The sequence below is a fragment of the Mirounga angustirostris genome, unplaced genomic scaffold, assembly GCF_029215605.1.
Source record: "Mirounga angustirostris isolate CCGP_5_RB_7025 unplaced genomic scaffold, mMirAng1.0.hap1 SCAF_5, whole genome shotgun sequence".
Classification (NCBI taxonomy): Eukaryota; Metazoa; Chordata; class Mammalia; order Carnivora; family Phocidae; genus Mirounga; species Mirounga angustirostris.
The window spans coordinates 42,431,943-42,569,005 of NW_026991713.1; the positions used below are offsets into that span (position 1 = coordinate 42,431,943).

Below are 137,063 nucleotides of genomic sequence, written 5' to 3' on the forward strand. Positions count from 1 at the left end.
TGTAAATCCTTTCCACATTCTGCTTAGGCTCTAACAACCAATGCCGAACCATCCCTCCATGGATGTGGTCCTTACCTGCCCAGTCTCTGATACTATATGCCAGGCTTCTCACTCCCACCCCATGTTGATGCCCTCCTCCACATACTTAGGCTCAGATACTATGTACTGAGCCCTCTTGGTATGGAGATCCCTTTATCCTGGTATGTCTCTGATACCCCAAGTCTGACCTCATTCATGGACACCCATTTCACTCCATAGAGGCCTTAGGCTCCTATATAAGACTCTACCCCCATGTGGACACTGTCCTCACCCTGCTTAGTCTGTCTCTTCATGTCCACCGCACCGTATATGAATCCCTTGTCATTCTGCTTAGGCTCTAATATGTCACATTCCTTGGCCCTCTGTGTGGATGCCTACATTGTTCTGACCTACTTAATGGTTTTAGGGTTGAATTTTTTTAGGAGGAGAAAGAAAAGGGGAAGAGGAAGAGAAAGATTTTTCATCTTGATTCAATTGAAGCAAAGGCAAGAATGTTAAGGTGGATTCATATCAGAGTGGCATTATGATGAAATTGTCCATTAGTTTCTTTATCACAAAATCACAGTGTGCCCCTTACTGTCTCAATTTATCCCCTAACACATTCTTCTAAGCATCATATATTCCAGGGGTGATTGTACTTTTGGATTACACGCTCTTATGTTTGGAAAAACTAAAAGAAAAATTTAAACAAACATATTCTCTACTTTTATCTTTTGAATATTTTGGAGGAAAAAAACTAAAAGAAAAGGCTATTAAATGTGTGCTACTTTACTTCTTTTCTCTTTATAAATATTTTAGAATATCCTATCCTCTGGAGCAGTCATTCTCAAACAGGCTGCTATTTCAGGAATTAACTGCAAGTTTCTTTAGAGATAACTGTTCCTTCCCATTCCTTCTTTCAGACATTGTGGTAGGTTTCTAGGGGCAGGAAAAGGGTAAGAGAGAGCAAAAAAGGCTATGTGGTCTAGAAAAATCTAAAGATGATATGGTTTCAACCTTCCTTTGTTAATATAATAATACCACTCTGATCAAAAGAACAATATTAACCCATGACAATGAAAAACTAGTGTTCAACACTTCATTTTTCTTTTCATCCAATGTGTTATGGATTTTTTTTTATGTTTAAGTTATTTTCTTTATCTTACTGCATAGAAAATCTGTGCATCTGTCATATTTGCTACATCGAGCACAAGTTATTCCTGGTTTATAAGGCCTTCTCGACAGAGATCCTCTACAAAAAAGCAGAAAACATTTAGTTAGAAAAAGTCTCAAATTTCATCATTTAAATAATATGGCTACCAATTCTTAGTTAGGTTATAAAGGTGATTTAACTAAGAAAATGGACTTTAGGAAGTACTGAAATTGGAGATGTAATCTTCTCCTTTTTCTCCCAAGACAATAGTCTCTTCTGAAATGAATCCCCATGTCCTTAAAACAAAGTACTGTAATTTAAGTTTGAGCGAGTTTTAAAGCTGCTTTCATTTTAGTTTGTAGCAAAATTTTCCTTTCAAAATGATGTTATAGAATATTTTATAATTAATTGCTTTCTGCTTGGTACAATTATGTGAAAACTTCTATAGAAATGATATATTAATTTTCTGAAAAGTTTGCAAGATCCTGAAATGCCTATTGTCCCAAAGACCCAGCTGCATGATTTACTTAGAGGTCTGCCTTAAAAATATGTAAATATATAAAAATATATAAACAAGCAAATAAATTTAAATGGGATTTTACAAATTTTATTTAATCCATTGTACAGAACAGAGGGAAGAAGTGAGAAATTATTACATCAATTGCCCAGAGCTGGGTAAGAAAAAGAGGTCCCAAAGTAGATACAAATTGGGAAGCTTATATGAAGGATTTAGGTTAAGGAAAAGGGAAGATAGGAAGAGAAATTATATTTAACAGGAATACTTATTCACTCAGTGTGTAGGTGGAAATTTTAAAAACAAATGTTAGGCACGGACGCCCCTGGTTAGGTCACTCTGGGCCATCTGGAAGAAGGGCGAAACCTAAGAAATACATATTCGCAAACCTGAATATCAAATTTCTGAGTTATATCTTATTAGAAGTTTTTGGTGATACCCAGTAAGGTATCCGATACCCATGAATAGCAAGCTTTCAAGTCCATCAAAGACATCGAGTGGTTTGTAGTTATTTGCAGATCACACATTGCTTCTCTGAAGTCACTGCTCCACTATCAGACCATTTCAGAAAGAAATGCATTTTGTTTAGATCTTAGCCAGAACACTAGCCTTTCAAAAATTCAGACTTGATCTAGTTACCTATACCTACACCCTAGCCTACTTTTCTTGCCTTAACCCTTTATCACTTGAAACAGATGCCTCCAATACAAAAGCAGCACTTCTGTCTTTAGGTACCAGTGATGGAGGACCTTGCCCTTGAACTTATGCAAAAAGCTACTCACTACAAAGACTGCCTTTAAAACCTGCAGCATAGGCCAGTCATCCCATGATCATAATGTCTGATGACTGCAGCCTAGAATAACTTTGGAAAGGCAAATAAAATATATCTATATATATATCTGTATATATCTATCTATATCTATATATATCTATATACCTCAAAATAAATAAATTTACATCATGCTAGAATACAATGGGCCCTCTTTTCCTAAGATTTGAATTTCATATCACTATTTATATTATATAGAAATGCCAGACTAATACTCTCCCATGCCAATCTTTTTCTTGTTCTGAGTCTGCAAGAAGTTTAACCTAAATCAAGTAGAGTCCGAATCTACAGTACAATTCCACAACAATTCCACAACTGAATTGCAATTATTGGGCTGGATTAGGAGAAAACAACAGTTAAGTACCTATTACCAGCAAGGTCCACTGAAATTTCATAGCTGCCCTGGGAGTACTTGAAGAAACAGACAAATTTCTCTTTTTTTAGGCATTTGTTTTTTCCAAGAATCAGCCTAGTGGTTTGCTGAGCCCAAGTCAAGACTGAACAGTCCTCTGGAATATTGTTTAGACTCATATCTGGCCATACCTTCAGTATATTACCACCTATAGGATATGTGTCCAGGCCCTAGATAAGGACGTGTTGCCTAAGTGGCCTAATGAGTAACTATACACATGTCTAAGCCCAAGTCCATTAAAAGATCATTATTTGGGGCACCTGGGTGGTTCAGTTGGTTAAGCGACTGCCTTCGGCTCAGGTCATGATCCTGGAGTCCCTGGATCGAGTCCTGCATCGGGCTCCCTGCTCAGCAAGGAGCCTGCTTCTCCCTCTAACCCTCCCCCCTCTCATGTACTCTCTCTCTCTCATTCTCGCTCTCTCAAATAAATAAATAAATCTTTAAAAAAAAAAAGATCATTATTCAAATTTATAATAGAGCTATACTGTATAGATCATGACCTGAGCAGAAACCAAGAGTTGGACGCTCAACCAACTGAGCCACCCAGGTGCCCCAAAGCTTTCTGTAAAACTCAGTCACATCTCTTCCCTTCACTCTCACATCTTGTACCTATAGGTCTAGGGACCACAGTTAAACACCAATAAAGCTCCTTTGGGATGGATATTATTTAGCTGCACCATCCTTTAATCCTCTCCAAGATACCATCTTCCTTCTGATTGTGCCTTCTTATTCACTTTGGCACCTAGGTCACCATCTCCCTTTTCAGTCAAAATTGTCCTTGTCCCTAAATTTGGGACATAGATGATTACAATATGCTTATGGATGATTCATCCAATAACTTGGTCTGTTACTGGATGTCTTTACCATCTCAAACAATAGTCCATAATTGTTGCTTTTGTAGCCATATTCTAGATCTTGTTATCCCCTAAAACTATTCTACCTCTGAACTCACAAAATCATATATTCCATTCACTGACTGTAGCCTCCTATCCTTGCAGCTTGCTCACTCATGTACTCCTGCCATATTTCTCCATTAAGTTCATTGGTACTGCAAGTCTATTTTTCTGTCTATCCTATTGTCTCTTCTCTATTGTCTGCAAGTCTATTTTCTCTCTGTCTATCCTATTGTCTCTTCTCTATAAAGCTTTGCATATTATCTGGCTAAAACCCTAAAACTCTCCGTACTATTTTCCTTTATGTCTACCTGAAAAAAACCCAGTGTTGGAAAAAATGACAGAACCTTACTATCTGCATGCTCCATGTCTACTTCATGGCTGCTGGGTGTTGCTGGGGAAAAATCATTATACTAGGTAGAGACTCTTTCTATGTTTCTCTAGTCAGCTTCCTCCCTCATTTTCCAGAATAACGCTTTCAAACCTCCCCAACCCTCAAAATTTTGCTTCACTGTCTCCCTCTTTATTCTCAGGATATGATCTGTCCTACTTCAAGTGAAATATAATAGACTTTAGATTGGAATATGAGAAATTTTTTGTCACTAAATATGTTAAATTTTTCCCTTCTTCCTTCCTTTCTAATACAACTGAAGAACTGCCCCTCCTCCTTTCTAAGACTAATCTCTTTAATACCATTCCATTTTCTCAGGAACTTGTATCTTTACATATGTATACACACACACACACACACACACACTGCCTTTGTTCTTTATAAAGCATTACTTTTATTCTGTATTTGACCTTTCATGTTAATATTTAAATAGGCTCACATCTTTCCCACTTTCAAAACAAAACAAAACAAAACAAAATAAAGGCAACAATAAAAGAGCCCTCAATTCATTCTCAGCTGGCATCAGTTTCCTCAACCCCACAGAAATGGCTCTTCCTATATTGATCAATGAACTTCTCTTTAATCTGTTATTTTGAAGTCCTTACTTGGCGCAATCTCTTAGAATTAGAAATTTTGGACTACTACTTCCTTCTAAAAACATTCTTTCCCCCACGCCTCCTGTGACACCATACTCTTCTGGTTTTTTCTCCTACCTCTGTGGTCATTCTTGGGTTCCTCCTCCTACTTCATCTCCCTCTAATTGCCCTTAAATGTTGGCATGAGATTCTGGAGGGGCTGTTCCCTTTTTCACTCCATATCGCTCACTAGACAATCCCATTTACTCACATGATTTCATGTGGCATGTACTCTGGCACTCTGCATCTTTGTTCTATGCCATGCCTCATTCATGAGCTTCTGACTCATATAACACCTGCTTATTGAATCACAGCCAGTAAATCACAGCCAACTCAAATTCATTATGTTCAAGATGGAATTCATCATCTTCCCTCCCAATAGGTTCAGTGTTTCCCATTGCAGTTAATGGCAATACCAGTCATGCCTGAATTATAATTCTGAGAATCTTCTTTGGCTATTTCCTCTCTCATTACTTTTTGTAAAGATTTATTTATTTATTTATTTATTTATTTATTTATTTATTTATTTATTTATTTATTTATTTTAGAGAGAGAGCATGCATGCAAGTGAGGGGAGGGGCAGAGGGAGAAAATCTTCAAGCAGACTCCCTGCTAAGCAGGGACCCCCTGAAGTAGGGCTCGATCCCATGAGATCATGACCCCAGCTGAAACCAAGAGTCTGATGCTTAACTGACTGAACCACCCAGGCACCCCTCCTCTTTCTCATTACTTAATATAATGACCTATAAATCCTGTTATTATTGCCTTCTGAAAGTGTCTTAAATACTTCTCTGATCTCAATCCAGATATCCTTTGTTGATGTTAAAGCAAATAAATAAGTAAAAGTAATACATGTATAATACTTACAAGTATATGGTGGAAAGGAGGAAGCAGAAAAGGGCAACCTTAAAGGGGAAAATGTCTCCATCCTCCACTTTCCTTCTGTCTCCCCAAAGATAACTTCTGTTTAACCATAATAACGCTTTCAAACTTCCCCAACCCTCAAAATTCTAGCTTCACTGTCTCCCTCTTTATTCTCAGGATATGATCTATCCTACTGCAAGTGAAATATAATAGACTTTAGATTGGAACATGAGAAATTTTTTGTCACTAAATATGTTAAATATACCTATTCCCTTCTTCCTTCCTTTCTAATACAACTGAAGAACTGCCCCTCCTCCTTTCTAAGATTTACGATTCCTTACCATAAACAAGTATTTTTTTTTCATAAAAATTCTCAGTACTTATATATTGTGATAGACTGCTAGCTGTCAATTTAAATATCTCTTAAAATACAGAAATAACAGTATTTTAGCTTGCCACATTAATGGCTAACCTTGCTATGTTTTCCAACTTCCCTTGCAACTTAGATGTGGCCATGTGATCAATTTCATATCCAATGGAATGCAAACTATGTGCATGACTGCCCACTTGTGCTTTAAGAGATGGTCATGCTGACAACACGTTTCTTTTGCCTTACTATGAGCTTAAGCTAGCCCTTATCTGTGACGTGGACTTGATCTGTAGGCATAGATTCCGCCTCCAGGGAATGGTTAAAAAACAAGATGGGAGCAACCTGGGTCTTTGAGTGACTAGTAGAGCAGAGCTACCCGCCTAATTGAAATTTCCCATTTCTCTCTTCCTGAATCACTATATTTTCTGGTAATGCTAGCTGCTATGACAAAAGACCCAATCTTACTTTTTATTGTTCTGCATTTTACTTTTTCATCTAACAAGCGAGACTGGTACATAAAGACACCAGTATTTTCAATGGTTATACAATAATGCACAGTAAATTAATTGCTCAGTCTGCTATTACTGGAGTCATTAGTTTTATTTTTTTTTATTTCAGTTTCATGCTATTAAAACATTCTAAAATGGGTATCCTTGTATATATATCTTGGCCAATTTTCATGAAGATATTAATAAGATAAAATTCTAATAAGGAGATTACAAGATCAAAAGGTAAGTATATTTTAAATTTTGTTATTCTGCCAAATCCAGAAAGATTATACCAATTTATTGTCCCATCACATGTGCAGAGTATCAATTAAGCTTTTCTATCTTCTCAGATGGATGAGTGAAAAGTAATAACTTATATTTGTTTTTATTTGAGTTACTTCAGTTATGAAGGAGATTGAATATTCTCTTCATATGATTAATGACCATATTTTTTTCTTTTCAGTAAATGACCTTTTCATATCTTCCGCAAATCATTCTTTTGGGTTGTTTCTCTTTTTCTTCATTATTTGTATGAATTCTTTGTAAATTAATGAGACTAACTCTGCCATATAGTCCACAAATATATTTTCCCAGTATATTATTTTTCCTTTGGCTATATCTATGGTATTTCTTTAGCCATAAATTAATTTTAAATTTTTATATACTCAAACGTATTCATATTTTCTGGATTTTTATGTTCTGCTTGGTAAGACCCAAGCTGTTGACCAATATCTCTTCATCTTGGCTGAGCCCAGACTGCAACTCTGTCTTCTCAGCACTGTGCAGCTTCTGAAATTTCTGTGCAGGTCTTCAGCTTCCAAGCAACTGTTCCTATTTAATCTCTCCAGAATCTTGCCTTGAGATGTATAGCTTAGGAGTTGACCAAGGACCCATAAAGAATTTTTACAGACTTTTGGGGGTCCTTCTTTTCAGCCCTCTCCTCTTTGGGATCCTAGTCCTGAATACAAGGCATCTTAACATCAATAAACACTGATATTTCCTTTTGCTCAGAAAATAACACATTCTTTGCTTGGATTCTGTTTCTCTGGCTATGGTTTTGAGAATTCTCTCAGAGAAAACCAAGGCAAATATAGGGTTTCTACTAAGTTCTTTTCTATTTGCAAAGATCATAGCCCTGCATTGGTTATTTTGTAATGCCTAAGCAATTATATTATGTTTTGTCTGATCTTTATAGTTATTTTCATCAGGAGACTAATTCTTATACTAGATTACATAATGTCCAAAAGCAAAGTGGATCAAATATTTAAAAGTTAAAAAGATAAAGAATTATTAGAAGAAAATGTGGGATAAAAATACTTTGGAAAGATTTGTCTAAATAAGACACACACCTCAAAACCCATGAAAAAAAGTATTGATTCTTTTTTCTAATAACAAAATAATTCTCTTTGGCAAAAATAAATTGTATTATAAAGTCAAAAGTTAAACATCAAACTGGGAAAACATCTGTGAATGACATTACATGATAGAACTAATTTTCTTGCTATTTAAACACTCTTACAATTGAAAAAAAAATCCAACAACTTACGAGAAAAATAGTGAATGTATAGGAACAGTCAGGTCCCAGAAAATAAAATCCAAATTTTCTGAAAATTACAAAAAGATACTAAACTCATATAAAATAGGAGAAGAAAATTAAAAATATAATGAACTTATATAGCAATAAAGCAAAAGGTTTGAAAATATATTATGTTAGTAAAGGAATTGAAAAATAGTCCCTCTCATATGTTGATGTAAAAAAACTGTATTAGAAAAATATAACTATTGGAGAGCCTGGGTGGTACAGTTGGTTTAAGCATCCAACTTTTGGTTTCAGCTCAGGTTGTGATCTCAGGGTCATGAGATTGAGTCCTCCAACTGGGCTCCGCGCTCAGTGCCGAGTCTGCTTGAGATTGTCTCTCCCTTTCCCCCTGCCCTTCCCGCTCTCTCTCAAATAAAAACATCTTTTTTTTTTTTTTTAAAAAAAGAAAAATAGTGTGACTATGATAGATATTCAGTAATATTTACCCAAATTAAAAGTACATATCTTCTTTGACTTAGTAATTCCATGACTACGAAATCATATTAGTATGATACTAACTCATGTGAGAACTACATGTCTACCTGGATAATTATTGCTTGAGATAAAGCTAATAAAAGAGTCTAAATGTCCATCAAAAGGAAAGGATTGTTTATTGCTTTTATTTTAAATTTTTTTTTCAAGATTCATTTAATTTATTTTAGAGAGAAAGAGAGCATGGCAATGAAGGGGCAGAGGAAGGAGGAGAGAGAAGACTCTGTGCTGAGCCCAGAGACTGTTGTGGGACTCATCTCATGACGCCAAAATAATGACCTGAGTGAAAACCAAGAGCCAGACACTTAACCAGCTGTGCCAACCAGGCACCCCAGCTGTGCCAACCAGGCACCCCGACAGCATTGTTTAAATAAACTTTTGCACATCCATTAACAAAACAAAACACTGTAAAGTTCTTAAAAAGAATCTGGAAACTCTTTGTGTACTCAAATGGAAAGACTTCCAGTGCATATCACTAAGTAAAAAAAAATTAAAGAACACCACAGGAAGTGTAGTATGCTTCTGTTTGAATTGTGGAAACACACACATACACACACACATAGACACACACACAAAGACAGATACACTTATGTATATGCACAGAATATATCTTTTAGGATAAAATATTGGGGAGGGTAACTGGAAGACAGAAATGGGAACATTACTTTCTCCTCTTGAATTTTCTATCATGACTATGTATCAAGTATTAAACATATTTTATTAAAATGACCTAAAATTACAGTCCATTGCAAGTAATGAAAAAGAGGCGATACCATACAAAATCTTAAGGTCCAGCAGAAGTTGCAATAAGAGGACAATATATAACTGTAAATATCTTCAATATTAAGTAGAATTAAAGATAAAGAAATGTTGTTTACCTTAACAAAAAAAGCAACATATAACAGCCTCCACTCTTAAAAAATACTTGGAAGATTGAATATCACAAAATAATAAAATAGAAAACAAACAGAGAAATCAGAAAGTATGAATAAATCTGAAATCTTTTCTTTTGAAAGATCAATAAAATAGATTAACTCTTTATGAACTCCATTAAGAAAGGAAGAAAAATAGTCATTATTAATATTTCTCTACATTTACTTTGCCTATAGTTCTTTTCTGCTTTTTTCCATATAGAACTTGCACTTCAATTCTTCCCACTTCCCTTGTATATTCTAATATATTCTACCTCTCTCTTTTTTATTGATGGTTTTCTTTAGCTTATAAAAATGCATTAGCAACCAAGGTTATAAAACACAGCTTTCCTTTAACTCTACACACTAACCTCTTTTTCTTCTCTCTGCTGCCCAACATCTATATAGAGTAGTATTTTAATTTGGCATTATTTTTCAAACTGCAAGTCACGAGTCTTTAATAGTTCATAAAATCAAAGTTAGTGCTTCACAGACAATATATTAAAATATGTAATAGTTGTACTAAATTGTGAATAAAATATTATTTCATATAACATGTTTTTATTTTAAGGATACATATTGTTTTATAGCTATTTCCTTCCAGTTATATACGTATTTCACAATTTTAAGATGCATATCTCATATTTTACCATCTCTTCAAACGAGATACATGTTATTGATGATATCTCAAAATCACAGCCAGGCAGTGAATGTGATATGGTTGTCACTGAACATTTGTGAACTTGCCATAGCTCTTCATATTGTCATTGCTTCAAATGGTTATATGCATTGTTTGCACTTAATGTATTTAAACTTCTATTCAAAATGTCTAAAATGATTACAATATGATATATCATTGAATCATAAATTATTATGTATGCAGGAAAGCATGGAAAAAGAACAATGTCATATATAATAAAAAGAGACTGATGGAAAAATAAGTCTGTTATTTTTTTAAAATGCCAGCACATCAACATCACTTGGCATCAGGGAAATACACAGATCAAAACCTCAATGAGATACCACCTCACACCAGTCAGAACGGCTAAAATTAACAAGTCAGGAAACGACAGATGTTGGCGAGGATGTGGAGAAAGGGAACCCTCCTACACTGTTGGTGGGATTGCAAGCTGGTGCAGCCACTCTGGAAAACAGTATGGAGGTTCCTCAAAAAGTTGAAAATAGAGCTACCCTATGACCCAGCAATTGCACTACTGGGTATTTACCCCAAAGATACAAATGTAGTGATCCAAAGGGGCACCTGCACCCCAATATTTATAGCAGTAATGTCATAAGAGCCAAACTATGGAAAGAGCCTAGATGTCCATCAACAGATGAATGGATAAAGAAGATATATATGTATATGTGTGTGTGTGTGTATAATGGAATATTATGCAGCCATCAAAAAATGAAATCTTGTCATTTGCAATGATGTGGATGGAACTAGAGGGTATTATGCTAAGTGAAATAAGTCAATAAGAGAAAGACAATTATCATATGATCTCACTGATATGAGGAATTTGAGAAACAAGACAGAGGATCATAGGGGAAGGGAGGGAAAAATGAAAACAAGATGAAACCAGAGAGGGAGACAAACAATAAGAGACTCTTAATCTCAGGAAACAAACTGAGGGTTGCTGGAGTGGAGGGGGGTAGGTGGGATAGGGTGGCAGGGTGATGGACATTGGGGAGGGTATGTGCTATGGTGAGTGCTGTAAATTGTGTAAGACTGATGAATCACAGACCTGTACCCCTGAAATAAATAATACATTATATGTTAATTAAAAAAATGAAAAAAATGCCAGCACATTTCTAGTTTCTCTCTTACCTCACTAGACTCTCTTTATACTCTTTTGATAACTCTTTGCTTGAAGTTGAAATACTGTAGTGATGTAAGGCTTAGTCCTTAAGTCTCTCCTGTTCTATTTTCCATACTTTCTTTCTCACAAGGTAATCTCATGCAGGACTAACTCATTTCTGCCCCAGCATCTTTACCAGCAGTTCTTACTACTTAGGAACCTATCCTAGACCTTCATCTGACTAGCCCCTTCTCATGATTCATTTACATTTCCCACATTTGTCTGTCTACCCAATGTGTCTGAAACAGAACACTTGATCTTCCCCCAAGGTCTACTTACTTGCAAGCCTTCCCTATCTGATTTAATGGTATCACCACTCACCCAGTTGCTCGGGTTAGACATAGATATCATCCTTGATTATTCTATTCTATTCACCCCTAGAGTTAAACCAATCAGCAGGTATTATTAGCTCCATCTTCAAACTATATCCTGATCTGACCTTTCTTCACCATTTCCATGTGACGACAGGCAGAATTCAGGTAATGGAAGTATAGGAGTTAACAGTGGTAGGACAGAACTTTCCTCTGAGCAGTCATTCTGGGACAATGGCTCACTTACTTCATCCTGTGGCTGTGCCACCCTCTAGGACAACTGAATCTTCTACCAGATCCTCTGTGTCCAGCCAGCAGATGAAAGAAGATCAAGAGTGTGAAGGATCATGTGGGAAGTTTTTAAAGACTAGGTCTGAAGTGGCCTATATTCCATTGGCCAGAGCTTGTCACAGGACCCCACCAAATTTCTAGGGAGGCTGGGAAAAATATATTCTAGCTATCTGTTTATGAAGTAAAGAAAATGGCACCACCTGCCAGACTCTATTTCTTTAACTATTAAATAAAGAAAATTTTCTTTACTAAATGCTTTTGGACACTATCATTTACTTCTTTTGGCATTAGATTCAAGTCATTTTCCTCAATCCCAGATCTCTTACCTTACCTATTGACCTTTTTTTCCCCTCTAATACACATCATCTATGCATCAAAGCTGACTGCTTTTAAATCTATATTCAGGTAATTGTTTCTATGATTTCATACCTGCTTTTACAACAACTCCTTTCTATTTAAAATATACATATGTATGCATTTTGTTAATGTTGCTTTTTATTTATTTACTTACTTATTTATTTGTTTATTTTTACATATGTCCTTCCCAACAGAGTATAAGCGCTTTCAGGATAGACACCATATAAAAAAATATGGAATTCTCTTGCCTAGTCGGTGTTTGGTGTACCTACTACAAATATATATTTAATTAAATGAAAGGTCCTGCAGTCACCTACAGATACAACATGTCCAAAAATAAACAAATCCTTTTCCTCCATACTACATCTTTTCCTAGCTTAGTTTATAAAATGACCTATCACTGAAGCTTAACTTCTCATGGTCATATTTGATTGTACCAACTCCAATATCTAAGTTCAAGACTAATCTAATTGATATTTTTAAAATTATACTTTATTTTGTTTAGAAATATGAGTCGTATCTTTGAAAGTGAAGAATAATCACTAGAATTGATATATATAAATATGTTTCAGTTCATTTTTTCTGATCCTTATGAGCTATCTTAATCTTTATATGAGTATTTTATAGATTAGAAACATTCTCTTTTCTTTTATTATTATTTACATTCCATTTATTCTTCTCTGTTCTTTAGGAGCACCAATTTATAGATTTTATCTGCCCTATATATTTCCTTTCTTTTTTCATACAAATTTTGATTTCTATTCTTCATCTTTGTGTTCTGAGAGAATGTTTCAAGGTTGTCATTGATTTATATTTTCTCTATGGCAAATCTGTTTTATTCTTCCATTCTGTGTTAGTTTCCTGTGGCTACTTTAACAGATTAGTATAAACTGGGTGATTAAAACAATGAAAATTTATTCTCCTAGTTCTGGAGACCTGAAGTCCAAAATCGAGGTGTTGGCAGGACTGTGCTCCCTCCACAGACTCATGGGGAGACTTCCTTGACTCTTCCAGCTTCTGGTGGCTCCAGAAGTCCCTTGGTTTATGGATATATCATTCCAACCTCTTCTATGATCCTTTTGCTTCTTCCTCTTCTGTGTATCTAAGTGCTGAATCTCCCTTTCCTTCTCTTAAGTGAATATATGTGATTGCATTTAGGGCCACTCAAATATTCTAGGCTAAGCTCCTCCTCCTCCTTAAGATCCTTATCTTGGTCACATTTTTGCCATATAAGACAATACTCATTCTTGCCATATAAGTTAATATTGACAGTTCTATGAATTAGGACCTGAATATGTCTTTGGGGGGGCACCAATCAGCCCCTATACATTCCAATTTTCAATTTGTCTCTCTTATATTCATTTTTACTATTTCATAATACTGTGATGGGTTCATTTTTCTACTAACTATTCTTAAGAAAGATAGCTAAGACTGTCTACTTTGAGTACATATCAAATAAAACTTGGACTGAGTTGACTAATATATGTTCTAACCTAGATCCTTCATGGGGCAAACTTCCCAATATTTGTATCAAAAGAAAAATGGTTGATAGAAATTCCAAGACAAAGAAGCTTATGGGACAGGTGGGTGGAAAGAAGAGTAATCCTATCTTGTAGCTTCATACTTATCACTATACTTAGGGGGTATTCCTGCATTCACTACTGTTATTAAGGTCACCAAATACCTTCATCCTATCAAATCAAACTGTCATCTCTCCTTCCTCGTGCTTTTCATTTCTTCAGAGGCAACTCATACAGTTAACCACTTTGGACATATTGACTCATGTTTTTCACTTGGCTTCCAAGTACCCTTACCAGGACTGTTTAGGTTTTCCTCTTATCTCCTTTGTCTAAAGTTGAAATACCGTAGTGTTCCAGGACTTTATCCTTAAATTAAGCTCTATACTCTCACATAAGGTGATCTCATTCAAGACTGTAATTTATTTCTATCTCAGGGCCTTTATACCAATAGTTTCCTCTGCTTAGAAACCTATCCCAGACTTTCATAGAACTTTCTACTTCTCACGATTCATTTCATGTCCCACATTTATATTTCCACGTAATATGTCCAAATCTAAAACACATTTCCTGTTTTTCCCTATCTGAGTTGATGGTGTCATTATTCACCCAGTTGTTCAAACTAAAGACGTAAGTATCGTCTTGGATTATTGTATCCCATTTATCCCTCAAGTCAAATCCATCAACTAGTATTATTAGCTCCAGATAACTTCATTATATATGCAGAAACACTCCTTTCCTCTCAATTCCCATTCTATGGTAGGCAAAATTCTAAGATGGACCATAAGATCCCTTCCCCTGGTATATATGTCTTGCATAATTCCCAGGACTTTACTTCCATTATTAATAATTTATGTTATATGGTACAGTTGACCTTGAAATAGAAAAATTATCCAGGTGGGCCTGACTCAATAATTTGGGCACTCTAAAAGCAGAGAGTTTTCTCTGGCTAGTCACCGAAGAGAAGCCAGAGATTTGAACTATGGGAAGGTTTTGCTGACTTGAAGATGGGGGGAGCTTTGTGTTAAGGAATGTGGGTAGGCTCTAGAAGCTGAGAGCAACCTCTGGCTGAGAGCTAGCAAGTAAATGTGGTCCAAGTCCTATAACCATATTGAACTGAATTCTGCTAACAATCGGAATGTGCTTGGAAGCAGATTCTTCCCTAGAGCCTTGGAGATAAGAACTCGGTCAAGTTCTTGATATTGGCCTTTAAGACCTTGATCAGAGAATCCAGCCACAACTGTGCATGAACTTACAGCCTACAGAACTCTTTGATAATAAAAGGGTACTGTTTTAAGTCACTAAATTTGTGGTAATTTATTATGTAACAATAGAAAACTAATGCACATGCTAAAACCCTAATCCAAAATAGACTAGGGGCACCTAGCTGGCTCATTCAGTACAGCAAGCTACTCTTGATCTCAGGGTCATGATTTCAGGTCCCACAATGGGTATAGGGCTTACTTAAAAAAAAATACCATAGTCTATAGCCTGTAATATAGACACAATCTAATTGTGCTTACTTCCTCTTTGTACCCATATTTCCCTATACTCAATGCTCAATACAATAGCAAGGATAACTTTTTTTTTAAGGTTCTTTTCAAAACATAGATAAAATCATGTCACTCACTTGCTTAAGACTTTCCATTGACTTGGCCATTACTTAGGATAAATTCCAAAATCCTTAACATGCTATTTGGTATAGCTGTCACCTAACTTTCTACCTCAACTCCTACCTCTAACCAATTATTCATTTCTCAAACATGCTAAACTCATTCCAAGCTGAAAGGTTTTGTATATGCTCTTCTTTCTTTCTTTCTTTTTTTTTTTTTTAAAGATTTTATTTATTTATTTGACAGAGAGAGACACAGCGAGAGAGGGAACACAGCAGGGGGAGTGGAAGAGGGAGAAGCAGGCTTCCTGCTGAGCAGGGAGCCTGATGCGGGACTTGATCGCAGAACCCTGGGATCATGACCTGAGCGGAAGGCAGACGCTTAATGACTGAGCCACCCAGGCGCCCCTACGCTCTTATTTCTATCTGAAATATTCTTTAGTCATCTTCAGACCAAATGCCACTTTCTCTTATAAATACCCTATCTATATTCCATATTCCATCTGCTTATCTTGCTTTATGTTTTATGGCATATTTTATTATCTAATTAAATATTATTTATTTATGTGTTTATTTATTTATTGTTTGTCTCCCTTCCAAGACTACAAATTAAATATGGTTCAGCCTTCTTTTATCTTGTTGGTAGATAGATCAGTGCCTTGTACAGAGTTGCTGAGTGTATAAATGAAGACTAGTGACCCAGAGGGAACCTCTTTCCTCCCTTAATTCAGTACCTGGTTCTCTGAATTTTCAATACCAATCAGCAGTTAACTTTCAAAAGTTTCTCCCTGTAATAGATATTGTCCCAATGCTTTCAGTCTGTAGGAATGAAAGGAAGCCTAAGAAGTTTTATAATGACTCTACATCCTGGACGTGTTTTGCGTGACTGCGTTCAGGGTCACAAAACAGGGTCAGGAAGGAGATTTCTCAGTTTAATTTGATTTACATCATAGTTCTTATTTTCCCTATCCAGAGGAATACAATCAGTAATAAGTAATCGATGGTTTTTTGTTTGTTTGTTTTTTCTTTTTGGTTTAGTCCCAGAGCATTTTATTTGGCAGAAATTCTTTTTTAATCCTAGTGTGTAGTCAATGTTTTACTGTTTCCTTGACATATTGATTAGGATATTTTCTCACTTAGTTGGACATTTTAATAATATTACTTATAGTATCATCTTGACCTATAAGAGAACTTCAGACTTTCCAACAAAACTCTCCAGGGATGGAGGCTATTTTGGAAGGTAGTTATTTCCCATCATAGAAAGGTATTCAGGTGTAGAGTAAATAATAACATGGTAAGTAAGGGGAAAGAATTCAAATTTCTTCAAAAGAAGACTTTTGAAGTACTCTTGCATCTTTGAGATATTATGATTTTTTATATGAGACTAGCCTCAAATAATAATGCAACTTGCGAAGGATGGTCAATTAAAAGTGTCTTTCAGTTGCAAAACTGAGGCACTCCTGAAACAATTCTTACAACATACATTTCAACGCATCTAACCTTATTTTTGACTTTTACTATAAATATGGGAATAAACTATTTTGGAAAATAACTTAAATCCTATGCTAATTAGGCTAGATATTGTGAAATAATACTGAAGTTAAAATTCTTTTAGGAAGTAATACTTGGCTAATTTGAATGTTAAATCAATATCTCCAAAATATGACTTTTTTCATTATAGAATTTAAACTATTTCAATTTAAAATCTTCAATATCTTATATTTAATTCTTTTACAGTTCACAAAGAAGAATATTTTGAAAGTGGGAAAACTTAACCTTGAAAAGTTCCCAATTTATTTTTATATTCCTTTTAAAATTTAAAATAACTTACCCTGGTGCATAGTTGCATATGAAAATCACTGCATATTTAATACGTCCAACTCTTGTACATGAAGTAACAGCACAACCAACTTTGTAAGATGTGTCCCAAACAAGCTAAAATAAAGTTTTCAAAGAAAACAAAATTTGATTCTAAACATTTACTCTGTCATGTTATAAACAATAATATATTCAATTCACAAAGAACCATTAACCAAGCAATTTAAGGAATATAAAGTATTCTTTATTTGGATGCAGGTAGAGAATTGTCATAGATTTAGGGAAGCATTTCCCAAACTCTATTTAGAGAAACCTTTAGCAGGTTTTGCCTTAGGATAAAGAGTTTGAGAAACACTGATCCAGAGAGTTTTAGAGCCAAAGGCACACATACTGAATCAATTTTCAAACTCCCGTTGAATCTGAGAGTTCTAGGTTATTGACAGAGAGGAAGAGGGAAAAGAGAGGAGATGTTTTAGAAGACTGGAAGTTGTGACTAGAAAGGAGAAAAATGACATCAAGATTACAGAAGGGAAGGAAAAGCAATATAAGAATAGAGAGTAATTGAATGTGGTCAGCATTTCTCTTCTTTTGTTGGGCAAATTCCATTATAAAATAAAATAGAGTCTGGGCCTGCAATTAAAAAAAATATATATAAAAGAGCTGGTTTCTATAAAAAGAAAAACAGGTCTTGAATTGGAGTGACAATATGAGAATGACTGAAGCTATTCCAGAAATTCTCTGTATGGCTTTAGTATTTCTAATACTTCCACATAACAAAAAAGTACTTGTCTGTTAACATCTGTGGAAGAGAGAAACAGTTTCTGGTCTCCTTTTCTCTTTATCCCAAGCTTTAGTGGTTTTAAAAATGTGATTCTTAAAGAAATAGAGTGATACATTAAAAGAATAGAGAATAGGGGCGCCTGGGTGGCTCAGTCGTTAAGCGTCTGCCTTCGGCTCAGGTCATGATCCCAGGGTCCTGGGATCGAGCCCCGCATCAGGCTTCCTGCTCCGCGGGAAGCCTGCTTCTCCCTCTCCCACTCCCCCTGCTTGTGTTCCCTCCCTCGCTGTGTCTCTCTCTGTCAAATGAATAAATAAAATCTTTAAAAAAAAAAAAAAAAGAATAGAGAATAGAATGTCTGCAGCAGTTGAAATGGAGTTAAGCAGGTCAAATACAGGAAACAAAAATGTCTAGGATACCAGAATTAAAGAGTAAAAAAATAACAGGAGTAGATCATGGAGTAGACTTGGTTAATTTGCTGGGATTATTAAAATCATATTAAGAAGTCTGGCTTTGATATGAGTAAAACAATGGAGAACCACTATAACTTTCTAGAAGAAGAAAGAATGGATCAAACGTCTTTTGAAACATGATTCATTTGATGGAACTTAAAGACATGAATTCAACATGAAAAAATTACAAGATTTTAAGTTCTGCATAAAACATGACATCATAGTCCATTGATTGAAAAATAATCATCTCTTAAATCAGCTTAGAAATTCAACCAATATTTTGATTACTGATACAAATATTTATAGAAGACCAAGATAATGTTATGTTCTTGTCGTGTTGAGAATGTATGGATAAGATAACTCTCTGTACTCAGTGTAGTATCATATGTAAATAGATGATTATAAATAATGTGACAGTGAAATAGTAAGTGTATGTAGAGGAAATAGCAAGTGGTTCAGTATTCTTGGAGTATAAAGTGTAAAGGTGGATTGTTAGGAGACAGGAAAATAAGGCTATTAATTTGCTCTTAAAATGCTTTAATCAATCAGGTGTATACTGATTGTGTACTGATCTGTGCAAAAAATATCAAGTCTTTTACTTATGTTTATAGTCAAAAATTTAAAGATAATTTTTATTTGCTGGTTTCTTCCTTTTCCAGTGTGTGTCTATTACTTTTAGAAAAGCACCCTTCATTTCTGGGTATGGAGATGAGATTTACTACATTTAAAGGAATGTTTTAACTGTATGGTTCACATAATAGATGGAATTACAGACATTTTGAAGATCTAGGACTGATTAGAATTTTGACTCTATTAGAAGTAATAACTTTACCATTTGAGGTTATTTATAAAATTGAAACACAATCAATAAAAACTTGGTAGGAAAGCAATTAAGGAGTCTATTGAATTAATATAAAAATTAGATACCTGTTTATAATTAGAACAGTCACTAGAGCAACTGTCATTTTCAAAATGGTACTTTTTCCTCTCTTCATACCAACTTCTGATAGCAATACTTGCAGTGAATTCATTTTCAGGTCCGACCCATATATTTTCACCAATACCATTAAATTTAGGATGGGCCATGTTTAGTTCTTCTAAATGATTATTATGTTCAAACACACATTTTTTCCCCCATGCTCTAGCAGTCCGTGACAAAGCTACATCCCAAGTCTGAAAAAAATGCAAAAAGCAAAGGAAACAAAATAATAATAATGAGGGGTTTTTTGTTGTTGTTGTTGTTCTCTAAATTATTTTCCTTGAGTTCTCATATTCTATTTAAGGAAAACAATTCTAACTTTGTGATTATGGGCTTGTTTGTGGAATTTCTATGGGAGAAAATGCTTTTGAGTTAGTCATAAATGAAATAACTATTTCCTGAGGCATAGGACTATCCATTTAACTGCAATTTAAAAATCATATTGTTAGGGTGCCTGAGTGGCTCAGTCAGTTAAGCATCTGCCTTCAGCTCAGGTCGTGATCCCAGGGTCCTGGGATCAAGTCTCATATCGGGTTCCCTGTGTGGCAGGCAGAGGGAGAAGCGGGCTCTCTCTGCTTCTCCTCTCCCTGCTCAGACAGAGCCTGCTTCTCCCTCTGCCTGTCACTCTCCCTGCTTGTGCTGTCTCTCTCATTCTCTCTCTCAAATAAAATCTTAAAAAATAAATAAATAAAAAATAAAATAAAAATCATATTGTTAGATGATGCAAATGGTTATAATACTCTTACATGTAGTCTGTTCAGAATATATACTTTTAATCTCATTCCTTTCATACATGGTAATACAATAATTTAAAATATTCATCTAAATAAATGAACATCTATTCAATGTTTATTGAATCCTGAGTATATGCAAACTCTTGTAATGTGGGGAATAAAATACAAAGTCAGCCATAAATTTTGTCTTCCATATTTTATAAATATAAAATTTTAACACATAGTGATACTTGGTGAATATTATAAAAGAGGCACATGTAAAGTTTTATGGATAGTCTCAGAAATGTAAGAAAATATCTCAAGATACTCTTCCCTGGCTAGCTATTTAGAAAGATCCAGAAATGTGTAATTTTATCATTATTTAGAGACTCATTTTGTTCACTGCTTACTTAAGGACAAGAGCAAAAACAATACACTTAGATAAATCAGCAAAATAGTTGTAAAAACAAAATGCTTTTTACATGCTACAATATATCTGAAAATAAACATTTCTGAAAACCAATACTAAGATTTCCTTAGAGTTTTCTTAATTTCATAGATTATACATAAATATAGAAAATAAATATTCCTTTAGAATATCCCCCCACTTTCCTCCCCAAAGGTAATAATTGTTTAAAAAATTGCTTATGTATGCATTTCTCTATCTCTATATACATATTCATACAAACACATTCAAATATAGATATAAGTGGGGAAGTTTTAGGTAGGTATTGGGTGATTTTTTTCTGTACTATTGTAATCATACCAAACACAATATAACTGGCCTTCAACTTGGCAGTTTTCACTTAGAGAGATTGTTCCATTTTAGCACAACTCGATCTACCTAAGTTTTACAAAGTCAACACAGTATTATTCTGTAGTATGGATACTATAGAATAACTGTGACCATTCCCCTATTAATGGCCTTTTAGATAGCTTTCCATTTGCAAACAATGCTCCAAGGACTATCCTTCTACTGCCTTGTTTTGCATATTTTTACCCATCACATGCTTACTGTGTATTAGTCCCTATTCTGTGTTTTTTATGCATTATTTCACTTAATGCTCAAAATAATCCCATGAGTTATGCATTAATATTATTGTTTTTACTTCACAAAGGAAGTAATTAAAACACAAAACAAGTTAAGTAGTTTACTTACAGTCAGTAAATTGTGGAGCCTGGATTTAAATCCAGGAAGTCTAACTCTTTTTATTGATTTTATTTAAGAGAGAATGAGAGAGAACACATGAGCGGGGGAGGGTCACAGGGAGAAGCAGACTCCCTGCTCAGCAGGGAGCCCGATGCGGGACTCGATCCAGAGACTCCAGGATCATGACCTGAGCCGAAGGCAGTCGCTTAACCAACTGAGCCACCCAGGCGCCTGGAAGTCTAACTCTTAAATCCAAGTTTGTAAGCATTTAGTCATTGCTTCCCATGACTGTGTGAAAATAAGTTATAACACACTACTGGTGTTTGCGTAGTCCTTTAGAATAGCAATTGCTATATATCATATAAATTAAAAATATCATATCCTTAATTTATTTATCCCATTTCTCAAATTGGTCTAAGGAACTAATCCAGAAGGAAGAAAAGACTTATGTCTATGGAAATAGTCCTTGCAGTATCATTTAATAATGTAAACTGGAAGCTCCTAATTGCCTGGTAAGAGAATATTTATCCAATAAATTTTGCAGCCATTTTAAATGACAATCACAAAGACTAGTAGCAAGAGAACAGTTGATGAGCTGTAAAATAGAAATAGGAGAGGGAAATGGAGGAAAAAAGGAAGAATAACACTGTAAGGGAATGCAAAATCAAGGCCAGGACTGGGATGAGGTGACTGAGACACTCTCTCAGTTGAGTACCCCTGTGCAAAATCTTGGTAATAACCGTGTGTCACAGGGACATGTTTTTTATTTGAGTGTATTTTTAAACCCCAATTAAAAGTGCAGTTCCCCGCGATCCGTCACCCTCAGCGAAGCAGTGCCCGGGTGTCTGAGGCCGAGGGGTGGCATCCTGACAAGGAGGTTGTTGGTTTGGGCAACGGCCTTAGAGCCTCACCATGAAGCGCAAGTTAGACCCTCGGGGGAGGACGTTGCCCCGGAGCTCATTGTGGACGTTCACGTACTCATTGATAAAGTGTACGTCCTCTTCGTGAGGAAGTTCCGCGTTCAAACCGAAATCCAGCAGTAGGAGCCAGAGTTCCCAGCCCCGCAGCTTCAAGAGGCTTCCTCGCGTCAGGGGCAGTGATTGCGCGCACCATTCCCGCGCAAAGGGCCGTGGGGCCTCCATGGTCGGCCCGCCGCAGACAGGCCAGTGCGCAAGCGCCGGCCCGTCCCTACCAATCTACGCAGCAACGCACGCAAGCTGGGCCTGCTTTCTCGGCAGCTGAGGGAGAAGCAGAATGAAGGGCCGGGTGTGGGGGCCGGAAGCTCGTTGTGGCTCTCTGCAGAACTAACCGAAGAGAGGCTTGCGTTTAGAGGAGTACAGGCTTTTCGCTCAACTAAGGTAGCTAAATATTATCCAGAGTTGATTTCTGACACCAGATGATGTGTCATCGTTTATGAGCCATCTGTACACTGAATGCCAGTTGCTGAATAATGAACATGTCTGAGGAACTTTCTAATTATGCAAGGGGAAATGAGCGTACTTCGTGATACTGAAGAAAATTCAGTAAATCTTTTTCATTCATTCTTGCCTCTGGGGTTGAAAATTTAGTGCGGGACGCACCCTTTATTATCCTCATGGACAAAAGTATTTCCTCTTTAAGTCGGACTTCCTCCCTGAGATTTTCTCTCAGTGTTTTAATAATCTTTTGCGAGGAACCACAGAATAAATGCAAGAATGGAAAGCTCAGCTTTTAAGGGGTAGAGTAGGAATCATCAAGTTCTCATAAGGTTAAAGTATCTTCATTTCATCTCACCAGCACTGTATAGACAGCCTGGAATATCAGAATGCATCATCTCTGACAAATTGTCTTGTTCACAGTTGGTAAGAACTCATTTTTTGTTTTCATTTCGTTCTTTCAGACAAAATGGTTAGTGTCTTAGCAGATTTTGGCTTGGTCTCTTTGCCTTCAAACATTTTGCTAAAGAAAACTTGCTTTGAGGCATATAAGTTCTAGACACAAAATAAAAGCACATATTTGTTTTGGGGTACACATTTGCATATAACATACTGTGTTCAATAGCATTACAGGCGTACTTGAATTCACTGACACTGGGACAGAATTTTGCCACAAAGAAAGCATTGGCATTTGGTTGGTCAAAATATCTAAAAAAAATGTGCTTTAAAAATTATGAGGTATGGGGGCACCTGAGTGGCTCAGTGGGGTAAGCCTCTGACTCTTGGTTTCCGCTCAGGTCATGATCTCCGGTGGTGAGATCAAGCCTCACCTTGGGCTCCCCGCTCAGTGGGGAGTCTGCTTGAGATTCTCTTCCTCTCCCTCTCCTTCTGCCCCTTCTGGCTTGTTCTTGCTCTCTCTCTCTGTCTCTCTTTCTCTTTAAAATAAATAACTAAATCTTTAAAAAAATGGTGATGTATACAGTTGAAAGCAGTAGACCTCACAAGATGGTTTCATTCATGCCGTTATACTTTTAATAAATATTTATTACCAGGCAATGTGTTAGATAGTTGAGAAAGACCCAGACTCTGCTTCCAAATAGCCTATAGTTTAGAGAACTAGCAAATTGGTAACTCTTATACCATGTGATAAAAACAAAACCAAAATGCTATTACAGCATGTATGGGACAATTAACACCCCTTTTGAGGACCATGGAAGCCTTTCTAGAGAATGTGACCTCAAGAAGGTGAAGCATACAGGTGACAGAGCACATTTTAAACAAAGGGAAAAAAGCATGTAAATATACCAGGAGATCTGAAAAGACTAAAAGTGTTTTAGTACCAGCAGAGCATACTATAGGGATGAAGGTGGCATGTGGTGAAAGATGGAATTCCTTTATTATGTTGGTGATGTTGTTAGATTATGAAAATTGCTATATCAAAGCACAAGATAAATAGTATAATGCAATCTTAGATTAGGAAGAAATGTTAGACAATTTTACTAGTCCCATGTATTGGACAAATGCTCTGACACATCACTAATAGGAGATCATTATATCTCTCCTTAAATAATTATACTAAGAAGGAAGTTACTGTCTCTTAGGCAACCCATTCCATTGCAGGACACCACACTCAGTCATAGGTATTTCTTTAGGACCGCCTATATGTCTGAGTCCATGATAGGTGTGGTAGAGCTAGTTTTTAAACCCAAGTGACTAAAATGGAAGTACAGGGAAAGGGCACATGAAGGCATTTAGTTTGGTTTGTGTAGAAAGAGTTTGGGTTTGTTGAGAATGTTTTGCAAAATATCCAGTCTTTCAATGAATTGGTCCACATCATGTGCTTCATCCAAGAAACATTTCAAATGCATTACATTCTAAAATATATATTTTTCCAAAATTTAAAGAGGCACATAATATTTGAGGATTATTCAATCACTGTTTAACATTTTATGTATTAAAATCACAGATTCTATATCAGTACTGTAGGGGCCAAGGGCAGGCTGTCCCAAGATGGGACACTTTGGCATGAAGATTATTTTGAGTTCAAAAGCAATCAAAACCCAGCAGATTCAGGAAAAGCTCTTTACCTCCCCACAACTGGGAGGTATCTAAAAAGAATTTAGATAGAGGACTGCTCCAGGAAAAGAGTTATTGCCATAGATTACTACATTATACTATGAACTAGTTTTGATAGACAGGGAGGAACCTAGCAAGGTCTGTTTGATCAAAGTCTTCTATGTCCCATTGTTTCTGAAAGGCCCAGCAAACATTTATTAAACATTTACTCTTTTTCATCTTCCTGTGAATTGCGCTCCTTTTCTTTGAGATCCCAGATCTCTGTCCCCTTCTCTTTAGTTCAGAATGACATATATACCTTATTTTGCCTGTCTTTGGAATTTCTATGTCTGTTTGGCTTCTGCATACATACAAAATAAAGTTTAATTTTCTTTTGTTAATCTGTCTCATGCCAATTTGATTCTTAGTACAGCCAGAAGGACCATAAGTAGGAAAGGAAATTCTTTTTCCCCAATGGTACCAAAAGATGTGTTCATTTTCTCATAAATTCTTATACCTTTTGACTTTTTGAACTTTGAAATTTTGGCCTATTTGTCTAGCCCTCAAAGAAGTTTTAACTTTTTTAATTTTGAAAGTGGTCATATAATTTAACACATTAAATTTCTTGAAGGCATTGGAATTGTTAGAGGGTATTGACTGAATCATCTATTTCTTTACAAGCAGTGTGAAAAATAAATTATCACTAAATTATTTATTTTACTAAAGTTCTGCTGCAGATGTTCTTTTTGAATATCCATTTACTTTTCTGCTGTGTCTACAGAGCTATTGCCTTCACTTGAAAAGTATAGGTAATTTTAGGATATAGGCTAAGTCTCTTGCTTATCTCAGATGGCTTTGGGCTTGTTTTCAGTTTCTGTACGTTGTGCTTGAAATTTTAGGTAAATAATACTCTAATTCTACACTCTGATTTTGATAAAAACTAGCAAGTTTAAAAATACATGTTTTATGTACACTTAAGGAGAATGATCATGCAATAAGTCTAAAGACTTTTTTGTTGTCCATAGAGATGTTATTGGGGAGACATACTGTTTTTACTTTACTCTTATTCTTTCACTTTTATGTCAGTCTTCACTTGATTGATCTTTTCTATAATTCAAAAATTCAAATTACGATAATGGTGCATGAGAAGTGTTATAAGATGAAAACCAAACTGATGGTACAAATAAGATGCAACATTCAAAAATGGAAAGATAGATGTTAGTTCATTAAAATGTAAATAGACAACTGAGAAAGGTATCTGCTAGATAAATGTCAAAGGATTAAAATCATGGATGTGCCATCAAGGTACATTTAAGAATCATTTAAAATTCCTAAGAAGGGGCGCCTGGGTGGCTCAGTCGTTAAGCGTCTGCCTTCAGCTCAGGTCATGATCCCAGGGTCCTGGGATCGAGCCCCGCATCGGGCTCCCTGCTCCACGGGAAGCCTGCTTCTCCCTCTCCCACTCCCCCTCTGCTTGTGTTCCTTCTCTTGCTGTCAAATAAATAAATAAAATCTTAAAAAAATAAATAAATAAAATAAAATAAAATTCCTAAGAAAATGAACAGCACAATTAGAAAAATAAATGAAGGAGATAAGCAGGCAATTGACCGAAAAAAAAAAAAAAAGAGCCAGAAACTGTGGAAATTTCATGCTGCATCTATTATTTTCACATATAGATAAGATGTACTGTATATAATCAGCTTCCAGGATGAGTTTGGGCCTCAGGAAATAAGATATAGTGTGCCTCTACCTAAAAGTCAAAGCCATAAAATTGAATATAAATCTGGGAATATTTATATGAAATTTTGACACCTTAATTTATATTACTTCTGTATTCTTGAGGTCAGTATTTATTTAGAGTGGTATGTATGCAATAACTCCTAGGAATCCTTGACCAAAGGATAGCATTCCCTTACACTATCTTTTTTTTTTTTTTAAAGATTTTATTTATTTATTTGACAGAAAGAGACACAGCGAGAGAGGGAACATAAGCAGGGGGAGTAGGAGAGGGAGAAGCAGGCTTCCCGTGGAGCAGGGAGCCCGATGTGGGGCTCGATCCCAGGACCCTGGGATCATGACCTGAGCCGAAGGCAGATGCTTAACGACTGAGCCACCCAGGCGCCCCTCCCTTACACTATCTTAACTCTCAAAAAATATATTTGTAAATTTGAATGAAGTTTATAAAAATATGTTTAAACCTACTAGTAGTTCAAGAAAGGAAAATTAATAGCACCTACCTCACAGAATTATTGAGAGGATTATATAATTATTATATGTGAAGCACTTAATGCTTGGCACACTGTAAACCTTACTTAGTGTTAGGTATTACTATTATTAAATTAATACTATTAATAAACACTATCTCATTTTTACTTATATTGACAAGGACTAAAGTAAATTTTTAACCCGTAGTATGATGTCAGATACGTTATGCATTTTATTATATATTTATTGAGTTATTTTGATAAGGAGCAAATCCAATATGTGCAGGTGAGTCCTTGGCGTTTTTTGACAGGGAGCAATGGCAAGTGGTACATAGCTTTCCTTAGGAAAAATGGTAATTCTACAGGGAGTGATGATTTGGGGATTTGTTTATTCCTTTTGCTGCAGTGTATGAACCCGGGTAAATTTAGTTACAGAGTATATTACCGGGTTTTAACTAAGCCAACCATTACAAAATGATCATATGTCTTGCTGAAAGGAAATTGCAGATTATAGTTGTAAAGACGCAAGTACAAGCAAACAGTATCAGTTCATTCTTTTTTAAAAATTTATTTATTTGTCAGAGAGAGAGAAAGAGAGTGAGCACAAGCAGGGGGAGTGGTAGGCAGAGGGAGAAGCAGGCTACCGGCTGAGCAAGGAGCCCTACACGGAACTCGATCCCAGGACCCTGGGATCATGACCTGCGCTGAAGGCAGACACTTAACTGACTAGCCACCCAGGCATCCTGAGTATCAGTTGATTCTTATCATCTTCTTGGCATAAACCTCTCTTTAGCACTTGTTTTTTAATTCATTATTATGTCATCCCTTTCAGGTTCAGTTTTGGTATTTAAAATGTATATTGCTCTATTATAAAAGTACACATAATACATGTAATTAAATGATACACGAATACTTTTGATTTAAGTATAGGGTCACCGACCTCCTGACTTGTTAGGGAATGCCCTGGGTTTAGTGTGTTTTTCTATAACTATATATAACTTTCTAAAACTATATATATATATATATATATATATAGTTGTTGTTGTTGTTGTTTTGTTTTTTACTGATAGGGATGCATAATAAAAAAAAACTATAGAGACTACTGTTTAAAAATCTGTTTGTGATCCTTCCCAGGGGGTAAGAATGAGATAAACCTGGCCCAGCTAAGACTGATAAGTCTGATCACTTTACCTCCAAGTGATTAGTCAAATTTGTGGGAATTTCAAACATAACCTAGTAGGACAAGAGGATCCCCCAAAAAGAATGCACTGTTTAAATCCTGAGTTAACTGCCTTCAGCAAATTGAAAAGGCCAAACCCAGAGCAGTTTGTTTAGTAATTGCAAACTGAATGAAATAGGAGGGTTCCTTAAGGTCACTATTAAGAACAAGATTTTCTCAGAGTAAGAGAATTGCTAGTGATGACAAGTCTCCCAACATGTCCTTTGAAGAGTCTGTGGTTACGATCATAAGGAATAGAAAAGACAACTCCTTGACCCAGAATTTTTTCTTCTTGCCAATGAGGGGAAGCCCCACTCAGTAAGGCAGAGGTACTCCACCTATCAAGCTTCTGTTCACAACTTCAGCATAGAGAAGTCTGCAAATAGAGACCCCCTTTTCTAAGAACTACCACTACTTGCAAGTTTCCATAGCAGTGCCAATTTAATATTCTGAGAAATATTTCTTCAAAATCAGAGGATATAATTCTATAAAAATTCATTTTTATGTGTTCTGTAGAATTTAAATTAATCTGATCTAAGGAAATATGCTTTTGAATGAATAAGGTGTCTGAAGAAGATAAGGAGGTGATTATATTAAAAATCAGGCTATTTTAATTATTCATGAAAAAGTTTAATTCAAAAAAATCCACAAAGACAACACAAAAATAAACAATACAAAATATATGTATATGTATCAGTTTACCTTTAGGTTATTTCATACTGTAAGTTAAGGAGTAATTAATTATGGATTTGAATTTTAGCAATGCAATAGTTAAACAAATAGCAATACTTTACCAAAAATATAACGATTCCATATACATGATGACAAATAGCAGTGTGATGGTTAATTTTATGTGTCAGTATGGCTAGACTATGGTGACACTCTATGTGTCAGTGTGGCTAGACTATGGTGGTAAGTGTTTGGTGAAACACTAATCTAGCTATTGCTGTAAAGGTATTTTTTAGATATGATTAACTCCACAATCAGTTGACGTTAAGTAAAACAGATTACCCTCCATATGAGGGTGGGCTGCATCCAATTAGTTGAAGGCATTTAGAGCAAAGACAGATTTCCTGAAGAAAGAATTCTGCTTTCAGATTGCAACATAGAAATTCTGCCTGATTTCCAAGACTTCAGATGTAAGACTGCAACAGCAACTCTTACTTGAATCTCCACTCTGCCAGCTTGCCCTACAGATTTCGGACTTGCTAACTTACAGTTGTGTAAGCCAATTCTATAAAACCTCTCCTCTTTGTCTCTGTCTCTGTCTCTCTCTCTCTCTGTTGGTTCTGTTTTTCTGGAGAACCTTGACTAATACAAACAGATCTGAAATATAAAATAATTTGGCTTTTTTTTTAAGAATAACAACAATCCTCCAGCTATGTGGAAATTCTTAGGTATATGGCAGTATAAACAAAACAACTCTCAGTCATGTTAAAAATACATTTAGGGGTGCCTGGATGGCTCAGTCAGTTAAGCATCTGACTCTTGATTTCACCTCAGGTCATGATCTCAGGGTCATGAGATCAAGCCCTACGTCAGACCCTGCACTGAGCATGGAGTCTGCTTGACATTCTCTCCCTCTGCTCCTCTCCTGCTTGCTCTCTCTTTCTCTCAAAAAAAATTTCTGTTTACAAATATATTTAAAAATGATTTTTAATACTTATAGTGGAGGTAGTTGGTGGTTGCTTTAGTTGAGAAGAAATAGATCTAGATATTTTAGCCCATAGAAGTCAACAATTCAACATAACTGATTTTTAAAACTGAATTAATTGAATAATTTGGGTTTCTTTTGTTTTTTTTTTGTTTGTTTTTTGTGTTTTTTTTTTAATAATCTTCAGACAAAAGAAATGGCAGGATTGACTGATTCTTTGGTTTGTAGAGGTGTTGTTAACTATACTACAGTTGTATAGGTTTTAAAAGGTATACTCTTTATATCCTGTTATTTTATACAGGGCACATTTTAAAATAAAATCTCCTAAAAGAACATACATTTACCTTTTGAAGGTTTAAAATTTAATTGATTTCCCTTTTAGTTTAATCTGTTCCTATCCATTTCCCCAACTATTGATATGACATTACACGCTATCTGAAACTTTCCTCAATAACATTTTGTTTCTGAATAATGTTGATGATATTCTTAAAGGAAACCACTGGAATATAAGGAAAATATTTAATATCTGAAATGTTCTTTAAGTCTACTGTAACTAAAATGACAATCTAGAAAATTAGAGAGTGGGACTCTTGATACAATGTAAAATTGCATTAAAAAAATCCTTAATTTTTTCTTTTTTTACTGTTACCCTTCTATACTCAATACATCTTTTGTTAAAATCAGGCATTAAATTTAGATAACAGATAAGAGTGTAGAAGTTTTAAGAGTTAAACTGATGAGAGTTACGTTTAGTCATAAACTGCTTGTTTATTGTCATGTCTGAGAACTTTTCTTATATATGAATGATAATTAAAATAGTCTCAGAAGAACAGGAACTAGGCACAATGGATTACATGATATCTGCTGAGGTGTCTTCCCCTGTGGATTCCAATCTGGATATTCTGTCAATAAAACACAACAGTTAAAAGCTCCATTTAGTTTCAAGGGGAGGAAGTAATTGAATCAATATTGAAATAGTTTGATACATACTTTCCGGTTTATCACGTTCTTTATTACCTAAGGTAGACAGAAAAATTATAGAATTAAAGGCATTCACTTGTGGGTGCCTGGGTGGCTCAGTTGGTTGAGTGACTGTCTTTGGCTCAGGTCATGATCCTGGAGTCCCAGGATCGAGTCCTGCATTGGGCTCCCTGCTCGGCGGGGAGTCTGCTTCTCCCTCTGCCCCTCACCCCTCTCATACTCTCTCTCATTCTCTATCTCTCAAATAAATAAATAAAATCTTTTAAAAAAAAGGCATTCACTTGCCTTTCTGGTTTTTTAAATAAGGTAATAAACTTAGGAAACTTAGTTTGGCTTTAAACTTAGTTTAACTTAAGAAAATGAAAGCTTCCTCCATAAATCCCTCAGTGCTTAAAAATCTATATGATGCCTTCTGCCAACAAAGTCATGTCAACAGGTATTTCTAGAGTAGCTTTCACGTTGAAGGCAAAAAAGACTACAATTGACAAAACTATATAAACTAGTTGACTTTACTTGTGACACTCTGCCATGCCCATTTAAATTCCCTGAAAGAGAATGTAATTCCTTCATGTTGACTTTTTGGTTCCCAGAGCCCTCCATTAAATATCTCATTCATTTCTGGTGTGGCTCTCGCTCCAAATTTTGCTCTGTGTCTTTCCCTCATCAAGTTTTTTCCCTCTATTTAATAAGATCCTGCAGTTGGTTAGGAATTCATTTGTTTAATTTCTTTCATTTGTTTATTCACTTTTTGAGTGTGTACTGTGTATTGAACATAATTCTAGGATTTAGATATAATAGTTATCAGGAAAAAATAAAGTTTCCTTACAGAAAAGTAAGGGGAGAAAGTCTATCATTAGTCTGCTCCCATCTCTCAAAAAGGAAGTCAACAAAACTAAAAATTGGCTTTATATAAACACTGATCAACATAAAAGAGAGAAGACACAAATCAAAAGTCATAGGACTTAAATGGAACATACCAGAGCAAAGATGTTAATATTTATTTATTTATTTATTTATTTATTTATTTATTTATTTATTGGAGAGAGAAAAGAGACAGAGACAGAGATAATGAGAGAGAGCAGGAGCAGGGAGGAGAGGGAGAAGCAGACTCACCACTGACCAGGGAGCCTAACGTGGGGCTTAATCCCAGGACCCTGAGATCATGACCTGAGCCGAAGGCAGACACTTAACTGACTGAGCCACCCAGGTGCCCCAAAGATGTTAATTCTTTCCAAATTTATTTATAAATTCAGTGTAATTCCAAGGTCTCCTGTGGAATTGATAAGGTTATCCTAAGGTTAATTTGCAAGAGCAAAAGTTGAGGAAGAGCCAAGTGATTTCTGAACAATTTAGAAAAGAAACAAGTTGGGAGAACACCTCCTGCCAGGTAGCAAAACTTATTGTAGCCTTTGCAGCTTGTGCGGTGCTTTCTTGGAAACCCATTGTCAATAACTGCTTGAATCTTGGGATGGAGAAACTCATGGCAGAAAAGTCCTCATTAAGTAAAACTAGAAAATCCAGATAAAGTACAACAAAACAATGTTTAAGAACCTCAGAGATTTGCTAAAGCAACAAAGACTGGAGGGTCAAGATTTCAGAGCTGGAGATCCACAGAGAATGGACTGATGTTATGAAAGCTGTCTTTTTTTCCCCTGGAGCCATTTGTTCATCTTGGGCCCAGGTCTAGGGCTGAAAATCTGGGCTTTGCCCAGGCAGAGGCTGATTTTGGGGAAACAGAAACCATCGGAGCTTTTGTTGGCCTTGTAGGACCAGAGGGAGAAAATTGGAGAAGTGAGCAGTTTAAGATCCTGGTGAAAGGTAAAGGTGGAGGAATGAGTCCAAGAGATGGCCATTTTGTACTCAAAGTATTTGTTTAATTTTGAAGCTATGAGGAACAGGAGGCTAAAATCCTAGGCTGAAACCTTCTGGAAAACAAAGCCGATTTTTCAGTAATTTCAGAATGCTAAAATAATACGGATTAGAATTAAGAACCTATTAGGGAAAGGCAACAGTGAACGCAGCAATCTCTCAGTGGAAAGCCCTGGAAGTCTGTGCCCTTAGAGCAGAGACAAACAGAGGTGAACCAAGCCTTACATAAATTCTAACCCAGTGTTGACTAAGCTGTGTTTGGATTAAGGTAAACCACCTTGACTCTAACTGTTCAGCAGAGGAAAAGGTAGAACTCTGCATTTTTGTTTTACACGTGTTGTTAGATGTTTAATAGAAACTTATTAGGCATACACCCAGTGTTTTGGCCGTATACTGCTGTGACACAAACTTCCAGAACAATGGCTTAAAACAATAACAATTTATTATTATTTCTTACAATTATCTGGATTGGCTGGCTCTACAAGACAATTACTCTGCTCTATGTAGTGTCATCAGGACTCAATGACATAGTTGCATTTAGCTGGAGCTCAGTTAGGGTTGCAACAGAAAGATGACCTCTCCTGTTCCAAGGCCTTTCTCCATGTGATCTCTCCAGCAGGTTTAAGTGTGGAATTGAAATTCTGGGGGGCTTCCAACAGAGCAAAAGCAGAAGCTGCCAAGTCTCTTCTAAAGGGTAGGCCCAGAACTGGCACAATATCAAGGCCTCATTGAAGAGGAGGAGAAATAGTGTCCACTTTTTTGGGAGGAGTGGCTTATGTGTAAAGGAGGGGAGGAATTATTAGTGTCCATCTTTAAAGATAATTCACCACACCAAGAAACAGAGCATGTTACCAAAACCAAGAGAAAACAAAACAATTTTGAAACTAGAAACAGACCCACAGGTGATCCAGATGCTAGAGATTTCAGAAAGAGGTTAGAGTATTTGAGGCTGGTAATCATGACGCTTAGTGTATCAAAGGGAGGATAACAACAACAGCAACAAAAATGGTAGGGGAGAAAAGCAAGGGCCAGATTGATCATAACTGGACTTACTGGCCTTGGAATAGAATCATATTTTTCTTTAATTGGAGTAAGAAGCAATTGAGGAATTTTTAAGAAAAGGATTTGGCCTGGATTTTCTTTCTGTAAAACAATTTGGAGGAGGAGAGGTGGGAGATTACTAGCTCAGGCAAGAAATGACAGTGGCTTGGATACTGGGCAGGAAGGGGAAGTTAAAAAAAGGTGTATCATTGTTATCTTTATGTCCCTTTAACTAGAAAACATTAGTTTGCAAATAGGAGATATACAGTGGATTGATTGATTGATTGATTGATTGATTTTAATATTTTATTTGACAGAGAGAGACACAGTGAGATAGGGAACACAAGCAGGGGGAGTGGGAGAGGGAGAAGCGGGCTTCCCAGCAGAGCAGGAAGCACGATTCAGGGCTCGATCCCAGGACCCTGGGATCATGACCTGAGCCGAAGGCAGACCCTTAACAACTGAGCCACCCAGGAGCCCTTGGATATATTTTTTAAACTGCTTTGAATGAAATTTAAAATTAGAGGGATGATACTTCTGATTCATTGTTTAACTGAAGTATGTTATCAATATGAGAGTATGTATGCCTCATAAATGGAAAGATTGATGAATTATTACAAAGTGAACACATGTAGGTAAACAAAGCATAGGTCTAGAAAGTCCTTCTGGTATCCTCTTCTATTTAATTAACTCCTCTTTGCTCTCTAAAGGTAACCACTATCCTGACTCCAAATGTAGATTAGTTTTGCCTGATATTCTGATACTTGAACTTTATATAAAGAAATCATTTAATATACATTATTTTTGTGTCTGTCTTCTTTCATGGCACCAAATCATCTTTCTTTCTTTTTTTTTACAATTTTCAGATCATCTCCTCTCTTCACTGTTTCACTGAAAATTCTTTTTCAATCAAGAATTTATGCACTTATCTTTTAAAAAAAATCTTTGTTCTGAGAGCCAAAAGACTGATAAAGGAAGAGAAACATATTAGCTTTAAATCATAATTAATTTGCACATTGATTAATGTATTACTTCTGCATGAGTCACTATTTTGATAACTAATAATAATAACTAATAACTAATACAAATAAGAAAAATTTCAATGAACAGATATTTTGAGTATAGTAGCAAACTGGATCACAGTTATACCTTACTCCTTTCTGTCCTTTAGCTTGAGAAGAAAAATAATCACTGAAGAAGGGAGGGATCATCTGAGTTTAAATACGATAATTTATGACAAATGATTTATATCATCATATAGCAGCAAATATTATCAATAATTATTTATGCACTTGAGGATCCAAATTTTAAAATACTATTAATTTATGGAAACCCTTCTCCAAATAGAATGTTACGATTATTTTTTTTCCTTTTTCCTTACAGCAGAGATTCTCTTTGCAAGTTTCTTCTTCTGCACACAAAGAGCAGGCTACTCCTTTAGTGTAAGGGGGCTTATTTGGAAAATTTCCTCTGTAAAAAAGAGAATAATTGATTAGCCAAATGACTATTAATTGCTCTAATTTTGTGCATGAATTTATGCAAGTTGTTTTGGTCACTCACTCATGAATATTTAAAAGGAAAAATAACAACTTTTGTCCCAATTTTATGCTCCTTTTGTTTGTAAAAAGAAACCATTAAAACTGTTTACAAGATGTTCCTAATCCACATGGCAGTTATATTCTCAAATATTCTGTAAAATACAAATTAGATGTGAACCCCTTGTAATTATGCATGTTGATAGCCACAGAGTTTTTGTTGTAAACACTGTGATTATCTCTTGATTTTGTAAATAGAATGAATAAAATTTAAATTGCAAGCGGAAACATATGCTTTATGTTCAATACCATAGTTCTTATCTAGTTCTTTTGGTGATGTATCAATAAGACTTGGCAGCTATTATGCCTGCTTTTCTCCCATCTCTGTATCTGTGGAAGACTTTAAAAAGTGTTAATTACCTAGAGTACACAAAGGAAACCATTAATAACATGAGTAGTATTCCATTAAAAAATATGCGGCAATTTATTTATCTATTCATTTGTTGATGAACCTTTAGGGTATTCCAAATAAAGTTACTATGCACATTTTGAACATTCATATATAAGTATTTACATGGACCTACGTTTCCTTGGATAAAAGAATGAATAGATCATATGGTAGATACATATTTGACTTTTCAAGTAACTTCCACACAGTTTTTTCAAAGTTGTTGTAATGCTTTATATTTCTACCAGCAGTGTTGAGAATTCTAGTTGCTTCACTTCCTTGTCAGGGCTTGTATTGGCCAGTCTTTAGCCATTCTAATTGTGTAGTGGCATTCATGGTGGTTTTAATTTGTGTTTCCCTAATGATTAATGATGTTGAGCATTTTTTCATGTGCTTATTTGCCATCTGCATGTCTTCTTTATTGATCTTTTGTCCACTTAAAAAAATTGAGTTTTAAGTTTTTCTAATATTGAATTGTGAGAGTTCATCCTATATTCTCTATATAAGCCCTTTATTAGATAAGCTTTACAAAGACTTTCTTCCCGTCCATGGCATGTTCTTTTTATTCTCTTACCAGTGTCTTTGAATAGCATTAATTTTAAATTTTAATGAAATCCATCTTATCAATTTGTTTTTTTATGGATCATGGTTTTGATGTGGTAGCTAAAAAAAAATCTGGCTATTTTAAGGTTACAAAGATTTCATCTGTGTTTTCTTCCAACAGTTTCACAATTTTGGTTTTTACATTTAGGTTTATGATCCATTTTGAGTTCATTATTATAGGTTGTGTGTTGTATAGATCTAAGTTTACTTAGAATGACAAACAGTACCAGCATCATTTATTAAAAAATATTTTTTTCCACTGCATTGCTTTTGTTCATTTTTGGAAAATTAGTTGAACATATGTGGACCACCATGTGTAAGTTTATTTCTGGACTCCACATTCTGTTCCACTGATGTATTTGTTTAACTTTACATCAATTGTTGTGATTATTCTAGCATTAATAATTCTTGGAAACAATAGTGTTTAGCCCTTCTGGGGCACCTGGGTGGCTCAGTCAGTTAAGTGTGTGCCTTCAGCTCAGGTCATGATGTCAGGGTCCTGGGATCGAGCCTGGTGTTGGGCTCCCTGCTCAGTAGGGAGTCTGCTTCTCCCTCTCTCTGCTGCTCCTCCCAGCTCGTGCTCTCTCTCTCTCTCTCAAAAGAAAGAAAAAAATCTTAAAAAAAATAGTGTTAGCCCTTCAAATTTTTTTTTTTTCAGAGTTGATTTGGCTATTAAAAGTCCTTTTCGGGCACCTGGGTGGCTCAGATGGTTAAGCGTCTGCCTTCGGCTCAGGTCATGATCCCAGAGTCCTGGGATCGAGTCCCACATCGGGCTCCTGGCTCAGCGGGGAGCCTGCTTCTCCCTCTGACCCTCTCCCCTCTCATGCTGTTTCTCGCTCACTCGCTCGCTCTAAAAAATAAATAAAATCTTTAAAGAATAATAATAATAAAAATAAAATAAAAGTCCTTTTCATTTCCATATGAATTTTATGATCAGTTCGTCAATTTCTACAATAAAAATCTGGAATTTTTGTTGGAATTCTATTGAGTCTATAGATCAGTGAAAATTATGTCTTAACAATATTGAGTCTTTTAATCCATTAACAAGGTATAATCTCTTCAATTATTTGTATCTTTGTTAATTTCTGTCATGAATATTGTGTAGTTTTCAGTGTGGAGGTCTTTCATGTCTTCTGCCTGGTTTATTCCTAGATAGTTAATATTTTTTGATGCTGTTATAAATGGTATTATTATTTTAATTTAATTTATGATTATTTATTGCTAGTATATGAACATGTAACTGAGTTTTGTATATTGATCTTGTGTCCTGAAAAATTACTAAGTTCACTTAATAGTTTTAGAAGAATTTTCAGATTTCATTGAATTTTTTTTATATAGACCTGTAGACCAGAAGTCAGCGAAGTATGGCCCATAGGCCAAGTCTGGCCTATTTTTGTGCCGTCTGCAAGCAAAGAATTTTTTTTTTTTTTACATGTTTAATGGGTTCTTTAAAACAAAATAAAAACAAAGATGAAGGTAGCAATATATATGGCATGCAAAGCTTAATATATTTACTCTCTGGTACTTTACAGAAATTTTTTTTTTTACTATTGGTATAATATTACATATAGGTTTTTCACAGCTGTCCTTTATTAGGTTTAGGAAGTTCCCTTCTATTTCCAGTTTTCTGAGAGCTTATATCAGGAATGAATGCTTAGCTTTTTCTCAATCTATTGAGATGATCATGTGATCTTTATTTTTAGGTTGATTAATATGGTGAAATACATTGATGTATTTATTTTTTTTAATTTTTTATTTATTTTATTTTTTATTTTTTAAAGATTTTATTTATTTATTTGACAGAGAGATAGAGAGAGAACACAAGTAGGCAGAGAAGTAGGCAGAGGGAGAGGGAGAAGCAGGCTCCCCGCAGAGCAGGGAGCCCGATGCGGGACTCGATCCCAGGACCCTGGGATCATGACCTGAGCCGAAGGCAGCCGCTTAACCGACTGAGCCACCCAGGCACCCGATTGATGTATTTAGAATGTTAAACCACCTCTATATGCCTGGAATAAACTCCATTTGGACAAGGTATCTTAGGCTTTTACTATATTGATGGATTCAAATACTAAATTTTGATTAGGATTCTTGTACATATATTCACAGGAGATATTGCTCTGTGGTTTTCCTTCATTTCATTTATCCTTTGCAATTTGTGTCCTTGGAGGAATTTTTCCATTTCACCAAGTTGCCTCTTGATTGATTAACCCCACTTTCATTTTTTTTTTTTTTGAAAGAGAGAGAGCACACACATGAGACTGCCATGTGTGAGTAGTGGAGGAGGGGCAGAGAGAGAATTTTAAGCAGGTTCCACACTCAGTGCAGAACCTGATGCAGGTCTCTGTCTCACAACCCTGAGATCATGACCTAAGCCAAAATCAAGAGTCAGAGGTTTAACTGACTGAGCCACTCAGACACCCCAACCTCACTGTCATTTTGAAATGACTTTCTTTAGCTCTAGTATTATTCTTTGTTCTAAAATCCATATTATTTGTTATTAGACCCTGCTGCTTTCTTTTGACTAATGTTAGCATAGTAAACCTTTTTCCATTCTTGTACTTTTAATCTATTTCTGTGTGTTTCGTTGTTTATTTAAATTCCAGTATAGTTAACATATAGTGTTATATTAGCTTCAGGTGTACAGTTTAGTGATTCAATAATTCTATATATTACTCAGTGTTTATCATAATAAGTGTACTCTTTAATCTCTGTCACCTATTTCACTGATTCCTCCAACTACCTCCCCTCTGGTAACCCATCAGTTTGTTCTCTATAGTTAACTATCCATTTTTTTATTTGTCTCTTTGTTAATTTGTTTGTTTTGTTTCTTAGAGTCCACATATGAGTGAAATCATATGATATTTGTCTTTCTCTGACTTATTTCACTTAGCATTATACTCTCTAGATCCATCCTTGTTGTTGCAAATGACAAGATTTCATTATTTTTTATGGCTGAGTAATATTCCATTGTATATACATACCACTTCTTTATCCATTCATGAATTGATGGACACTTGGGTTGCTTCCATAATTTGGATATTATAAATAAAGCTGCAGTAAACATAGGGGTGCATATGTCTTTTCAAATTAGTGTTTACATATTCTTTGGGTAAAATACCCAGTATTGGAATTACTGGATCATATGGTAATTCTGTTTTTAAGTTTTTGAGGAACCTCCATACGTTTTTCCAGTGACTATACCAGTTTACATTCCCCCCAATAGCACACGAGGGTTCCTTTTTCTCCACATCCTAACCAATACTGGTTGTTTCGTGAGTTTTTGATTTTAGCTATTCTGACAAGTGTGAGGTAATAATTTCATTGTGGTTTTGTTTTGCATTTCCCTGGTGATAAGTGATGTTGAGCATCTTTTCATGTTGGCCACATGTATGTCTTCTTTGGAGAAATTCTGTTCCTGTCTTTGACCCATTTTTAATTGGATTATTTGGTTTTTTGTGTGTGTTGAGTTGTGTAAGTTCTTTATACATTTTGGATACTAACCCTTTATTAGATATATCATTTGCAAATATCTTCTCCCATTCAATAGGTTGTCTTTTAGTTTTGTTGATTGTTTCCTTGACTGTGCTGAAGCTTTTTATTCTGATACAGTCCCAATAGTTTATTTTTACTTTTGTTTCTTTTGGCTTAGGAGACATATCTAGAAAAATGTTGCTATGGTCGATGTCAGAAAAAGTACTGCCTGTGCTCCCTTCTACGATTTTATGGTTTCAGGTCTCACATTTAGGTCTTTAATCAATTTTGAGTTTATTTTTGTATATGGTATAAGAAAGTGGTCCAGTTTCATTCATTTACATATAGGTGTTCAGTTTTTCCAACACCATTTATTGAAGACACTTTTTCCCATTGCATATTCTTGCTTCTTTGTCTATTTTGGGGCTCCCTATTCTGTTCTATTGACCTATGTGTCTTTTTGTGCCAGTATCATACTGTTTTGATTGCTATAGCTTTGTAGTAGATCTTAAAATCTGGGATTGTGATACTTCCAGTTTTGTTCTTCTTTTTCAAGATTGCTTTGGCTATTTGAAGTCTTTTGTCATTATGTACAAACTTTAGGGTTATTTGTTCTAGTTCTGTAAAAGATGCTGTTGGTATTTTGATAGTGACTACATCAAATCTGTAGATTGATTTGGGTAGTATAGACATTTAGCAATATTTGTTCTTCTAATCCATGAAATGGAGTATCTTTCCATTTCTTTGTATTGTCTTCAGTTTCTTTCATCAATGTTTTATAGTCTTTTAACTCTTTGGTTGAGTTCCTGGATATTTTTGTTATTATTATATTATCTTTAAGCTCAACACGGGGTTGAACACACGACCCTGAGAACAAGTCTGGAGCTGAGATCAAGAGTCGGATGCTTAACCAACTGAGCCACCCAGGTGCCCCTTATTATTTTTGGTGCAACTGTAAATAGGATTGTTGTAAATGTTAATTTCTCTTTCTGCTACTTCATTATTAGTGTATGGAAATGCAATGGATTTCTGTGCATTGATTTTGTATCCTGCAACCTTACTGAATTCATTTATCAGTTCTAGTAGTTTTTTGGTGGAGTTTAGGGTTTTCTATATATAGTGTCATGTTATCTACAAATAGTGAAAGTTTTATTTTTTTATTTTTTCCTTACCTATTTGGATGCATTTTATTTCTTTTTCTTATCTGATTATTGTGTCCAGGACTTCCAGTGATGAGAGAGGACATGCTTGTCTTGTTCCTGATTTTAGGAGAAAAGCTCTCAGTTGTTTTTTTTTTTATCATTGAGGATGATGACCTTTATTATGTTGAGGTATGTTCCCTTTAAAGCTACTTTGTTAAAGGTTTTTTTTAAAATCATGAATGGATGTTGCACTTTGTCAAATACTTTTTCTGCATCTATTGAAACAATCATGTTTTTTATCCTTTCTCTTACTCATGTGACATATCATGTTAATTGATTTGTGAATATTGAATCACCTTTGTATCCCAGGAATAAATCCCACTTGATTGTGGTGAATGATTTTTTAAATGTATTGTTGGATTCGGTTTGCTAATATTTTGTTGAGCATTTTTGCATCTATGCTCATCAGAGTCATTGGCCCATACTTCTCTTTTTTTTTTGTGGTTTCTTTATCTGGTTTTGGTATCAGGTAATAGTCTCATAGAATGAATTTGGAAGTTTTCCTTCTTCTATCTTTTGGAATACTTTGAGAAGACTAGGTATTAACTCTTCTTTAAATATTTGGTAGAATTTGCCTGTGAATCCATCTGGTTCTGAACTTTTGTTTGTTGGAGTTTTTGATTATTGGTTGAATTTCATGGCTGGTAATCAGTCTGTTCAAATTTTCTTATTTCTTCCTGCTTCAGTTTTGGTGGGTTATATGTTTCTAGGAATTTATCCATTTCTTCTGGGTTGTCCAATTTGTTGGCATATAATTTTTCATAATATTTTCTTATAATCCTTTGTATTTCAGTGGTATCAGTTGTTATTTATCCTCTTTCATTTATGATGTTGTTTATTTGAGTCTTCCTTTTTTTGTTGTTTTTTTTGGTGAGTCTGGTTAAAGTTTATCAGTTTTGTTTATCTTTTCAAAGAACCAGCTTCTGATTCATTGATTTGTACTATTGGGTTGTTTTTGTTTTGTTTTGTTTCTTAGTTTCCATTTTATTTATTTCTGCTCTAATATTCATTATTTCCTTCCTTTTGCTGGTTTTGAGTTGTGTTTTCCTTTTTGAGCTCCTATAGGTGTAAGGTTGTTTATTTGAGATTTTTCTTGCTTCTCAAAGCAAGCCTGTATTGCTATAAACTTCCCTCTTAGAGCAGCTTTTGCTGTATCCCAAAGATTTTGGACTATTGTGTTTTCATTTTCATTTGTCTCCATGTATTTTTTATATTTCCCCATTTGAAATCTTGGTTGACCCATTCATTGTTTAGTAGCATGTTATTTAACCTCCATGTATTTATGTTCTTTACATATTTTTTTCTTGTGGTTGATTTTTCATTATTTCTGTCTTTATATTTAAAGTATGTTTATGTAGGGGCAGAAGGCTGGCTCAGTCAGTGGAGTTTGTGACTTGATCTCAGGGTTGTGAGTTTGAGCCCCACATTGGGTGTAGAGATTACTTAAAAATAAAATTAAAAAAAAAATAAAATGTGCTTTTGTAGGCAGCATATAATTGGTTCTTGATTTCTTATCCTTGGAATCTCTGCCTTTTCTTTGGGTTTTTGTATCATTTAAATTTGATGTGATTATTTTTTTTAAGATTTTATTTATTTATTTTGAGAGAGAGAGAGAGTGGGTGTGTGTAGGGGGGGAAGGGGCAGAAGGAGAGGAAGAAAGAGAGAATCTCAAGCAGACTCCAGGCTGAGCGTGGAGCCCAACACAGGGCTTGATCTCATGAACGTGAGATCATGACCTAAGCTGAAATCAAGAGTCAGATGCTTAATTGACTGAACCACGCAGGCACCCCGATGTAATTATTGATATAGTTAGGTTTAAGGCTATCATCTTATTTATTCTATTCATCTCCTCTGTTCTTTGTTCCCCTTTTCCTCTTTTTCTGCCTTTCTTTGGATTAATTCAATATTTTTTTAAATCTAATTTTATCTGCTTTGTTGATGCCTTTGCTATAAGTAGTTTTATTATTTAAGTAGTTGGAGCTCATAGTATTCATCTTTTACCTATCATAGTCAGTTTAAATTATTGCAGTTAACAGAGTAGAAGAATCTTAATATATTTAGATTTTTCTCTTTTAGCCTTTATGCTGTAGTTAGCACATATTTTAATTTTATGTAGTTGTAACTCTCATAATACATTGCTATTATCTTTGATTAAACAATTATCCTTGGAAGAGAATTAAATACTAAGACAAACTGTATTACTCATGTAGTTACCATTTCCAGTGGTTTGAAAAAAATCTTTTAATTTTGAAATGTATTTTCAAACGATATAGAATTCTCAGGGGACAATTTTTTTTCTTCCAGTATTTAAAGATATTGCTGTTTTCTCTCTGACATTATTTCCACTGAGAAATCTGCTGTCATCTTTATCTTTGTCCCTCTGTATGTAACATGTCTTAGTTCTCTGACTGCTTTTAAGATTTTCTCTTTATTACTGGTTTTGAAATGTTTTATTATAAAGTGAGTTGGTATAGTTTTCTTCATGTTTCTTGCGACTTGGGATTTGTTAGCCTTTTTGGTTCTGGTAGTTTATAATTTTCCTTAAGCTTGGAAAGTTTTGAGCTATATTTCTTAAAATATTTTCTGGCCCTGCCTTATTCAGGAAATCAATTCTGCCTAAACTTACCTCACAGATAACTGATGCTTTTTTTAATCTTTTTTGGATTTGTTTTCCCTATATATTCTATGTTGGGTGATAATAAATAAGTGTTCAGTAGTTCTGCAATTTCTCTGGTATTTATAAAAACTGTACTTTGCTTGAAGTTTTAAGGCTATGAATTTGTCCTTCTTGTTTTTGTTTCTGATTGAGAGGCAACCAAAGAAAATACAGAGATATACACATTTGTACTTCTCCATAGCAATTTTGGCACATCTCAGATCCTTTTTGCAAATTATGTATATTTGTTCTTAGTCTGTGTTTTCATTTTTTATACATTTTAAAAAAATTATGGTTGTTAAAAGAGTTGGACTATTAACTGATTTTTATCTTCTTCCTTGTACAGATCTATTGGGATTAGAGTTCCAGAATTTCATTTTTGGTGACTCTCATAGGCTAATGTTATATTTCCATTTATATATGCAACTATTAGCAAGGCAATTAAAAATTATGGTAGTCTTTTCTTAGAAGAATGTGCATTTCACTGTCATTCTCAATCATTTACTCATCCCAGTTATGTCATATTAGAGAAACATCTGCCAATCTATTTTGTGTTCCAAGTATTTGGATATTACTGTAGCAATGTATTTATATTCTTTTTTTTAACTTAAACAGTTTCCATAATTTTCATTCTCAAGTTTAAGTATTTCATGACAGGTATAATATTTTACATAAGGTAATGTTCTCTCACCACCTTCTATTTTAATGTATTTCTTGAGTAGCACTACAGAGGGAGACTTCAACTTATTAAAAATATACTGGTCTCTTTAGTATAAGGTTCTATTTTGAGAACAATTCTTTTAATTTAAAATATTTTTAATAGCAAAATAACTTACGAAGGTCCATAGTTGCATATGAATATTGCAGTTTCAAATCCCCCAAGTTTAGGACACATTGTCACTGCACAACCAACTTTATATGAATTGGCCCAAACTACCTATAAGGAAAGGAATTTTAAAATAAAATATGCAAAACAACTTTATGCAAACAGTGTATTATGGGAGCAGGTATAATCTTTGTCATGCTACCAAAAATGAATGCACATAACTATACTCTCTGTTTATTTTCTTAGTTTTTTATATTAACTTTAAAACAATTATTTTGTTAAGGCTACTTTCCTGAGGCCTATCTATCTAGTTTTCCTCACTGTTAATTCTCATAAATCAAAAGGAGAATACACCATAAAGACAAAATTGTATTTTTTCTAGATGACTTATGAAATATATTTTAATTTTCTCTATGGGCATATTATATAAATGATATCAAAATCAGACTATAAATGAAAACAGTAAAACTTTTATTTCTTTTTCTCAGAAAAATTCTACTTCATTTTTTAAATTTTGTGGTCTTAACCATATTCTTACCTTTGTTAAGTAAGCAAGAGACAGGTAAGAATAGAGATTAAGAACATAATGAGTCTTCTGCAAAAGATGCCTGCCACAGAGATGATGTATCTTTATTTTTGTCTAGTTGCAAAGAATAGTAAAGTTATCAAAATGAAGATGACTCCTATGGAAAACTAGACAGGAGAGAGAGAAAAGAGTGAAGATTACTATTTCTTTAGTAATAGTAAGAGATGAGAGAAGAGTAAGAGAGAAGTAAGAGATGAGTGTTGCTTCTAACCATGTGTGTGGCTTTAGAGACTGACAGCAATTCTGAGCTTGTTTCCTACTTAATAAAATGAGATTAAGCTTGATCCTTAAAATATCCTTTTCCTTTTGAATGTTTCAAAAAGTTAAAAAGCCATACAATTGCAAGTATACATTTTTTCCAAGAATTCATGTTTAAAAATTTGGTTCATGAGTATGTGGCTACTCCATGAAATTCTATTTGCTTAATGTATCTAAGTTACGATTCTGTTTTGGCTTTGAGAATGGTAAAAGTAAATATTGACTGTGTAGGTTTAAAATGTATTGCTTTCATTAAAGGGACTAGATGTGACAATATGAACATTGGCTGTAACTTCAATATGAATATCTGCAAATAGTAAATGCAGGAAATTTTTAGCTCATTTTGTTTAGAACATTAAGCAAGATATAGTAGCTGAACAGTAGAAAGAATGCACTCATTCCTAATTACTTAAGCATATGTGTAAATTAGCCAGTGTGGAGTGAGCTTCCAATTCTGATGTAGCAATGATAGTGGAAAAGGAGTATTTGGGAACAGGTTCCTTTTGACTCAAAGCAAAAGAGAGAGACAAAGGATTATATAAAGGCTGTGAGTTAGTCTTAATGCCGTATTAGGGATATAACATTCTGCTTGTTATCAGTACACCTGACATTTGGATTCCATTCTTTTGATTTTCCCAGCAGTAGCCAAACCATATTCTTTGCAGACATCTATCCTGAAAAGGGTTTCCAGACTTACAGTGTCCTATTGTTGGACAATGAGTGAATAGAACGGGAACATGGAAGCTGCTAATCTCTTTGTTCAGTGCTCCTCTGATAAAAATGACTTGCTTTAAGTCACTATATACTAATACATCTTATACAGATGAGTGAGTTTGGAGAAGAAAGTTAGCTCTTTTTATTGCTTAAATGGAGCTTCCTACGAGTTCAGTGCCATTTTTAGGATTGGTTTTGTTTAAAAGCGACTTCCACTTCTCACCAAAAATTCCCACTGAAATAACCAGAATACTTGGAAAATAATGAGAAATAAAGTGGACATCAGTATCTTGAAAAGGATAATGCCCTCTGCGAGTTGAGGGGAAAGGATTCAGGCAGTACAATTGTCCCAGATTATTGCTTTGAGAGAGTTTCCAGGCCATGGCTGGGAAGTTGGGAGTTAGGAAACCAGCAGAAGCTTGATGGATTCACACAACTGACAGGCAGAGCTGATTGGGGAGACCAAGGAGGCAGGAGTTTAGAGAATATAGTACTGTGGAGGTGAAAATCTCACTGTGATACAACTGTAGAGATCTACAGGGAATCCTCATGGTCAATTCAGCAGAGCATTAATCAGCATGTATATGAAGAAACTACCCAAGGCCTGGGAAAGAACCATTCTAAAAACTAGAAGAAAGATGCTAAGACTTAAACAGGGCGAGGAATAGAGCCTGTTACTACTAGCCACTGGAAAATACCAATTTCTAGGGCATTGGTAGAGTATGCACAAGAGTCTTGCTTTGCAAGAACCAAAAGAATTTAAAAAATTTCAGGTAATGTAACTGTATTCCAGAAGACAGTTCAAGAATATTTAGAGATATATAAATAAACCCAGCATTCAACAAGGCAAAATTTACAAATTTGGGAATATAATAAATTTACCCAGCAGCATGATAAGAAGCAGGAAAATTTGACCCATAATGAAGAGGGAAAATCAGTCCATTGAAACTAACCCAGAACTAACCTAGATGCTAGAATTAGGAGGGAAAACATTAAAATAATGATTATAACTGTATCCCATATGATTAAAAAGCTAGATGAAAGATTAAACATACTAGATACGGTCATTGATTGATTAGTGAACTTAAGATAAAGCAATAAGACTATCTGAAATTAATCACAGAAGAAAAAAATCAGGAAAAGAGAGAAGAGAATATTAGTCAACTGTGGAAAACTTCAAGTGGCCTTCTACATGAGTAACAACTCTGCAAGGGAGTAGCAAACGAGAATGACAGAAATATTTGAAGAAATAATGGCAAATGTTTTTCAAAATTTGATTTAAACTGTAGAGATACAATTCCAAGAAGCTCATTATACTGCAGCAGAAAAAACTGCAGTACATTATTATGAAATTGCTCATGACCTGTAGTAAAGGAAGAATTGTAAAAGTGAGAGCAAAAAGACACATAAAGTACAAAGGAATAAAGAAAAGATTATAGTAGATTTCTTGTTGGAAACAATACAAGTGAGATGACAGTGGAGTAAGATTTTTAAAGTCCAGAAAAACAAACAAATGAAACAAACAAAAAATTCCAGTACATAGAATTCTATTCCCAGTATAAATATCTTCCAAATGAAGACGTGTTTTTAGATACTCAAAAGAAACTCAAAATGCTAAAAAATTCTCTTTTGATAGAAATGTGCATAAATAAGAACTAATCAACAAAATGTCAAATATTTACCTGTGTATAATGGCCACAAGCTTTGGAACATGATAGGGTATTATAATCATAAAATTCAGTTTCATTAAACCAAGCAACAACAGTAAATTTTGGTGAAAATATGCTTAATCCACCTAACCAGATATTTTCTCCAACAAATTGAAAAGTTGGATGGCATCTGTATGATATTGATAAACAGGAGTTGTGTTCGAATCTGCACTTGTTTGCCCACGCTTTAGCAACCTTCGCTAAACCATCATCCCAAGTCTGAAAGATAAAATAATTTAAATTGAATCATGCATATTTGCTTGGATTAAAGCTATTCTAATGATCGTAATCCAATTTTGTTTAAGTTTATTTTAATAAAATATAGATTTTTTGGTATTATGTTTACAGTTATTCATTTTTTTAGTTCTACTTCAGAAACATTTAGTACCCACTCTATGGCAGTTTATCTTTGAATTTCCAATACCTTGCAGATGGCCTTGCACACTAGAGGCACTCAACAAATATATTCGAATGTGATTTAAGTAATTCAAGAGTTCACAGTCTAGTAATTCGGGTCATGCAAATATATCATAAGTGAAAGATGAGTACCCATTTATAAGTAAAAAGGGAAAATGCCTCTTAGCACACCAGGAATAGAATTTCCTTAATTTGATCAAGAATATCTACCAAAACCAAAAAAACAAACAAAAAATGCTACAACAGGCATCAATATAATGGTGAAATATTGAAAACTTTCCCCCAAGATTGGGAATGAAACAAGATGTCTCATTTTTTCTATTTAAAATAATACAGGAAGTTAGTTGGTATAATAAAATATGTGAGCTATAAATACATAAGAAAAAAGACATAAAATGTATAATGACTGGAATCTGTCATTATTCATAGATAACAAGACTGGGTACATAGAAAATTCAAATGAATACACAAACAAAACTATGGGAAAAAAGTGAAATTATCAGTTTCCAGATATCAGGAAAATATACAAAATTGTATTCCCATATATACTTCAGAAACAAATAATTAAAATATAACAAATATATAAAAATAAATTCAATAAATGATATAAAAAATCTCTACACTAAAGCTACAAAAACATCACTAAGATTAATTTGTAAAGACTTAAATAAATGGATATATGTAAAATGTTTATGAATGGGAAGATTTAATATAAATAAAGGATTGGATATTGATATTTAATCCACTTCTAAAAAAATCCAAGTAGCTTTTTTTTTGGTGGAAATTGATTTCAAAATTTATATAGAAATTCAAAGAACCAACAATAGCTAAGACAATCTTTAAAAAGTAAAACAAGGCTAGAGGACTTACTGTACCAGATATCAAGACATCATAAATCTACACAAAGACATTGTGGTATTGGTATAAAATATGGATAGAAAAATATCTCAATGAAACAGAATAGAGTCCAGAATCAGTTTTTGACAAGAGTGGCAACATCTTAATGTAGGTATTATTGGCAAGATGATTTTTTAATTTAAGTAAGCTCTATGCCCAGTGTGGTGCTTGAACTTACAACTCCAGGATCAAGAGTCACATGCACTGCCAACTGAGCCAGCCCCTGGCAAGATGAATTTTTAAAATATTTTTATTTCAAATTAATCGTAAATTCACAAGAGGTTACAAAAATAGTACACAGAGGTCCTGCGCAAACTTTGCCTGGTTCCCCCTCGATAATGTTTTATGTAACTATAAAACTATATCAAAATGAGGAAATTGACATTGGTACAATCAACAGACCTTAAGATTTCAGTAGTTTTACATGCATTCATTTGTGTGTGTGTGTAGTTTTATGCAATTTTATCACAAGTAACCACCCCCACAATCAAGATACATATAACAAATTGTTCTATCATCACAATGATTCCTCATACTAATGTTTAAAAGTCATACTCACTCGTTCCCCCATCTAGTCACTATCACTAATGTGTTCACCATCTCTATAGTTTTGTCATTTCAAGAATGTTACATAAATAGACACGATATGTAACCATTTTGAGATTGGTTTTTTTTCACTCAACAGTATTCCCTTGAGATCCGTCCATAATGTTCCATGTGTTCATAGTTTATTCCTTCTCATTGCTGAGTGGTATTCCACAGTATGGATATACCACAGTTTGCTTAACCTTCACCTACTGATGGAAATTTGGATGTTTACCAGTTTGGGTTATTACAAATAAAGCTGCAATGAATGTGTGTGAACAGGTTTTTGTGTAGCAGTTAAGTTTTCCCTTTTCTGGGAAAAAAGGAAAAGGAAAAAGTGCCCTAAGAAGGCAATTGTTGGGTCATATGTTAAGTGTACATGTGTTTTTTTAGAGTAAAAGGCCAAACTATTTTCTAGAGCGCTGCAACATTTTAGATTTTACATTCCCACCAGCAAAGTATGACAGATACAGTTTTTCTACATCCTCTTGAATATTTGATGTTGTCACTGTTTTTTATTTTAGTTTTTCTAATTGATGTGCAATAATACCACATTGTGGTTTTAATTTGTATTTCCCAATGGCTAATGTGTTGAACATATTTTCCATTTGTGTGTCCTTGTAGTGAAATGTCTCTTCAGTCTCTTGTTCATTTTCTAATTGACTTTTTTTTTTTACTGTTGAGTTTTGAGAGTTCTTTATATATATTCTAGACAGCAGTTCTTTGTGAGATAAGTGGTTTGTGTATATTTTCTGCTATTCTGTAGCTTGTCTTTTTATGTATTAACAAGGTATTTTAAAGAGCGAAAGTTTTTAATTTTGATGAGGTTTAACTTACTTTTTTTTAACTTGCAGTTTTGATGTCATGTATAATCAAAGTAATCTGCCATATTAGGAAGCCTCAATAGCTGTAGATTCTGAGGCTTTTCCCCACTTTCCCTTCTAAAAGTTTTATAGCTTTGTGTTTTACATTTGTTCTAATTTTTGTATAATATGTAAAGTTTAGGTCAAAAATTTTTTTTATTGTTTGTTTTTTCTTTTGCTTATGAATGTCAAAAGTCTGTAGAGTTGTTCATAGTATACACCTGAAGGATCTGTAATAATATGCCTGATTCATTCCTGATATTGGTTATTTGTGCCATTATCTTTTTTATTAATCTTTTCAAAGAATCAGCTTTATATTCCACTGATTTTTTTCCTATCATTTTAATTTGCAACTTACATTGATTTTTCCTCTTCCATTATTTTCTTCCTTCTGCATGTTTATTTTGCTTTTTTCTTGTTTCTTTAGATAGAATTTAGATTATTTAAGAGCTTTCCCCTTTGTAATATAGCTATTTAGTGCTATCCATTTCCCTCTCAGCACTGCTATGGCTGTATTCCATAGGTTTTGATATATTGTATTTTCAGTGTGTATTTTGAAGTTTTCCTTGAAATTTCCTCTTTGACCCATGGATTATTTATAAGTGTGTTTAATTTCCAAGTGTTTAAAGAATTTATTATCTTTGTGCTATAGATTTCTGGTTTGATTTCATTGTGTTCTAAGAACATACTCTATATAATTTCAGTTGTCTTAAATTTGTTGTTTTCACTTTATGGTTCAGGATATGGTCAATCTTGGTTAATGTTCCACAGGCACTTCAAAGGAATGTGTATTACTTAGTTGTTGAGTGGAGTCTTCTATAAATGTAGTTAGATCCTAGTTGGTTAATGGTATTAAGTTCTTCTATATCCTTGCTGATTTTCTGTCTGCTTGTTGAGCAGAGTGTTGAAATTTTCAAATGTAATTGAGAACTTCTCTATTTCTTCTTTCAGTTCTATTGGTATTCCTTCCTATATTCTAAAGTCTGTTGTTTGGAGCATACAAATTTTTTATTAAAATTTCTTTGATGGATTGATTATTGTATCATTATGTAGAGTTGTTCTCTGGTGTATTTCTTTGCTCTGAAATCTATTCTATCTGATATTAATAAAGCCACTCCTGCTTTCTTTTGATTAACTTTCATATGACAGTGTCTTTCTCCAACCTTTTACTTTCAATCTACCTATATCATTATATTTGAAGTGAGTTTCTTGGTAATTGCATATTGTTGGCTCATGTTTTTGTTTTTTTTTTAATTCATTCTGATATTCTCTGTTTTTTAATTGATGTATTTATACCATTTACATTTAATGTCCTTATTGATAAGTTAGAGCATAATCCTACCATTTTATTGTTTATTTTTAATTATCCCTTTGTTTTTCATTCCTGTTTCACTTTTCCTGCCTTCCTGTGAGCTACTTGAACATTATTTAGAATTGCACTTTGATTTATCCATAGTGTTTTTTAGTATATATATATATATATATATATATATATATATGTTTTAGTGGTTGCTATAGATATTACATAATTTATGTAACTTGTCACAAACTACTGGGGCCAGCATTTTACCAGCTTGACTGAAGTATAGAAATATTGCTTCCATTTATGTTCTTTTACCACTCACTCCACCAATAATATAATTATCTTAAATATTTCTTCCACATATATTAAGAAATATATCAAACAATATTATAAAATTTGCTTCAACTGTCAAACCTAATTTAGAAAACATAATGGAAGAATACTTTGTTATATTTACCCATATTTTTACCTTTTGCCTTGTTTTTTCTTCATCCCTGATATTCTGAGGGTCTTGTTTCATCATTGTCTTAGTGTTTGAAGAAATTTTCTTAGCTATTCTTTTAGAATGGGTCTGCTTATGACAAATTATTTTAGTTCTTCGAATCTGAGAGTGTTTTTTTGTTTTTTTGTTTGTTTGTTTTAATTTAATTTTATTATGTTATGTTAATCACCATTTTATTATGTTATGTTAATCACCATACTGTGCATCATTAGTTTTTGATGTAGTGGTCCATGATTCACTGTTTGCATATAACACCCAGTGCTCCTTAATTTCATCTTAATTCCTGAAGTATATTTCCTTTGGGTAGGATTCTTGGTTGACTATTCTTTGAAATTGAAATTGAAATTGAAAATGTTGTACCACTTCCTCTGGGCTTCTGTGATTTGGATGAGAAATTTGATGACATTGAAATTGTTGTTTTCCTTTAGGTAATGCATTGGTTTTTTTTTTTTTCCCCCACTGCTTTTAAATTTTTTTCCTTGTCTTAAATTTTCTGAAGTTTGATTATGATGTATCTTGGCATGAATTTCTTTGGGCTCATCATATATGGGCTTCACTCAGATTTATTGTGCATGTTTTTACCCAAATTTTGGAAGTTCTCAGCCACTATTTCTTAGGATATTTTTTCTGCCCCTCCCCATCTTTCTCCATTCCTTCTGGGACTCCAGTAACATGAATAGATATTTTGTTCTTGCTGTATAGATTCCTGATGATCTGTTTATTTTTTTGTCTTCGGTCCATTTTCTCTTTATTGTTCAGATTTGGTAATTTCTATTGTTCTATTTTCAGATTTACTCATTTTTTCTTTTGTCATATTCATTCAGCTATTGAGCCCATCCAGTGAGGTTTTTTTTTTTTTTTAAGTAATCTCACACCCAACATGGGGCTCAACCTCATGACCCCAAGATTAAGAGTCTCATGCTCTACTGACTGAGCCAGTCAGGCACCTCCATCCAGCGAATTTTTATTTTGGTTATTATACTTTTCAGGTGTATGATGTCCATTTAAATCTTCTTTATAACTTCCATTTCTTTGCTGAGACTTTTCTACTTTTTCATTTGTTTTAAGCATTTTTATGAGTGATCTTTGAAGCATTTTTATGATGAGTCCTTTAAAACTTCTGTCAGATAATTCTAATATCTGTGTCATCTGGGTGTTGGCATCTGTTGTGTTTTCTCATTCATGTGGAGATTTTTCTAGTTCTTGGTAGGATAAGTGATTTTTCATTGCATGCTTGATATTTTGAGTTTTATGTTATGAGACTCTAGATTTTACTTAATCCTCCTGTTTTAGGAGAACTTCACTAACACTGTTCCAGTGGGGAAAAAGGAATGCTGCCTCTTTATCACTTGATTGGTGGATGAAAGTCTAGGCTTCCCACTCTTACTATCCCTGTGGGATACCTTGTTGCTACTGGAAGGAGATGGACATCTACATTCCCCTTTTGCTTTTGCTGACATCATCATCCCACTGGGATAGTAAGGGTTGCCTTTTTATCACCAGGTGGGATGAAAATCTAAGCTCCCTACTTGGCCTCTGCCAATACCACAGGAGAGGAAGGGGTATCTCAATACCTTGTGGGACTGGAAATCCTGACATGGCCTCCACTGATATGATGGGAAGGTTGTTATGAGGGCCACTTCATTACTGCTGGGTGGTAGTAAAAATCCAAGTTCCATGATTGGCTTCTTCTGATAACCCTGGCTGAGAAGGGAAAGGGAACCATATTACTGCCTCATGAGGGCCAGAAGCTTCCTCACTTAGCATCCTCTGGCACAACATTGGTAGAGAGGAGGTAAGAGGGGTGGTTTACTAGCATCAGTCAAGGATGATAGTTTAGGCTCTCCACTTAGCCTTTGTTAAAAAAGATAGGAAGGTTGTTGCTTCCCTTCCTCACCACCACTGTTATTTGTCCAGAATAGGATGGTTATTGTTTTTTTTTTTTTTAAAAAAAAAGGTTTCTTCCTTACTAGACTGCCTTTTTCTTTGTCAAGAGAGAGCAGTCTATTCTTGAGGTTTTATTTTCTGTATCCATTGGTATTTCTGGATGTTAGGCTTCTTTCATACTTAGTCCAGGATATACAGGAGTCAAAAAGGAAATACATGGAACTCACCCTGTGTCAATCCTTGAGTCTTGGAGTCTCTAGCTACTTTGTCTGCTTTTTTTCTTTACAACTTCAAGAGTCTTCTAATATTTGTCTTATATGTAATATCTGAGGTTTTTATCTATACTTAATGGGAGGGATAGTGCAAATGGATCTACTCATGTCAGGAAGATGATTTTTTAAATTTTTTGCTCATTGTACATCCCATTTCTATCTCATAACTCCAAAAAAGACATTCCCAGCAGGTAGATAGGTTCTCTGTAATTCCTTGCCTCAAGAATTGTGGGCATGGCAGAAAGCTTAAGTAGCTAAAAATAAAGGCTACTACCAGTATTAGAATCATAGCCTTGAGCATACAGCAAGATTTCAAAGGGAATAGTAGGATGGTAGCCTAGGAAAGTAGACTATCTAACATAGTTCTCCCAGTCTCCATCAAGATTTCTGTGTCATAGAACTGTCCTGGAATCATGTCCAAACCTGGAAGGATAGTGATATTGGCATCCCAATGGTGACTAGTTTGGAAGGATAATAATGATTATTGACTTGACTATTAAAATGATTCCCCTATCTTTTGGAACAAAGACCCAAGGTTTTTTTGTATAATAATGGGGAGAAAGGAGTCCCTAAAATGTTTAAGATTGCATTTTTAATACCCTTATCAATGTGAAGACTAAAAATTACAATTAGGGTGACTTAATGGAAATAAATGAATGACATTTCATTTCCATTTTAAGATTGTATATTTAAATTCATACTACTAATTTCATTGGCTAGCTACTTATATTTTTTGATATTTTAATCATTCATATTCCTTCAAACTACAAAAATAGTTACATGAAAAACTTTGTTTACAGTAGCCAAGAGAGACTTCAGCAGGTCCTAGAGGGTGATTCATAATTTACTCTTCTGAAAAAATGAATAGACTGAGTGATAAGTTCTCATATACCACCCCTCACCAAAAATTATACATACTTGGAAGAAGTAAGATACCACAAACATAGAATATCCATTTTTTTCACAGTTACTATAAGACAGATACAATTGCAGAACCAAACAAGAAATCAGCAATAGCAAACAAATATTCTCAAGCCAGGCATTTTCACTTAATATATTCCTAGCTATAGCTTTTATGCAATTCATTCCTTTTCCAAGATATTTCAATTTAGCTATAGACTCTGGAGGTGTTACCTCCTGTTAACACCTTTGAGAATCCTAGTTTTTTGCCTGAATCATTGGGAGGTTTTTTCATTTTAAAAGCAAAAAAAAAAAAAAAAAAAAAAAAAAAAAGACCAGCTTAAATTTGGTATATATTTTTTTATTTGTTAAGATTTTATTTATCTATTTATTTATTTGAGAGAGAAAGAGAGCACTCAAGTAGGGGGAGGATCGGAGGGGGAGGGAGAGAGAGAGAGTCTCACACTGACTCCATGTTCAGGGTGAAGCCCAGTGCAGGGCTCCATCACACGACCCTGAGATCATGACCTGAGCTGAAACCAAGAGTCAGATACTTAACCGACTGAGCCACTCAGGTGCCCCTAAATCTCGTATATATTAAAAATATATATATTAGTTAAAACATAGTTCTAATGGGGAAGCGAGTAGGGGGATGGGTTAGCCCGATTATGGGTATTAAGGAAGGCACGTGTTGTAATGAACACTGGGTGTTATACGCAAATAATGAATCATGAAACACTACATCAAAAACTAATGATATACTGTATTGTGACTAACATAACATAATAAAAAAAAAACACAAAAAACCCCCATAGTTCTAATGTAGAATATCTTGTACCAAATCATCCCCTATCAAAAGTATGGTACAAGAGAAAATTACTCTCTCATTCTAATTAAGACCTAGTCTTAATATACAAATGGTGAACACAATGGCTTTGAAAGAGTAGGAATTAATATCTGATGGGTAAGAAATTATATGCATTTAAAACATGTATTTCAAGCCAGTTCAAACACACATAATATGTATAAATTATAATTATCTAGATGCATGTATAACTAAAAAAATCTATTTGCATTTTAGAATCCCAGGGACTCTATAAAGCTCATTTCCCCCTGATTGAATAATGTAATTAAACATCTTTCTAGAAAAAATATTTAATACTGCATGATCTCACATGTGGAATCTAAAAAAACAAACTCATAGATACAAAGAACAGATTGGTGGTTGCTGGAGATGGGGGTGGGTGAAATTGGTGAAGGAGGTCCAAAGGTGCAAACTTCCAGGTTTAAGGCAAATAAGTTCTGGGGATATACAATAAAACATGATGATGTGACTATACCTAACCATACTGTATTGTATATTTGAAGTTGCTAAGCAATTAATCTTAAACATTCTCATCCTAAGGAAAATAATTGTAACTATGTGAGGTGATGGACGTTAACTAAACTTGTGGTAATCATTTCACCATATATACATATATCGAATCATGTACACTTTAATACAATGTTATATATCAATAAAAAAATGGAAAAAAAAGGCCTGAAAGCTTTCAGGGTTTATTTGTTACCATAGCATCATAGTCTACCATTTTCTGATAAATACAAAGTTTTTTTTTTTTTAAGTTTAAGTAATAATCTCTTTACCCAATGTGGGGCTTGAACTCACGACCCCAAGATCAAGAGCCACATGCTCTACCAACTGAGCCAGCTGGGTGCCCCTGATAAATATAGAAATTGACATGAGAAATGAGGTGCTTAGTTTTCCTGGATGATCAGTAGTGAAAGACAGGAGAATCCTGTTGAAGACTCAGCCAACAGTTAGCACTTCTGCTTCTGGCCAAGTTAGAGTAGCAGGACCAGATTTACCTTCCCACTTGAAAAAAAATATGTGAAAAAGCAGGTGTCAGCACACATAACATGAGGCAAAAAAGGCCAGTGCTCCCTGAGAGTAGGGAAGCTAACAAGGTAATCCTCAGCTTACTGCCTTGAGAGAATTTTCAGGCCATAAAGAAGTACCAGGAAAGAGAGACCTGCATGGAGAGAGAATTCCAAAGATGTTCAGAGGGTCCTGCTTGAGTATTTAGCAAAGTATTGATTGGCACATGTATATGAGGAACCTACCCAAAGTCAGGGAATGAATCACTCAAAAAGGTAAGAGAAATATTACCTAATGCTCACTCAGTCCTGGGAATAGTGCCTCTTCTCACTAGCCAGACTGGAAAACCTCATAATCTTGGGAATTGTATAGAGTACTCAGAAGGATCTTGGCTTAGTTGTGGGAGATATTTATCCCTAGCCTAAACCATTGTTTTTTTCTGCCCAACAAATCTTAAAAACAAGACTCAAATGGATCAAAATGCCAGGTAACATGAATGCATGACAGGAAGAAAGTCCAGAATATTTATAGAAATACAAAAATAACCATCACCCAACAAAGTAAAATTAGCAGTATCTGGCATCTGATAAGAAATTATCTGCATACAAAGATGCAAGAAAATACAACTCCAAATGAGAAGAAAAATCAATCAATGAAAAATCAAACCAGGACTGACACAGATGTTAAAATTAGTAGACAAAGCAAGACTGAGAAAAAAAAATTAATTAAAGGAGCATCAGTGAACTGTGGGAAACTTCAAATGGTATAATGTACACGTGACTGGAGTCTCTAATATTTTAGTAGACAATGGCTCAAATTTTTCTCTTTTGATTAAAATCTGCAGATCCCAAAATTTCAATGAACCCCAGGAAACATGAACAATGTGATACCAGGGCACATCAGATTGCTCAAAACCAAGGATAAAGAGAAATTCTTAAAAGCCACCAAAGGAAAAATGCATATGATATACATGGGAACCAAGAAAATGATCCAGCAGATTTCTCATCCAAATAATGTATGAGAAGATAGAAGACAGTGCGGTAACATCTCTAAGGTTCAATTTAGAATTCCACACACAGTGATAATATTTAGCAAAAATTAAGGAGATCAAAAGGTGTCCAAAGATACAGATTTCCAGTTATAAGATAAATAAGTACTATCCATATAATGTACAACATGATTGATGAGGAGAATGAAAGCAAAAGAAATGTGGATAAAATTAAATTTCCTTACAACCTGCAGCCCATTGACGAATACTTGAGATAGGCAGAGTAGGAGATTCCTCAAAAAACAACTTTTATTAATTTTTATTTTTTTTAAAGATTTTATTTATTTATTTGAGAGAGAGCCCAAGCTGGGGGAGGAACAGAGGCAGAGGCAGAGGCAGGCTCCCCACTCAGCAGGGAGCTACTACCCGGGCTCAATCCCAGGACCCTGAGATCATGACCTGAGCCTAAGGCAGAAGGCAGACGCTTACCGCTTACCGCTTAGCCGCTTAACTGACTGAGCCACCCAGCTGCCAAACTCACAACTGTTTTAATGTTAATGCTTTGATAGAGGCAAAAAGTAACCTTAGCTTGACAATAGCCAGACCTCCAGGATCCTGTAAGTCCTCTTTTTTTTTTTTTAATTTTTTTTTTAAGATTGTATTTATTTATTTGAGACAGAGAGAATGAGAGACAGAGAGCATGAGAGGGAGGAGGGTCAGAGGGAGAAGCAGACTCCCTGCCGAGCAGGGAGCCCGATGCGGGACTCGATCCAGGGACTCGATCCAGGGATTCGATCCAGGGACTCGATCCAGGGACTCGATCCAGGGACTCGATCCAGGGACTCCAGGATCATGACCTGAGCCGAAGGCAGTCGCTTAACCAACTGAGCCACCCAGGCGCCCCCTGTAAGTCCTCTTTAACATATGCAAACCCTTTTGGAAACTTCCTTTGTCTTTAGCCCCCTCTCCCAACTTAAAAGTATATAATCAATTGCTCCTCACAATCCCAGTGCAGCTTTTTCTGCCCTTGGGTCCTGGCCCTGTGCTTTAATAAAAACGCCTTTTTGCACCGAAAACATTTCAAGATTTCTTTCTTGATCATTCCCTCTTGGCCCACATCACATCAGTGATGATTATGATTAACACTGCTATATGATATACAGGAAAGTTGTTAAGAGAGTAAATCCTAGGAGTTCTCATCACAAGGAGAAATTTTTATCCTTTTTTTCATTCTTTTTTTTGGTAATTGTATCTATATGAGAAGATGGATGTTACCTGAACCTATTGTGGCAATCATTTCACAATATATGTAAAGCAAACCCTCATGCTGTATGCCTTAAATATATACTGTGGTGTATGTCAATTATTTCTCAGTTCAACTGGAAAAAATATATAGTTAATAAAATTGCATGATAGGGAAAAGATTAAGGAGAAACAAAGACTTTTATAATATAAAAAATGGATAAGATTAAAATCAACAGACCAAAGTATAAGAAATGTTAATGTCATTTAGGCAGAAGGAAAATGATACTAGGTGGAAATATGGATCTGCACAAAGAAATGAAGAGCACCAGAAAATGTAAAGGGTAAAATAACAAAAGCTACTGCACATTTACAAACTCAAAACTATAAAATAAGGTAAATGCAAAGAAGGCTTGTTTCCATGTCTTCTTCACCCTAGTCTTTTCTTCACTCTCCTTCAGCTAGCTATTTAAATTTAAATTAATATTATGTATATCCTTTTATTGCTTCCTTTGGAGAACATAGCGTATACAGGTGTTTATGTAGAATGTGTGTATATTTACATATATTTGCATAAGTATATGTGTACATATTTACATATATATTCATAGGATGTATATATTTACATATATACACAAATATATGTGTATATATATTTAAATAGCATTTTAGTGACATAAGATAGTCCTTAAAAAAATATTCAAATGAGTATGCAGGAAATGCTGTATAGCAAATCCATGTCATTGACCACCCTAACCTATTGGAGATTAAAGTACAAATTATATATTAAACTAGTTTAACAATTTTGCATTAAAGAGATCAGTTTATTTTTGTTTAATCAAGTGTTTCCCAAACATTGTTGAAACCTCTCTCCCCTCAAAAAAATGCTTTCCCATATAGAATAGTGCAGTTTTGAACTTTAGTGCCTGAATTGTGATTTTATAATACTTTCATTTTATTTTCCATTGGATAGAAAGGAAGAAAGCTGGAATAGATATGTTTTACAATGTAGCTACATCTGCATAGCACATAAGCAAAACTATGCTGTCAACATTTATGTTCATAATTTCATAATGATATATCTGCATGCAAGAAAAAATGCAAGGGAAATTTCTAGTGATAAAATTTATAGTCAAGCATTTATCTAAAAACTATAAATTCTTATATATAAATTTTTATTATCTATAAATTTTCAATAATCAATTTTATGCTCATTCTTCAGTAGAGTACTCTTTTGCCTTAATGTCTATATGATGGAAGTCTGCAAAAGACACCATCAGTTCAATGTTTTTGGAATTAAACTTCACATATTTATTATTTTTCATGGAAATGACAATCTGATATTCAAATGTTGATTTCACTATTTACATCCTTGTAGAACATTCTTAAAAATGAATACTACACATGTAGTACTGTTTCAACCTTGAGTTCATAAAATGTAAAAGGTAAGAGGACAAGAAAATCTCCATCCCTGTGCTATTTCTTTTATATGAAGTATCTTGGTTGTGCGGTTTGGGAAGTACTAGCCAAAATATGGTGGCGGGGTGGGGAAAGCTGTGAGAAGTTGCGAAGTACACTTATCAAGCCTTAGTGATGAAGACCAAGCAACTCCCAAACACCTCCCCTCTAGACCCACCACCCTCCACCCCTTCCCCCCACCCCCATCCCCATTCTTCTTCCTCCCTCGCTGCCGCCCCCCCCCCCCCCCAAAGGGAGCTAAGCCTTGGCAAGATACAGCTTCAAGTTTTCCTTTTTCGTCCACTCTTATCGCTACCCTGGAGGATAGCCCGGCTAAGGCGTGATTCTTAACGGCATGCTGAAAGTCCAGATTAAATTCATACAAATGAGTCTATCAAATTTAGCTCCCAGATACCTTAGGATGAACCAGAGAAATCAGATCCCAGCCGGTTCTTTCTCACCATGTATTTCATGTCAGCCGCGGGGGGCCAGACTTTGCTACGCATTTCGTTATGAGCCTTGATGCACTGGTCTTTAAAACTCTGGTCTTCGATAGAGGGGACTTTAGTAGACGATTTACTGGCTACCAGACAGAGACCTAACGTCCATAAGCAACTCAGTTTTTTCCTCAGAACCATGGCGGGATGCAAAGTATGCTCTGACTGCGTGGACCAGTAACGGTTCTGCCAGCCAATCTTCCTTGGCCCCTGGGGACCACGCTCTCTGCTGGCTCCATCCTCCCACAGAAGCTCGAGCTCAGCGTGGGGATGCTCAGCAGGCTGGCCCGCAGAGCGCAGGGCCAGAACCTGAGGCAAGACAAGGCAGCAGGATTAGCCCATCACAAAGCCCTGGGCTACAGGAGAAAAGCCTGAGTCGCTGTCTGGTGCAGGGTTTTAACCATCCAGGGCGCTTTCTGCCGACCCAATCCAGAATCACTTCGGAGGGCCCCTGAATTGCAATCCAGATTGCAACAAATAGGCGGCACAGTGTTATGTAAAAAGGCAACATGTATTAGATGCTGAAAACGGACCAGGCCTGTACAAAACTCTCTATATTAGTTACACATACTCAGCTTTAATATATAGTTTTATTGTTTTAAATAAACTGCAGCATTATACTGCCCATATCTCCAGAAACTGGTAATAAAGCAAGAATAGGCATTTTGTATACTCCACATAGTGTGATTATTGCTTTGCGGAACATTTAATAATTTGCATTTGTTTTCTCATTTGGAGACAGACTGCCTAGAAAGATAAAAATAGAGAGGTGCAGCCAAGTAGTTCCTCTGGACAAAATCTCATACTTGATATCTGAGTATGGAACAAACCTATGGTTTGGTTACTAGTAAACTTCTGAGAAAGGATAGCTTTAGTGGGCATTCTAAAGACTAAGGCAGAGTACATTTGATCTTGTTTTACCTACATTGCAATATAAACCAACTTCATTTAGCTTAATATTTTAAATCCATTATATCAGTTGTTATTTAATAACAAACCAGCATTTTGTGTGTGTAACATTAAATGACATTTTCCAGTATTTCTGTGTTTCAAATAAATATCTTTATTTGATGATTTGAGGTTGCTTACAATGCCATTTAATTCAAGTAAATACATATTTATATCTACTGAATATTCCAGTCGATAAATCTTGCCACTAAAAAAAAACTTTGATGCAACTAGTTACCATTTTTAAATAGAAAATAGAAAATTAGGGGGTGCCTTGCTGGCTCAGTCGGTGGAGCATGTGACTCTTGATCTTGGGGTTGTGGGTTCAAGCCCCATGTTGGGTATAGAGATTACTTAAAAATAAAATCTTAAAAAAGAAAAAAGAAAGCAGAAAATTAAATTATAAAATGGGAGAAAAATACAAGGATCTTAATGGAAATTCTATTGAGTAGTGGAGAAAATATTTGTCAGCCTCCGCTGATGGAAAATTGCAATATATGTGACTTTAGCATTACTTACAGAGTTCAAACTGAGCTTTTTATATCCCACACCCCAATCTGGATCCTTCCACAATTTCCCTATCTCAATTAATTACAGCTTCATCTTTTTGATTTCAGGCCCCAAACTTTGGAGGCTTTGGTCTCTTAGCAAATTCTGTTGCCTTTGTCTTTTTATTTTCAGAACTTGATCACTGCTCAGCATTTGAAATGGTACTCCTTGATTTCATGGATAATTGCAATGGCTTCCTGGTGGAGTTTCCTTCTCCTGCTCCTAACCTATAGTTTATTCTCAAGACAGCAGTCAGAGGGATTGTATATAATCTTTAGCATACTTAAATACTTTTGAGTGTCTCTTATATTCTAGGCATTATTTCTGATGCTTGGGATTACAACCATAAGAAATAAAACAAAACAATCTGCCTTTCTGGAATTCTAGTGAAGGGAGGCAGAGAATAAATGATAAACATAATAAATAAATTCTATAGCATGATAAACCTGATAATATATACGGAAAAAATAAATCAGGCTAAGGACTTTGGGAGCACTGGGGTGGGTGTGGAGGTGAGGGTGGCAGGTTGTGATTTCAAATAGGGTGATCAGTGCAGATGTCTTTGAGATGGTGACTTCTGAGCAAATACTTGAAGGGGATGCAAGAGGGACGCATATGGCTACTGGAGGAAGAGTGTTCGAGGAAGAAGGAGTTCAAATACAGGATGGAACTATAATACTTGGCAAAAGTCATGTGGAAGATGGGAGAGCTTACTGATTATAGCTGAACTATTCTAAGGTCCTTATATTCCTGGGGAAGAGTAGAAATATGGAGTAATTTTGACTTTGTTAAGTGATGCATACATGTTAAACATTTAAGAATCACTATTAAAAAAATAAGAATACCAAACCATAGAGGGAAAACAATTTTTTGAGCATTTCTAGGACCTCATTCAATTGTCTCTATGTATACTTATCTTCATATTCATGTATTTAAAAACAAATTCTCAACACAACATCCAAAATGATCCTATTAAATCTAAGTCAGATCACTCCTCTGCTCAAAACCTCCCAACTGATGGCTTTCCATGGCAGTCAAAACAAAATCCCAAGGTTATCCTCACTATTACCTTCAAGGCCCTAACTGAAGAGGCCCTTTTCTGATCTCATCTACTTCCTTTCCCCTCCTTTTCTCTCCTCCAGATACTCTGGCCCCTTTATTGTTCCTTAAAAAAAGTGAAGGTCCTGCGGCCTCAGGGCATTTGCTCACTTCTTTTGCTTAGAACTCCTTCTTCCAGAAAGCTACATGGCTAGTTTCTAATCTCTTTGAAATATTTGCTCAAATGTCATCTTTTCAAAAGACCTCACAGTGGTATTTTACATTACCCATCCTACACCTATCACTTCCTATTGTCCTTTTTCTGCCTTATATTTCCCCATAACCCTTATCCTCATATCATATGTAATTTATTTACATTTTCATTTCTCTCTTCAATTGAGTGGAAGCCCCATGAGGCAGGGATTACTTATTATTATTATTTTTACTCCTGTATCCCCAGCATCTCAAAAGAGTTCAATATTTGATGAACAAATTAATAAATGAATCTTTTAAGACCCAAATCATTAGTTCCTTTTATGAAGTCCTCCAATTAGAAGGAATCTTTTGTCATTAAATCACTTCATGATCCTATATCTGATTACTTTATTTCTCTTTTCCCCTCTGTATTAGAGTTATCCAGAGAAACAGAACTAATAGACATATATTCCCACCCCACTCCCTTTTACACACACAGGTACATACACACAGATTTTAAAGAAATTGACTCCCACAATCGTAGGAGCTAGCAAGCCTAAAATCTGTAGGACAAGCTGACAGGCTGAAGATTGGGGTAAGAGTTGATGTTGTAGTCTTGAGTCTGAAGGCTAGAAACTCAGGCAGAATTTCTATGTTGCACTCTGGAAGCAGAATGCTCTGGGAACCTTGTCCTTTGGGCGTACTTTTGGAGACTTCACCACAAATGCAAGATTGATTAACTCTGTGGCCGTGGTTGATTAATTCAACCTCTAGCCCCTGTCACCTCCTAGGAGGCCTGAGGGTGGGACTAAAACTTTGAACTCCAATCACAGGCTTGGCTTCACTGGCAGCCAGCCTCCATCCATAAGTGATTTCTAAGATTCACCTCATTAAAATAACAAAAGAATGTTCCTTGCTCTTAACATTTAGGAAAATTCCAAAGGTTTTAGGAGCTCTGTGCCAGAAACAGGGAGGAAGATCAAATATATATTTCTTATGATAAATCACAATATCACAGCCTCCCCTCTTTCCAAAACCCTCTGATGACTTTCTGTCACACTTATAAAATCCAAAATCCTAGGTTTGGTCCACAAGGCACAATTTAGTCTGACCATGGCTAATCTCTGCCCTCTGGTCTACATTCTCCACTAGCTCACCTGGCCTCAGCCACATCTATCTGCTTGAAAAGGATGCTCTATCCCCAAGCCTTTTGCACTTGCTGTTCTCTTTGTCTGCAGAATTCCCCTCAGCAAAGCCATACATGATCCTACAATTTGTCCTTTCTGTCAGTGTCTCTCCAGTAACCTGTTGTATTTTTCTTCACATTAATTGCTACCTGAGATGATATTATTTATTTATCTAATGTTTGTCGCCTTGGATTTTAACCTTCACTGAAACAATGGTTTTTTTGTTTTTGTTTTTTTTTTTTAAAGATTTTATTTATTTATCTGAGCCAGAGAGAATGAGAGAGACAGAGAGCACATGAAAGGGGGGAGGGTCAGGGGGAGAAGCAGGCTCCCTGCGGAGCAGGGAGCCTGATGCGGGACTCGATCCCGGGACTCCAGGATCATGACCTGAGCCGAAGGCAGTCGCTTAACCAACTGAGCCACCCAGGTGCCCTGAAACAATGGTTTTATTTGCTTTATTGCTATATCTATCTATAGATCCCAGAACAGCTACTGAACACTTATGCCCTCAATAAATATTATTAATTAGGAAATGAGCACTCCTTAACTTTCTAATAATGTTGTATACAATTGTAAGCTTCTTTAAGAACTATCTTATTCATCACATACATACTAGAGGCTCAATAAATATTTTAAACTCAGTTTGAAAGGCAGTAAATACTAGGTTGGCTTATATACTTTACTTTTTCTAACACTGGATATATTTGCAGATAGTAGGTGTCCAATGGATGTTTGCTGACCTTCAAATGCAGATTATTTTAGATCTGCAAATAATCTAGGTTAACACATGGCTAATTTAGTATTGTTTTGTGTATGAAGAAATTAATTGGCTGTAATAACAGCAGAACTTTTATGATTAATTATTTTGAAAATTGGCAAAAATGTACAATTTATATGTATGGGCTAAAGGCAGGCCACCCACAAAATGTGCCACTTTGTTATACTGATTATTTTAAATAAAAGTTACTTAAAAAACAGCCAATGAAGAACATTCCTACCTGCTCCCTGCCTTGTTTCCAGAAAGCAAGAAATAAATGTCCCATGTGAAAGGACCCTTCCTATATCAGGACGTAAGAGACATCTTTATCACCAGAGAGGAAATTTAGAGCCCAGAAGGCTGCATAAACCACCCTTGTTACTTTTTACTAATATACTATCCCAGCCCAAATTCTGCTTAGAATAATTTACTAAAGTCCCAAAGTTAAGTTTTCTTTGTTTTCTCAATACTTCACAGATTTATTGTCTCTTGGTCCAAAAAGTATAAAAACTGCCTGCTTTGGTCATTTCTTTAGGTCTCAATTTCATTATTGGGCCCCTGTGTGCACATGCCTTATCTTTTTCCCTTTTGTCTGTCTTGTGTCAGTTTAATTCTTAAACCAGCTGGAAGAACTCAAAGGGTAAGAGGAAAATGTGTTTCTCCTCTCTCTATATAATCAATAATAATCCAGTATTATTGCTTTTGTAATAGACACAATGTCTGGATTGTATAAATGTGCTTTTTAGACCATAATCTTAACGGCTTAGAGAACTATATTCAGGAATACTGAAGCAATTTAGGTGTAATAAGCTTAAGTGCCAGGAAAGATACGTCTTCATGTTATTTTCTTGAATATTTATCTGTGGAATGGGCAAGGTTAGTTGGGCATTGGAATTGTTTAAGTTCTTTAAAAACTTTTTACAATTTGAAGTTGAGTTTTTTGTTTCATTTTTACTTTCATTTTCCAGTTTAATTTTGCTTTTCTTTCTGTGAGGGGGGAATGGGTGGATGAATTTTATATAAGGAAGAAATAGAAGGAGTTAATTACCTTATACACATTGCAATACAAATATATATATTTGTATTTTTACTACAAAACTGACTCCAACCTGCAAATTTAAATATATACATTTTAGGGAAGCTAACTTTGAAAAGACTCTCTAGATTAGAAAAACAACTTGATTTTGTGGTTGGAGAACTGGATTAGGCTTCAGAGGGTCTTAGTTCTACTTTGAGTATCTGACACTTGGCTGTGTAATTCAGAAAGTTATGGGTATATTACAGTGGAATGGAACCTAAGAAATATCTCAAACCAGACCATTCCTTTTATTGATGAGTTGATGACCAAAGACATTGTATGCAGAGCAAAGAATAAAATGGAAATTTCCTGACTCCTAGGCTTGTTCCCTTTCCATTGTATTAGAATTTTCATTTATATCTCTATACATCTATATATTTATGTATATATAATTATATATCTCTCTGTAATACTATAAAGCGGTCTTGTCTTTTTAAATAATTGCAAGTTCCTTGAGAGTGGATATTACAACATAATTTTTTCCCCTCATTACATCTCTCTGGGATCTGAACTCCTGGTAGATGCTCTATAAAATATGTTAAATAAAACTCACTTAAAGAAGAATTATACAACAGCCGTCTGGATCCGGGCCGGGCTTTGGCTCTCTCTCTCTGAGTCGAAGAAGCCCAGATGAGTGAGTCCTCTTCCAGATCCCCGCCGGGATTTAGAGACGCCCCGGAACTAGTCCCCGGACGAGGCTCAGAGGCCGCTACAAGGTTTTCAACACCGCCCTCCGGTAAGTACCTCGGCTGGGTAGCTCGCGGCGCGGGCCGGGTTGTCGGAGAAACGACCCTACACAGCATGGGGCAGGAGGTGGCGTGGAAGGAACGAAAGATTTGGGCCGACGATCATCTCTTCCCTGGAAGGGAGAGAGGGTTTGGCGGCCCGGCGTGGGGACGCCTGTTGCTAGGCAACCTGCTCCCGCGGGCCTGGGCTTGTGGAGTCTACTGGGAACTGTACCTTTCCAGCTTGTCCTGTCTGGAGGTTCTCGGTGGACTTGCCCTCGTTGGTAACTTTTTCATCCTTCCCACTGTGGAACTGCTCTTTACCCAGCTTATTGGGTCAGGTCAGGTTGGATGTCCCGTGTGTCCCACCCCAGTCCATGAATCTAAGATAGGAAGAGGGCGGAGCATTAGTTGTACTTTGCAGGTGCAATGATGTATAATCTTAACTTTGTGGGGAGTGGATGTACAGACAATTACTATGAAATTAAGAATGATGCCAGGTTCATTCAGATACTTGGGTCTGTTATCACCTGGGCCCCAAGATAAACTTGGTCCTCACCTGCATGGAGGTTAAATACTAAAACTTTTTCCTCTTTCCTTGATTATGGGATGGATTGGATCAATTTATTCTTCACTTTGCTTTATGTTCTGATTTGGTGTAAGCAAATTATAACCACTAATGTCACTAACCAAAAGAGAAGTGGTGATAATTGCAATTGGAAATAATCATCCTTAAAAAATGAGAGAAGTGGGAGGTGAGTTCAGTTCTTTTTGGTAGCAATAAAGATAATATGGTAAGATTTGAATCTGTTAGTCAACGATATTCATTACACGCTAGCTGTAATATCTCATGACTTGGCAGCAGATTGGGTGGGGACGGAGCCGTTTAGAAGTGCTTTTCCCTGCTCCTACCACCTCTCGTCCCCAGCATAACCCAACTGTATATTCCATGCTATAGGACCAGGAGAAACTTTGGTATGCATTCCAAAGATCTGCTCACATGCCATTTATTTGAAATTCTGATTCTTTTGCCACCAATTTTAGGTTTCTGGTGCTCTTGAGTCTCTGCAGCTAACTCCCCTCTTTCTTCTGTCTTGTATAAGCAAGGGTGTAGTATTAGAAAGAGGTCTGAAACTGGTGTAAATTCATGCTCAGTAATAACTGGCAAATAATTTGGCAAGGTAAATGTGCCCGTTTTGGGGTCTCAGATTCCTCAGTTTGAAAATCAGAAGGTCGAGCTGTTTTATCTCTGCAGTCCTGTCCAAATCTCAAGATTCTTTGACATAAGGTGTCAGTAGCCTCATAGCTCTAATTCTGGATTGTAATAGATCCCGGAGTGTTCCACAAATGATGGTTGCCCCTTGAATATTCCTGTTATATCCAATGAACCATTTGTATGCTACATAATTCTGAAATAACTCCTGTCTGAGTTGACTGAATTCACTTACTTAACAAATATTTAAGTTCCTACTGTTTTCTAGGCTTTCTGTTAAATGCTTAGATACAAGGTGAGCAGAACCATAGCCCTTGCCTTTATGAGGCTTACAGTATAGTGTGAAGAGTAATAACTACCATTCATGCTTAAGAATGCTTTATCTATTGTTTGAGGACAGAATTTATATGTGGCATTGTGATCCTGTCATAGTTAGGTTCAGAAAAAGGAAATGAAGAATATGTTTAAAATGTGTACAGGTATTTGTGCATTAATTTCCTTATTGACTAAATAAATATTTATTAAGTATCTGCTATATTAAGGACATGCGATACCAACCTTCATGGACTTGACAGTTTATTAGGGACATGAAAAGAGTTAATTATAAGTGAAGAGTAATGACTGTCAAGCTTGGGGAAGTACAGGGACTAGAAGGTCCTGGACAGAGGATTTAAATTTTGTTGTTTTTGTTATTTGCAAATGAATGATGGTTATTTAAAGTGACCTATAGTGATTTGAAATGGCTACAATAGTTTCTAAGGTATAAATAATTGTGTAGTTGATGTGTGGAGAAAATCACTTAGCTGATTGCTCAGCACCCCTATTTCAACTTGGGTTTGTTGGCTGCTAATCTTCATGGCAAATACAACAGCTTTTGTGATGTGATTAAAAGCAAACAACAACCTTCTCTCCACCCCCTACCAAAACAATAACAACTTTAAAAGGTTGCTTCTTTGTGAAAGGTAACTCAGAAAAAAAAAGTCAAATTATTTTTAAATTGAATGATTTGTGATGTTTTCAGAATATGTCTACTGTTGATTACTCTTAGAGTAGAAATCTAGTCTTGGGGTGTGGGGCTTTAGGGGAGGGGGCTATGGAATTGGGCAAATGGAGCCATACAGATAAATTAGTGAAGAGCTGGCATATCTTTCAGGATTTCACTGGGCCTCAGTAAAACTACATTTTAATAGTAACAACGATGGCTACCATGTATTGAATAACCATGTTTTACCTAATATAGGGAGATGAGAAAGGTGCTAACATTAAACTCATTTTACACACTAGAAATATTGGCTCTGAAAGATTAAGTTCTTACCCAAGCTTACATTACAAGGAAGTGTCAAAAATGAGGATTTTAATGTCAGTCTAACTCTATGCTGACACAATGCCATGCTATCTTTCCTTAAAAATTAAAAAAAAAGTTTACTATTAAAATAACTCCAAGTCTAATAATAGAAAAAGAAATTATGAATTGTTAAACAACGTATCCTCAGTAATATAGGATTGAAGTATAAAAATGTTCAAAATTTGCATGACTGAGATATTCACCTGATTTTTGTTTTGTACATTTTTGTTCAAGTTGATTATTTTCAACCTTCTCTTACATGCATTTTTACCAGTCGCCTCATAATTGCTAATTGGACCATCCATTCTATTTTATTCTTTGTATCAGAGAATACTGTTTGCATTAACACATTTTTTCATCTGCTTACTGCAGCAAAATCAAAACTCATAAAGGTTTAGGAAGAGAGTAAAGAAAATAAATTTACATCACTTTGTGGTAGAGAAGTACAAGCATTCGTTTCCTATTACTGTAAAATTCCTATTACTATTACTACTGTAAAAAATTACCACAAACATAGTGGTCTGAAACAACAGTTCTGGAGGTCAAAAGCACAAAATGAGTCCTACAGGGCTAAAATCAAGATGTTAGCAAGGTTGGTTCCTTCTGGAGGCTCCAGGGGAAAATTCATTCCTTGCCTCTTCTAACTTGCAGAGACTGCTCATGACCTCTACCTCCATTTTCAAAGCCAGCTATCTAATATCTTCACTCCTCTCTAACCTGGCTTTCCTTCTTACATCCTCTCTTTCTTCCTCTGATCATCCTGCCCCCCTTTGATAAGGACCCTGGTGATTACATTGGGCCCTCCAGATAATCCAGGATAATTTCCACACCTCAAAATCCTTTACGTAATCACATCTGAAGAGTCTTCTTTGTCATGTAAGGTAAACATATTCACAGGGTCCAGTGATTAGCACATGGACATCTTCAGAGGAACCCTATTCAGACTAGCATTTGCCCCATAAATGTTGCCCCACATAAGGTAATTGCCCCACAAAAAGTTGATTTTGGTGAAAGAAGTAAGAATGATTAACCACATGATTTCTTTCCATGAAGTAGTATTATGTAGCTTGTATGGCTAGTTTAAAATTAGAGTAAGAGTTATCATTTTGTATGTTTTTTACCCTTTTCAAAGTATACTGCAGACGTGAACTTGAATGGATTTAGAGGTTAAAGGCATTGCTGCTTCTCCTACGAGTCAAACTCAGCCTTTCACTGGAAGAAACAAGCTGCTGCAAGTACGTGTGCTATATAATTTTCCTCTTGTAGGATGACTCATTAAATAATTTTCTGACTCTTTTATTCATGTTTATGACAACTTATACTCACAAATATTTAGGATCCATATTTCCTAGATTTGAGGAATTGAGTGGCCAAAATTGAAGATAATCATTATTTCAAAGTGGGTCATTCCTTGAATTAGTTTTATTTTTAAAAATCAGGCTTATTATTATTGTTCTCATATTCTTATTTAAAAAATTATCTGTGTGTATCTGCAGAAAATATAAGAAATAAGGATAGTAGAAAGAAGAAGAGAATATCAACATACATCTTGTGTTAGCTAGGTAGAACGAGAATCAAAGCTTTTATTACTAGGATTTTATTCTTCATAACCTTCATAATATCACCACTGTGTATATATATCATTGATTAAGTACAAGGTTATAGCTGTTTGTCCTTGTTTCCACCACAGAATTGGGGATATATAAATTTTAGTTTAGAAATACATAAAAGTGATACATACTTCCTTGCTATTCTTTTTTAAAAAAATATTATTTATTTGTTTATTTATTTGAAAGGGGGAGGCATGAGCAGAGGGAGGGAGAGGGAGAAGCAGACTCCCCACTGAGGAGGGAGCCTGATGCGGGGCTCGATCCCAGGACTCAGAGATCATGACCCAAGCCAAAGGCAGACACTTAACCAACTAAGGCATCCAGGTGCCCCATACTCAGCTTTTTAAATAAAGGGCCAGCTAGTAAATATTTTTGGCTTTATGGGCTCTTGTTTCTGTTGCAGCCACTTAACTCAGCTGTTGTAATGAGAACATATAGATAGTTCATAAATAAATAAATGGTTGCATTCCAATAAAACTTTATTTATAAAACAGAACTGAGCCATATCTGCTGACCCCTGGCCCAGGGATTTATAAGCTATAATTTATCTGTCTTCTGAATTGGCTAGCACAATTTTGTTGGAATTAGACAAGGTAAATGCCATTCTGTAATGGGTAGTCTGTGACTTCAAGACTTTAAGTCTGTCAAAACACTTTCTGGGGGATAATCATGGTGACGACCATGACTATGACAACTACACTTATATTCTATTTAGATTTTCTTCCTAAAGTTGGATGATATCCTGATGTTTCCCAAATACAATTAAGAAAATCTTTGGGACGCCTGGGTGGCTCGGTTGGTTAAGCGACTGCCTTCAGCTCAGGTCATGATCCCAGGGTCTTGAGATCCAGCTCCATGGGCCCCATGCTCAGCAGGGAGTCTACTGCTCCCTCTGCCTCCCCCAACTTGTGCTCATGCTCTCTCTCTCTCTCAAATTAATAAATAAAATCTTTAAAAAAAAAAAGAAAATCTTTGATATGTGATAGAAGTGTGCTGCTATTTTAGGCTATGATATGTATGTCACTTATATAAAATTGACCCTTAAACAACTCAGGTTTGAACTGCATGGGTCCACTTATATGCAAATATATTTTCTCTTCCTTATGATTTTCTTAACATTTATTTTCTCTAGCTTACTTTATTGTAAGAATGCCGTATAAAGTACATATGAAATATGTGTCAATTGACTGTTTGTTACCAGTCAACAGTAGGCTAGCAGTAGTTAAGTTTTTGGGGAGCCAAAAGTTATATGTGGATTTTTGACAGTATGGGGGTGGTAGCTGGCACCCTTAACCCCAGCATTGCTCAAGGGTCAACTTAATATATATATAATTTAGTGATATTACATTTTTACATTTTTAACTTTCTGTTAGGATAGTATTTAAAATAATGCCATATTAAAGCTTATACTGAATTGAATTTGTTTTCTCTTTTATGGTCAATTAGAGTGATGAAGCTCAGTGTTGAATGTAATTTCTGTACTTGCTATCAGTACCACAAAAATGACCAGTTTTCAGAAGTAAGCCAGAAGTGTTGATGCATGAATTGTTTCCTGCCCTTATTAACTTGAATTTTCTCTATGACTCATATATATTTATTATTCTGTAGTGTCTGAGCTCACTCTAATTTTCATATCTTTACACATTTTTTGGAAGATTGAACATCTGCAAATGTGTACATATATATTTGTCACTTCTTTGCTTAAATCCTGCAGTTTTCCCATTACCTTTAGGACAAGGTCCAAGTTCTTTGACTTGTATTATTATGTAACAGCTCTGGCCCCCACTACCTCCTCACACTCTGGATTTCAGCCCTCTCTAGCTGCTAACTCTTGCCTGTGGGCTAGTGCAGGATGAGTTGTTCCTCCTGGCTAAAGCAATATTCTCCCCTCTGTCTTTATCTGGCTAACTCCTACTCATCCTTCAGAGTTCCATTTAAAGGTTACTTTTTTTTTGTTTTTGGAAACATTTCCTCAATTTCCTAGACTTGTTGGGTAAAATGCTATATGTAGTTGCTCAGGCATAGCACGTGTTTTTTTTCACATTATTGTTTGAGTAAATGTCTTGCCCGGCAGGCAGAACACCGTGAAGATAAGGATTGTCTGTGTTGCTTATCATCTTATCTCTGTGTCTCAAGCATAGTAGGGAGGGGCTTAGTAAATATTTCTTATATGGAGTTTACTGAGAAAATGATGATCAGCTTTATTGCATTGACTCATTGCTTATCTTTTTATTTTTTTTTTAGGATTTTTATTTATTTATTTGAGACAGAGAGAATGAGAGACAGAGAGCATGAGAGGGAGGAGGGTCAGAGGGAGAAGCAGACTCCCTGCCGAGCAGGGAGCCCGATGCAGGACTGGATCCCGGGACTTCAGGACCATGACCTGAGCCGAAGGCAGTCGCTTAACCAACTGAGCCACCCAGGCGCCCTCATTGCTTATCTTTTAAAGTATACATAAAGGGTATATACGTACTGATTTTTTCTTTTTTTAATTAAAGCAAGGACAGACTTCCAGGTCATGGGCAATCCAGAATGCTGGCCTACCTGTGTAAGTCACATTTCTTTACACTTGAGCTATTTAATGGGTAAATATTTATAATATATTAATTAAAAAGGAAAGCAAAATTTTATATGTAGTTATGATTGTGAACCACAGGAAATTTGATGTGCATGTGGATGGCCTGAAAATTGCTATGCCAAAATTAAAGTAGGATAATAGGAAGGAGGGTAATACTTCTCTTGTTTGTATTTTCTTTAATATTCTTACATTTTCCTGAAAAAGTTTATTGTTTTATTTAGAAAACTCAGCTAAATGAATTTATTAAAGAAATATGTGAAATTTTGAATTTTATAACTGGGATAGCCAAAATGACTTTAATCTGTGGCTTTAATCTTATCTTGACGAATATGACAATTTTATCAATCTTCTTTAAATGATTTTATTTGTGGACTAGACTACATTAATTTATGTTTTATATTTTACATTTTTGCCTTTTAAGATTTGGAAGGATATGACTTTTATATTCTTTCAAGTATTTTAGACTATAGGGCTTACTGGAAAATAGAAGTTAAAAACCTAGTACTTTATTAGGCTGAACCATATGAAATTACATTTTTATCGATGAAAAATGGGCAAGTATCAGCAATTTCATGTGGTTCTACATAATAGATACCTGTATGCTCATCTAGACAAAAAATCAGGGTACGAGGTACATGCAAGCACTTGATACAAGATACTCAGTATGTGTTGACAGTCAATCATGTGCTGGTAAATATTTAACAGCTGGTTTCCTGAAAGTGTATTATAAGTTTATTTTAAATTTTACTTGTTAATTATAAATAAACTTAAGTATATTTTAGGTTGGTTATAAATTTTACTGATAGTGGATATATAGTAAGCAATTTACAAATACTAATAAAATGTATAAACTTTTTTATAAATTCCATGCAGCCAATTGATTCTCACAGAATGCTTTCTTTGTTTCTTGCTGAATTCTGGTATCTGTAGCCAAGCTATGGTTGCAGTCCATGAACCAGTGTAGTTCCAATGTGAATGTTGGTTGATATTTTCATTTATTGTAAAGTGATGTGAGTGATGTATTTGTTGACTTACGTAATAGTTTTAGATACTGGGACAATATTTCCTCAGTTTTTTGTTATTCACAATGTGACAGTTACAGATATGATACACTTTTAAGTTTAATCTGCACCATTAATGTTTTCTCCATGCCTGTTTTAAGTCTCAGAAACCAACAAAATAGGGGCGCCTGGGTGGCTCAGTCATTAAGTGTCTGCCTTCGGCTCAGGTCATGATCCCAGGGTCTTGGGATCGAGCCCCGCATCGGGCTCCCTGCTCGGCGGGAAGCCTGCTTCTCCCTCTCCCACTCCCCCTGCTTGTGTTCCCTCTCTCGCTGAATCTCTCTGTTAAATAAATAAAAAAAAAACTTAAAAAAAAAAGAAATCAACAAAATAATAAATCAAGTCCTAATTCATAGCATGTGCCAGTTTTTGTGTGAATGATCCCACTGTGGCCGATTTCACCCTATGTTTATAGTATCCCACTGAACACAGAGTTGGAAAGAGATGCACACCCTTATATTACCACACAAATGCCATAGATGTAAATAAACAATAGTGAAGTACAGTAAAGTCATTAAGAAGTGATGACTTTGAGTATTTATTACCTTTATTTTTAATATAACTTACTTATTTATAAGTTTATATAATTTTATTTTTAATAATGCTTTGTTAACAACCAGCTCAAAAACTGCTGGGCATTTCCTTTTACAGCTGGTAGGTACAGCACACCTTTGGCTTTAGTATACCTTTTTATTTATTTATTTAATTAATTATTTTAAGATTTTATTTATTTATTTGTCAGAGAGAGAGAGCACAAGCATGGGGAGCAGCAGGCAAAGGGAGAGGGAGAAGCAGGCTCCCCGCTGAGCAAGGAGCACGATGTGGGACTGGATCCCAGGACCCTGGGATCATGACCTGAGGTGAAGGTAGATGCTTAACCAACTGAGCCACCCAGAAGTCCCTAGTGTACCTTTTTATATAAGATGTAGCATGTATGATTTGCAACTATTAAAGCCTCATTTTAAAAAGTTATGAGATGCATAGATTATTTCTTTCAGGGTTCCACGACTTGATTTGGGAAGCCTCATTGACTCTGACGAGGAGGTAATTTTTACTTGGTATTTACTATAATAAACATTTGAACAAAATATTGCATATAGTGTTTCATAAGTATTATGTAATTTTATTTTAGGATGATTTTTCATACGTCCCACTTACTACTGCCCATGTTCATTTTAACCCACCAAATTCATCTTCTGCTCTTAGTTGCATCACACCATGTCAAATATCACATACTCAGCATCATCTAAATGAACTGGTTAGTATTTATTTCTTATTACCAACTTTCAGAATTATAATGTGCATTTAAGCACTCTATTTAGTCCAGAAATTTTATTATGTTCAGTCTATGATTTGTCCAGTTTAAGTATTGTATATATTAACATCCCAATCATGTTGGTGAAATAATTCTACTTTGTTTTACATTTTTTTTCACATAGGAATAGTATTTTAAAAATGTCTTATACAGGGACGCCTGGGTGGCTCAGTCGGTTAAGTGTCTGCCTTCGGCTCAGGTCATGATCCCAGGGTCCTGGGATCGAGTCCCACATCGGGCTCCCTTCTCCGCGGGGAGCCTGCTTTTCCCTCTGCCTCTGTCTCTCATGAATAAATAAATAAAATCTTTAAAAAAAAAATGTCTTATACAATTAGTGAAGTACAGGTTTATCCTAATAGGAAATCCAGGAATTTAAAAAATATGGTAGAGTATTAGATCAGATCTTGCTGGTTTAACAATGTGATTTGTCTCTTGGAAATTAACTTATACTTTGGGCTACTAGTATGCTATGGAGTAACTAAGTAACTATACTTATTCCAAGCTATCTCCTTGGGACAATATTTACACTTCAAACAATATTTAGTGTTTTATTTTGTGTTATGAACACAAGTTCTGACCAGTATTCTATGAGGAGGGCTTACTTTTCTGTCTTTGTTAGTCTTTCTCCTGTAGCTGGTTCTATTTTTTTAAACTTGTATATATATGTTATATAAATATAAATATAAATATATTTTATTTATTTATTTTTTTTTTAAAGAGAGAGAGTGTGTGTGCGGGGGGCAGGGGAGGGGCAGAGGGAGAGGGAGAGAGAGACTCCTAAGCAGGCTTCATGCCCAGCACAGAGCCCAACGCGGGGCTTGATCTCAAGATCCTGAGATCATGACCTGCGTGGAAATCAAGAGTCAGAGGCTTAACCAGCTGAACCACCCAGGCACCCTTAGCTGGTTCTATTCACGTTCTCCTCAGTCTCATTTTGGATAAATTGCACCAGTAGTACCCTAGACTGTATCATGCTACAATTTTCACCCTGACACTTTGTTTTATCCTTCTCTAGGTTAGACCTGGATGTTATCAACACTTTTCAAGGGTCGTGCTGGCTTTATCCTCCTTTTGGAGTGGCTATCCCCCTTTGGGCCAATATATATGCCATTGTGTTTGCTTAGTACTCCTTTTAGATTTTACTTATCCACTGGCTCTGTTATCTCTTACTCCCATGGGAATGTGGTAGGGAACTAAATACTACCAGAAGGTGATATATCTGAAATTCTACAAATGACAACCAGCGCTTCTTAGTGTTTGTGATCTCTAATTCCTGTAACTATTCTGGAAGAAATGCTTGTCAGTGGAGTTTTTTCTGGGGCAGGAATAAAGGGCCTATCTAAAACTCTTTTTTTTTAAAGATTTTATTTATTTATTTGAGACAGAGAGAATGAGAGAGAGAGAGCATGAGAGGGGGGAGGGTCAGAGGGCAAAGCAGACTCCCTGCTGAGCAGGGAGCCCGATGTGGGACTCGATCCCAGGACTCCAGGATCATGACCTGAGCCGAAGGCAGTCGCTTAACCAACTGAGCCACCCAGGCGCCCAAGGCCTATCTAAAACTCTTAAGAAGAAAGAAAATTTAATTTTTGTCTTCTCAAATTATTTTAGAACCAGGACTGATCTTCAGCAGGGAAACCAGGTACAGGCTCCCTGGTACTTAAGGCTGCTGCCCTTTCTGAGCCATTACATCTGCTTTGATTGCTCAGTGATGCTATACCAGCTGAACGTTTTAAATATCACCTCTGGGGGCGCCTGGGTGGCTCAGTCGGTTAAGCGTCTGCCTTCAGCTCAGATCATGATCCTGGGGTCCTGGGATTGAGCCTTGCGTAGTGCTTCCTGCTGAGCAGGGAGTCTGCTTCTCCTTCTCCCTCTGCCCCTCCCCCACCACTCGTGCACATGCTCTCTCTCTCTCTCAAATAAAAAAATAAAATCTTTTTTTGTTGTTGTTTAAAGCTACATATCTTTGTATCCTGTCTTTTTTTTTTTAATAGACTATTTTTTAGAACAGTTTTAGGTTCATAGCAAGTTTGAATGGAAGGTACAGATATTTCCCTGCTCAGTGGGAACCTGCTTCTCCCTCTCACCCTGCTGCTCCCCCTGCTTATATTCTCTCTCTCTGTCAAATAAATTTAAAAAATAATAATAAATAAATACCACCTCTGTTTAGCACATAGATCATAATGATCTGTTTCTTAGGCATAAATGTTAAGATAAATGATAAACCTATTAATGTTAATAAGGAAAATTAATAATTATTTTGGTTTTTCTGACAGATAACATACTTCTTATTTTTATATCTAGGAGCAAGACATAATTCCTGAAAACTTGCCAGCACCAACAAGCAAATATAAACTAAAATATCAGCAATATAAAACTGAAATGAAAGAGGGATATAAACAGTATAGTCAGAGAAATGCAGAAAAGACAAAATCAAAGATCACACAACAGTGTCCAAGAAACAAGATAGATGACAAGGTAATGTATGAGACTTTATAAAGTTCTGATGAAATTTAAAAAAATTACATGTACTATGGAAATCTTTTTGTCTGGTATGTTTTGCTGTTAGTCATAGTAAGTATAGTAGCTAGCATTTATTTCTGTGTGCTAGGGTCTATTTTAAGTATTCTGCCTGCATTAACTAGTTTATTCTTAACAACAACTCTAAAAGTTTATTATTATCATTTTCAAATGTGAAAACTCTAGCCATATGACCTAGTCATCTTTTCTGTGTAAGGAGTTTTCCATTTGACTTGGGATTTGAAAATAAGGCAGTATTAAAAAGCTGTTTTTGATGTAGCTATCTTGAACTCTGTTTACCTCACAGTCTAAATTTTAAAGTTGAAAAGTGATTTCAGATGTTGCAGTAACCCTATTTTATTCCAAAACTGTCATCACTCCATGATTGTCTTCTGGTTCTTGTTGGGAGATATTTTTTAACATCATGAATTTCTAAGTTTATACTTTTATTTAATGTTAATTAGGTGTAAATTCATCATTCATGAATATAAGAGCAAACTAACCATAATCAATTTAATGGCTTTTCATAAGCATATAGGAAAGGTCAACCTTGAATTGTGGAAAGAAAGGTTTGGAAACATAGTCTATGATACTACTGGCCACGAAGGAGAGAATACTTAAATATGATTCTTAATTCAGTGAATTTTTTTTTAAAAGATTTTATTTATTTATTTGAGAGGGAGAGAATGAGAGACAGAGAGCACAAGAGGGAAGAGGGCAGAGGGAGAAGCAGACTCCCTGCCGAGCAGGGAGCCCGATGCGGGACTCGATCCCGGGACTCCAGGATCATGACCTGAGCCGAAGGCAGTCGCTTAACCAACTGAGCCGCCCAGGTGCCCTAATTCAGTGAATTTTTTATAAGAATAATGTATTTTCAGGGAAGTTTGCTGGTTGTATTTGCTTAACATTTTTATAGGTAAAAAGAATTGATTAATTTATAAGTAGGTATAGCATATCAGCTATTTTATCTAATCCATGTAGGAACTATCTTGAACTGACTTTATCACATGGTGTTCAGTGGAAAGAGTAACAAAATTAATGGATTATTTGGTCTCTTTTATACTAAGACAGATTTCCAGATCCAAACAGATGCACACAAATATAATAATCTGATGTCTGTAATAATAGGCAGGATAATTTCATAGCCCTTTAGCACCTGGCCATATAGTTGTAGGATCTATAATGTGATATTTAGGTCACTGTAATAATGTTGGGAAAATAGAATGAAGATTTCTATAAGTTCATGCTTTATTTGCTGCAGCAAAGTGGTTTAAAGTTTTGTTTTTTTTTTAAGCGCGCGCACACACACACACACACATGCGGAGGCCTGGGGGTGGCGGGTGGGGGGGTGGGCAGAGGTAGAGGCAGAGGGAAAATCCGAAGTAGGCTCCACATTCAGTGCAGAGCAAGATGAGAGGCTTGATCTCACAACCCTGAGATCATGACTGGGCTGGAAATCAAGAGCTGGATGCTTAACTGACTGAGTCACCCCAGGGCCCCTAAAATTTTTTTAAAGTAAAACTGGTTTCCTTGAACGTAGGTTCAATTGAAGGCATTTGTTTATTTTTGATTAAGGGAGGAACAAATATTGCTTGTGAAGCTTCCCATATGATTGGTAAATGCTTGTATAGTATGAATGAAGGGTTTTATAGAAGCCAGCATATTCATGTTTTCTTCTGGAAAAAATTCTGTTTTGCTTTGATTTTTAAAATCTACATATAAATGTATATAATTATTATTTCATATGTTCTTGATAGCCTTACAAAAAGGCCCTGGTTTCTCTACATAATAATTTTATACTTAATGGGGTCAAGCAACGTTTTTGATGTCTTTTTAGATATATACCATTATGAAAATCAAAACTGCTGTATAAATGGGCTATAAGTAAATCCTATTATAATTACATTAATTAACACTGGAATACTAATCTCTGGAAATAGAATTGCTTCCTGATATCAGAAATGTAAGCCCCTCTATAAAGCAGGGAACAACATGTAAATTGATTCCTTTTACTAATTAAAAAGCTAAAGTTGGACATATTTAGGATCTAGGACAATAACTAAAGGCCATAACCACCATAATCAATCAAACAGTAAAATAAAAGTTCCCCTCGCTTGTCTAATGGCAAATTTCCTTTGTTGAGTTTTTCTTCCATTTAGTATAAAAAGCTGATGAATCTCTTGTTGTCAAATTGTTACCTAAGATGTAAACTTATATTTTAAATAGTGAAACATCTTTAAATAAAGCATGAAAGTCATGAAACTTCAATTTTATAAAAAATACTAAGTCAGTGAATAAAACAGACAAATACTTTTGCCCTTACAGAGTATATATCATAAAGGAAGGACTTAGCAAGAAAAAAAATGAATGAATCAATCAACCCATATAGTCTGACAGTTGGTGATAAATGCTATGGATGGAAGGGCACTGGGAAGAGCAGGGCTCAAGTTAGGATTGCAATTTGTACAGATCACCAGAAAGATCTTTCCCATAAGGTAGCATTTCAGCACACATCTGAAAAGGGTGATGCACAAGCCACTCAGGATAAACTCTTAAGTGTCATGAAGTGGGAGGGGGCATGGAGTGTTTAAGAAATATCAAGGAAAACAGTGTGGTCAATGGAGGAAGAGCAAGGAAGAGATGGGGAGAGAGTTAAAGGGGGGGCTGGTAGGCAGATCTGTGAGGCCTTGTGGACTACATAAGGACCTTGCCTTTTACTTAGGCAGAAAGCTACTTTGCTATGTTGAGGATGGGTTTTACTGAGAATAGGACCAAGTTGGAAGCAGAAAGATGTTTGAGGAGGCTGTCACAATAATCTCTATGAGAGATGAGGATGATGGCTTGGACCCAGGCAGCAGACTTGGATAAGAAGTGGTCGTGATGAGAAGCCAGATTCTGGATAGATTTTGAATATTTGAGAATATTTGCTGAGAATATTTGCTGATGGATTGGTTGTAGGCTTAGGAGAAAGGGATGATGAAGGAGGACTGTAAGGTTTTTGGCCTGAGCAATTGGAAGGGTGGGGAAGACCACAAGGAAGTCTGGTTTGGGAAGGTTAAATCTGACATAACGAGTGAAAATGTCACTGTTTCCCTTTTGTAAAAGGATAAAAACAACCTGAAACAAAATAAAAATCTTTTGAAAGCTTCTTCCAACCTGAACATAGTGCAGACCTTTGCTTATACTTAAACATATCTGTTAATTTAATCTGTTTAATTTACCTTATTTAATGCTAAACATCTTTTTGGTGCCTGTTAAAATAAATAACTATGCAGGAAAAAAATATATTAGGAGGTAAAAAAATTATAAAGTATCCTCATAAATTGATTTCCCAATAGTTAATACTTTTTTTTTAAAGGTTTTATTTATTTATTTGACAGAGAGAGCATAAGCAGGGTGAGCGGGAGAGGGAGAAGCAGGCTCCCCACTGAGCAGGGAGCCCGACCCGGGACTCGATCCCAGGACCCTGGGATCATGACCCCAGCTGAAGGCAGACGCTTAACCAACTGAGCCACCCAGGCATCCCATAATAGTTAATACTTATACAAGATGCATTATTCATTTGTGAATAAGTATTTATCGAGTGCTCACTGTGTGTGGTCCTGTTCTGGCATCAGGAATATTGAAATAAAAATGACAGACAAGGTTCCCTCCCTCATGGAACTTATAGCAGGAGAGGCAGACAACATTCACAAAGAAATGTATAATAAGATTTCATGTAGCAATCAAAGGTCACGAAGACAGAATAGAGTATGAATATGGAATGTGACCTTTTAAGAAAGGTCTAAAGTAAGAAAAAACCCTGGAGGAAAAACTCTTGTAATCTATTAAGTTTTTGGCAGTTGCTATCCTACTGGGACATTTTTGTTGTTGTTGTTAAAAGAATATATGTACACCTTATATTCAGAGAAAAATTTAGTGTTTATCTTTAGGATCCCAGAGGATCCTTTATCTCAAAGGATATATCCCATCTCTTAGTACTTAGGAATTTCATTTTACAGAGGAGTGAACATACCCATTTTTATTAACTTTACAAAGACTCAGGTGGGCAATAATAGTATAATAGTTGCTACCTTTTATCTGATGCTTATTGTATGTCAGATACTTTTATAAGTGTTGGACATTTCATCTTTGTGTGTGTGTAAAGTAGTTACTGTTACTATTATTAATTCCCCTTTTAATTCCCATTACCATGGGTAAATTGAGGCACAGAGAGGTCATCTAGCTAGAAGGTGGAAGAACTGCATTCAAATAGGGCAATCTGATTATCAGAGCCTGTAATGTTATACACAAAAAACTATTGTTATGTGTTATGTATTGTTATGTATACATAGTTGTACATAAATAACTATTGATGTGTTCAGAGGTTATTTAACACACTATTTTGTTAAAAACAAATATGCTAAGTATGTGAACTAAGTATAAACTCTCAAGAATTCATTTATTGCTTTCCCTTACAGTGTGTAAAAGGTGAAGAAGCCATCGTGGATGGTCTTACCACTCTGGATAGGAAAGCCCTCTTACAGCAGGGTTATGCAGACATCCCTTACAATGCACAAAGGAGTATGAGAAAATCTGATGCTGTAAGTTATCATGATCTTTACTTACTTCTTAAGCCATTAAGATAATTTGCTGTCCAAGATGTTGCAGACTTAAAATTGAATAAATAATTACAACAATTGAATTTGTTCAGCAGTGAATGTTCACTAACGTGTAAATTGAATCCACATTTTTACAAATGGTTGAGGTTTGGTATATTTACTGTGGAGAAATAGTCTTGAATCTTTGAGAGTTTGTAAAAATTTAGTTTATACTATTAAAAATGTTAATTGGCTGCTATTTTTGTCAGTGGGATTATTTAGCATCAGCCCTATCCCCAAAGTAACCTAGTTATTTTTTGAAAGTGATAAGCTAATAAGACTAGAGAAATTCCAGCAAGTTAAGGAAAAGGGCAAGAATAAAGTATTTTTTTTTTTTTTTTAGGAAAAGGGAAGCGAAACTCTAAATTCTCAGTATTAACTTTAAATTGTGTCTTTTACAAAATCAGTTAGATTGTTGGATGAGTATCACTTAGGCCAGATCTGGTACAAATAGGTAATTACATTTCTATAGTGTCCTGGGGTAATCAGACCGAGCTGCTTCAAGTTGGAGTCCACTGGTCACCCCAGACCCCCCAGGTGATTAAGATCTTAGACATCTTTGTAATGGATTGATGAAATACCAGTGTGTGGTACTTCAAAAGCTGGGAAAACTCTGCTTTAGGTAGCCTAAATAATAATAAAGCATTATGGTTTTAGATGGTTATATTATCATTATCATAGAGGAAAGTCACTATATATTTTATTTGGATTACAGTCACCCATAATTAATATGTTCTCAGTTGACAGCAATGTGTAATCAGTGTCTGGATCTTGGACTGATTTTCTGTGGATGTCTCAAGTTGCTAATTTGTTGTAGTTCTTGTCCTAAAACAACATAAACATTATTTTCTATGCCTATTATTATTTAGACATTTATGTTTAATAGAATAAGGACTATTACCAGGATTATCCTAAAATTTAAAAAGCTACTTTGTAAGGCAAAATAGTCTTCCAAATAAGGCTGATTTTGATATGTTCCTCAAGTTCTACTTGAAATGGATGTTACTGATACTTAAGGCCCATTGGGTATTGTTCTTGGTGTCATCCAAAGCCATCTGGGTGTTAGCGGATTTCTTTTACTTAAGATCACTTTAATGCACTAAATTCAGCATCAAATATTTTACTTTATTGTGGTAGCACGTATTTATCTGTTTTTTCCCCAAGGACATGTTTACATGATTAAACTTTGAATGCATTTGAAATTAGTACTGACTTATGTTTAAAATCTAGGTGGAAACTTTTTAATTTAATTTTTAACTACTTAATTGAACACCAGAAGCAGTGAACCTGTGGTTTTTATACCCATCTCTTTTAGTTTGCTTGTCATTTTTCAACATTATTAGATCCTTTGCATCTGTGTGACTTCTGCTTCTGCTTCTGCTTTATGTTTACACAGACCTTAAAATCAATGTGCCTGAGGGCAGTTCTAACCTTTCCTACAGTAAAGCCACCATAAATGCCAACACACAAGATGGGCTTTCTGCATGGGCTCTGTTCATTAATCTCCCCTCTTCTGCTCGCTTCTGGGTTTTGCACCTATGTTCTGGCTGACCTTTTCTGCATATAATTTCATATTTTACTCAGTGTTCACCTTCATCACCCTTAGACATAAAACACACTTTGCTGTGACTGTAAGTTACCATACGTTTTCTAACTTTTTAATTGCTGTTTTAAATTTATTATTAAACAAAAATCATTATAAAGTGTCATAAGCTTAGAGAACATCAAATGCAGTTATATGTTAAATGGCGTGAACTGTATTTATATGGGGCATATTTGGATGTGTAAACTGTATCTTAATTTCTACCAAACCCCCCAGAAAAGGCCAAATTCAGTTATAGACTAACATTTAAATAATTGTACCCAAATTTCTAGGTTTCTTAGGAGTTTCTATGTATGATATGCCTTTAGTCATTCTTACTTGGAGTTTGTGTCCATTTTGAATAGAGTGCTCTCCCTAAGGTTACAAAGCCTCCATCAAAAGCTACATTATTGTACTTGATTTCATTTATTGCCGTGATCAATGGAGATGACAGGAATTTACAGTGTAGAAATAAAACAAGCTTTATTTTGACCCCTTAGTTTTTTAACCTCTTTCATTTACTCTTCAAAAGAAACATTTTAGTAAATATAGTTACATTATAATCTAATTGGAATTGAGCGATTACTAATCTTTTGATTTGATATAACCTAAAATGTAGTAGAAGTATTTTCAAATGAGTTGAAAAGGAAAAAACAGTGTGAAGATAATTTAATCAAACCAGTAATTGAGAAAAGTTGACCAAGTATTAATGGATATTATGCATAGAAAATATTATCCTTTTAATGACAGCTTTATGAAAGATTTTTATTTTTAAATTTTTGATAAAGGGTTGAGGGATTCCAATTCAATTTTAGCTTCATCTACTATAAATAGTTTTAGAACAAACTCTTTTCGTGTCAATGTTGGTATTCTTCTTGGAGCAGGTTAAAGTGCTTTTTACAGGGCATCTGTCGAGGAGAGGGATATCATAGTCTCCTCTTCCTTTATTCTGGCTCCATGAAATTCAGATGCAGCACATGGAAATCTCTGATGATTTCTACCGAAATTAAAGTGCATTATATTTTAGGAAATAAATGCTATTTTCAGATTAAATTATTGGAATTTGTTTTTATTAATGATGGATATAGTAATCTCTATTTAAGAAGGAAGTTGAAAATTTAGCATATATTTTAGGGTTCTCGTGTTAACTCTAGTGTTGTTCTGTTTTATTGATAATGACATTTAAAAAATTTTCTCTTCTTAGGAAATTGTGGCTGCAGAGAGGAAGAAACAGACTGTTGCAGAGCAAGTGATGGTAGACCACTTATCTAGGTGAGAGTAAGTAGTAATGAGTGATAGAAATCCAGTCAGAAAGTTTTCGTTAAATTTTTTTTATCCTTAGTCAATCAACCAGTGGCTGACTCCGAGGTTCCCACACGTTCCCCGTTCACTGCGCTCACAATGTTGGAGTGATGGTTTTTTACAGCATTCCTAGGCCAGTAGAAATACCCAACAGTTCTCTTTGTTAAGTATTTTTCTCTAACTATTTACTTCATGACAACTTAATGGCCATTTCAAGAAAATAATACACATAAATTAAAAGAAAAAATATTTGTATTTCACTCTTAAATAGCCACAATTACTGGTATGCACCTTCTGGTGCAAGGCACAGTCTCTCAAACCTTAGGATTGTTGAGGATGCTGTCACCTTCACTTTCAATTCCACATGGCACTTGCTATTTATCACAGCAACTGTAGAAAATCCAGCTTTACAAAGGTTTGACCTCACTGAAAGAGTGATATCTTGTTGAAACTGTGAATTACCTTGAGGTGATAGTTCATGTAGTCTCCAACAGATATCAAGTATAACCGTGTTTCCCTCAAAAATTAAAATATCCCACATAGTCCCTGTGAGTTCCATGTGGCACCCTGGAGTTGACATGGTGCACAGTTTGGGAACTGTGGGACTGTTAAGAATTAATCTGAAGTTTCATAACTCTTAGAAGACTGTAAAGCGTTAAGTACCTGCTGTGCTAAAAATTGCATGATAATATGTAAATACTGTAGGATTTCAGAAAAGGCTGGAATAGTCTAGGAAGTCTTCAAGGAAGAAGTAAGACTTATGGTTAGCTTTGAAAAAAATTATTTCGGTGGCAGAAAGATATTCTACATGCATGTTTTTCAGTAACTGTCTTGAAATAATTAATTATAGTCTTCAATGTTCCTCTTTCTGTTATCTTTTGAACTCACTTTGTTGATGTTTTCACCCGCACCGTGCCACCTCAGCATGTCCTCATAAGCTAACTCATGGCGTCTGTGTTGCTCAACTAATCGTGATTTCTCAGTTCTCATTTACTTGACCCAACAGCAGCATCTGTCTCCACTGAAAAGTTTCTCCTCTTTGAAATACTTTTCTCTTTCCCATTTGGCTTCCTGCACACAACACCTAGCTGGTTTTCCTCCTTCCTTCTGCTCCTTCTCAGTCTCTTCCCCTGTTCCTTTTCATCACCCCTGTCCTTATACGTGGGAGTACACTGGGCTCCATTCTTAGACTTTTTCTACACTGACTTCCTAACTGATCTCATCCAGCATCATGCCTTTAAAAAGCATTCATATGCTGATGCTTCTCTGATCTAAGGTTCCAACGTAACATTTGCCAATCTGGGTTCCTCGAAGTTCTTTTCGCTCCTTCCCCATGACCAAATCCTCTTTAATTTTCCTCCAAGGCACCTCCATTCTTTAGGTTATTTAGACCTAAAATGTTTCTGATGCTTTTGATGCCTCTCTTTTTCTTAAATCCTATATTCAGTTTGTCAGCAATCACTCTCAGTTCTACAATCAAAATAAATTTACTCCTTCTGCTGCCATCATCCCTGTTCATAATATCATCTTCTTTTTCCTGGATCATTTCAGTCTCTTTCTAACTGGACTCATTGTGTTTGCATTTGCCCCTCGTTGGTCTATTCTTAAACCAGCAGCCAACGTACGTCTATTAAAAAGTAAGCCAGATCAAACCCTCCAGTAATTTCCCATCTCAGTCAGAGTAAAATCTATGTATTGGTTATATATTACCACAAAACCAGTATCTTAAAACTACATTGATTAATTAGAACTCATGTATCTTCAGATCAGCTGTCCACGCTAGGCTTGGCTAAGTGGCTCTTGCTTTTTACTTACTTTGGCCAGTTATATATGAACAAAAGCAGTGGTCTCAGTTCTGAGCTTAGGCCTTAAGAAGCCTTATGTGTTTCCACTTGCCTTTTTGAGCTTTTGCCATATTGGTGAAAAGAACACAGCCTGGCTAACCCACTGAGCTCAAGAAGAACATGACTCTGCAAATGCAGCTGGGCCACTTAGCCAAGATAATGCTAGATGAGCAGATCCCCAGCCAACCCACACTTACATGAGTTAGTTTAATTGAGATCAGCAGAGGCATCCAGCTATATATAATTGGCCAAAGCAAGTCAAATGGCTAAGCTCAAAACTAAAGGGTGAGAAATTAGTACAGTGCACCTATAATGAGGCCATGGCAAGGATGTGGCTCAGGAGTGCGAAAAAATTATGGTCTATAATGTAGTTTACCCAAGCCCTACATCATCTGTCCACCATTTGAACTTGGACTGCTTTTCCTACTTCTCTCTCTCTTGTCTATTCTGCTCCAGCCATTCAGCTTCCTTCCTGTTGTGAAACATACCAGGTTCACTCCTGTGTTAGGTGTTTTGCATTTATTTTCCCCACTGCTTGGAATGATTTTCCCCCAGAAATCCATATGGTTTCTTACTTACTTTGCTTCATGTCTTTATTCAGAAGTCACCAGCAGTGTCTCTTTGTTTAAAGAATAATAAGGGAGAGACATGGAGCTGAGTTGTCTCAAAATTTTCAATTTATATTTAGATAACACTTATAGAAAGAGAGATTGATAGGAATATTCACTTTTTTATGGCCAGAATTTTTTAATTATTAAATTTATTCATTCAGTATCTGGAAAATGTATAATTCTGACAGTAGTGTAAATTTGTATTTGTAGATGAGCTTTTCTAGCTGCTTATAAATATGTGAATGCTAGAATAGTGCATTATCATATTGAGTTGTCAGACTTTGTATTTTCCCATATAGGGCTGTAATCAGTGATCCAGAACAAAACCTAACCGCTGAGAGACAAGAAAGTGCTCGTATCTTTCCAGATTCAAAGATAGCACCTCTTCGATTTAGGAAAAGAACACTACATGAAACTAAGTAAGAAAATTGTACTTATATCAAATGAAGATATAGTATTTTATAAATGAATTAAAGAAGATGTACTTTTGTGTCTAACTGAAAAGATTTTTTTTGGCTCAGTTTTGCTTTTTTCTATATAAAGGGGAGTGGAGTTTTTGGAGTTCGGTTCCCACTTGTGCCACTTTAAGATATAGGGATAAACTTTGCCCTCCAGGTTTTTTATTAATAATTTAGGAATAAGAGTTATAACCTGGGAGATAATGTATGTGAAAATACAGAATATAGCAACTGAGACATTTATATATACTGAATATCATAATATATTCAAAATTATTATTGCTTACAAGTTATTATTATTATTATTATTATTATTATTATTATTATTATTATTTTGCCTTTTACTTTGTAGCTTATAAAATCTTTGGACTTTCACAGTTTTTGGGTGCAGTCGACTTAAATTTCTCAACTACTTCACTGGCAGTTGACAGCTAGCCTCAGCATTAAGAGACAAAGAAAATCCACCAGTTCGTGCAGCAGTTCTCTCATATTTTCAGACTGCTATAAATGCCAAGAAGTTCTTAGAACTGTTATTTTTTTGGTCTCATTCTTATTTTCTTGAAGGTCTATTTCCATACCTTTAAATATTCAAAGGAATCATGTATCAACTTCCTATGGTTGCTGTAACAAATTACTACAAACAATACTTTAAACAACACAAATTTATTTTCTTACAGTTCTGCAGGTCAGAAACCTAAAATCAAGGTGTTGGCAGGGATGCATTTCTTGTGGAGGCTTCAGGGGAGAATACATTTCCCTGTCTCTTTCAGCTTTTAGAGGCTTCCTTTATTCCTTGGCTCTGGCCTTCCTCCATGTTCAAAACCAGCTACAGTCAGTGTTTTATCACTCTGACCCTGGGATCATGACCTGAGCCAAAGCCAGACGCTTAACCGACTGAGCCACCCAGGCACCCCTCTGATACTCTTCTTCTGTAGTCAACATATCCCTCTGCTTTCTTCTTACAAAGACACCTGTGATTGCATTGAATCCAGCTGGATAATTCCAGATAATCTCATCTCAAGGTCTTGAATCATATATGCAAAGTCCCTTTTATTGTATCATGTAATTGTAACATATTTACATGTTCTGAGGTATAGAGTGTGAACAACTCTGGAGGGTCATCCTTTAGCTAACACATCTAAACTTCTCTTTTTTAAAGTAAGCTTTTACTGAAATAAAATATCTGTGCACAAAATGTACACATTTTAAGTGTACAGCATAGGAATTTCCACAGACTGGATAATGCTCATGTACCAAGTCCCTAGACCCAGAACTAGAGCATTCTTAGTGCCTCAGCAACTTGCCTGTGCTGCCTCCCAGTTACCACCCACGTCCTCTGCCGCCCCAGCTTAACCTCTCTGCCCTGATAGCATGGATGCTAACTGCCTTGTTGTAAACTTACTGAAATCACAAAATTTGGACTCTAGGTATCTGGCTTCTTTTTACTCAACGTGTTTGTGAGTTTATCCATGTTGTTATTTGTCGTTGTCTTTTATTCTCATTTCCATACAGTATTTCATGGTATTTAAATATACCACAGTTTATTCATAGCTGTTGATGGACATTTGGCCTTTTAAGAATGGTGCTTCCATGAACTTTGGTACATGTTTTTTGGTGAACGTATGTACTCATTTCTGCTTAATACATACTTAGAAGTGGAATCGCTGGACCATTTAGTGCACATATGTTCAGCTTTAAAAAATACTGCCACATAGTTTTTCAAAGGGGTTGCTGTAATTAGCATTCCCACCATGAGCAGTAAAATTCGTATTTTGGTCCTTACCTGCCCGATTCTTATTCCTGTATTGTTAAGAACTTGGGTAGAGAGAAGTGTTTGGTACTACTTACTGGATACCTAAAACGCTAACACAGAACTTTCCACTTGTAATATAAATGTCTTATTTACTTCTTTTATCTTTTCAAGGAGACTGTAGACTCTTTGAAGCTATTACTTCAACATATCACTGTTAAATTGAGTTCTATTCACCTTTGAGAAGCAATATAACGTAATGGTTATGAGCAAGGTTGGGCTCTGTCATGCACTAATTATATGACTCTGTAAAATTTATTTGTAAGATGGGATAATAGTACTTCATGGAATTATACTGCAAGCAATGAATGAACCAATGTGCATTTAAGTGATTTTAATAATGGCTGGTGTCTGGGGAGTTCTCAATAAATAGTAGCTGTTATTATTGCTGTTATTTTCTTGGCATTTAGAGTTTTTTCAGGCATGTAGTGAGCATTCAATAAACACATTAATACTAATGGATTAAATTGAATTGAGAAGACCAATCTATCATGGCTCCACTCTGTGTTCACAAACTCCTTTGGCCCATAGGCTCTTGTCTGTATCCTGCTTATTTTTCAGAGACCTTGATTTTATAGAGGTATTGCTTTTCAAGTTCCCAATGACCCATACCCTTTCTATTTACATTATTGCAGTTTCATTATACCTGCAGCTTTATTGGAGTGCCATAAAATTATTTAGGAAGGAGACTAAAGATACATCACCAAATCTTCAGATTTTTTATTATAAAGGAGTTTACTAGTAATAGGATGCTAAAGTGTGGACATTTGGGTTTTGTTTCATATTATTAAACAGAATTCTAGGACTAGCAATCTTTGTGAGATCATTTAGTGCCATCTGAAGGCCATAAAGATTACTCAGCTGATCAGAGGTCTTATAGCTAGACTTATTCAAGGCTGGAACCTCATCTGCACTTTTTCCACCATTCTGTTATTTTGGTAAGGTATGTTTTCAGCTACCCGTGACTGAAAATTTGACTGATAGTGACTTTAAAAAGTCAGGATTTATTTTCCTACAAAACCAGCTGCCTGGAGGTAGTGTTGGTTTTAGTTCAATGGTTCAGGGATGACACAGCCCTGGGCTGGCTTCCTCAAGATCTTGTTGGCCTTTCTGACATGGTTGCCTGATGGCTGCCGGGGCTCCTAGCATCACATCCCTGCCATGTTCAGAGACAGGAACTGTTCCCACGCCACTCTCCTTTCAGGACAAAAGAAAGTCTTTCCTCGAAGATTATTGGCAGAACTTTGTCCCTTAGTCACCTCTAATGGAAAGAGGCCAGAAAAGCAAATTAGATGATTGGAGGGAGGCAAAGGAGAACAGGGTTAGAAATGGCTGCCAGTAGCCCTGTGATAGGACCAGTTACAAGTGTGCTATTTACTTGTGTAGCACTTTGATACTATACCTTCTAACACAGAATGTATGTGTGTGTGTATTATACACTGTATCCAGGATTATTTCCTGAGTCTGCTTCAGTTAGCTAGCACTCTCAGAAAAAAAGAGGTTTATAACTTCATCTTCATTCTGTGCATTTCAACATATCAACATAACCGTTTTTGTACTTTATCTTTTACATCAACATCAAGTATAGGAAACTTGAAACTAATTATTGACAAATGTATTTCTTAACAGGATAAGAACCCATTCTACATTAACTGAAAATATGCTTTCTCATAAAGTACAATTTGATGGTAGGATCATATCAAGGTAATTGTGATTTTATTAAACTTTACTCCTATGATTATAAAACAATATTCTCTTCAAATAGAAATAACAATAATGAGATTAAATTTGTCACATTTAAATGTAAAATGTGAATTTAGAATGAATATTTTTAGGTAATATTAATGTTACAAAAATTATAGGAACTATGAACCAAAAATAAGACATTTTAATTAGAAGTTACTTAAAAAGTGATTTTAAAATGGCTTTCAAAAAGAAACTTAGAAGGGAATTTTATAAAGATACATAATATTACTAGAAGATGGTAAAGCATTTAAAAATTAAACTTTACGTAAGCTGCTGTCTTTGATTTTCTTTTAATGGCTTAACTTAATAGTAGATTATTGATAGATGCAGGACAGTGAGAAGGAAGATGATTCTCAAATCTGTTACCTCTGTCTTAGAAACTTCCAGTCATACACAATGCTGGTGTTCTTTGTGTATATTAAAGGTGAAGTGTGTTTTTAAAAATTATCAAGTTTGTTCAGTGATTTTAAACTTTCTATCACAAAGATAAGTGTCTATCCTTGAGTGGCTTTTTGCAAGGTCAACATTTTTTAAGGTCTTTCATTTAATCTTAAAAGTCTATGTCAAAATAGTAATCTACATTGTAATATATCTATATCCTATCAGTGTGATAGTGACCATAAAGCTTTTTTCTCCATCCAAATCTTACTTAAATTGACACTTCAGCAAGCCATGCCATGTTTCCCCATAGCTTCCCATAACCCTTGCTCATTGCTGCACATTCGAGTAATGCTATTCTTTGACATACACAATTCTGGTTTATTACTTAATTTGAAAATTACCCTATTTGAAAATTTTTAATATCATTCTGTTTTTCTAGAAATGGACATGATGCTTGCAGAGAGCTGGTTGGGTTCTTTTTTGCTCATGACCAGTCCCTAACAATTTATGAATATCGGCAATTTGGGAAAAACAGGTATGCCATAAAAATTGTTACAACTCTCAAGATGATTACTTCTGAGAGAAGCTGAATAACCTCACATTTTTGTCATTTAACTTCTAGAACAAATGTGCTTCCTTTTATTCAAAAAAACATTTATAGTCATCAGTGTGGACGAAGAAAAGGAAAACACTACCAACTTGGTGATTTTTATGTTGTAAGTGAAGTGTATATGTATGCAAATGTTTTAATGCCAGATGCTGAATTTTGTGGGATGGTGTGGGGGTAGAAGGAATAGGGTTTCTAGTTTTCAATTTATTATCTCTACTCCTTATCAAGCAGGGGCTAATGGTTGATCTTTCCCCGGGAGGTTCTGCCTCTCAGGTCCAGATCCCAGTGGTCTGAATGTAAGCATATAGCATTTATTCCTTGTAACACTCTATCCCTCCCTCACAAATCTGCAATATAAGTTTGGGAGAGCTTGTCTCTTGGTACTTTTGAAGACCCTACAAGGCTGTACCACTGGGTAAGTGGCTACTTCAATAGTCCCAGGAGTAATGGTCCACGTCATGCAGGCCTATCTCCTGTAGATGCATGTTCTTCTCTATATGAAGGGATACTTGGCCTTTGGAGCTATCACATATCTGATATTTAGCTTCTCCGCCTTGTGATTTCCCCACCTTACACAACTCCTGACTTATGGAGTATAACAAAGATTCCCTAGAATGGGTCGATCATAGGTAATATTACAATTTTGTATAGTGCTCTTAAATTTTAAATTATTATGTTCACATTATCTCATGAGTAAAATTTAGCACTGTCCACATTGACCATCCACATAACAAATATCTACTCATAGGCTAAGCATTTGGAGATAGAACAGTGAATAAGTTAAATCAATTCCCTATTTGCATGGAGCTTACGGTCTGATGGGAAATACAGTCAAATAGGAGGGCCACATCAGAGGGGCAATGATTCAGTTTTGTTGGGTCAAAGAAGGCTTCCTGGAGACAGTGCCGTCTAATATGGATCTAGAAAAGGCTGGGATAGATAGACAGGAGAGGATAGTTGAAAAGGCTTCTAGGAGGAGGAGACAGCTTACGCAAAGAACAAGCATTAAAGAGCATGGCTTATTTGGAGAACTGGAAGTCGTTCAGTCTGGCTGAAATTTAGTTCAAGGTGGGAGTTGGCAAGAGATGAGTCAGAGCTTATTAAGAGTAGCCTTATATTAAAGAGTTACCTAGAATGTATTGGGGAATCATTGAAAGATGAGAGGGGGATGGAATGAGGGGAGCTGACATTATCAGGTTTGTGATTTAGAAAGAAAGATCTCTCTTGTTACAATATGGGGAATGGATCAAAGACTAGGAGAAAGAACCAGATTGGATTGAATTCTATTAATTAGGAAGGAGGTTATAGCAACCTAAATTAGGCAAGTGGCTGTGGCTATGAAGCTAATTAGAAGAAAATTTTAAAGTCTTCAGGAGGCAGAATCAATAGGATATCGTGACTGGTTATGTGAGGAGTTGGGGATGAAGAAGAACTTTACATCTTAGCCTTGGATTAAATACACTAGACTAGTCACTCTAGCCTGCCTCTCGAGAGCTAGAGAAAATCAGCTCCAAATCCCATTTCACATACCTGTATACAGAATGTTTAATGTCTGTCCCAACATTCAAGTTACCTCTAGGTCTGAACTGCTGCTCCAGAAATTTAGTGTATTTTATGATTTATTCTTACTATCCTGTTCTATATTTGCCGTGGTATAGGTCCTCCTCTCCGTTTTCTGACTCCTACCATCTCTTGCTCTTCCCACAATCTTTCATTTCTTTATGCAGAAATACTCGGCTTATTTTTCTTTTTTGTGGAGGTGGGGGCGGGTCTTGTCTGCCTTCCAGGTGTTACTCTGGAACTTACCTTTTCACTTCTGTATGCCCCACGAAGGTGTTTCCCAGACACTCCCTAAAAGGACCTTTAGGTCAGCTGTTCAGATAATAGTCCTGTAAACGTGCGCATGTGCCCACAGACGTGCATGCATAAAAGTGCACCCACACGTTCACTCACAAGCATGCATCTATTGCTTTGGATGCATGACTCAGAACTCATAGATAGACCTTATGCACACAGAGCTGTATACATACGTAGGCTCATATGCATTACACTGCTACACCTATCACAGCCTCTTTAATTGCTTCAAATAGTCATTTCAAGAGAATTGATAGACATTTTAAAGAATGGAGAGAGTACTGTACTTACGTTTTTTAACTAAATGCTCCAGGAAAAAGGAGAGGAAAGAAATCTCTCCCCTTATTTTCAAGAGAGATAATTAAGCCCCTTATTTTACATTTGTGTCTGTTCATATTTGGCCAGACTTATTTGAGCAACTCTAGGGATTTTTGATAGGAATGTTTTCACCAAAGCCTTGCTGCTCCAATTAGGTTACAGTTCGTTTTACATTTATGTGATGTTTGTTGTCGAAAGACCAGGTGCAAGAGGGTGATGAATCTATTAGGTCATCAATTTGCAGTATATCTTTCTGTAAATCAATAGGTCTGTTTCTGGATTTAAGGATGTCATAATTTCAATTAAAATTACTTGTCCTTTCTTCCTCTGACTCCTAAAAAATTGGAGTTCTTATTTTTTCACATCAATTGTTAAATCTAAGATTGTTCTAATTGAGAGATTGATTGGGAAATTATTTCCTTTATTTTCCAATATTATTAGCTGAAGCCTGTGTGGTTTCTAAATATTCTCTGAATATACTTTTTTTTATCAGTATAAAAGTATACCGTGTCAAACATAATGAGAATTGAATATTTAAATTTAAATTGAATATTTAAAATTAGTGTTCATTGTATTTTACTTCTTATATACTTTCTAGCTTTAAAGAATTCATCTGTTAATTTCTTTAGGGTGCAAACTTGACATTTTTGAGTTCTGATCATCCCAGACTTCCAGAAAGCATAAAAGAAAACACATTACTTATACTTCGGATCACTAATATTGATCAGATAGCTTTGGATTCTCTCAAGTAAGTCAAATATGAAAACACTATTTTTTATTATCATAAAATGACCTTCTATCCTAAAGCATTTTGACTTTAGTAAACTTTATATTTTTGAAAAACAAAGCATAGCTATATTTGTCTACTTCATGGGCTATATTGTACTCAAATACACTTTATGTGTAGGAATAGTTAAATAAAGATCAAAAGTATTCCATTTTATGTTAAAGGTACCTTATTAATTTGCCATGCTATAACACTTCTATTTTACCAAATGCCACCAAAGCAGTCAATTTTAAAAGGTAAGCTTATAGTACAATATTATAACATTTCCCACATTTTTAGTGTAATGCTTTTTTTTTTTTTAGCACTAAAAAATGTCTTGGGTCTCACATAATTATAGTATTCATTGATTGATGATTTCCATAATGAAAAAATAATGCTATGGATCAAAAAGTGGTTTTATTTTTATTTATTTATTTTTTTAAGATTTTATTTATTTATTTGAGAGAGAGACTGAGATAGAGAGAGCATGAGAGGGGGGAGGGTCAGAGGGAGAAGCAGATCCCCCGCTGAGCAGGGAGCCCGATGCGGGACTCGATCCCGGGACTCCAGGATCATGACCTGAGCCGAAGGCAGTTGCTTAACCAACTGAGCCACCCAGGCGCCCAGTGTTTTTTTTTTTTAATTTTTATTTTTTAGAGAGAGAGAGAGAGCAAGCACGGGGTTGGGGGAGAGAAGGTCAGAGGAAGAGGGAAAGAGAGAATCTTAAGCAGGCTCCGCGCTCACCAGCATAGAGCTCAATGTGGGGCTTCATTCTCAGGACCCTGAGATCATGACCTGTGCCAAATTCAAGAGTTGGACGCTTAACCGACTGAGCCACCCAGGCGTCCCTCAAAAAGTGCTTTTAAATGAATTTGAGTTTTTATAGTCATAGAATAGATATTATATAAAACGTATTATTTATATATATTTTATTATATATAATATATATGTATGAACATGTCAGTTGCAATATATGTTATTTGTATATATTTTATAATATATGTACTCTGTGATTTAAAAAATTCAAATTCATTTAAAAATGCTTTGATTCATAGCATTCATAGCATTATATATAAATAATATATATTTTATATATATTCATATTTATATATGAATTATGTAAGTAAAATGTAACAAACATAATCACATATAATCAATAAAATATATATTTTTTATTTATTTTTATTTTTTTTAAAGATTTTATTTATTTATTTGACAGAGAGAGAGAATGAGAGAGGGAACACAAGCAGGGGGAGTGGGAGAGGGAGAAGCAGGCTTTCCTCGGAGCAAGGAGCCTGATGTGGGGCCCGATCCCAGGACCCTGGGATCATGACCTGAGCCCAGGGCTGATGCCTAATGACTGAGCCACCCATATATATATAGATATATAGATATATAGATATATATTTTCATATATATACTTATATATATGTTTTTAAATCACAGAATATGTGTATATATATGCTATTCTTGCTGAGTGTTTCTTGGTGCTGTATGCATTTCAAAATGACAATAATTGGTGTACTGTATGTGCATTAGAGGCCACATCCCATAAATTGGCTAAAGGAAGTCTGTTTCTTTGTCATTTACCGTATGTCTCAAATGAATGCAGTTTTTTTGGTTTTTTAAAATAACGTTTTTACATTCTGTACTTTCAAAGTTAAAACTGCTTTTAAATTTTATAGCTTTAATTATTCTAAAAGAACATTGAAATAGCTACAAAATGAATGTAATGTTGAAGGTAGTTCTTGCAAGGTTTAAGGATTTTAGCTCTTGATTTAGCATATTTAATTTTTCTGGGAATTACAGCAGCAAGCGAAGCTGGGCCTTGAGAAATCTCTAAGCACTCTTCCAACTCTGAGAGTTTCTTTGAGTTCAGAATGGGGAAGAGCTTAGAGTTTCCATACTCAAGATTGCAAAACAATATATTTTTATCACTGTGAACATATCAGTTACAGAACTGATTCTGTGGAACATGAGGATGATACAACCAGTCAAGAAACCAATGATAGGCTTGTCTTAAAGGCCATTCAAGGTATGTATCATTACTATTGTCTCAAGTAGTTTTAATTTTCAACAATTTTCTTTGCAAGCAGTAAAGCAGTATTTTCCGGACATTTCTTAGTTTTACAAAAAAGGCACTTGATTTATATTCCTTTTTTCTTCTTCTTTATGAATTTATACATTTAAAAATATCTTTATAAAGCAGATGGATTTGAAAAAAGACAAAAATATTTTTAGGATTTCTTCCACTTTAGTGATCTTGTTTAACTAGTATTGTATGAATTATGAATTTAAGAATTTTAGAAAGTACTAGATAGTATGGGTTTTCTGCATGAAATGAATAAAATGTAAGTGATTTTTGTAATATAATACTTGTCTTATCCATGAGATGATATCCCGAAGCGATTTATGACAGCCTCCTGTAAAAGAAAAAAATGCTAGCCTGGGAGCCAGGTTGATGTTTGGACTCAGCCATTTAATAGACATGTTACACTGTGTAAATCTCTTGCACCTCTTTCTTCATCTCTAAAATGGGGATAACCTGTTTTATTAACTTTCCAGAGTTATTGTGGTAATAAATGAAATATATGAGGCTTCGGATATGAAAACATGTTACAGATTTTGTTTCTAGAGTCCAGTCTTATAACCACCCAAGTATATGAGGCTCAAATAGACAGTTCCTTTGATGACTCTCATGGTCAAGAAGGAGGAAGACATTAAACAAGTAATCAGAGAAATCAACTTATCATTTATAAGGTTTGATAATTCCTGATTTGTCATTTAAAAATGATATGAGAGTAAGAAGGCTAGAAACAGATTTAAAAGTTGTCTGGGATTGGGGTTTGAATGCTCCCAATATTCTTGATGTCATTGTTAGTAAATCATTTTCTCTGTTCTGTCATGGTCAGCCCCATATTTGTCACTGTTGAATCCAGTGACCTTTGTTCCTTATTATATTTAATAACTGCTTTAGTAAAGTTAACTATATTTTCTTTTTTTTTTTTTTAAAGATTTTATTTACTTATTTGACAGAGAGAGACACAGCGAGAGAGGGAACACAAGCAGGGGGAGTGGGAGAGGGAGAAGCAGGCTCCCCGCCGAGCAGGGAGCCCGAGGTGGGACTCGATCCCAGGACCCTGGGATCATGACCTGAGCCGAAGGCAGTCGCTCAACCGACTGAGCCACCCAGGCGCCCAAGTTAACTATATTTTCTTAAGTAAAGATGACACAAACTGTGTTAAGTGTAATTACTGACCTGCAAAGAGAATGCTAGAAGCTTGAGAATATAACTAAAAATTCCTAAAAGAAAGGGCTGCTTTAAACGTGTAAGTATAAGATAGCACTGCAAAGCCTTGATGCTGTTCAATATGTAAGTTACAATTTGAAGATTTCAAATATTTTAGAAATTTTGAACTCATTTTTGAGTGACTTGCCTCGCATCAATTTTATAATTGTAGCAAAGAGGAAAGAGATTAAAGATGTGAGATCATTAGATGAAGAGGAAGCCTGGAAAGTAAAAACTAAGATTTTATTTGTAACATGTAGATTATTTTCATGCTGATAAAGTGATCCCTTATTTTTCTATGTAACACTTTCTCCACACAGTGGTGCTATAGTTCTAGTATATTTACGTGTGATTTTGTATGTAACACTCTTTACTAAAGGCATTCTATTTTTCAAAATCTTTTGTCAGTCCTCCATACCATCTAGTTGCATATTCACATCCCTTATACCGCTTAGATCAACTTCAATTTTTCCTACAAGAGAATTGATACATTTGTGTATAGGAACAATTGGTTTCCATTTCTCTTCTTCCTAAACAGATGTGCTAAAAGAACAGCTACACAAAAGGGGTGTTCGTATTTTGACTGGATTGGGAAAATATCTTCAACAATTGGACAAGGAAGGAAATGGACTTTTAGATAAGGCAGATCTTAAGCAAACTCTACAAGTGTTTCACTTAGAACTGTCTGAAAATGTAGGTACTGCGAAGAATGACATAATATTCTTAAGTGGTATTATTAACTTTTCTATTGAGATTTTAGTAGTTCATGTGTCTCTTTTTTTAAAAAGATTATTTCTTTCTTTCTTTCTTTCTTTCTTTCTTTCTTTCTTTATTTATAGCATGAGTGGGGGAAGGGGCAGAGAGACAGGGAGAGAGAGAATCTCAGGCAGAGTCCACGCTGAGTGCTGAGCCCCTGAGATCATGACCTGAGCCCAAATCAAGAGTCGGACGCTTAACCGACTGAGCCACCAAGGTGCCCCCATGTGTCTCTTTCTTTTTGCTTCATAATCAGTGTTAGCCATCAGGCGACAAGTCCTGTTAAATTTTAAAATTTCAATATTCATTCCTCCCTCATGTATTTAATAAGAACCTAATAAGTAGGCATTGTTCTAAGCTCTGAGAAGGCATACTCTATACTCTTAAGGTCTTCATAATCAGAGGAAAAGAAAGATGAAGGATTACAGAAGACTATATGTGTTAAATGGAGAATGCTTTCAGAACACATGGGATCAATTCCAGGCCAGGTTATGGGGAAGAAGAGAGAAGATCATAGCATTCCTGGAGGAGGGTATATAGCTGAGCTGAGTTCTGAAGGATGAGGAGGAGTTAAACAGGCAAGAGGGGAGGGAGAATGTGGGTCAGACAATGACTACTTCACACAAAGGAGAAGCACATGTGAAGGCATGAAGGGGAGGGGGGCGTGTAGCCTGTTCTAAGAATTGCAGAAGGTCAAAACCGAACCCCTGCCCCCCATTAAGCAACCAAAGCTTTTACACATCCTGTTCCCTGTGCTGTGAGCAATCTTTTTTTTTTTTTTTTTTAAGATATTTTATTTTTTATTTGACAGAGAGAGAGAGAGTAGGAGCAGGGGGAGTGGCAGGCAGAGGGAGAGGGAGAAGCAGACTCCCTGCTCAGCAGGGAGCCCGATATATGGGGCTCAATCCCAGGACCCCGGGATCATGACCTGAGCTGAAGGCAGACACTTAACGACTGTGCCCCTGCTGTGAGCAATCTTCCACTGGACCTTTGCATGGCTGGATTTTCCATCCTTTAGGCTTTCTCTATGGGGAGCACTACACTGACACCTCTGTCTAAGGGAGTACCCCATCTGATCCCTGGTCCTCTGTATACCATTTACCATTTTATTTTCTTCATACCACTTTGCAAGTATTTTCTGGCTTTTCTGGCAAGTAGAGTTTTAGTTCCATCAGGGCAGGGACCAAGGTGCTTCTGGTTTCCTGCTGTGTCTAACACCTCGAATGGAACCTTGCATATGGCAAGTGCTGAAGAAACAGCCTCAGTTTACATGGATAGATGTATGGAAGGAAGGAAAAGAGAAGAATGGAGAGAAATAAGCCTGGTGGGGTCCATTACCTTAAAGCCTTGCATGCTATGCTAAGAAGTTTGGGTTTTATTCTAAAAGTAAATTTGAAACATGTCTACCTCAAGGGTTTCAGATCAGAGATTCTCTTGAATTGTTCTCTCTTGCTTCAAATGGTCTTCTCACAAGACAGTGTATTTTGTGGGAGGAACACTGAGAATTGAATTTATGAGATACAGATTCAAGTTCTAGACTTACTACTTCAATGGTGTGATCTTACACAGGTCTCTTAACTTTTTTGATTGAAAGGCTCTGCCTGGGCAATCCACAGATAATACCTATGGTCGGAGTTACTTTGAACGTCAGATGAGAAAATTACACAGCAATATGCCTTTTCAACTAAAATTCTGTGCCAGTGTGGTGTTGTTTATCATTGTTGTGACATACCTGTCCTTTGTGTTTTTTACCAAGTTTAACTTTGTGGCCTGCACTTAGTGACACATACTAGGGTTCTTCTAACTTTATCTCTTCCTCTCAATAATAATAATAATAGTAAAAACAGCAATAGAAAATTAGAAAGCCTTGGTGTGTTTATCCACAGTCATACAGGTAATTAATAACTGAGTTAGACCTAGAGCCCAGATAGTCTAGGTCAGCCTAGTATTCTTTCTGCATCAACCAGTACTTCTCTTTTTGGTTGATTTGCTAAATTTTTGTCACTGGAGTCAGAAATGAAAACTAAAATAATTATATAAGACTTCTAACATAGGGAGAACATGTATTATGAAAACACAAGTAAGCTTCCCTTTTTCCCATTTTAAAAATAATATTCCCTCCTTTTGCCCCTATAATATCACTAGAGACTGCCCATGCAATGATAAGCAAAAATAAGAACTCAAAAATCACCAATCTGGGTCTAATTGTGGAACTAGTTTGGGGAAAGCATAGTCATTCTCCTTAATTTGAAATTTAAAATAATTGATATGCACCATAAGTAGCCTAATTTATTAGAGATACTATCAATAAATTAAAGCTCAGGTTTTTTTCCAACTGAATTATCATTTTCCATTCTGTACCATATCTTAGAAAGAAAGACTTATATAAATTTGTTGCTACTTTTGGTAAATTATTCCATTTTTGAAAATTATTTCTTTTAAGCTTCAAGCATATCTTTTAATTCTAGTATTCCATGAGTTGGGCATGCAAATTCATCTTTTATCTGTATTATGTATGATTTTAAAGGTCAAGCTCATTTTTAAATTTAAGAGCACATTTTACAGACACTTAAAGTTGGTCATGTACTGGGCATTATGACAGACAAATTAGGGGTTATTGAAAATTGGGGGGCAGCAGGGCATCTTGAGATTGAATTTTTCTTATTAAAATTTTAATTGAAAAAGGAGGAAGTAGAAGAGAACTTTTTTGAGTCCCATTGTTTGTCAGTCACCTTGCTAGATAGCTTATTTACAGTCTCATTTAAAGCTAACAACTTGACTGAAACTTTGAAAATATATTTATTTACCGGAGTTTAAGAAAACTCCATCTGTATTTTTGTTGTTGTTGTTAGGAACTCTGTGAATAGAACATTCTATTAAATTGTGTATTTGCAAAGAAGTAGGTGGCAATGGTAAAATGAACAAACTGGCATAAGGATTTACTCAAAATAACACCTTTCAGTGTGAATTGTGGAATAATATTGGAGCCATTCAGATCCTCTGTACTTTGAAACATGACAACCAGCAGAAATACTCTTAGTGGCCCTAATGCCATTGGAATCACTGTAGAACCTGAAGTGAATTTTTAATTGTCACGTTTATAATACATTAAAAATAATTAAATGTTCAAATTCAAGTAGGTGGTGAGCATTTTTGTATAGAAAGGAATCAAACTTAAAATAAGAATTTGTGACACTGGCACTCCTAAATGACCCTGAACATTACAGAACTGTCCACCACAGAGTTCCTTTAAATAGTTTTCTTACTGCCTTTGTTTGGGTTTATATGTAACTTTTTGGAATTGTTAAGTCTGCTACTTTGTCTGGGGCTACAGAAGTAGTAACAAAATATCATTAAGGTGAGTTTCGTTGTGGTCATATATAACTTTAAGGTGAAACAGTGGTCTCTGAATATTTCTAGGATTTTGAGTCTGTGTGGCAAATTCTGAATGGCAATGGCAGTGGCAAGGTTGATTATGGAGAATTCAAACGTGCCATTATTGGTGAAATGAATGAATACAGGAAATCGTTTGTTCGAAAGGTAACTTTGTTAAGTAATCTTTTAAATAGTTACTTTTTAAAAAGATTTTTAAAATTTTTGTTATTTGAGAGAGAGAAACACTCCCCGCTCGCCCCTGCACGCGCGTGCGCAGGCGCACACAAGCAGGGGAGGGGCTGGGGGGCGGGGCAGAGGGAGAAGCAGACTCCCTGCTGAGCAGGAAGCCCTATTCGGGACTCCGTCCCAGGACCCTGGGATCCTGACCTGAGCCGGAGTCAGACTACTAACTGACTGAGCCACCCAGGCACCCCTGAAATAGTTACTTTTAATAGAGTGTTGGGTTCATTATTTTAGAACTTTATTGAATTACCATTGAACATGTTTTAAATTCCTTTACCTGTAATTTATTTTGAGATTAGTAAAATACAGGCAAACACATACATATACAAATCTACCAGGATAAAGCAAAATAATTTATGCATATGTTTTAGGAACAGATTTTAAAAGTAAAATAAAATCTGAAATCAAATTTTGGTTCACAAATTACTAGTTCCATAAATTGCTGGCTCCGAAAATGACTAGTTATGTGATTATCTATTATTAAATATGTCTGAGCCTTAGTTTTTTGTCTCATAGAGTTGGTATGAGGATTAAACTTGTAAAATTCTTAGCATTGTGGCTGTTCCAGTGTCAAGGCTCAATACATGTTATCTTAGGATTGTGACTAAGAGATGTTTCTCTGGTATGCATATTAGCCAGCTTTCAAATGAAGATTAAAATGACGATTAAATTGGAATTAAAAACAGAAGCCCTGATTTTTTTTTAAAGATTTATTTATTCATTTTAGGGAGAGAAAGAGAAGCATGCTTGGGCATGCGTGAGTGGGGGAAGGGGCAGAGGGAGAAGGAGAGAGGATCTCAAGCAGGCTCCACCCCCAGCGCAGAACTCACAACCCTGAGATCATGACCTGAGCGCAAATCAAGAGTCCAGGCTTAACCAACTGAGCCACCTAGGCACCCCAAGAGGCCCTGATTTTTATAGGAAAGTACATATTACTCAGGTTCTGCTGGCCAACTTTAGAGCATACTTTTGAGCAGTGTGGTTTCTTTCTCTTTTGAATATGTACCTGTGTATAAGTATCTAATATTGAAACAAAGCTTTTGTGTATAGAAAAGTATAAACAATTACATGAGGTATAAATCTCAAATAGAAAAAACAAAATCTTTACTGGCCAAAAGACGCGATAAAAACTTTATGTTAAATGAATTCATCACATAATAATTTAGAAATTTGCATTTATTTGTACTTTACATGTCCTGGTGACAGATTTGAGTATCAGGAGTAGAAACTGGCTTAGGGCTTCAGTGTATAATGGGGGGGGGGGGGATTCAGCCCATAATAGGTACCCTATTTCTGTGAACACATTATGGTGAATAAACAAACTTGATTCTAGTTTTGACTCTTTCGCAAATGTGGGCTGTTGCTTTGGGTTGGTTGTGTGTTTCTATATACCCATTCCTCTTCCCCATAAAATATTTTTTTATTTTACGATACCAAAAATTGCATTGAATTAGAGAAACAATAAAACAACTGGCATATCAAAAGGTAGTGTTAAGTTTCAGGAAATAGAGTAACATAAGCCATTTAAAAAATATTGTACTTATTGATTTTAGTAATGAATATTTGCATGTTCACTTTTTGAATCAAAATGGTCCTGGCAATTTGTTTTGGCCATTTATCAGTTTCCTATAAATCCTAGAGCTGGAAGTTACCAGAAAGGTCTTTTACCCAACTCTGCAGTGTGAGAGGAGGAAAGCCAGGGCAACAGAGGTTAGCTTACTGTCTCAAGGTCAGGTGCCAGAAAGTGCAGGTTACCTTACATCTTGCTCCGATATCTTCCTGTGTTCATGATGCTTCCTTCATATACCAGTTTAGTACTTTTAAACTGGCTTGTTTAGAGCTCAAGGATAACCTTCTACAGAATAGAGAATTAGGTTCTCATGTCTAATGATTTCATAGAAAAAAATAACATTTCTCTCTTATTTAGGCCTTCATGAAATTGGATTTCAACAAAACTGGCTGTGTGCCTATTATAGACATAAAAAAATGTTACTGTGCAAAGAAGCATCCTCAAGTAATTTCAGGTAATTATTATGAGTCAAAATGCATTAGATTTCTAAAATGTTAGTTAATAAAAGTAATATCTTATATTAACTTACAGTGCGGACTTGAGGCCATTAAGGGAGGAAATAAACAATTATTTTTTAAACCAGAAACATAAGAGCCATTTTACCTTCTTCGGCAGCAATATACTAAAAATTCTGAGGTCTATTGTCTGTGCTTATTCTTTTTCTTCGATGTTTATAAACTGAGATTGAACTTTTATTTCTTGAGGAATTTGAGTTAGGACAGAATGGATTTAGAGGACAGATAATTACATGTGTAAGTTCTCTGGGTTAGATTTACTGTATTTTGTATACTTGGAAGATTTAAGGCAGAAAGTGAAAGTGTTTCTCTGGGAATGGAGGTACACGTATAATGGGCATACATATGTCTATCAAAATTTGAGGATCTAGAAAATATCTCAAATACATACAGGCGATTTAGGATGGTTTGGCTTAACAATTTTCTGACTTTACAATAGTGTGAAAACAACGTGCATTTAGTAGAAACTGCACTTCGAATTTTGGATTTCGATCTTTGCCCTGGCTAACGATATGCAGTATGATCCTCTCTTATGATGCTGGCAGCGGTAGCCAGTCATGTGACCAGAAGGATCAACAACCCATACACTTATATAACCGTTCTATGCCCATACAGCTATTCTGTTTTTCACTTTCAGTACAGTATTCAACAAATTATATGAGATATTCAATACTATATTATAAAATAGGCTTTGCATTAGGTGATTCTGCCCAACTATAGGCTAATTGTAAGTGTTCTGAGCACGAGTAAGGTAGGCTAGGCTAAGCTATGGTGTTTGGTAGTGTAGGCGAATTAAATGCATTTCAGCACAAGACAGTTTCAGTTTACAATGGGTTTATCAGAAATAACTTTATTGTAAGTCAGGGAAGATCTGTAATTTTAGAGATTCATTATCTACTATATTGCTTCTGACTGTAATTTTTACATAGTTGATTTATAAATAAACTATTATAAAGAAAGTTTTGGCCGCAGTAACTCTCCTCTTCATCACACGTTCCTCTATAGAGGTAACACTTAATATCATTTAATATATATGCATTTCAGTCCTTACTCTATGAATTTTCATAGCTGTATAGGTACTGTAAATATCAAATACTTCTTGAAGTTGTTTTTTTTTTTTTTAACATGACAGGTACAGTAAACACACTGCTATGTAGTTTACTTTTTACACTCAAAAATATGTTTTGGAGCTCTTGCCATATTAATCCATATTGGGCTACCTTATTTTTATCTGCTGCATATTATTCTTTTTAAAAATCAATACACTACAGTTTACCTAGTCTCCTACTGGCAGACTTTAAATTTCTAAGCAATGAAGCAATGAATATGCTTATTTGTGACTCCTTAGGCTCATTTTCTGCTGTTTCCTGTGGGGGGGTAATTTCAATACCTAGAATATCTACGTTTCAAATTTTAATTGATACTTACAAATTGCATTATAAGATGGCTATACCAGATTATATTGCCATTAGTTGGAGAATTCATTGCCCCGACTGTCATGCCAACACCATAGAATTTTGCCAGTCTGATAGAGTAAAAAAATTTTTATTTGCATTTCCCTGGTTATTTGGAAGGTTAAACATATTTTTGTATATTTTTTGACCATTTGTAATTTATATTTTATGAAGTTTCTTTCATGATTTTGATCATATACTGTTAAATACTATAGAATACTATTATTCCAGAATTTTCCCTTAATATTTTTATTATTAAAAGAAGATATGTTGTAATTATTTTGGTTTATCATCACTAACCCTTGTAAATGGTTTATTTATTACTTTTAATTATGAAGTGAAAAAACCAACACTTTGTCATAAAGATTAAAGCTAATCATCACTAGCTTCCCAATTTCTAATAGTCTCTTTTAGGTCAGAATAGTTTAATTTGCTTATCAATGACTTTAAATGAACTGCAGTTTCCATAAGAAAATTTTGAGCATTATTGAATTGGAGTTAGCATATCTCTTCCTTTAAACCTATGTCGTTCTCTGCTTTTCTTCTTTAATTAGTCTTGCTAAATATAAGAACAAGATAGTTTACTTATTTCAAAATTAGGTGATTTCAACATCCTATATTGTTTTTCTCTTTGTTTTCTCCCTTCTAATAATTTTAATTAAGTTGCTAAAGTAGCATTAGTTTTGTTAGATGTCATTGAATTGTTGGTGAGGGTTTTGTTCTTGTTGGATAAGCCTTCATTAGTTGAAGAAATTCCATACCTCATCTTTGCATCACATTAAGGAAGATAAGCTAGTAGGTACAAATAGTCTTAAAAAAAGGAACACCCATTACAGTTTTTTAAAATTTAAAGTCTAAAAATTTATTATTATCTGTCATTACAAATTATAATCTTTTCACATGCCCATCTCTGGAAAATAAATTATTTACAATTTTTTTAAAAAAGATTTATTTATTTGAGAAAGAGAGAGAAAGAGTGAGCAGGGGGAGGGGCAGAGAGAGAGGGAAAGAAGTAGACTTCCCAACGAACTCAGAGCCTAATGCTGGACTTGATCTCATGACCCCAAGATCAAAGCTGAGCCAAATCTAGAGTTGGACGCTCAACTGACTAAGCCACCCAGGCGCCCCTAGATTATTTACAATTTATAATTAATTTCAAATTAAGGCTTTTATAGCACAATTTAACTATAGAAAATACTTTCTTTTTACTTTACTTAAATAATTTATTAGAAAAAGGTATTTTCAGCTTTAATAGAAATGAGATGTCCCAAATGTATTTCTGTGTAAAGATAGTAGAAATTTATCATTGTTTATTAAAATACTTCATGGTGTCTAAGAAGAGAGAAAGAAAGGTTAGTTACAAATGATAAAAGGTATGTATTTCTTGGGTGGTGATACAGTGGAGGTATAAAATTCTTGAGTATTTGAAACACAAATTTAAATAAAAAATATTTTCATTAAAAAACAGTATTTTAGTATATGAGCTGTCGAAGCGAGCACTAAAAAACAGTATTAAAACTCATTTGTTCAAAAGTATGGATGGTGAACAGAGGAGGAAATCTCTTCTGCTAATAGCTATATATTTTTATATAGATTAGATCTTGGTTAATTTTAATCCTTGACTAACAATCACAAATTCACTCTGTTGTTTTATATTACCATTTCTGCACAGCATAATTATTCAGTCCTTGTTCATTCAGCCGTTTTTAAAAATAAAATAATTGTTCTTTGTTTTGCACACATTTTTGAAAGACCGCAAACGTCTGAAGCATTTTTTTAATGTGAAAGGCACTTAATCTCAGTCCATTAGAGGACCTCTGGTTTTTAAAAAAGATCCAACTCTTATCCTAATTTTGCCCACCTCATTAGACAATTAAGGTGGTATTCCCAATTTAAGTGTGTTATTTTAAAATGCAACATGACTTCAAAATGATTTAGAGGGTCATTTAGATTTTTCTGAAATTCTTTTGCCTTTATATATGGGTCTCTATTTTCTTTGAGTATCATCTGACCATATTTGTAGCTTCCTTTCATCTTTTAATTCCTCTTATTAAGAACTTAATGAATGTCATTTTTCCTTTTACATGCTAGGATCCTGGGAGTAGATCTAGATCCGTGTGAATAGGGTAGCATCTGAGATTGCTCCTTCCCTTTAACTGATGACAACATAACCCACGCTACTTATTTAAATAGCTTATTGTTCTCTTTCTGAATTAAAAAAATCAAATGAATTAAAAGACTGCATCAGATATTTTATGTTCCTTCTTTGTTTTTTTTAAAAGATTTTATTTATTTATTTGTCAGAGAGAGACAGACTGCGGGAGCGCACAAGCAAGGGGAGCAGCTGAGGGAGAGGGAGAAGGAGGCTCCCTGCTAAGTGAGGAGCCCGATGCAGGGACTTGATTCCAGGACCCTGGGATCATGACCTAAGCTGAAGACAGACGCTTAACTGACAGAGTCACCCAGGCGTCCCTGGTTTTTGTTTTTTGGTTTTTTTTTAAAGAACTTTTACAGTATTTTAATTGAATTTAAACGGCTGTGAAAGGGTGATTCTAGAGATATAAAATTTCCAGGCTTAATATATTCTTCCTTATTTGCTAAAATTCACCTGCTTCTCCCAAATTAAACTCAGTGGAATATTCTTTTTAGAAGTACTTTTCAGTCACAATCTATGGGTGGAGACTACAATGTCTCAATCATCTCAGTAATACACAGGGTTAGGAATCTTAATGTGTATAGCATGGTCAAATGAATAATTTTTTTTCTTTTTTTTAAGATTCTATTTATTTATTTAAATTCAAGTTAGTTAACATATAGTGTATTATTAGTTTCAGGATAGAGTTTAGTGATTCATCAGTTGCATACAACACCCAGTGTTCATTACATCAGGTGCCCTCCTTAATGCCCATCACCCAATTACCCCATCCCCCTACCCCCCTCCCCTCCAGCAATCCTCAGTTTGTTCCCTATAGCTGAGTCTCTTATGGTTTGCCTCCCTCTCTGTTTTCCTCTCATTTTATTTTTCCTTCCCTTCCCCTATGATCATCTGTTTTGTTTCTTAAATTCCACATAGGAATGAAATCATATGGTATTTGTCTCTCTGGCTGACTTATTTTGCTTAGCAGTTATGTTCTCTCTTTAAATAACAAACTGAAGAATTGTAATTTTTTTACATATGTGATTCTCAATAGCATCTTCCTATAGAATGAAATTAATCCTATTTCGTATGATGTAGTGGAAATAGCCTCCTTAATGTCAGAGATTAAAATAGAGTGATTTAATCCAGTGAAAATTCTTCCGGCAAAGATTTTCATAGGCCTCCGAATCTTGTTTGCAGTAATATTTTCTAGCTGCAATTATGAGTAACTGATTCATAAAATAACTAATGCCTGAATATAGGGATGTTTTTCACACATTGCATTACTGTGTTAACAGCCTATAAATCTTTGAAATTATTTACTTGTTTTCTTCTTTCCTCATTTCTAATGGGAATAAAGCTGAGTCCTCTACAACATTAAGATATATAAGAATATGGACAGTAGTGACTGTTACTTTGTTTATACCTATAGGACACATCTGATCAGAGGCTTAAAAGTTGCCTCACATGTGTATTAAAGTCATCACCATTAAATTTTGATTCATGCAAGAAAATGTTTAAATAAATTGGAGGGTATTTTGACATAAGATTTGAAATTGTTGAAAAGATTTCATAAGGTGATTAAGTATTTCTGTATCGTCATCAGTCATTTTACTAGTGTTTTAAGGAGATTGTTTCACAGTTGGTACTATCTTACAGGCCTTTCCACAGAGGAAGAAATCAAATTATCTTTTCTAGAAACATTAAAAGATGCCTGCAGCAAGTCGGATGAAGTGTCCTATGGGGAATTTGAAGATTACTATGAAGGTCTAAGTATAGGGATAGTAAATGATGAAGATTTTGTTAATATTGTACGTACTCCGTGGGGGATTTAATTTTTTTAGAATGAGTGTGTCTTCAGCACTAAGCATTCTAAAGGAGAGATGAATTGAATGTAAAATATGGTCAAACCCTGGAATATATTTTTCTAGGACTTCTTTTTTTTTTTTTTTCCTCAAACAGATTGAGTCTGGAAGGAGAAATCAGAAAGAGAGCTGAAGGGGTATGTGTCTGGTCATGAGCATCTCTGTGTGCTTGCCTGTCTTCTAAGTGTCTAAAGCTCTGTCTTGTTGATTCATTACTTATCTTGAATATATTTTAAAGGTCATTTTTTAAATTAGCCTTCATAGGAAATTTACATCTGTATCAAACTATATGAGAGCTTCTATATAGTAACCAAGTTACTCATCCATTGTTTTTTAGCTATCCATTCTCAAAAATATGATTGCCACCCATTCTCAATTTGAAGAACTGGAATTGGGCCCAAAAGCCTGTAAGACTTCAAATAGTTCAGCTTGCTTCAAACATATGAAAATGTTAAAGGAATTAGAGGATATGCAAGAGAAATTTTCCATGCGGTGTAGATGTTTTCTGTAACATAAATATTTAGAATGATGGAGACTTACCCTTAAAATGCTTACTTAAACACTGGCTTGTCTTGTGGATTCTTCTAAATTATGTGCTGTTGTTTGTCCAGTAGAGCACAATGTAATTATTCAAGTGATCAGATCTGTTTGATCTTTTATCCTATTTTTAACTGCAATCCTTGTTACCTACACAGAATTACTGTTTAGCTAGAAACAATACAAAATGGAAGGGAGAATATTTTCTTAGATTTTTAAATAAAGATCTCAAAAAGTGCATTATCCCATGTATGGACTAAGGGATAATTTAGGAATTCTTAACAAAATGTAAAAGGATGTTTGTGTCCTAAAATGAACGTATGTTATTCTAAACATTTCTTTTTGTTATGCTAAACAATGAAAACATTTTCTTCTAAATAGATATTATTTAATGGTTAGATATATTGTAATTGTCCTTTCTATTCTTATGTTGTTAGGTCATATTTTCTTGTGAATATAATCAGAAAATCTATAGGCTGTCATCTTGTGAAAAAAGGGAAGATTCTTCTGGGATTTAACATGTTAATGTCACAGCATACTCTTAAATAAGCCTCCACCCTTTTAATATAAATAATCATCTGTGTTTGCAAAAAATTTCTCTACTTAGGAGCTTAGGAATAGTTAATTTCTCATTATTTTACATTGTTATTTCAGTGTAGAGTTAGAAAATACATACTCAATATGTTATTTGTGTATTTTGTTAAATTTTAATTGGTGGCACAATAAATCATTCTGCATTTGCTTTACTGTCTGAATTCTTTGATTTTGGTACAATAAAATCTATTATTTAGTATTCAGTTTACTAGAAGAGCATTTAATTACGTAGTTACATTTTCAGTCACCCACAACATAATAACTGACATTTGAAATTCTATGCTTAACAGTCTTCAAGAGTCTAAAATATCTTGATTAACTTTAAAATATTAAATATGAAATTCTATGTTGTAGTGATGTTACATGAATTTTATAGTTAAGTATATTTCATCATTCTTTAGATCTTTAAAAGGTCTTTGTGGCATAGAGTTGCTTCCATACTGTTTATTGAATTCTACATATTAATTTTAGTGTCTCTATTCTTATAAATAATGCTTTATGGAATTTTTGGGAAAACTCAAACTGTATTAGAAAACAAAGGATACTATTTAGGAATTTTAAGCTATATTTTAATTAGGAAAGAATATACATTTGAATGTTAGAGCAACTAGAGCATAATATAGATAAAAGTATATGTTCCTGTTTTAAATTTTATAGCAAAAGACCATATGTACTTAATGAACCAGTGACTCTGCACAGGGTAGAGTCACTTAAAATAATCCATAATTTTGATACAGCTATAAAGCACATTTTATTAATTACTTTGATTTCCAGTCAAAGTTGTTGTGAATTACTTCAGGACAGAATTGTGTTTTATAGGCTATGCTTACTGCAGATTCTTTAACATGCATATATATGTGAGATTATGGTTTATAGTGCTTGAATAAATAAAATATGTACTGTGATAAAATGTAGTCACTACTAGGTTGGCCAGCAAGGACAAACATCTATAGTGAAAGTGCTTAAAGAAATAGAAGGAATTGAACCAACATAACAAGCCGAGCAAGAGAAGAGCAAAGAGAATTCGGTGGGTTGATAGGGAAGGGTTAGAATCTGATAATGAGGAAAAGCTCTTGTTATAGCCTTCCATTTTTATTTTATGGTTATACAGACTTCTAAGGAAAACATATTTTTTGAATGCCTTCATATATAAGTGCCTCATAGTGTAGCCATTGTTCATTTGATCATGATTTCATTTAACCAGTCATGTAGAAGGTTGCCCACTAAGCAACACAGAGCGTAAGGGCGCTGATCCCTTGTTTGGTTGAAAATCCACCTATAACTTTTGACTCCCCCAAAACTTAAGTACTAATAGCCTACTGTTGACCAGAACCGTCACCGATAACATATATAGTCGACTAACCCTTATTTTGTATGTTACATTATATACTGCATTCTTAAAGTATGCTAGAGAAAAGAAAAAGTTGTTAAAATCATTTTCAATACTGTATCAAAAAAAAATTCTAGTGTAGGCGGACCTGCACAGATCAAACCCATATTGTTCAAGGGTCAGCAGTATTTACTGTGTGGCACTATTCCATGCAATTTCCAAGGCTCTCGATAGTCTAGATTTTTCTCACACGCTGTATATCCACTTTGTCTCAAGTCCTTTGGTTTCTTACTTTTGAATCCATCCTTTTCACTGTTCTCAATGCCTGTTCCTTTGCTCAAGCTCTTACCACCTTTCATGTGTATTACCCCCATATCAACTCTGCTTCCTCCCCAATCCTACTTTAACCCATCCTACACCTTGCTGTTAGAATGATCTTTCTAAAATGTACTTCCATGATTTAAGTCCTTCCATGGTATCCTATACCTTTAAGAGAAGTTCAGACTCCTCACCTTAACACATAAAACCTAAATAGCCTGGTCTCCCTAAGCTCAACTCCCTCTCCACACTCCACTCTCCTTGTCCCCCCAGCCATTCTGAGCTACTTATAGTTTTTAAACTGGATTGTGAGGCGTCAAACCTCTGTGACTTCAGAACTGCTCTGCTGCTTTTGTCTAAAAAGGTTTCCTCCATTAGTGCATCGAAGTTAACTCACACTGATTTTCTAATACTACTTCAAGAACCATCTCTTCTGGAAAGCTAAAGCAGAGAAACTCTTGAGTCTGATATAGTTGTCCTTCTTGGGATCTCAGAGGCAGCCTGTATGAGCCCTTCATCCAGCATTTATCACTTCATACTATAGTTATTACTTCGCTTGTTTTCCCACTGATTTGTAAGCTTCTCGAGGGTAAGAACCATATCTTATTTCACTTTATGAGCCTGGCATGTGGTAGGTATTCAACCAAAATTTGCTAACTGGGTAAGTGTGATTTTGAGCAACAATTGTTATGGTTCTTACATTTTAACACTGTTGCTTTAAAATACTGTAGCATAGACTATTGAATAGTATGAATGTGCACTTTAGTGTAAGCTTCAATTATGGGGGCAATAAGTTTCCCTAATAAAGAATGCACAGACTGGAGGTGGCTCAGTTAGCACTTTATCAACAAGACCTCACTACTCCAGGGGCTACCATATTCACTTCAACTAGCTGGAATTCAGTCAGTATTTGATGCCTATAGAACTAGCCTCCTAAGCACAATGGGTTTAATCCATAAAAACAGGGCATCATTGAATCCCTAAATGGTCTTGTGTCCACCTGTGGATTAGAACTTCTGGTTGCCCAACTATAACAGTACGGTAACCAGATGCCTCCCCTTGCATGGGCTGTTGCTGCTTCTGGGGAGCTTTTGTGCGCTGGGATGGTTGCGGCTCCCAATGGGACAAACTACTGGGATTTCAGTGAGTTTACAGATTAGGTTGTGTCATCTCCTCATGCCTCCTTGCTAAGAAATGCTCGTTTGTTTGTTAAAGATTTTATTTATTTGAGAGAGAGAGAGAAAAAGAGCATGTGCACGGGAATGTGAGCCAGGGGGGTGGGCAGAGAGAGAGAGAGAGAGAGAGAGAATCCTAAGCAGACTCCATGCTGAGCATGGAGCCCAATGTGGGCTGAATCCCATGACCCTGAGATTATGACCTGAGTGGAAATCAAGAGTTGGAAGCTCAACTGACAACCACCCAGGTGCCCCAGAAATGCTTGTTTAATAAATGTCTGTATGTGTGGCAGAATTTGGTCTGATTTCATCATAGTTGGGTAGGAGGAGTAGCTAATTCTCACCAATCTCCAAGATTTTTGGCTGGGGGGTTCTGGGGGGAGTATCACAGTTAACTACCATAAAAAACCCTATTGTACACAACTAAATTAGCTATTCCTAATACAGTTGTCAGTTTGCAGCTACAGTTCTCTATCAGACACCACATCACAGGTCCAAATAGAGCATGGCACAATGCCTGAGGTAACAGACTTAAAACTTTAAATACCCCTAGTTCATGATTGTTATAACACAGACATAAAGTAGGCATAGTGGAACATGGAAGAACTTTTTGTGTCATCTCGGGGAGGTAATAATAATAATTCATCCCTCTGAAACCATATGATATATTAAGATATTATTGAGATGGCATTTCGAATGTTCTATAAAAAAGCTGAAATGGTAAAAATTTTGGAGATTTGATTGTATAGATTATAAAAATGTATTAGCAGATACACCTTATCAGACTTCTTTCTTCAGTAACCTATGTGAGCTAATTTGTGTAGTTTTTGGATATCTTAGCAAGGCAAAGTTATTTGGAAGGATTTGAATAAAAAAATTACCCATCTGGTGACAAATTTTATGCAAGGAGAAAACAGTCAAGGTCTCTTGTGTTTACGTATTCCTTTTATCAAGTTAGGATGGGATTTCTGATCTATGGCTGAATGAGTTTAGATATAAATGAAAAGATTTTCACCTTTGCAACTGTATGTTGAGTTTCCTGGGATTTTCAGATGATGAGAAAGCCAATATGGAACAGGTGACTGCAATTCAAGGAAATCATTATGTCACTTATGAAAGTTGCACACTTATCCAGTAGTTGAAGAGATTCATATAGAAGAACTTAAGAAAATATATGTTGTCAAGGAAAGGTAATTTTGAGGATATATTCAGATGACCATTACATCTAGAAAAAGCATGTACTTTAATAATATTTTAACATAAATGATGTGGAAAGGGCACAAGCTTTGAAGTAACTGAATAATGATTTCAAAAGTTGAACTCTGCTACAAATTAGGTATGACTTTGGGAAGCTACTGAATGTCACTGTCTCTACTGAAGGACTGACTGACTATAGGTGTAAGTATGGATATACTTAGAGATGTAGATACAGATATATATCTAGGTATAGTGCTTAGCACAACCTAGCAGACAAATGTAACTCAGTATACATTTATTTCCTTTATGTTTTTTGCATGAAATAAAAAATTAATGAAGAGTTTTATTTTTTTTCTGATTAATCCCAAATGGCCATCATTAGAAACATTATTTTAAAGAGAGATCAGTTCTCTTCCTTCATCAGAGCCCATGGAGGAAATCAAAATCTTATATGAAGGCTATCAGTTCTTTTCCTTCAAAGCTTATAGCAAGGTGACAGGTTGAAAGAGTAATTAGTAACAGAATTTATTGTTACTGGAATTAATTGGAAGATGATATATGTGGAAGACTAATTTTATAACTATAGAGATGTAAGGCAACATTCCTAATATCTTTGGTGTTTACACTAAGACAGTTGATTGCCTTGAATCCAATAAGAGATTGTGTTTTCCAAAGATGGCTAGAACAGTATCTCATCCCATCAAGTGTTGTTACATAGTGAACTTGACCTCACATCAAGAGGTGGGGTGTATGTCTTCTCTAGTTGGGTAAAGTGATTTGTTACTTGATTGTTACAATAGATTGGGGCTGCAGTGAGGCTGTGTGACTTCTCAAACTAAGCAAGAAAAAGCCATAAAGTGTCTTCATTGCTTGTTGCAAGACTTGAGCCACCAAGTAAGAAGTCAGACTATATGAGACTGCCAAACTGGAGGGACTATTTGAGGTGTTCTGCTCAACAGCCAGATCTGAGCTTCCAGCTGGTACCTAGCTAATATGAATTGTCTACCATGTGAGTGAGTCATCTTGAGTTGATTACAGCCCCAGCTAACATCTCATTATATTCATGGGACAAACCCCAAGTGAGTACCACCTCGCTTTAGGCTGCTAAGTTTTGGGGCTATTTTTTAATATAAATATAGTAAGTATAACAAATTCTTAATTAGAATTTGAATAAAGCAAGGATATTAAAAACATTTTGTCAAGTATTCAGGAGATTTAGTTAATATGGCCACAGTTTATAAAATCCTTTTGAGACATTAAAGAAAGTGGGCACAATAAGTCTATGATCTGAGCTGGGTGGAAGAAAGTGATCTGATGGAATGAGTGATACACAGAATCCAAAAGTTATACTTTATTAAAGATAAATGAAATTGAACTGTCATATAAAGTCAAAGCTTTGCAGAACATATATTTTACCCTTGCAACAGTTACTCATTATATTGTTTTAGTTCTGGCAACTAGTGAGTTTATTTATCACTGTCTTAGGTTAAGTATCATATACTTTTCTTGCTGAAAGACTTTGTCCATTCCCAAAGAATGGACACCAAGAACTCTGATGAATATGGCAAGACAATTTGTAGAGATAATCATTTATGTTTGGTTCCTATTGCTATAAGACTCAGAAAAGAATAAATGATCCCTCCAGGCTCATTCTAAGAAGACAGGCCTGCTTTTTGTTTTTACGGTGCCAGGGTTGGAAGCAGAAATGCCAGGAACTTAACTCAGAATCTGAACCTCACCTGTCTTTGAGTGGTGTGTGTGTGTGTGTGTGTGTGTGTTAGAGGGTGTGTGTGTGTGTGTTTAAGTAGATGGTAATGGATATAGGCCCACCTGAAGTGGAAAAGGGGACTTTAGAGAGTTTCTACTGAAACAGAGAAGAGAGGGGTTTTCCCTGGCCCTGACGGTCCAAAGTAGAATAAAACATGCTTTCTTTCCTCAAGAAGCCTTTTGGATCCCAGAAACTGCAGTCGTAGAAGTCAGTGACTGTCAAGTATGAGAAGTGGAATAGGAGTGGAAGTGGAAGTGTAGGAGTGGAAAGGCTGTTGGAAATTGGCATCTCTAGAAGCTCCCATAGCCACCGTGTAATAGGGACAGCTTGAGGGCAGAGTAGCCTCAGGTCACACACTTTCTCTGTCAGACTTTTGGAGATGTCACCCCACTGTCTGGTAGTCTGAAGCGCTCTTGACTTCGGTTTCCTGATAGTAATCTGTTCACTTTCCTTCTGCTTTTGAAGTGTAGAGAATTCTTGATTATTTCTTGAAACTTAAGGCTTTTATTAGGACATATCCCAGTATTGACTTCAGCTTGTTCATTTGATACCACTTTATATTATGTTGTTTATCGATTTTGCTCTATGTAATTCAGGTGTTTTCTTCATGTATTTTAAGGTTTGATTTCAGTGGGATAATATCCATTCTGTATTCTCTTAAATTATTGCTGTTCTCCATATTTTTCTTGAATCTTGATCTTCTGTCTTATAAATGGCATATTTATATGTCATTCTATCCTTTCCTTGTATTAAAGATCTTTTTTTCTCAATGGAGCCAGGTTAATGTTTCTCCATTTTCCTCTGTTACCTTGCAAGCTCCCCTCTCCCATCCTCAAGGTAGGACTTATCGATTGTATTTCCTGAGACATCTTTTCCTCCGAACTCAGTAAGAAGAAGTTATCTCACAGAAAAATGGAAGAAAAGAATCTGTGCTATGTGTGCCCCGGAAACAATTATTTTCTACAGTCCCTGTTTCAGTATTATTTTCCAATTAGATGATTGAATTCTAGTTTCTTCATTAGGAGTCTCACTGGTGTTCCTTATGGTTGGTTAATTCTGAAGCTAGAGATAAACACTAATCTTAATTGAAAGTATTTAGCCTAATTGCTTTTTACCCTTAAGCAAGCCCGTAGTTCTCCTTTGTTCTTTCCTTCACCAAATACATATTGAGTACTTACTATATGTTAGGCACTGTGCCAGACACTGAGAGAATGCAAACATGAATGACAGACTCATTACACTCATGTGATGATTTGTCTAATGTAGGAAACAGTCATAAAAATATAAGCTAAATTATAAAATATAAGGAACTGTGGAAGTCCCAGCAATTTTTTGTGGTGGCTAATCAGAGGAACATGCTTCTCAGAGTTGAAGCCAGAGATGGCCTTAAAGGATGAGGGGGAGAGGGGCCTGGGCAGCACAGTTGGTAAAGCCGCCGACTTTTGGTTTCGGCTCAGGTCATGATCTCAGGGTCTTCGGATCGAGCCTCATGTCGGGCTCCTTCTCTAAAAGACAGGCATGGAAGGGAGTTAAGAGGCGGGTGAGCAGGCTTAACTCCCTTCCTTAATGGAAAGAGTGGAATGACACTAATGACAAATGAACGTTAGGTCAGATTTATATCTGGAGAGGAAACTGAAAGCCTTGTTGTCCAATATTTTAGAAATATCAACAGTTAACTATTGAGCCCTTCCAGTTAAACTTGGCAGATTAACCATCCTTGTGCCTCAGTTCTACCTCTAAAAATTTCATTAAAATAATCAGTGAAGAATAGTGGATGAAAGAATTTTTTTTAAGTTAGACAACAAGCTGATGGAGGAAATTTAATGGTCTTAGCAGACTAGGAAAATAGGATTCCAAATGCCTACAAGAAATGGAGTACCTCTAAGGATTGATCTGATTTGCCTTACAGAATGCTTAGAACATGGGGTGAGGTATGATTGGCAACATGATTGGTTGAAAATCTGTATATCAATAGATTGAACTTCCCTGGTCCTTTAAACTTTCTGAGCAGTCAGGAAACCACCCCACCCACATCTGTCATAGGTAATAATACGCTTAGTCTGGAGAAACTGAGCCAAGCTACTTCTGGGTTCAGAGACAACAGACACAGGATAAGGTGGGGAGCTAAACACAGTAGGAGCTAAACATAGTAGGATGCAAAAATCTGCATACTGAAATGCAAGACCAGCAGGCTGCTTCTCCTGCCTAGCTCCTAGAATTCTAGACAGCCAGGTTTATACTCTCCACCCACCAACACACACCAGTACACTTCTTCCAGTTAGCTTCTCACTTATACAAATGAAAGGACAGCCAAGAATCACTAGACAGTTAAAACAGTTTAGAAGAGACAAAAACAGGGAAAAAAAACTTACACAAAAACAAAGACCATCAGTGGAACAGAAGAAATAAAACAAAGTGTAGTTAATATCATCAAGGATATGAGAAAAGATATCTGCCAATGAAACAAAAATGGGGTCCTATAAAAAATCAGAGAACAGTTTTTAACTTCAGATATTAAAAATATGATGAACAAAAAGGGGTTTGCTTCAGCCTCTGCTGATGGCATAGCATGGCCCCCGAAGGGTTAGGAGACCTGCAGCCCCAGAGTCTGCAGGAGAAGATGCGGCCAGCAGGAGGGTAGGCATGGGCAGAGGCATGAAGCTGGGACTATGAGGCTGGGGCGGAGATGTCAGTGCCAGTGGAGAGTTGGATGCCTGTTGGGGGCACTGCTAAACTAGTGGATACCTGAACCAGGGTGGAATCCATCAGGCTCCTCTGTGCTCAGCCATCTCAAGGCCAGAGACTGCATCTCCGATCTAGTGAAGGACCTGGGGGCATAGGTCTTGGCAGTCTGGAGTGAGTCCAGCTATCTGAGGTGTTGAAAGTCTACCTGGAATAAGAATAGAAATCCCAACCACAAGAAAAAAGGGCTGAGCCTGAGGAAAGTTACCCTTGAGAATGATAACATTTTGTGCTGAAGACAGGAAAACGTCAAGATCTACGGGATTTAACCAACATTTTTGGGGGGAACTTGCACATAAACTTTTATCCTAGCTGCCAGTATTTTGGACAGATCCTTCATTTTTTATGAAGGTGAACCTAAAATTTGCCTCACATTGGAGTCTGTTGTTTTTGCTGGCTTGCCAGAATAGTTGAAGAAGGATGCATTTCCCACTCATGAAGTAATCCAGATTAGTCAATGTAAATGCACTGCTTCTGACAGAAAATGAAGGGAAAATACAATTTTGGAAAAAAAATTCAGAACTATGAAATGGAACACAGTGCTGTCTTAAAAGTTTTCTACTTATATAAGGCTGTTGTACTTCATATTTCAGAAAGGGAAGAAATATTGAGGCTTGGTAAACTGGAAGCTCAGCTGAAAGCTTGCAGTTTTCAACTAGTCTTTTTTTTTTTTTTTTTTTAAGATTTTATTTATTTATTTGACAGAGAGAGACACAGCGAGAGAGGGGACACAAGCAGGGGGAGTGGGAGAGGGAGAAGCAGGCCCCCCACCGAGCAGGGAGCCCGATGCGGGGCTCGATCCCAGGACCCTGTGATCATGACCTGAGCCGAAGGCAGACGCTTAATGACTGAGCCACCCAGGCGCCCCTCAACTAGTCTTTTCAAAAGCAAAGCCATCTGCATTAGCTTTGTGCCTTCTCAATCTGGAAGTACAAACATAATTCATTAAATTATCACAGGTTCTCCTGCTTGTGATAAAGCATTTGAAGATTAATGATACTGAGTTCTTTCATTGGAGAGAGGTAATTTCAAATGTCTAGCTGACTATTTTCTCTCGAATGTTGTAAGAAGTTGGTTTGGATTGTTTCTAGGTACAGAGCCCAGACCGCCAACACAGCAACTGTGGTGTTCCTGAGTTGTAAACGATACCAGCAGACAGTGCTTTGATGAAAGTGAGGACTCTGAAGAGGTGAATTCTAAAGAATGAGGTCTCAGCAGCTCTCTCTCCATTGCAGTGATCAAAGATGCACTGTCTTTTTCAACTTGAAAGTGGCACAGTCTCTGAGCTTCCCATTTTAGAACTCTAATTGTACTGTGTCAGAATTTTAAGTATGTGGTTTATAAGCAATAAATGGAGGACTGGGTAATATTTCATCTAGCTCCCACTGAGGCAGGAATACACAGACTAGAGCACCTGTTGTTTATAATTACTCAGACCAGATCTGGTCTGTTTTAATATTCTAAGCTATCAAATGGGTTAGGACCTCTCAAATGATTGAGAATAACTTAAATATAGGCACTTTGTTTTTCACTTTAAATAAAAATGATCTTGAGCTATTTGTTAATATGATAATAAATTTTGTGAGAAAGGATGTAGGAAGTTGAAGGAGAGAACATTTGTTTTCTTGATTGAAGTATGAAGTAGGAGGCTGAAATCTACTGAAATAAAAAGAGTCCTGTCTGAGAGGAGAAGAGGTTTGATGGGAGCATGTGCTGAATGGGTTTTGAGGGGAAGCTGGAGGGAACTGAGTAGGACAAGTAAGATTACTGACATGAAGCTGAGGTCCTAGCTAAGGTTGGAAACCATGAATTCATAGTCATGCAAGATCAAAGAACTAAGGGCTTTTTCTCTAGTATTCTCAACTTCCAAAATGCAGAAACAGAAAAGAGTAGCTCTTACTGCTCAAGGATTTGGGTTTAGCAGGTGGCTTGTGATGTCGAACTTCAGATGAAAGACCTTGTCAGTGAGAAATGAAGTAGACTAGGTTGAAACTGATAAATTCAAAGACAATGGGAGAACTGGGACTCGAGGGTTTGTTGTGATTCTTGTGCATATCTGGTGGGAAGGTTAGGATGAGAGAGGTGAAAAACCAAGAATTTGTTTACAATATATGGAATGCAGAACTTTGAGGTTTTGAGTGACCTCTTAAAGGCATGTCCCTTGGAAAAGGGCTACAGTGCAGAGGAGGAAAGGGTAAGGTGATAGAGGTCTGGGGAGTTTGAAATTAGAATGTGATTTTTTTGTTGTTTATATAAACACCGAAATCTCCCAGAATTGTGGTAGAAGTCTGGTAGAAAAAGACTGAGCCATGTCTGAAAGTCCACATTGAATAAAGTGAGCTTAACAAGCAGGATATGAGACAAATAGTCTTAAATGAAGATTAAATTTTATAGGCAGATGGAAAAGTAGAGGTCAGGAAGTAGAATTAGGGAATGAGGGTGGAATGTCACCTCTACAATTTCTCAATATATACATGTACGTTCTCCTGGACAGGAGGAAAAGAAATAGCTTCAAGAAAGAGGCTTATGGGAATACTGAAAGTATAATTAATCAAAGCCTATCTTCCAGTAGCATCAATTTTCAATGGTTGGTAAACAATTTCATACATCTTAGATTCATACAAACTCAGATACAATTGACGTAGGAAGCAAAATTTATGCACATGCTAATGATAACACAGCAAATGTGAAAGAAAATTTACACTTATGAAATGCTGCTTTGGGCTAGTCCTCTGGCTCCTTTGGAAGACTGTCTTTCCACTGTCATCTGTGTGGGAAAACTTTGAAGAGGTCTTGGGAGAAAGTTTAGGGACACAGAACAGTTCATTATCCATTGGAAAGAGTCTTGCGTGACAATGGATAAGGTGGGGGGAGGGGGTTGCGTTGTTCAATAGAGAAAAAGGTCAGGAAGAGAATTCTGAAAACAGTACAAGTCAGGTGCCCTGGCAAAGAAAGGAGGAGGAAGTGTGGGATGTTGAAGACTTTCAGTGATTGAAACAGGAATGAAGAGTGTTCATAAGCGATCGCCCTCAGATATTTCCTATTCTAAATTTTGCACACATCGTTTTTGTGCAGGCAGTGCTATACTCTGCCTGTCTCAGGGAAGCAGTCAGGATCACGTGTGAGGAGATTTTCAGCAAGAACTCTTGTTCTGGTAGATTCTGGGCTTTTCCATGGTGCTGGAAGCAGTGACAAGTTGTTGGTCCCCTCGTCGTAACCCTCCAGGTAGCTTATAATTAATTCAAACAGTGACATGATAGTCTTACCTTATGGCTCTGTAACTCTTTCTTCCAGGTCAGAGACAACCAATGAAGACCCCAAAACAGGAGTTTACTTTTTCTCTATTTGGTTTCCATGATGCTTGTCTTTTCGACCTTTTGCCAACAGCAAATACGTGTGAATTGCTGAACAGCACTGGGCACCTCAGCACACTTGACTTTTAAGTCCCCAAATGTTTTGGTCTTCCACTCAGTGTCTTAGATCCTGGTTCTTTTGTTAGAACTATTTATTTTTTATCAAAAATTACAGCAACACTGGTTTTCCCCCTACCTAGAGCTTTTCTCCCTCAGGGAGATCTCTAAAAATGCATCAGAGGAAAGACATAGCCCAGAATCCTTGAAGCTCGTTTCCTCTGTTGCCAAAATGATTCTGTTATTTTGAAATTATACAGCACTTTTTACCCAGAAAGCTTTGTGAAAAAATACTTCCTTCTTCAAATGTTATTGGATATTGAATTACAGTCCCTGCTTTCCCTGTCAGTGAAAGTGATCACATTATCTTCAGATAAACTAATATCATGATTTATTAATGATCATGTAGCAGTAATCTGGCCTGCTATGGCCATGAATGGCGAAATAAAAGAAACTTTTTATGAGAAATTCTGGAATTTAAAGAATTATATTTTTGGTGTAGCCTGAAAGACCTGTAGTCATTTCCGGAAGAAACTGAACGCAAGCCAGTTGGAAAAGACTGAGTTTGGAGGAACTGAAAAAGGAATTTTTCTAAAAAGACAGGCAGTGGCCTCAGGAAAGGAGGTTTGCTAAAGGCTCTGGGTACGGGCAGATGATAATAGGAATTGCCAAATTGGGTTTTTGAGGATATCAAGATGAGGCTTAACCTGGCAATTATTGAGTTTAAATCCAGCAGGAAAGGACAGAATAACACCTGGCGCTGTTCTCAGTGGTTTGCTAGTGTGGGCGGGGATGGGAAGGGGGCAGTAATAACAAAGTAATACTAACCCTAGGATGAACTGTTTAATTTTTACTTTTAAGAGATACTGTTCTCTCCTAGGTACAATAAAGCCTGTATATCTACTAAACAAGGTCTGAATTTATTCAGTCATTTAAGCATCAAATATTTACTGAATTTTTAAAAAGATGGATTAAATTGTCTTAGGAAATTTCACAACTGTTTTGAGAGGGGATGGGAGTTTGTGGTGGATACTTAAAGATGATGTGACTTAGTTTGAAAAAGAACATTTGTGACATAAGAACTAGTACAGGTAAGATGCTAAACCAAGATGACTTGGTTTGAGTACATGCAAGATACCTGGTGGGGAACCCTAGAAGGGTTTGGAAGGAAAAGGATTTTGTAGGGGATTGGTCCTAAATTATGAAATATGGAGAAAAACAAAAAAAGGGGGGTGATATTTGAATTGATATGGATTGAATTTTGTGGTGGGTAGAATAATGGGTCCACAAACATTTTCAAATCCTAATCCCCAGAACCTGTGAATGTTCATGGCAAGGAGAAATTAGGGTCGAGGATCTAATCAGCTGTTCCAGGAAATTATTCTGGATTATCCAGGTGGGTTCAGTATATGCATATGGGTCATCGAGGAAGAGGGAGACAGACAAAAAAGAGAACCAGAGAAATGGCACCATAAAAAAGACACCAACCACTGTGGGCTTTGAAGATGGAAGGGGACCATAAACCTAGGAATGTGGGCACCCTCTAGAAGATAGAAAAGGAAGGGAGGAGAGGAGAGGAGAGGAGAGGAGAGGAGGGAAAGGAAAGAAAAAAGGAAGGACGGAAGGAAGGAAGGAAGGATTGATTTTTCCCTAGAATAAGTAAGGAATGCAGCCTCACTGACACCTTGATTTTAGCCCAGTGAGACCCATTTCAGACTTCTGTCCTCCAGATCCATAAGATAATAAATTCATATTGTCTTAAGCCAGTTAGTAGTGATTTGTTACAATAGCAATAAGAAACTAATACGGATTTATGGGGAATTGATATCAATGTCCAGATGAAAAAAATAGATTTGGATTTGCAAACTGACAAGATGAAGAAACTATGAGAATAGAGGATTAATCTAAAGAGTATTTTAGGCAAAAATAGAATGGTTTAGTTTTGGTGATTTTGAGGTTTAGGGGTAGATTAAAATAAAAAAAAATAAAATAATGGAGCAATCAGAGAAGTGGAAGGGTTATCAACACAGGACAGGGATAAATTCTAAGAGAGTTTGTGGTATGTAATTAGAGTTCAGTAAACATCTGCTGAATGAATAAAACAGAAATATCTTAGAAACTAGACAAAGACTCGGGGCGCCTGGGTGGCTCAGTTGGTTAAGCGACTGCCTTCGGCTCAGGTCGTGATCCTAGAGTCCCGGGATCGAGTCCCGCATCGGGCTCCCTGCTCAGCGGGGAGTCTGCTTCTCCCTCTGACCCTCTTCCCTCTCATGCTCTCTGTCTCTCATTCTCTCTCTCTCAAATAAATAAATAAAATCTTAAAAAAAAAAAAAAAGAAACTAGACAAAGACTAAGATGGAGGTGGTTAAAAGTGGCCTTGCTAGTCAAGAGTGGTAAAACTGCTCCTATCCATTATTAAATCTTCGGGAACTGACTAGGTTATTATATATTCCAAAAACACAGATTGGAGTTTAGGTCCTGAAAAGTATCATCTGACAGTCATATACATGAATGCTTGTTTCACTATGGCCTCACCCATGCTGAATGTTACAATTTGAGGAGGACCTCAAGGACACTGATTAAACTGAGGTGTATTTCTTGGTACCTTACCAGTCAATGTCTGATAAATACTCATTTTTATAATTTTATGTCCTTCATCTCCCTATATGGTCCCATTCTCATATGCTTTTTGTCTATTTCGTGCTTGCTTTATATCCTTCCAATCCACACACTCCATAAATTTCTTATGGGTGTCAGTGTAAAATATATAGTATTATTTCACATAATGCATACATATTTGTATATATGTGTGAATTGCATAAGTCTCATATAAATATCAGATTCATATATAACTACATGTGTTGCATTGTATTTCTTACTATTTTCACTCAAACTATATAGAACTGGAAATTTTATTTTGATAAATATTGGAATTATCCTTTTCAGTACCCCCCCCAAGTTATCGAGTCTTCTGTTGACTGATATCTGGAATGCTTTCAACCTTTTACTACTATTGTACTTCAGTGAGCACTTTTATTGATGCCTTTTTGTGTACCTGAGCAAGGATTTCCCTAGAATTTTTTTTCTGATTATAGGACATGTGCATACCCTTATTCAACTAACCAATAGATTTTATTTCCAAAATGAATGCCACTGATTCCATCCAATAGCAATGCATCAGGGTTTTGTTTCCCTGCATCTGCATCAAAACTTGACATTATTTGAATTTTTCACAATATGATGATCATGCAGCATATATCATTATTTTTATTTGCACATCTATAATTACTACTGTTAATGGTTTTCTCTCGTTATATACATGGTGTTGGCATGTATAAATTGCCTATTCATATCATTTCCCAATTCTTTCTGGTTTCCCCATTTCCTGATAACTTATAAGACTTCTTAGTATGTTCCAGGTCTTAATCCTTTGTCAGTTTTAGATGTTGCAAATAACTTCTTACTGCTAACTTCATCTGAGAGGACTTTGCCTGAGAAAATCTTTACTTTTGATGTAATACTATAGATGATTTTCTTTTATATCATTAATGCCTTTTGTTCTTATTAAAAAATTATTCTCCATAGAGAGAGATAAAAGATACTAGGATACACTTTCTACTAAGTCTGTGTTTTTTCTTTTCACAATATCTCTTCATTCCATGGAGCTTATTTCTCTGACATACGGTCATAATTTCATTGTGTTTTCCATATTGCAAACCAATTATTTCAACATTATTTACAACAGAGTCCATAATTCTGTAGGATATGCTAGTCTTTTATCTTTTTACGTCTCATGTTGTTTAGAAACCTTAGGTCAGTGATTCAAATTTAAGCTTACTTTTTTCACTCTAGAGGTGTTGAGAATTTCTCTTTGTGTTCGATGCTTTTAAATACTTCTGAACTACATATAAATATGTATCGTTTTATTTTTTCTACCCTGCTCTGTACTTTATGAGGCTTCTTAACTGAGGGTATGCATCTTTCTTTTCTTTTTTTAAAGATTTTTGTTTATCTATTTATTTGACAGAGAGAGAGAGAGAGTGAGAGAAGGAACACAAGCAGCGGGAGTGGGAGAGGGAGAAGCAGACTCCCTGCGGAGCAGGAAGCCTGATGTGGGGCTCCATCCCAGGACCCTAGGATCACCACCTGAGCCAAAGGCAGACGCTCAACGACTGAGCCACCCAGGCGCCCTGCATCTTTCTTTAGTTACAAAAAATTTATGACTGCTGTATCTTCAGTTCTTCCCTCTCTGTGTTCTTATTTATTTTTCTCTTTTTGGGATTTCTATCAGATGGAAATGGGTACTTCAACCTTTAGTTTTTGCATCTTGTAACTTCCATTTTTGTAGAGTTAGGGTTAGGGTTTGTACAAGTTCATCTCATTCATTTCAGTAGCCATGTAATACACTACAATATTATTATAATTATAATTATTATTTTAGAGAAGGTGGGGGGATAGTGGGGAGGGACAGAGGGAGAGAGAGAAATTTAAGCATGCTCCATGCCCAGTGTGGAGCCCAATGTGGGGCTTGATCTCACGACCCTGAGATCATGACCTGAGTGAAATCAAGAGTCAGACGCTTAACCCACTGAGCCACCCAGGTGCTCCAATATAAATAATTTATTGATGGATATTTAGGTTTCCAATTTTCACTACCACAACAAAGAAATCATTCTACTATGTGTATTTTGGTGCTCATCTGTGAATAGTTCTTTTGAATTGTTTTTTTAGAAGTAGACTGCTGAGTCCATGGAGATGCGTGATTTTATTTTGATATACTGTCAACTCATTCTCCAGAATGGTTTCTACAATTTGTACTCCCACTAAGAATGTACAAAAGTACTATTCTTCAGCTCTATGCCAAGGCTTAATGTTATCATTATAATTCTTGTCAAACTTATGAGAAATAATTCCTTTTAATTTGCTTTTTTTCTTATAACTAGTCAGGTTGAACACATTTTTTATATATTTATGTAGATATTTGTGATTATCCTTTGAGACTTGTCTGCATATATCCTGTCCATTATTTCTATTGTTTTTTTAAAATTGACTTTAGGATCTGTGTGTGTGTGTGCGTGTGTGATTGTATTGTGCATAATAATCTTGGCAAGTAATACATGGTGCAAGATTTTTTCCCAGAACCTGTATGAAATTTTAACTTTATTTATGATTTATTTTGTTTTAGGGAGTCTTTAGTTTGTAAGACATAGTATCTGTCAATCTTTTTCTTTGGTTTTGTGTTTTACTTAGGAAATATCCCTACCAGTATTAACTTATAATTTCTTCTACTTTTGTAATATTAATTCACTTGCAATTTATACACACACACACACGTGTATTCTATTTTTCTTCGATGTGTAAAACCAATTGTTCAAATACTAGTGACTGAATAGTCCACATTTTCATTTTTATTTACAATGCTGTCTTCACCACAAACTAAATTAAAATAAATACATGGATCTGTTTATGGATACTCTTTGTAACATATTTTAACTTCTGTTATTCATGTCCTTCTTCACTAATTTCATTAAAAAATTTTATAGCTATATTTTCCATAGCATCCTTAGTTTATTCTTTTAATGAACTTTAGAATTCGTTTCTTTAATTAGTCATTGATTGAGGTTATATTAATATATAGATTTACTTAATTGTTCCTCTGTTGCTCGCAATCCATCTATCCCTTTTCCGGCTCTTCTTTTAGATCTGCCAGTAAACTTTCATAGTTTATTTTTGCACCCCAGTCTTTGTTTTTTATGTGTTTTTTATTATAATCCTTGTTTATTTGTGTTTTCAAATGTTCTGATTCTTCTTTTTTTAAATTTTATTTTATTATGTTAGTCATCATACATTACATCATTAGTTTTTTTTCTTTTTTTTTATTATGTTATGTTAATCACCATACATTACATCATTAGTTTTTGATGTGGTGTTCCATGATTCATTGTTTGTGTATAACACCTAGTGCTCCATGGAGAACATGCCCTCTTTAATACCCATCACCAGGCTAACCATCCCCCCATGCCCCTCCCCTCTAGAACCCTCAATTTGTTTCTCAGAGTCCATAGTCTCTCATGGTTCGTCTCCCCCTCCGATTCCCCCCCCTTCATTTTTCCCTTCCTGCTATCTTCTTCTTCTTCTTCTTTTTTTTTTAAACATATAATGTATTATTTGTTTCAGAGGTACAAGTCTGTGATTCAAGAGAGAGCCTAAAGGTAACATAGGCCAGAAAGGAACACAGACAATATACAGTAACAGTCACCTTACAGGCAATACAATGGCACTAAATCCATATCTTTCAATAGTTACCCTGAATGTAAATGGGCTAAATGCCCCAATCAAAAGACACAGGGTATCAGATTGGATAAAAAAACAAGACCCATCGATATGCTGTCTGCAAGAGACTCATTTTAGACCCAAAGACACCTCCAGATTGAAAATGAGGGGGTGGAAAAAATTTACCATGCTAATGGACACCAAAAGAAAGCTGGGGTGGCAATCCTTATATCAGCCAAATTAGATTTTAAACCAAAGACTGTAATAAGAGATGAGGAAGGACACTATATCATACTTAAAAGTTCTATCCAACAATTGATCTAACAATTGTAAATATCTATACCCCTAACATGGGAGCAGCCAATTATATAAGCAATTAATAACAAAATCAAAGAAACACATTGACAACAATACAATAATAGTAGGGGACTTTAACACTCCCCTCACTGAAATGGACAGATCATTTAAGCAAAAGATCAACAAGGAAATAAAGACTTTAAATGAGACACTGGACCAAATGGACTTTACAGATATATTCAGAACATTACATCCCAAAGCAACAGAATAAACATTCTTCTCTAGTGAGCGTGGAACATTCTCCAGAATAGATTACATCCTAGTTCTGATTCTTCTTTAGAAACATTTGATAATTAAATGGAAATTTTTTTCTTTTCATATTTATTGGCATGAAAAATGTACAATGTATTTCCTATAATTTTTATCTCCTCAGTGTATTTATTTTCTTTTTATTTTATTTATGCTTGTTTCTCTCTCTCTCTCTTTTTTTTTTTTTTGGCAAGGTTTATCATTGCATTTTTCACTTCCCTGTTATTGACTCAAAGAATCAGCTCTTGATATTAGTCAATTATATTATTTCCCCTTTATTTTATGTTAACAGACTTATTTATGTTTTGTGTTTACTTTTTATTATTCTTTGTTAAGGTCTACCTTATAGTGAATTTAGAACAGGAGATAAGTATGTTTTTGAATTATTTTTATTATATATTTTAAACTGACTGAAGGGGTTCAAGACAGACCAGAATGTGACACTTCGGTATCTGGATTATCTTGAGCTGAAGACACTTGAGACTCTGAGGGCACAGGAAAACTTTTGTCCCTCCCTTAGTCACACAGAAGAACCTAAATTGGGGGTCTTTCCCAGAATAAGGGTTATTAACAGAGATAAATTTTATCTGAGTGACCCACCTGTATGGTAGGGCAAATATCTAATTAGCAAACATCTGCTTTTTTTATTGCACTGTGAAGTACATTCCTTTCTTCTGAAGTCCCAGACCCCTACCCCGTTCTCTTCAGTTCAGAATGACATATATACCTCATTTTCCCTGTCTTTGGAATTTCCATGTCCATGTGGATTCCCCATACGTACATCTATTACATTTGATTTTCTCCTGTTAATCTGTGTCATGTCAATTTTTTCTTTTCCAGCTAGAAGGACTTTTGAGGGGACAAGAATTCTTGCTCGCCAACATAACAAAAACTCTGAAATTCACACTTCTGTTTCAGTTTTAACTTCCTCCTATATAATTTGATATATGTTTTATTATCTTTAAGATGTATTCCTCTTATTCAAATTATAAGTGTATAATTTAGTATTCAATATTATTTAATTTAAAATGTGGACTCTTTAAATTAAACAAACATTATTTTATTCATTTGCTGACTATTTGAGGTTCTACTATAGAAAAGTGTTGGTATATCAACTTATATGACTTTTGTAATAAATGAACTCATATGAAAGGGGAAAAATTATATCTCACTATGATTTAAAATTGCATTTCTTTGATTACTAAAGGAGTTTACCATTTTTCATGTACTTTGTTGCCATTTTAATTTATTATTTGGAAAAATACATCTTTTTATTATTTTTCCTTAATTTTCTACTAAGATGGCATCTTTTCCCTATTGATTCCCCCAATTCTGTTCAATAGTTAAGATTTTGACCTATTCATAGGTTACAATTTTTTTCAATTTGTTTTTTTTTTCTTTTTGAACTATTTTTCTTTAGTGTGGATAGTTTTCATAACATTTTAAAATTGAGCTATAATTTACCTAGAGTAAAATGCACAGATGTCAAGAGTACCATTTGCTCAGTTGGAAAATATGTAAATCCATGTGACCAACATCCCAATTATTGTATAGTTCAATTACATCATCAGAGAAAGTTCCTTTCTACTCCTTTCTTTTTTTTTATTAATTTTTTTTATTCTTATGTTAATCCCCATACATTACATCATTAGTTCTAGATGAAGTGTTCCATGATTCATTGTTTGTGCATAACACCCAGTGCTCCATGCAGAATGTGCCCTCCTCAATACCCACCACCACGCTAACCCATCCTCCCACCCCCCTCCCCTCCAGAACCCTCAGTTTGTTTTTCAGAGTCCATCGTCTCTCATGGTTCGTCCACCCCTCCGATTTCCCCCGCTTCATTCTTCCCCTCCCGCTACCTTCTTCTTCTTCTTTTTTTTTCTTAACATATATTGCATTATTTGTTTCAGAGGTACAGATCTGAGATTCAACAGTCTTGCACAATTCACAGCGCTTACCAGAGCACATACGCTCCCCAGTGTCTATCACCCAGTCACCCCATCCCTCCCACCCCACCCCCCACTCCAACAACACTCAATTTGTTTCCTGCGATTAAGAATTCCTCATATCAGTAAGATCATATGATACATGTCTTTCTGTTTGACTTATTTCACTCAACATAATACCCTCCAGTTCCATCCACGTCGTTGCAAATGGCAAGATCTCATTCCTTTTGATGGCTGCATAATATTCCATTGTATATATATATACCACATCTTCTTTAGCCATTCATCTGTCGATGGACATCTTGGTTCTTTCCACAGTTTGGCTATTGTGGACATTGCTGCTATAAACATCGGGGTGCACGTACCCCTTCGGATCCCTACTTTTGTATCTTTGGGGTAAATACCCAGTAGTGCAATTGCTGGATCATAGGGTAGCTCTATTTTCAACTTTTTGAGGAACCTCCATACTGTTTTCCAGAGTGGCTGCACCAGCTTGCATTCCCACCAACAGTGTAGGAGGGTTCCCCTTTCTCTGCATCCCCGCCAACATCTGTCGTTTCCTGACTTGTTAATTTTAGCCATTCTGACTGGTGTGAGGTGGTATCTCATTGAGGTTTTGATTTGGATTTCCCTGATGCTGAGCGATATTGAGCACTTTTTCATGTGTCTGTTGGCCATTTGGATGTCTTCTTTGGAAAAATGTCTGTTCATGTCTTCTGCCCATTTCTTGATTGGATTCTTTGTTCTTTGGGTGTTGAGTTTGATGAGTTCTTTATAGATTTTGGATACTAGCCCTTTATCTGATATGTCATTTGCAAATATCTTCTCCCATTCTGTCGGTTGTCTTTTGGTTTTGTTGACTGTTTCCTTTGCTTTGCAAAAGCTTTTTATCTTGATGAAGTCCTAATAGTTCATTTTTGCCCTTGCTTCCCTTGCCTTTGGCGATGTTTCTAGGAAGAAGTTGCTTCGGCTGAGGTCAAAGAGGTTGCTGCCTGTGTTCTCCTTTAGGATTTTGATGGACTCCTGTCTCACACTGAGGTCTTTCAACCATTTGGAGTCTATTTTTGTGTCTGGTGTAAGGAAATGGTCCAGTTTCATTCTTCTGCATGTGGCTATCCAATTTTCCCAACACCATTTGGTGAAGAGACTGTCTTTGTTCCACTGGACATTCTTTCCTGCTTTGTCGAAGATTAGTTGACCATAGAGTTGAGGGTCCATTTCTGGGCTCTCTATTCTGTTCCATTGATCTATGTGTCTGTTTTTGTGCCAGTACCATGCTGTCTTGATGATGACAGCTTTGTAATAGAGCTTGAAGTCCGGAATTGTGATGCCGCCGGGTTTGCTTTTCTTTTTCAACATTCCTCTGGCTATTCGGGGTCTTTTCTGGTTCCATACAAATTTTAGGATGATTTGTTCCATTTCTTTGAAAAAAGTGGATGGTATTTTGATGGGGATTGCATTGAATGTGTAGATTGCTCTAGGTAGCATTGACATCTTCACAATATTTGTTCTTCCAATCCATGAGCATGGAACGTTTTTCCATTTCTTTGTGTCTTCCTCAATTTCTTTCATGAGTATTTTATAGTTTTCTGAGTATAGATCCTTTGTCTCTTTGGTTAGATTTATTCCTAGGTATCTTATGGTTTTGGGTGCAATTGTAAATGGGATCGACTCCTTAATTTCTCTTTCTTCTGTCTTGTTGTTGGTGTATAGGAATGCCACTGACTTCTGTGCATTGATTTTATATCCTGCCACTTGACTGAATTCCTGTATGAGTTCTAGCAGTTTTGGGGTGGAGTCTTTTGGGTTTTCCACATAAAGTATCATATCATCTGCAAAGAGTGAGAGTTTGACTTCTTCTTTGCCAATTTGGATGCCTTTGATTTTCTTTTGTTGTCTGATTGCTGTGGCTAGGACTTCCAATACTATGTTGAATAGCAGTGGTGATAGTGGACATCCCTGCCGTGTTCCTGACCTTAGGGGGAAAGCTCTCAGTTTTTCCCCATTGAGAATAATATTTGCTGTAGGTTTTTCATAGATGGCTTTTATGATATTGAGGTATGTACCCTCTATCCCTATACTCTGAAGAGTTTTGATCAAGAAAGGATGCTGTACTTTGTCAAAAGCTTTTTCTGCATCTATTGAGAGGATCATATGATTCTTGTTCTTTCTTTTGTTAATGTATTGTATCACATTGATTGATTTGCGGATGTTGAACCAACCTTGCAGCCCAGGGATAAATCCCACTTGGTCATGGTGAATAATCCTTTTAATGTACTGTTGGATCCTATTGGCTAGTATTTTGGTGAGAATTTTTGCATCCATGTTCATCAGGGATATTGGTCTGTAATTCTCCTTTTTGATGGGGTCTTTGTCTGGTTTTGGGATCAAGGTAATGCTGGC

At 35.6% G+C, this 137,063-nt stretch overlaps 3 protein-coding genes and 1 pseudogene across 3 annotated transcripts; 2 read left to right on the forward strand and 2 right to left on the reverse strand.

Moving 5' to 3' along the window:
- Nucleotides 1–1,161: 1,161 nt before the first annotated feature.
- Nucleotides 1,162–22,528, reverse strand: GLIPR1L2 (GLIPR1 like 2). The gene is made up of 4 exons (XM_045867329.1): nucleotides 22,298–22,528; nucleotides 19,472–19,717; nucleotides 17,328–17,431; nucleotides 1,162–1,270 (listed from the first exon to the last, which is right to left on the reverse strand). The coding sequence occupies exons 1-4, from the start codon at nucleotides 22,526–22,528 to the stop codon at nucleotides 1,162–1,164; spliced, it is 690 nt and encodes a 229-aa protein (XP_045723285.1).
- An 8,215-nt stretch (nucleotides 22,529–30,743) lies between these two features.
- Nucleotides 30,744–61,660, reverse strand: GLIPR1L1 (GLIPR1 like 1). Its single transcript, XM_045866366.1, has 6 exons — nucleotides 61,484–61,660; nucleotides 47,806–48,051; nucleotides 44,576–44,676; nucleotides 35,206–35,294; nucleotides 30,924–30,950; nucleotides 30,744–30,835 (listed from the first exon to the last, which is right to left on the reverse strand). The coding sequence occupies exons 1-6, from the start codon at nucleotides 61,658–61,660 to the stop codon at nucleotides 30,744–30,746; spliced, it is 732 nt and encodes a 243-aa protein (XP_045722322.1).
- Nucleotides 61,661–67,844: 6,184 nt separating this feature from the next.
- CAPS2 (calcyphosine 2) lies at nucleotides 67,845–114,013 on the forward strand. Its single transcript, XM_045872947.3, has 18 exons — nucleotides 67,845–68,007; nucleotides 71,687–71,789; nucleotides 74,663–74,712; nucleotides 76,802–76,847; nucleotides 76,936–77,061; nucleotides 79,420–79,593; nucleotides 84,096–84,218; nucleotides 87,062–87,129; nucleotides 89,914–90,033; nucleotides 93,512–93,586; nucleotides 94,449–94,544; nucleotides 94,632–94,725; nucleotides 97,421–97,539; nucleotides 99,510–99,592; nucleotides 101,385–101,539; nucleotides 105,023–105,142; nucleotides 107,148–107,244; nucleotides 112,556–114,013. Exons 2-18 carry the CDS (start codon nucleotides 71,709–71,711, stop codon nucleotides 112,729–112,731), a joined length of 1,803 nt encoding a protein of 600 aa, XP_045728903.1. The 5' UTR covers nucleotides 67,845–68,007; nucleotides 71,687–71,708; the 3' UTR covers nucleotides 112,732–114,013.
- A 7,524-nt stretch (nucleotides 114,014–121,537) lies between these two features.
- Nucleotides 121,538–123,721, forward strand: LOC123837456 (cyclin-G2-like; annotated as a pseudogene).
- The last annotated feature ends 13,342 nt before the right edge of the window (nucleotides 123,722–137,063 follow it).

Bases quoted from the DNA above. Each gene is read 5' to 3' on its own strand.
- GLIPR1L2 (XM_045867329.1), bottom strand. From the start codon at position 22,528: ATGGAGGCCCCACGGCCCTTTGCGCGGGAATGGTGCGCGCAATCACTG. The intron at 17,432-19,471 runs GTATCTAATTTT...ACTTTATTTTAG, and splicing joins ACTGTTCTAATTATAAACAG to CTTGTTTGGGACACATCTTA. The intron at 1,271-17,327 runs GTAAGTTATTTT...GCTTTTTTGTAG, and splicing joins ATATGCAACTATGCACCAGG to AGGATCTCTGTCGAGAAGGC.
- GLIPR1L1 (XM_045866366.1), bottom strand. From the start codon at position 61,660: ATGGTTCTGAGGAAAAAACTGAGTTGCTTATGGACGTTAGGTCTCTGT. The intron at 30,951-35,205 runs GTAAGGAAAAAG...TGTCTACCTTAG, and splicing joins TTGCAAAGAGAATCTCTGCT to GTAATAAAGAACGTGATAAA. The intron at 30,836-30,923 runs GTATGTATCAAA...TTTTATTGACAG, and splicing joins AGAACGTGATAAACCGGAAA to AATATCCAGATTGGAATCCA.
- CAPS2 (XM_045872947.3), top strand. From the start codon at position 71,709: ATGGATTTAGAGGTTAAAGGCATTGCTGCTTCTCCTACGAGTCAAACT. The intron at 87,130-89,913 runs GTGAGAGTAAGT...TTTCCCATATAG, and splicing joins ATGGTAGACCACTTATCTAG to GGCTGTAATCAGTGATCCAG. The intron at 94,726-97,420 runs GTAAGTGAAGTG...TAATTTCTTTAG, and splicing joins AACTTGGTGATTTTTATGTT to GGTGCAAACTTGACATTTTT.